This window comes from Halichoerus grypus, chromosome 1 (genome assembly GCF_964656455.1).
Source record: "Halichoerus grypus chromosome 1, mHalGry1.hap1.1, whole genome shotgun sequence".
Taxonomy (NCBI): domain Eukaryota; kingdom Metazoa; phylum Chordata; class Mammalia; order Carnivora; family Phocidae; genus Halichoerus; species Halichoerus grypus.
In genome coordinates this window covers 87675700-87819878 of record NC_135712.1, presented here as the reverse complement: position 1 = coordinate 87819878, position 144179 = coordinate 87675700, and the positions used below count along the sequence as shown (strand labels likewise).

The 144179-nt window shown below is 37.5% G+C and overlaps 1 long non-coding RNA gene and 1 pseudogene across 1 annotated transcript; both read right to left on the bottom strand.

Annotated features, from left to right (window-relative positions):
• Positions 1-35866: 35866 nt before the first annotated feature.
• On the bottom strand, positions 35867-36130 carry LOC118553800 (cytochrome c oxidase subunit NDUFA4 pseudogene; annotated as a pseudogene).
• Positions 36131-55129: 18999 nt separating this feature from the next.
• On the bottom strand, positions 55130-105615 carry LOC118553802 (uncharacterized). The gene is made up of 3 exons (XR_004926213.2): positions 105470-105615; positions 58968-59028; positions 55130-55236 (listed from the first exon to the last, which is right to left on the bottom strand). It is a non-coding gene; the product is annotated as an uncharacterized LOC118553802 (long non-coding RNA).
• Positions 105616-144179: the final 38564 nt, after the last annotated feature.

Here is a 144179-nt window from a genome sequence, read left to right as displayed (position 1 = left end):
TGCATAGACGCAATCTACAGAAGGCAAAGCTCCAGATGGGAGCCATCTGGAAAAATCTTAGAGATCGCCACTACTCTTGAGTTCTACTTCTTATGGAATATGGAAGAACAGAGGAAAATGGTGTGATGTCCAGCCTTAAAGGAGATTACAATGATCATTATTGAGTCCATGCTCATCTCACATACATGACCATACAAGAATAAATACATGCAAACTGGACATGTGGACACAAAAGAGTTAAACAATCCACCATATATCTGTTTAAGCCACAGTCCCAAGAACAACATTCTCCTTTCTTCTCCAAAGGTTCAGTGGTGAGAGATAGGGAAGCATCATTTGAGAAAAGATTCAGTCAGCATTTGATGAAGGGGAAAAAACCACCAAGGAAGTACTTAGCCCAGAAGATATTATGTTCCCTCCTAAAGCCATGGTCACCTATGAAATGTTTTCCCATGTAGTCTGTGGACAGCTCCCAGAAGCGCTATCTTGATGTTGCTATACAGCAACACTAGAACCCTGCTTCACCCAAATTCTTCCGTACCAAAGGGAGTTCAAACTGTAAATGGTGTAATAAAAACATCAAATCCTTTAAGGACCAAGCCAAGCATTTTTGGATAAGAAGGAAAGAAATGGGGGCCCCTAGCTGGCTTAGTCAGTAGAGCATATGACTCTTGATCTCAGAGTTGCAAGTTCAAGTCCCATGTTGGGTATAGATATTACTTTAAAATCTTAAAAAAATAAAACAATAAAACACATAAAATTTACAAAAAGAGAAAAGAAATCACAGCAATTGACCCAGGGTGAATAAAACCAGTCTTTTTAGTCTATTTAGTCTGTTCCAGACCTCAAAACAGTTACAATGCAGGTCAGGCAAGATAGGACAACATAGAATCCAGAATGCACTAAAAGAAAAGGATCTACAGTACTGCCCTGATCAGTTATGGCTAATACCTTTACCCTTCTCCTGAGGCAGTAGGGATTAAGAGAACCATACTATACTGTTCTTCACAATGCTGTATTGTGTACCCAGATCAGTTCAACAAACCTATAGATATGAGAAAAACCTATGCTATTGTCTTTACTAAACATTTGTTCCTAATATTCTTGCACTAGCTTCAAGTATCCCACAATAGGATTGGGAAGCAGTTGCTCCTTAGGGATGTAGTGTATGCAAAATAATACTAATAATAATAATAATAATAATAAAAGTCTCTTTCATCAGTTATGTGTTAAGTGTTTATACTATAATTCTAGGACATATTTCTTTACTTAGTCAACAACTTCTTTCATTTATTGAGCAACTTCCTTTGCCAGACACTGTGCTAGGTGCTGGCAATTTAGTCTTGATACATGACTAGGTGTGCTACCAGTAATTAGAAGCTCTGTATCCAGGAGGGAAATTGAACAATTTTTAGTTATATAACAAGAACAACATACCTTAATGAAGAGTAAGGTACACATAATTTGCATTCAGTGTAGGTTCTATTGAAGTTAACCAGGTCCCTCTAGGCATAGTTATCTACAGAATCCTCTATGAAATGGATCCTACCTATTTAAGATTTTGATGCTCAGAATATCAAAATGAATGTCAATCTTACCCTTGACCCCTTACAGAACTTGGTCTTACCAAGACTTATTTGTGATCAAGTAGACAATATTTTGAATTATACTACAAGGATGGAAATTAGTCTTCCTAGACAGGGGGTGGAGAACATGTCCATTAGATCAAGGTTCTTCAAATAACATCTATATTAGCAGGTCTTAGTAGGACCTAAATAGCAATAGGGACATATTTAAACCCACTGGTGAAGTTCAAACGCCCTTTGTTTCTGAATGAAGGAAAAAAATCCATAGGTTCAAACACCTATAATATAAGGAGCAAGGGGGAAGTTCTATATTGACAGATGAAAATCCCAGCTTGTATATTCACCCAGAAGAGAAGCCATCTTAGTACTTCAAAGAGAAGCTATAAGGGTGCCTTCAGGCAGACCAATATTTTCCTCAAATTGGATTTCTATAATACCTGAACTGTGACCAGCAAAGACTTCAGCCTGGAAAATTGATTTTTCAACTACACTTCCTGAGGACTCACCAGAGCCACAAAGTAAAAGAAACAATAATTCTTCTTTGTCCACTGCATTGATGAAATGAAATCACATGGTATTTTTATACCCACTAGTATAACTGAGAGATGGTCTTGCAATTGGTTACCTCTTCATAGTTAAAATATTACATTCACTATGGGAGGAAGGTTGTTTATGTGCCATGTGGGGTGATACCATATATAAGTATTTTGTTCATTTGATTTCTTTTAGTTTTGTTCAATAAATATTGAACTGCCTGGCCAGAGCTTCTTCAAATTCTTCTAGGAAAGAAGATGACTGAAAATACAGTGTGGCCTCAACCTGATGCTTTAGTAGGAACACAAAGACAAATAAAAACATGTTCGGCCCCCAGGGAGTTATAATCCAGAGGTTGTTGCATCCTCCAATGATGACATAAATAATCAAAATAAAGAATTGTTTTGGTAAAAGTCTGCTGTGCTTTTTTATTTTAATAGTTGTGAGTTTACATTACTGCATGTCACCATGTGTGGGCTGATAGACTAGACATATTTCACAGCCCATGAAAAAAGGACAATGTTGTTAAAGGGCCGAATGTTCCATTGGATGCATATCCAAACACCGGCAGGAAAGCAATCCCTTAAGCATCTTAAAAGGAATAACAACTCCACCAAGAAAAACAGATTTTGAATTATCTTCTCTTAACACTTCCAGAAGCAAAAGGAGAAGAGTTTTATTTTTTCTTACACTCTCCAGTCTCCTTTAGGAGTCCTTTCTAGTTCTTCCTGGTTTTTCACCCATAAATAATTCAACAGGTAAATTGCAATAATGACATGTGCACATGTAATCTGGAGTCATTAATTAAGATCCACTTACATTTTAAAATGTCTCTTACCTATTTTTTATTAACAGAAACTTTTTATTAGTTATTTTTAACTTCCAGCATTAGATTTTCTTTCTTGTCAAAAAACTATTAACTCAGCAGCTCAGTCATATTTTAGCACTATTACTCATTTTCAAACCATGGTGAGTTTTAAAAGATTATTTTCTCTGTCATTTTCCATCTTGAGGTAGTTCTACATAGCACCAAACACTAGGTAATTACTAGGCTTTATCTCAAAACTTTGCAAATTTCTTGGGGACAGGATTTATTCAGAATGGACCTATTTTTAAAGTAGGATAATACCTGGCAGCAACTAGTTTTTGTTCCATAGGTAATGATGTTATATTTATTGTTTCTTCAGCAACTCAAGTCTGCGTAGATTGGTCTCAGACATTTATAGATCATTGCTGCACTCCTTTTTAGTGTCTATGGAGTCTGTCTTTAATCTCTGGTTATTCTTTAGTAGGCTCTTCAACTGTTACATGAAAGACAAGGAGATCTGAATTTCAGGCAGCAGTGGTCTTGGCCTTTTAATGAAATTTCATTTATATGGACTTCAACATCCTCCTATGTAAAATAAAGGTGATAGGCTAGGTGGTATATGGGTAAAATGCCTCCTAGCATTAAAAAACCTACATTGTATAATGCAATTTCCTAAGACCAGCTTCAGAATATATGTTTATTTTGCCAAAATGGTTCAAAATATTCAAAGTTAAAATTATATGAGAAGTCAGCATAGCATTTAATCATCCATTTAATATAGCATTTAAGTATAGGTATCTCCTTAGAAAATGTGTAAGTGTAAATGGTTTTTTTAAAATATAAAATGTTGTTTTTACAAGGATAACATTATTCTGCAAAATAGATTTTCCAAAGGTAAAACTGGTATCAATAGTCACAATTTGCAAAGAGATAGATTGCAAGCTCAATATATCAAGACCTTTTTAACAATCAGATTTTTCCAATAAATGAACTGGCTGTTCACAAGGTATTGGGTTACACCCTCCAGGGAATTAAGGCAGACTCCAACTAACCACTTGACATTAATGAGAAATTAGACTAAAATATCTGTAAAGTTCCTTCAAATCCTAAGAGGTGGGGTGTTAAGACACAAGCAGAATTCTGAATTTACTCAAAAAAAGATCATTCTCTTTCCAACAATCAGATGTATTAGCAGATATAAAAGCCTTTCATCAATTTTTTTATAAAAGTGCTAAGCCATTAAGATACAGGCATTTTAAAGATCAAGACTTACAGAGCCCTTACAGAGAGGTACTTGTTTCTTCCAAAAAGGGATGACTATCTGGCAGAGTTCATAAAATAAACTGGATTTATGATGTTTTGCTCTAGAGGAAAAAAATCAGTTGCAATGGGTAGAAACTACAGCCCACTGTCTGGTAGATTTGAAGGATAGATAACAGTCCTATGAATTTCAAATAGACATTATCACCCATCATAAAAGTCATTCCTACGTAAATGCATTAAAAACAAGGAGAAACCATGGCTCTGGCAGATTAAATTTTTATTATCCAGAGAAGCAGTTACTTTATGGATCACAGACTCTTTGAAAATCCAACAAAGCAATGGACATGGGATTATGAAAACAGGAAAGCATGGCAATAGCTCCTTTCTCATCCCTTTCCAACTCTACAACATTTAGAGTAGACTTAATTTTACAGCCTTGCAGTATGTGGAGAAATAAGTTTATGTTCCACAAACAATAATGGTATATGTATTGGTTTTTCAGAAATTTCAAATCATCAGGGGTGCCTGGGTGGCTCAGTCGGTTGAGCGGCTGCCTTCGGCTCAGGTCATGATCCCGGGGTCCTGGGATCAAGTCCCACGTCAGGCTCCTTGCTCAGTGGGGAACCTGCTTCTACCCTGCCTGCCATTCCCCCTGCTTGTGCTTGCTCTCTGTCTCTCTCTCTCACTCTCTCTGTGTCAAATAAATAAAAAAAATCTTTAAAAGAAAAAAAAAGAAATTTCAAATCATGTTTAAGTCAGTCTCTGGCCTATTGAGACTTAGAGACAGCTTTATTTAAACAAGATCTGGACTCTGTTGTAGTTCCAAGCTGCAAGAATTGTTGAGAAACTTTATTCCCTATGCTTGCATAAGCATCTGAAAAATAACTCCAGAGCTCAGAACCAAGGACAAAAGTTGTTGTCCTGGGAAGAGACTGGTTCCCAAAAGTCAGGAGCCTCTAAAAAAGGAGGGGGGCATGGATCTTCATATGCTCACTCAAGTGTGCTGGGTTCTCTGCCTCCAGAAGGCAGGAGATGAAAATGCAAACCCCTAAAACAAGGAGAGAGCAAAGACTGGGGAGACCAGAATCAGAGAAGTTTCCACCAGCCATTCAGCAGGCCGTGACAACCTACACAATTATGCACCAATAAGGCAGCTACTCTAGTAAATTCCTGCTATTCAAAATAGTAAAGTTGATAGACCTGGGCCCAGAAAGTTCAAGCAAAATGTCAACCCAGCGAAGAGGGCTAAAAAGCTACAGCTAGCAATCAGGCAAAGCAATCAGAATAGATATCTTGTGACACAGAACTGTTAGACGAGATAAACTAAGATCTGAACAAAAATGCACGCACTTGAGAGTTTTTCAAGTGAAACATAAAGACTTCGTGGAGCCAAAAGATACAATTTCCCAACTTTTAAATTCAATAGATGAGTTGAGGGATAAGGCACTATCAAAACCTAAATTAGTGACTTGGAAGATCAAGTATAAGAAATCTCAAGTTATCTTAGAGTACAGAGCAAACTATGGAGATGAAAATAATGGAAAAAAAATAAAACAAGAGAATTAAAGGATAATTCAGATAACTTAACATGAAAATATTATTAATTCCATAGGAAGAATATAAACAGATGGAGGAAAAGCGAACAGATAAAAATTAGAAGAAAAACTCCCCATGAAAGGGGGAGATCTGAGTCGGCCAATTCAAAGGGCTCACCAAGGGCTGGATTGATGAGAAAAGATACACAATTAAGCACAACCTGGCAAACTTCTGGAACTCTTAAGATAATTTTAAAAAATGTATTACAAAGTTTCCAGCAGAAAGAATAACTTAGCTAAAGTGAAAATTAAAGTCAGACTGATACCAAACATCTTCAATCTGGGGTAACTAGTAGCCAGTGCAATGGCATCCACAAAACTACTGAAAGAAAAGACTATAATCTCAGAATTCTACACCCAAGCAATATAACAATTACTGCTTGAGCTTAAATAAAAATATTTTAGGATATACAGGATTTCAAAGAATATATCACCTATACACTATATCTGAGGAAAATACTGGAGAAAATTTCTTAATCAAGGACAAGATCAACAAATGTTTGTTATTAGTAGTATTGCTCCTAAACTATCTTGGGCAAAACAAAGTAATTAGGTAGGAGAAGGAATGGTAAAATCAATCCAAAGGTAACAATAAATGGGATTAAAAAGAACTTTCAAATTAATAAGGGGAAGTGTGGGCAGATAGAATGGAAACTTGATCAAAGCAATAAAGAAAAATAAGATATGAAAATAAAAACAGAATCTAAGGGGCAGGGCACCTGGGTGGCACAGTTGGTTAAATGTGGGACTCTTGGTTTCAGCTGAGGTCATAATCTCAGGGTCAGGATCTCAGGATTATGAGATGGAGCCCCGTGTCTGGCTCCAAGTCTGCTTAAGACTCCCTCTGCCTTCCATTGCCCCCACTCCCCCCTCTCTAAAATAGATAAATAAATCTTTTAAAAATAAAAATACAATCTAAGCAATAAGGAGATTCTAACATTGGTTGGGGGAGGGGATCCCAGCTATATTTAAAGAAAGTCATCTTTTAAAAGTTTAAAAAAAGATAGGCAAAGAGATACCATGTAAGAGAAACCAAATAAAAAATGGGGGGGGGTGGAGAGGGAGAGGGGTATAAAACTGAATTTAACATTAAATATACTAAGAGATAAAAATGAACGCAACATAAATAGCAAATATAATCAGTTGCTATACGACAGTGACAGAAAAAAAAAAAAAGGTGTGAAGGGGCACCTGGGTGGCTCAGTTGGTTAAACATCTGCCTTTGGCTCAGGTCGTGATCCCAGGGTCCTGGGATCAAGCCCCATATCAGGATCCTTGCTCAGCAGGGAGTCTGCCTCTCCCTCTCCCTCTGTGCTCACTCCTCTCTCTCAAGTAAATAAATAAAATCCTTAAAAAAATGTGTGGGTATGTAACTGTCATAAACTTGTATGTAACAACCAAAACAACTGCTAACTCACAAAGCCAAAACTTCTTAGAGTGCATGGATAGCCTGGAAAAAAAGTGCAATTATTTTGGGAATCTTTAATATGTTTCTGTTAGAATTAGACAGCTCTAGTGAACATAAGCATGGGTCATGTTAAAATGGAATATTACTATTTCATTTAATGTGAATTAATATATACATGGAATTATATATTCCTCAAAAGAAATAGGAGAAATTCAGGAAATGTATATTCAGGGAATATTTACAACAATTAGTAATTTTGTTCACAAAGACAATCACAAAGTCTTTTAATGTAAAGACCATGTCACATTCTCTGAGCATAATCCAACACAATTATTTTTTATAAATTAATAAATCTAGAAAAAATATAATTTGGGCAATAGACAAAGGGCTAATATTTATAATATTAAAAGGGTTCTTATAAGTTGACATCAAAAAGACAAACATCCTCATAGGACAAAAAAAAAATGGAGAACCATATGAATGAACACTCACAGAAAAGATATCCAAGAGTCTTAAAAGGTGGAAAACATGCTCAAATTCACTGATTATCATCAATAGGGAAAGGACTGAAATATATTATTGTATATATTATATGCAACATGTATTATATTCCATGTACATGGAAAGATATGCAGAAATTCAATACAATGAATTAGAGACTCATCATTTGACTTGGAAGAATTCTGATTGCACAATATTAAAAATCCAAGATGGGGAGCACCTGGGTGGCTCAGTGGGTTAAGTGCCAGCCTTCAGCTCAGGTCATGATCTCAGGGTCCTGGGATTGAGCCCTGCATCGGGTTCCCCACTCAGTGGGAAGTCTGCTTCTCCCTCTCCCTCTGCCCCTCCTTATCCCCCTGCTCATGCCTTCTCTCTCTCAAATAAATAAATAAAATCTTTTAAATAAAAAAATAAAAATAAAAAAACAAAAACCAAGATAGGCAAATCTGATGAAAGAGAAAGTAGATAAGTGATCACTTAAGGCTGGGGGTAGGAATGGGTGTAACTGCAAATCTTAGTCATCTTAGGGTGATAAAAATGTTCTAAACTAGATTATGTGATGATTGTATAACTCAATAAAGTTACTAAAAATCATTGAGCTGTGCACTTGAACTTGGTAAATTTTATGGTATATAGATTATACCTCAATAAATTTGAAAAAAAAAACTTAAATACCCACCTGTGGTTACTTGCTACCATAAAATTTTATTTTTTAAAAAAAGGAAGATGCAGAAAAGTAGGTATAACATGATATCATTTTTATTTTTTATGCAAAACAAATTGATGGAAATAAAAAGGAAGAGCAACCAAGAACTAAAATAAAAGAAAAACAAAAGATCACACTAAAAATAGAATATATATAACATCTCTGCATTTATATAAAATGATATACATCTCTGCATTTATATAAAATGATATACGTGTGGGTATATGCATAAACGTTAAGATACCTGCAGTTAACTTTAAAATACTTCAGCAAAGAAGAGTATATCATTATGAAAGTGCAAATAAGTTTATGATTCCGCTCTAGGGATAGTCAATTGTTATATTTCAGTTGAAAGTTATATAGATTTTTATCAAAAGTCCCTAAACTAAAAGTGACCATTACAGGTGCTTCTATTTTCATTATCTTGATCATTACCTGAACATAAAGAATATCAGAAAAGGATTTTTATTAGTACTATTATTGGCCCATTAATTAGCATGGCAAATGTTAGAATTGGCAAAATTAAAGGTATTCAAAAAATGCATATTGGCTAAAATACTTTAAGAACCCTCCTCTCTCAAACTCCTTGCATGAGCAAGACATAAGAATACAGCCATATATAGCGTGAATTTTTAGGAAGGTATCAAAGTTTGACCAATAAGCATCCCTATATACAGCCATTGTAAATCAGTGTGACTTACAAGAATATCAAAACTATGCCTCCAGAAAAGCTGCCATGCCATCCTCAAGTGAACCTTTTTATCCAATATAGAGGTTGAAACATTTAAACGGATAGAAAACTGGACTTTGTCAAGCTGACAGAAAAGGTTATATAAGTTGTTTTTTCCTGCTTATTTATGTTTGATTATTTATTAAGTTTATGTGTGGAAGAATTTGGTCTGATATTCCTTTCAATATAACCTAGTAGTTAGATTTAGGGCCCACTTCTAACCCTCATAACATCAAACTGCATTGTCTACTATGATTTCCAGCCAAAAGAACCTAAAAGCTGTATATAGCCAGATTAGTTTATATCAGTTCACAAGAGTAAATAAAGATACCTTTAAAAAAGAATGGTATAGCTTATCTCTTCATGAAAAAAAACTCTGTAAGTACATATAAACAAAATTTTCGTAACCACTTTTAAAGAGGTCATAGGTTTGCCCAGATCCATTCATAGACTTCTGGTGGACTGCCAATAGGGAAGCACTTGAAATGTAGATACAGACATGTATATTCAAACTTGACCTCAGTAGTTAAAATGTGAAAATTGAAGGACACAGGTAGGATCCCTGATTCAGTTCAATTTATTCTAGCACCCCTGTGGAAGTAAACTTGTACCCATGATGGCAAGACAGAGGAGTTATCTGGTCTCAGGGATTTGCAGTTCTTGTTCTATTAACATAGATGAGTGTGTGTGCATCTCTTTGGCTGACTGTTGACCATGGGCTGCTAGCGAACAGCTGGGATTTCACCATGGGAAAGGCACTGAAGAAGTTTCCTTTATTGCTTAGGAATTTGGGAAGCAGAAACAGGAACGAAAGGATGACCAAAAACTTTATCTCACTGGGAAACACAGAGTAGAAGAGGCAATCCTAAGAAATTAAAGAAATCAAATTAGACAGGGCAGGGACAAGAGAACCTTCAAAGCGTAATTGGAGATTTTGATTTAATTGAAATGAAAGGCTTTTTAGTAACTCAATAGGTGACCTTTATCAACAAAAGTTACTGAAAAGAAAAAATAACTCTGGCATTTTAGAACTAATAGAAGGCAAGCTGGGGGTGGGTGGGGGACTCTGAAAGCACATAAGAGAAAAACATAAGTGACAGTGGTTAAATGTGAAACTGTGAAAAACAGAAGAAAATGTAAGGATATTTAAGACATATTTTAAAAGAAGCTTTAAGATTTGTTGATAATGAACTCTGTGAAGGACAAAGGATCATTTCCCATTGATGTAAGGTGATGTAAATATTCAATCCATCCATACATCAACACCAGATGAATCTTCTAAAAATGCTACATCCAATGTGCTATGTCCCTGAGGGGAAAAACCTTATTCTAGAGCCTTACAATAAGGTCTCAATTCCTTATCTTGAAATTCAAGATTTTTTATAGTGTGGTCCCAAACTATCTTTCTCAAAAGTACCCTTAATGATTTTGATTGCAAGGGTTTGTGAGTTTCTGTTTTCCAGAACACAGAAGAAAATTTTAAATTAATTTGTTAGACTAATTAAACTAATTTAATTAATTAGAGCAAGACTTTCTCTTCATCCCACCATCACCTTTCTAGGTCGTCCACCTACATTCCAGGGTGGGGAAATGTACAAGGGTGAGAGGTGAAAAAGTTAATATATGCCCTTCACACCTTGGTGGGCTACTGTCCATGTGGGATGGATACTCAGGGGAACGGGCCTGAGCAGTCATAGGCACAGATGAGTTAAGCAGAGGACTGTTGCACCGTGCTGGCCTCACCAGAGACCACCTCCCTCTTTACCAGCTTTTTATTTCTTCATTTCACTCTCCTGCCAATGGGAGCCCAACTCCCTTTCCCCCACCTTCTGAATACTTTTTGACTCATTCCTCTCCTGTGAATCTGAATCTTTTGTATCACATTTACTTTGCCTAATGATGGAGTATTTGCAACCCTCCTGGCTCCTCCATGGATCACTCCACACTTGCATCAAGTTCTGGCACAGTGAAAACTGTAGGAAAGAAAAGGCCTTTGGGGTACAAGTAAAAGAAGGAAGTCACAAAAATAACTTTGAAATAGTAGACTAGCCTGCTGTGAAGTTGCCTCATACTTCCCAGTCATGACTAATCCATTCTCGAGCAAGAAATCCTTCACTGTGTCCTTAGTATCTTCATTTACTTTGAGTGTCTAAGCCACCTTTCTTTTTCACTGTCACATTTCCAGTTACTTGTATTACTATCCTACTTGAAACTTCAAGCTCGATGGCCACACTCTAAACACCTTTATCACTACAAATGTCTTACACCTATAATATTGAGTATAACCACCCTGACCACGGTGCCTAATCTCTTCAGTGTGCTTGCTAAGTTCCTCTCATTATACCTGCTTTTCCACTTTCCTGGGACTTCTTGGTCCTTGATCTCATCCCTCTTGGCTCCCTACTTTTTCACCCCCTCCTAATTTCTCTCCTTTCCAGCCTAGTTTCTAGAACACATTATTCAAATCTCTTGCCAAGATTACTTTCCTTATCCTGTTTTTACTTCTATCATAAATTAATTCCAACTCTGCTACATCCTACAGTTGGCTTTTTCCATGTTTTTCCCTAGACTGTTAATCCATCGTTCCTAGAGAAAAATCACACAACTAGTAGATTTGATACCATTAAAAATTCATGACCTCAAACTTTAACTGTCCAGCAATCCTACAGTTCTTCTCTAGGCAAATCTCTCTCCTCTTTTCCACAGTGACTGTTTTTTTTTTTTTTTTTTTTTTTTTGGGTCAACAGTGTTTATTGAATACACAGTGACTGTTTTTAAACTTCTCCAACTTCCTTAAACTTCTGAACTTGATACTACTTACTTCCCTCCCAGCAAATACCCTGACCTGCTATTCATAAAGAAAATAAAATTTTTCAGTGTAGAACTACCTCAGTTCTTCCACCAAACCCACAAACTTATCTATTTCTAAATATATACCAAATTCTAATAATTGCAGAAATTCACATCTCTTTATCTCACTCCATTATGCTCTTTCTCATGTAGTATTTTGGAGAAATGAGCAGGAATGTCCACTAAATGATGCTGAGGCCCCTCTGTGTTGCCTGGCAAGCAGCTAGCTAAGATCAGCGGCTCCTCATTCTCCAGTGGGAGAGGTTTCTATGGATTTCAACTTCACACAAGGTGTCCAGGTTCCATCAGACTCGCAATTTGACATCCATGATAGTCAGTAACCAGCTGCAAGATAACCTGATTCTGACTCCTTGGAGTAGTTGGTACCCAAGTCCAAACTGTATAACATTCACTCTCTCTGTTAGTGCCAAGGATAACAATAGGGGAGTTAGAGCCCCTTCTAAAGACTATTGTCCCACTTTGGGACCAAGAGTGTCCAGCTGAGGATACCTCTCTGCTGAGGGTTGGAGGGCAGGGTGCCTGCTTACCTTTTGACCTGCTCTCTATGCATTCCAGCCTACATGCTGTGATATTTGCCCTAGAATTTCTAACCTGCCCCCACCCCACACACTATCTTCTTCCCAATAATATCTAAACATTCTCCAATTAGGAAAATGAAATCCTCTACTTCCACCTCCAAAACACCTCTCCAATCAGTCTGCCTTCTCCCGTCTGCATGCCACTCTTCTAGCCTAGGTTTCTCATATTACTAACACCTCCCCTCTGGTCCAGGTGCTCCCACCCCTCAATTTATTCTCAAACTACAGTCAGGGTAGTCATGAAATCACAAATGTGATTATGTCACGCTCCTTCTCAAACACTTTTAGTGATTTTCCAATGTTTTTAAGACAAAGTTCAGACTTCCTTGGAAAGGCTATTACCATCAAAAATAATTACAACAACTAATATTTACTGGACATGTACTATATGTTAAGGGTTAAGCTAGGTGCTTCATATAGCTCAATTTTCCAATCTTTACCAAAATGTGACAACATTGGTAGCATTATGCTCAACTTACAAATAATAAAATTCAGACTAGATGAAGTAACAAGGCTTTACAAACTTTGAGCCACTATTCAAACCCAACTCCACTTATTTTTCTGTCTGAGATCTTTCCATTATGCCATAATTCCAGTCATTGTTAGGGCCTCCTAGCTCTCTTTGTGGCTCAACAAAAGTTGACATTTAAAAAATAGTTGGTGTGCACATGGGTTTTTTTCCAAGATATTTTACATATTTCTCCAAATTGAAGCAAAGAAAGGTAAATTAATTTGCCTAAGATCACATATTTAGTAAGTGGCAGAGTCCTAAAATCAGTCAATTAATCAGATAATCTGGTCTTGATCTGCATGATAGAAACACTGCCCTCCTTCTTTTATTGAATATAAATTGCCAAAGGGGCATGGATTTCTGGATGCTACTTGAAATCCCCATGAAACCAAGCAGAAGACTTCAGATAGTAGGTTAGGTACATGGCTGGAGCCAACCAGACAGGGAGCTATGATCTTACTTGCCAGCCATCACTGTCAGCCTCATGGCCTCATTTCCTTTCCATAGGAGGGGACTAGTGCCCACAACATTGAAGCCAATTTAATAGTAATGAACGAAGTTTGGTGAAACATTGTTTGGTCTTTAGCAAAACCATAAAACATAATCATCCATTCCAGACTAGTGTTAGAAGTACAGAACTAGATGCCAGGCTTGACTTGAATTCCTGAGGCAGCCACCTAAAAGGGCAGCAGGATTAGCTAAGAGCAATCAGATTATAAGGGGCTAAAGCCATTATTTAGTTGAGGCAGAAATCTGAAGTCAATTGTCAAAGCCAAGTTGAGGGCCAGAAGAGTCAGTAATCACTCCTAGATCAGAGACTAGAGTACATCCAGAGAGAAGATAAGAGTGAGAAAGTGAAACAAAATATGGTAGTCAAGAAAGGAGTGTGGGGTTAGGAGACAGAGGAATAAGGCTAGATGATTCTAATGCCTTTCAACACATGGTCCCTTTAATCATTATGATAGAACAAATGAGACATTCTTGCTCCAAAGATACAGCAAGGTTACCTTGATACTTCCTCCCTCTGATACTATCTACCTCATTCTTAATAAATATTAAGCAGCACAGCTGAGAGTTCTGCCACTTAACAGATTCAGGCAAGGGACAATCAAGGATAGGATGTCAGTAGCAGGACCCATCTTGTTAGATATGATCTCCCTAGAGTGCTAAGGTGTAAAATAGAGAGAGTAGAGCTAGGGTGACTTGTAGAACTTTAAGAGATTATAAAACCTTTGTTTTTTCTTTCAAGCTAAATAATGCCATACCTCAAATCATTTATCTGCAAAATGGGAATGGTATTAACCTCATGGAATTCTTGAGAAAATTAGATGAGTTCATATATATAAAACACTTAGACAGTACCTGGCACAGTACACAGGAGAAATTAAAAGAAAAATCTAAAGCACACCATCCGTATTTTTAAATATTTCCCACATCCTTCACAACTGACAACTCATTCTAAAGAGCAGAGGTATCATCACAAGAGACAAGAACCAGCACCTGTGACCCTTACTTCAATTTTAAGACATTTATCTAATGGCGTTGGGGGCCTTATCCTGTATCTTACCTCCTTGAGAGCTCTTGGTATCTTGGATCACAGAGTCCTGAGCCATTAGCAGCGAGAAAATCCCCAATATAGAGCTAGGTGCTCTGCCCATCCAGACACTGGTGTATTACCTCCCTAACATGCAGCTTTGATAAACACCAAAGTGACATGAATTATAAAAATCACAGCTCAAATGATATCATCATCACAAAAGTAGCCCAAAGTAAAAGAGAACACAAGGTGTTAATGAGTGATAAGAGCCCAGAAGAATAAATGGAAGGACAACACAGGCCACCTGGAGCTAACCAAAGACTTGAATGGGTTGGGCATGATTTTGTTTTTTAAAAAAAACACTTTTTAGCTGTCCCCAGGGTAGGATATTGAATGAATGAATTTAGCAAGCACTTTGACTCATAATATGACTTCCTAGCACTCCATCAGCACTGAATAAGGTAACTGGCATCCAATTTGACTTTGTCTTTACCTACAACGCAGCAGATGGTTCCAAAAGAGACCTTCTAGGAAACTGCAGGCAGGACCTAACTGGATGGTAGGAGTTCAAGAGCCCACCAAGGGAATTCTAGCTGGTGCTTTTTAACATAGCAATACACTTGAAGATAAATGATTATACCCATCTTCCAGCAATTTAGGGGATATAATTTCTTCCTTAAGTTTCCATAGATTTTAGTCCTGCTCCATTATCATTTGGATTCTAGTTTACCCCTATACAAGTGGTTTTTCTTTGGTTTTTACATTTTTCTCACGTGTGCTGTGAACACACACAGTGGACTTCAAACCAAAGAATTTGATCTCTCCCTGTGTTTAACTTTTCAGGAAGATTTCACAATTGCCCCTTCACAGTAATCAAAGGGCACTTCTATCTCTTCCTCAGAAAAATCACAGCTCTCAGGTGGGGAGGCAAAGGGAAATGGTACATCTTTCACATCCTTAGTTCAGTTTTGAGAGTAAGAAGAGATAAAAGAAGATGAAAACAGGCTTCAAAACACGCAGAAAATTCCTGTCTTTACAAGAGAAGAAAATGGTGGCATTCAAAACACTACAGAGCAACGTAAGCAATACTTCTAATTCCCAAACAAATAAAAGACCTTTCACAAAAGAAATCTTATGTGACCTGAGACAATAAACCCCTATACAATTCAGCAGTTGGTTTTATAGCTTAAATAGTCAAGCTTTGTCTTCACACACCCACAAATCTGGTACTTGGAACTTTTCAATACCTATTGTGTTCAAATTATTGCTACCCCATAATTTTCTTGATCCCATTCAACTGAAAATAGAAGGTAAAGGTACTCTATGTTAAGCAACCTAACTTTCCTTCATAGCAGCCTTTTAAATCAAGGGGGGCTGAAGGTTACATATATGGCCTGTTAAGAACTTCATAGATTTAAATGAGAAATTTTCTATTCTGGGTAAGTAGAAACCAATGATAAATTCATGATATGTTTTATTTGTTTTTTAATTAACAACTTTTTATTATTTTTTTTGGAGGGGGGTTGCCGAGGGAGAGGGAGAGAGAGAATCCCAAGCAGGCTCTACACACAGCACAGAGCCAGATGTGGGGCTCAATTTCACAACCCTGAGATCATGACCCAAACCGAAATCAAGAGTTAGATGCTTAACTGACTGGGCCACCCAGATGCCCATTTAACCAACAAGTTTTTAAGAAGAATTGACAACTTAAGTAAAAGCTTTGGAAAGAGGCAAAACAGATGTACTGGAGACAGTTTCAGAACTGGAGCATGGATGTCAGGCAACAGTGGGAGGAGCTATGACCTGGGTATTATGTGTTGGCGCTAACTTGGAGGGAACACCGCCAGGCAAAGTGGGTGGTGGGGAAGGACAGATTGAGCAGGTGGAGTTTAGTGTCTGGAGCTTGTGGTGTCTGGTGGCAGGACTGGTGATGACTGTCATCAGAAACATAATTGACAGGGTGAAGTCCCTGCAAGTAAGGGTCTACTGTGATGGGTATCTGGGACAGTGATCAACAGCAGGCAAGACTGGCAATAAGGAGAGAACCTTAGTTCCTGTTGTGTAGCCATGTGATTTCAGTGACTGAAGGAAAGTGGAAGGAGCAAGTGATAGTTCCAGAAAAAAACAAAAACAAAAAAACTATTACCAGCCATCACCACCACCAACAGAGATTCACTGAAAGACTACAGAGGGTCAGTCCTCATATTTAACACATAAGACAATCATCTCATTCATGAAGTACTGGCCTCAATTTACAGGTAAGAAAACTTAATTACTCAGTCTTCCCAAATTCCCTCAGCTAGTAAGTGCCACAGCCAGAGTTATCCAAAGTCAGATGTACTTGACTCCAAAACTCTTAAGCACCATATTTTATTCTACCATACTAGAAAGAACAGAGGCAGAGGGAACTCAGGAAACACGGAACAAGGTTGTGGTCATAAGATATTTGCACAGCATTTTGTGTTTTTAGTTTTATACATGAGGAAATTGGGGTCCAAATAGTTAATTGACCTGTGGAAGATCACATAGCTAATGAACCTACAGCACTCTAGAATTTACAAAGTACTTTTCACTTGAAGGCATGGTAGATCGAGATAGAAACCTAGATATTCAAGGATTGAGCACAGCAGCAAGGCTGACCTGAACATTCAGTCACCCTAAAGCACAGTTACAAGAATAGATTATGGGAACATTTTTGAGACCTTGGATTAGGCAAAGAGTCTTTAGATATAACACCAGAAGCATGAACCAGAAAATAAAAAGTTAAATTGGGCTATATTTAAAAAAAAAAAAAAAAAAAAAAACCTTTTAATCTGTGAAAGACACTGTTAATAGTATGAAAAAAACAAGCCATATCAGAAGAATTTACAAATTACAAATCACATATCTGGCCAAGGACTTGTGTCCAGAATGTGTAAAGCACTCCCAAAATTCAACATTAAAAAAAAAAAACCCAATTTTAAAAATGGGCAAAGGATTTCAATAGACACTTCACCAAAGATTTACAAATGGAAAATAAGTTTAATATCACTAGTCACTAGGAAAGCAAAAATGTAAGTCCCAATGAGATACCATTACACATCTATTTGAATAGCAAAAAGCAAAAGGACTATCAAGTATGGCAAGGATATGGAGCAACTGGAACTCTCACACATCGCTGGTTGGAATGCAAAATGGTACTGCCACTTTGGAAGACAGTTTGTTTCTTGTATAGTCAAACGTGCACTTGCCACATGACCCAGCAATCCCACTCATCAATATTTATACAAAAGAAATGAAAACTTAAGTTCACAAAAACAGCTATAAGCTAATGTTTAAAAGTATTTTACTCATAATAGCTAAAAAATTGGAAATAATCAAAATGTTCCTCCTGGTAAAAACTGTTGTACATACATTCAATGCAATAGTATTCAGCAATAAAATATCAAACTACTGATATTTTCAACATGAATGAATTCCAAATGCATTACACTAAATGAAAGAGCCCAGACCAAAGACTATACACTGGATGAATTCATTTATGTGACATTCTGGAAAAGACAATGACCATCAGCCAGAGAATAGATCAACAATTGCCAGGGATTAGAGTGTAAGAGGGGTTGGTTACAAAGAAGCAGCACAAGGATATTTTTTTCTTCTTTTATGATGAAACCCTCTGTGTCTTGATTATGGTGGTAGAAACAAGATCCTATGTATTTGCAAAACTTATAGCACTATACACACACCAAAAAATGTTTACTGTAAATCAGATAAATTTCTTAAAAAGAAAGAATTTTAAAAAAAAAACTGTGTATGTGTGTGTGTGTATGTGTCCATGTGTAAAGAGAAAAAGAGAGAGAAAGGTTTTGCAAAAGATGGATTTTACATGAAAGTTGGAAAGCATGGGCCTTTCCCATATGGTGTGTCTTGTGCAAAGCAGCCATTCAATAAGCATTTGTTAAGTCAAAATGAAAATCTAAAAGAATAGTAGAGGACACAAATTTCCTCAAACTAACTTCATTTGCTAAATATAATACCAAAATTAAACAATTAGTGCCATTCTTAATTGTCTCTGTAATGATTCATATCAAGATCTTTGAACTTTTACCACTCTATACACACCAAACTTGGAAAGTTATGTAAAAGCCACAAAATCAATTCAATTAATTTATTAGCATATTTAAAATTCAGAATGGCCAATGGTAATTTTTATTGTCATTTGAAATTACAAAGTAGCAATTTGAAAAGCACAACAGTGGAAAGGAAGAATAAGACTTATACATGTTATGTATAATTATGATTTCCTGGACATATTAAAATTCATCTTTATTATAATTGATGAATATGTAATATAGAACATTACATTAGAATAATGTGGGCACAATGAAAGTATAGCAAATGAATAATATTTAACATGTTGAGTGCATTTTATATTTTATTTTTAAATCCAAATTTTTTAAGAAAGATTCAATGCTACTTTAAATAAAATAGCTGTAAAGAATACAAATTACAGTCACTATCATGATTTGTCTTTTGTTTTGTTTTTAATTTTTTGTTTTGATTTTAATTATTTATTTGACACAAAGAGAGAGGGAACACAAGCAGGGGGAGTGGAAGAGGGAGAAACAGGCTTCCCGCGGAGCAAGGAGCCCGATGTGGGGCTCAATCCCAGGACCCTGGGACCATGACCTAAGCTGAAGGCAGACTCTTAACGACTGAGCCACCCAGGCGCCCCCATGATTTGTTTTAAAAACAGGTCATTACAGCTAAATAAGTTTCATGAGAAGAAATCAACTACAGGGTGCCTGGGTGGCTCAGTTGGTTAAGCAACTGCCTTCGGCTCAGGTCATGATCCTGGAGCCCGGGATCGAGTCCCGCATCGGGCTCCCTGCTCAGCAGGGAGTCTGCTTCTCCCTCTCCCGCTCCCCCCTCTTGTGCTCTCTCTCTCTCTCTCTCTCAAATAAATAAATAAAATCTTAAAAAAAAAAAAAAAAGAAAAAGAAATCAACTACAGTTCAAAAAGCAAAAGAAAGTATTGAGAAAACAATCTAAGTGTGATATTGGTGGACATATTTCACTTCTGAATATAGATAAATATCAAATGAAATTATCTTTTTAAAGTATAAAATTTCATGAGATTATTTCAATTAAAAAAAATAGCCACAGCTGTTAGTACAAAAGTCTAATAGTATTCATTGACATGCACTGAATTGCAAAAATAAGGTATCATAGTGAAATGAAAAGTGGACACATTGTATTCAATTTCAAGACATTTGTATATTGCCTAGCCTTATGCTTGTTTAGTAGGAAACAAGAATCAGATTAATAATGGAGCTATTCTCAGCCTTGAAAGTGAAGCAGAAAATACTTTTTTCAATTGTCTTAGTTTGCAATTATCTACTCCAATTTTACTTTTGCTTTGCAAGATGAAGCACTATTTTCAAGATAACCAATGCAGTATCACTTATTAATACTTGCATCGCAATCATTTTGGTAGCAACTTGACATTGTGGGCTTACTTGAATAGTACAGGAACAAAGATATGGGACTTAAATCAACACATTTTTTGTCCAGAATAATTAGTTCAATGTTTGCCCCTGAGCCAGTAATGTATTTTATGGTGATTACTAATACTTTCCTAGAAGCCCAATATATATTTGCAGTTAAGAATGGTAAGAAAGGATCAACAAAAGTTATATTAACTTGTCTCAAATATAAGCCTTAAATATTTGGAGAAAATGTTAATCATTATGTCATACACCCAAGATGATGATAAATTATTTTCAATGGATTGACTGTAGTAACCGCCACAAAATAAATACAATTTTCCTCCAATAAAAGCTCATCTAACTAGATTTACCTATCTTCTTTGTCTCTAAAAGTAGTTGATGGCCATGTATCGAGATTGTAACAAAATGCTGACTTTATGGAAAATCACAGATTCTTCATCTTTGTATATTCAGCACCCAGCACAGTGACTGGCCCACACAGCACACTCAATAAAAGTTTATGGAATTGTCTGGAAATATAAATGAATTCTACACAGTAAGACCTAAGCAAAATTATGCTCTTAGGATATTATGCTGGAGTCAGTTTTCAATAAAATGGGACTGGGTTGGAGGTATTGGGAATATTCTCATGCATTGCATGTGTGAGTAAAAATGTATACAAATATCCTGATGGCAATTTAATAAGATTTTTTTTATTTAACAAGATTTTTTAAAAGCTTTAAAAATGTGCACACACTCTGCCCTAACATATTTGCATATGTTTTAAATACCAGCAAAAAGCTGGAAATATCTTCTAAATACATATAATAAAAAAATAAGTGATTAAATAAATTTGACATAATCACACATTGTAATATCTTTCAGACCATTATAAATGATGCTATGTTTTAGGGAAACCTGTTAATTTGTGGAGTGTATAGTGTAATCCCAATTTCTGTACCAATATATGCATGTGAATTTATATACAGAAAAGTGATACATATTAAGTTGTTCTTTATGGTTATCTCTGGATGGTGGATTTAATTTTCTTCTTTTTCCTATCTGAATTTTATAATTTTTCAACAGTAGACCTATATTGCTATTGGCATAAGAAAATGCAAGTAAGAAAGTGAAAAACAGATGCTTGGAATGAGATAGTGGGAAGACCACTCACAACTACCAAAATAACAAGTTGCCCCTCTTCTGACTAACCTGACTGATTGCTGCTTCTTTACCAGTGCAACTTATAGCCCTGCTTTAATCCTATCACCCGTCACATAAAATGAATCGAGAAATCCAGTCAACCAGCTGCCCCTGTTTCTTGATAGCACCCAATCCGGAATGAGTTTCTGCTTTGTAATCCATCCTTAGAATCATCAGCATACCCCCTTAAGAAGTGCTTCCCAACCCTCCCTTACTGAGGTGTCTACACTTGTAGGCATTCTCAGACTTTGTAGCACCAGGTTAAATTAACCAAGCTTTGTGACTGGGTGTGTTCCTGGGGGGTTTCATTGTTTCTGGTGTTGTAATGATGGTAGCAATGACGGTGATGAAAGTGATGTTGGTAGAAGTGGTGGTGTGATAATTATGGTGGTGGTGGTGTAATGGTGCTGGTGGTGGTGGTATGATGGTTATGGTAGTAGTGGTGGTATGATGGTGGTGGTGGCAGGTATGATGGTATTGGTGGTAGTGGTGATGGAGGGGTGATGGTGGTGGTGGTGATAGTGGTGGTGGTGGTGATGGTGGTGGTGGTGGTGATGGTGGTGATGGTGGTGATGGTGGTGGTGGTGGTGGTAGTGGTGGTGGTGGTGATGGTGGTGGTGGTGGTGGTGGTGGTGATGGTGGTGGTGGTGGTGGTGGTGGTGGTGACGGTGGTGGTGGTGGTGGTGGTGGTGGTGACGGTGGTGGTGACGGTGGTGGTGGTGGTGGTGGTGGTGGTGATGGTGGTGGTGGTGGTGGTGGTGACGGTGGTGGTGGTGGTGACGGTGGTGGTGACGGTGGTGGTGGTGGTGGTGGTGGTGGTGACGGTGGTGGTGGTGGTGGTGACGGTGGTGGTGGTGGTGGTGGTGGTGGTGGTGGTGGTGACGGTGGTGGTGGTGGTGGTGACGGTGGTGGTGGTGGTGGTGGTGGTGGTGACGGTGGTGGTGGTGGTGGTGGTGGTGACGGTGGTGGTAGTGGTGATGGTAGTGGTGGTGGTGGTGGTGGAGATGGAGGTATAATAGTGATTGTGGAGATAGAGGCATGATGGTGATGGTGGTGATGGTGGTGGTGGTGGGGTGATGGTGGTGGTGTTGTGATGGTAATGATGGTGGTGATGGTGGTAGAGGGGTGATGGTGGAGGTATGATGGTGTGGTGGTGGAGTTGGTGGTTATACAGGTGGTAGTAGATGGGTCAGCTTTTAATACTAGTCATATCTGAACCTCAGGAAACCAAAGAAAAATGTTCTTTTATATATATGACAGTACAAGTCCTGTTACTCACAGCAGAGTAGAGGCAATATAGTGAAGCAGAAAGTATAGTAGGAGTCAGGGGCTATAGGTTGAGTCTTGGTTTTGCCACCAGTTTCCTTTGTTACCTTAAGCTAATCACTCAGCGTCTCAGGACCTCATTTAATTCACCTACAAAATGAAGGAGTTTACCGGGTTACTCTGAAAGTAACTTCTAACATTATGTAGCTTTGAGTCTGACTCTTTTTTTCGAGTTGTCAGAGTCAGAGGCCTAGATAGGATCATATATACAGTAGTCCACCTGTTTTGTAAATAAAGCTTTATTGGAACTCAGCCACATTTGTTTACATACTGTCTATGGCTGCTCTCACATTATAATGACAGCTGAGTGTTTGCAACAGAAACATCATGGCCCACAAAGCCTAAAATATTTATCATTGGTTCTTTACAGAAAAAGTTTGCTGACGCCTGGTCTATGGTCTAGGTGTTTGGTAAACAGGAGTTTGTCATGTTTAAGACATATCTTATTAGCAGAAGGTATACTTCACAAAGTAGAGATTTTAGCTTATTCAGTTCATTAGTGTATCCTAAGCACGTATGACAGTGTCTAGTACCAAGTAGATGTTGAATAAACACTTATTAAACAAATGAATGCATGAGAATGAATGAATGAGTGAATGACTGAATGAGTGAATGAATGAATGAATGAACTGTAATCTCTGCAAGCCTGAATTATTTACTCATCAGTAACCTTCCTGCCAGGGCATGGTTTTTATTTGCTGTGGAATTTAAAGTATGTTCTGATGGAGGGAAGTCTATATATAATACCCCTTTACAGTGTTGTACCTAGCTTGCCAACTGCATATAATTCCAACTAAAATGAATTTCAGCATGAATTTCAAATATAGTAGCAACATATAATATCTGATCCCACTTAGAAGACAAGCATGAATTAATAAAAGTAGACTCTTATATTTCTGAAAAATACTCTTTTTTTGGTTCCGATGATAATAGAATTAAACAAAAATAGAAAATAGTTATCAAACATTATAATCTTAGCACTAGTACCCATTGTTTCCAGATTTCTAAAAGTAAGGTTTGCTGCTAATAGAAGAAAAGTCACCAGTAATGCACCCAAAGTCAAAAACTAGGTTTACGGAACTTGCTTTTGGGGGTTTTTATATACTGGCATATTCAATAAACTTTTACTTTCAGAAAAATTTATTCTCTTGCTTTTTACTTGATAAGCAAAAATGTTTCCATCATGTTGCATATAGGTTTCATGTTTTGCTTTATTTATTTTCACTTATTTACTTATTTTGCAAGTCATCAAAGATGATGGTGATGATAAATAGCTACTAACTAAAAGCACAGCCTCTGGAATCACAGAACCGGCTCAAATTTCCAGCCCCATACACTTACTAGTTCTATTGCTCTAGCTAGATTACTTAACCTCACTATGTCTCAGTTTCCTTACCTTTTAAATGTGGATAATAAAATTTACTTTATATAACTGTTCAGGGCAATAAATAAAATGACACATATAACGGGCCTAATACCTTTCCCTATACACAGTCTGCATTCAAAACTTGGCAATGATTGTTATATCTACCTTAATTGTATTATATATTTAAATTATATTACTGTCATATATTACAAATTATATTGTAGTATTTATAGTGTGTCTATTAGAGAATTGATTACAAAAGGGAAGAACAAAATGTTTTATCTTATTTTTATTTTTTTTAAAGATTTTATTTATTTATTTGACAGAGAGAGACACAGTGAGAGAGGGAACACAAGCAGGGGTAGTGGTAGAGGGAGAAGCAGGCTTCCCGCAGAGCAGGGAGCCCGATGCGGGGCTCGATCCCAGGACCCTGGGATCATGACCTGAGCCGAAGGCAGACGCTTAACGACTGAGCCACCCAGGGGCCCCAAGAACAAAATGTTTTAAAGTACTGTCTGATTAAGGTCACTTTTCCTTTGGAGTTTAATTTTTATCTTTTGTAGGGTCAGCAATACCCCAAACATTTTTCCAATTATAAGTCTATTATTTCTTTGAAAAGAAAGTCTGTTGCATTTTTTTCACCAGTATTCCTCCCTAATAATAATACCAGGGAGATTTGCTGTTCCTCTCTCTCAAAGAGGTCATAAAGTTTTGGCATTGCTTCAGGAACATTCCTAAATAAAGCCACTCATTCCCAGCTGGGCACAGAGTGGATGCTACAAAAGTGAAGACACAGCAAATAGGCATCGATTGCTGATATCATTAAGGAGTACAGAAAATGTGTCTTTTAATTTTATTAAAAAGCATGCTGTAAAATCCTGAGTGTGTACACAGTGCTTATCCAGAAGATAATTCTCCATGTCAGTATAAAAACCACCAGAATCGTCTTGAAATGTGAACCTTTTGTTTTTTTGTTTTAAAATTTCATTCCAAAAGTATCGAATGCTAATTTGAGTATGATTGTATTAAGTGCAGTACTAGATATAAGGATGAATAATGTAAACTTCTGGAAAGCTAGCTCTCTTTGCCGGTCTGTTTCTACTCTTTAATACTGGATCCAGCTGGATTACCACAAATTACACAGAGGTTACATAACGCTTTATATTTGTGTTTTAAATATATCTATTAAATAGCCTTGGATATGCCTAAGCAACTATCTCAGACACTTGGTAATGTTAGCTTATTGATCTGAGCTTCTTAGAAGACTAGAAACACTGTCTAAAAAATTTTTTTCAAGATTTTATTTATTTATTTGAGAGAGAGAGTGTGAGAGAGAGCATGAGAGAGAGAGAACACACAGCAGCGGGGAGGGGTAGAGGGAGAAGCAGACTCCCTGCCAAGCAAGGAACCTGATGCGGGACTTGATCTTAGGACCCTGGGATCATGACCTAAGCCAAAGGCAGATGCTTAACTGACTGAGCCACCCAGGGGCCCTGTCTAAAAAAATTTTAAACTCTTCTGTGAATTCAGGAAGTATGCTTAATATTTATTCCTGTGCCTAAATTAATTACCTTCTTTCCAACCATTCTATATGGTCAATGTTGTTAAGGAGCATTATAGTAAAAGGCAAGGCAGAAAAAAATTGTTGTAGATAGAAAGAAACTTTAAAACTTTAACAGAATCATGGAATTTTTAGGAAAGCAGATAATACATATTGAGTTTTCCAGGCATGTAAAATTTATCTTGGATTCTCTAAGGAATGCACACCTTCCTTCTCCCACCCTCCTGAACCCACCAATAAACTCTGAACCTGAGAAAAACATTTATGGTTATTAAGATTAAAACAATGGCATTTTCAGAATAATGTGCTAATGTCAAGGGTTGAAACTTTTCTTTTTGGAGGTAAGACATTTAAGTCATTTTAATTCAGGTAGCTCCTTCCCCTGGGATTCATCCTCATTTTTGGACTCACCTTATTTTGATTCTATCTTCTCCAATTCGTTTAGAAGGGCCTGACTCTACTCTCTGCTCAGAAGAGGTTCCGTCTTGAGAAGGTGCTTAGACCAGCAACTAGGAAAGAACCATTCCCATGTTACTTTACAGAGATTTTCCTTGGAATTTTCATCTTGATTTCTCTCACCATCAGAGCTAAAAGATCAAGAGGACTGAGCTTAGAATGGAGGCACTGAAGAAAATACACAAGCCCTCTGGGAATATCATTTCTTTTCTCCTCTTAAAGCTTTTAATTTATTACATGAGGCCCAACACATTATGGTAATTTGCTTTATTCAAAGTCTACTGATTTAAATGTTAATCTCATCTAAAAATACCCTTGTAGTACATCTAGGTGCTGTGGCCTACCCAGGCTGGCACATAAAATTAAGCACACATACTTCTATATAATTAGCCCTGTGAAGCTAAAGATTTAAAATGTATACTTAACATTTTCTCAACTGAAGATATGTAGATAAGTCTCTTATTTTTATATAAGCTGATAAAAACTGGACAGCCTTATCAGGTGTCCCATTCAAAAGAAACATATATACAATAACAATGAAAGAAAATCATTGAAAAATATTTATTAATATCTCCAGAAGAGGCAGCAAAGGGAAACTTCCATTCAAAACACACAGCAATGGCATTAAATACAGTTTCCCAATATTTTTTCATTATCTAACATAATATAGCTACCTACAGTCTCTGGTCTCTAGCTTCTAGGCTCATATGTTTAAAATCCTCAAAAACTCTTAAAATTCAGCTTCCACTGATGCTTTTTCCCTCTCTCTTTTTCTTTCCATTCTTTCACTTTTCTAAAGATAGTCTGTTATAGACTACATGTTTGGGCCCCCCCAAGATTCATATGTTGAAACCCTAACTTCCAATGTCATGGTATTAGGAAGCATGGCCTTTAGGAGGTGATTAGGTCATGAGGGTCATGAATGGGATTAGTGCTCTTGAAAGGAGCTGAAGAGACCAGAGTTCTCATTTTCCATCACGTGAGAACACAGCCCAAAGACAGCTGTCTGTGAAACAAGAAGCAGTCTCTCCCCAGACGCTGAATCTGTTGGTGCTTTAATCTTGGACTTCTCAGCATTCAGAACACTGGGAAATAAATTTCTATTGTTTATAAGCCACCAAATCTCTGGTATTTTTGTTATAGCAGCCTGAACTAAGACTCCCCCAATTATCTATCATTTATAATTCGTCCTTTTTGCCCTTCCTAGTTTCCTTTCACTCATTACTCTGGTGGGCATATGAAAGGTCTGAGCCTGACTGACACATACCTTGAGAAGGCAAGGGAATGCTGAGAGGTTTTTAAAACTCCAATGTTAACTATTTTTAAAGTCTTCATTATATTGAGATTTTTTTTAAATTGCCAATATTAAAGTTATGTCTGTCAGTTTGACAGGTGACATATCTTTTTTCCACAGGTACATACCTTTCAAATTCTATCAAAACCCACCCACTCCACCGCCAGACCTCAACTGCATCTTGCACCCACTTCTCTTCACAGTTTATGAACTTCTTATAACTCCTGAACACATCATGTATTTTCTGATTTCTATGTTTTTACATGCTATCCATCTCTTTGATTTTAGTAAGCCCTCTTCTCTCATTTGCCTTGGTGACTATCCACACAAAATTTAACACCCAGCTCAAATATCACTCTCTGAAACCTTCACATACCCCCTTAAGGCATGTTTCTTTCTCCTGTCTGGTTCCTTTACACTGTGTACATACTACAAACAGTGCTTTTCGTATTACATTGGAACTGTTGTTTTATAAATCTGTCAAATCAGATGGAATTACTTAAAGGGCTAGAACCATATTTTATATATGGTTTCATCCACAATTTTATTAATTGGGACTTTTGACTACAAGAGATAGAAATCCAGTCCTAACAGAGAAACTCTTGAGAAACTGCAGTTCAGTAACTGATACACCCTGGATTATGTGATCTCAGGCTAGCAACTCTAAAGGAAAGCAAACCTTTCTTCCCAAGCATCCACAGATTAATCCCCCTGAGTCACAGGCTCATCTATGAATGTGTCACTATGCCAAGTACCATGATTAGTTCAACCTGTCAAATGCCTGTCACGGTGGGCTCAGAGGAAATCACCTTCATGACCATTCCCCACCAGGACCAAAAGGTGAGGGGGGGAGCTGATGCAAAGAGAGAGGATGCTGACATCAAGGGAAGGCGGGGATATGTGACAGACAGCTGAAAACCAGGGCAACTTCAATTTGCTACTCTGGAACCTAGCACAGTATTTGGCACTTGATAGGTGCCAAATAAATGTTCAATTAATAAATAAACACTAGCTGTTCTCTTGTGTTTTAATAATGTTCTCAGGATCTATCACCAGATTTAACATACATTGCATTTCCAAGGTCAATTACCCACAATAATTCACCTCAAATTTCACAGTATTATATTCCAATACTTTGTGGACCAACCAGTTTCTCAAATATTTCCAACTTATAATGGGAAATCTAATAGTAATGCCACTTAAAAAAAGAATTTAGAAACCCTACAAATAATCAATAAGCCTTTTCAAGATTTAAACATACATAAATATACTACATTAACATATATATTTATATTTATGTGCACACGCACACATTTATATGCATGCACACATATATACACACATATAAAAAGAGGTCATTCTCATATCGGAGAAATAACTCTTAATGTATAGTCACCAAGCTATAAACTTGATGAAATTTGTTTTGCAATCTGCTCTACAACTACATACTAAAAATGTTCTTTTGTTTTATTCTGTACACAAAACAAACGGTGTTTTATCAGGCGAAACTTAGGTTTAAAGAATAGTTCTTCCTGTTTGGGATAGTTTAGGCACTGCTTTGTCTCAAGAGAAAGTGGCAAGTGAAATGAACACAAAAGAACAAGTGAATAATAGATAACACAGTGAAGGTAAGCTTTCAAGGCCCTTTTTTCAGATGTCTATTTAGATCACTCTTACATTATTGAAGGACACTGTCTTTAGCAACCAAGTTATAAAAACATCCCTAGGGTGCAATCTTTACGTTTTGAGAAACTGTAATTAAAATAAATCATGTTCTTTAACTTTGTTTTTATAAAAAAAGCCATTAACCTTAAAATATCCTCTCACTTTTAATAAAAACCCAGGATTGACACATAATCAGGGCAAACAAAAGCATAATCCCTCACAATAATGTTTTACAGTCTCTCATTCTCTTTTCACTACCTCTTATCCTTGCAGTTATTCTCAGCAGCATCAGAAACCCAAAATTGTGTAGAGCAGATATTTTGTCCCAACTTGTCAAAAATAAGCAACAGACACAGTTATATACAAATAAAGCCATTATTGAATCCACAGGAGCCAAAGGAACTATACAAGGTGTTAATTAATTTTGCATTTCTAACATTTCAGTCATCATTTCCTTGGAAGTAGACACCTACTCCAAGAAAAGAAATGTAGCCACATGTAGCTATTAAGTACAAAAACTATTCTTAATATACAAATGCAAAACTTTTCTTGGATAACATTTATATTTTCCATTAGCATCTGGCTCCTTTTCCAATAAAGTTCAGTATTTGAGACAGCCTTTCTTTCAGAAATGTGAAGGCTTTCTTGCCGTGAGCATTTCAAATGCTCAGAAATACCAGCTGTGAGTCAAATGATTTATAAGGTCATCACCCAAGAAAAGCCATGTATACCAAATCTCCAAGCAGCCAAACAGAGGGAAAATACAAGGAGAGATACGTGAGTGAGAGTGTATGCACTGTGTGTGTGGGTGCAGGCCCACACTTGGGGAAGCAGCTTCTAAAATAGATTGAGAGACAAAGTAGTAATAAATAACAGAAATAAAATGTAGAATATAAAAAAGAGATCTTAGTTCCTAAATATTTCTTTAGCCTTCCACACCATCCAGCACACTGCCTAACCCATAGTACGTGCCCAATAATAATTTGTTTGAATTCATTTGACAGCATGTAAGTAAAGTAAATTTGCATCAGTATATAGAGTAAAATACTTGGAACTAAAGTCTCCCTTCCAAAAAGAACAACTTGTTGGGCGCCTGGGTGGCTCAGTCATTAAGCGTCTGCCTTCGGCTCGGGTCGTGATCCCAGGGTCCTGGAATCGAGCCCCACATCGGGTCCCTGCTCAGCGGGGAGCCTGCTTCTCCCTCTCCCACTCCCCCCTGCTTGTGTTTCCTCTCTCGCTGTATCTCTCTCTGTCAAATAAATAAAAATAAAATCTTTAAAAAAAAACAAAAACAAAAAGAACAACTTGTTCTACTTTTATTCTTAATAACATTACTAACAAATATTTGTTTAGTGCTATCAACCAGATAGTAGGAGAGATGCTTTATTTGGTTGATCTGATTCAAGCTCTAAAGCCCTCCTATGTGATAGTCATTATTACTGTCCAAATTCACATGTGAGTGAAGGGAAGTACAAAGTTCTGAGGAACTCTCATTTGCTGTGCCTTCCTCCTAGGATGCTTTCTCCCTAGTTCTTCCACAACCAGCTCCTCCGCCGTCCAATCTCAGCTTAAATGTCGGCTCCTCACAAAGGCCTTCACTGAACACCCTTTCCCATATAGTTCCACTCCACCCCATTTCCCTTACAGCACTTTACTAACGTGTTATTAGATAAATATATAGATAGGTAGATAGGTAGGTAGATAGATAATAGATAGATATTGATATGATCTCCAGCCACTCCCTGTCCCCATAACTGGTCATCTGTCTCTCATGCACTCCCCTGGTTATAGCACTTACCTCTCAATAACTGCTTGTTCATTTGTCTTTTATACTCCTTACACGGTGTTGTCCAAATTCTTTTTTCAGCTTGTTCACCATTGCTTTCTCAGTGCTCAGAAAAGTGCTTATAATATGGTGGGCACTCAAGAAGAATGAATACAATGAATAATTAATAAGCAGCATTGCTGGGAATCCAATAGCTCAGGTTTGGAGTCAAGTAAATATCTGTTGGAATTCTCAGTGTCGTGGGATCGAGGCCTGAGCCCTGCATCGGGATCTGCACTCAGCGACAATCTGCTCAAGATTCTCTCTCCCTTTCCCTCTGCCCCTCCCGCTTATGCTCTCTCTCTTTCTCAAGTAAATAAATAAATCTTTTTTTAAAAAAAAGAAATATTCCACTATAAATAGGTAATATCAAGAAAGACAGGGCAAAATAAGCCCATTTGAGAAAGATTGTGGAGATATTTAGAAGGGAGAATCAACAGGACTTAATTTATTTTATATAGAATAAATGAGGAGAAAAGGAAAAAGCAAAGATAACTTCTGGGTTTATAACTTGAGTAAACAGAGGCCAATACTGAGATAGGAAAAAAAATAGAAAACTAAGCTCCCCAGAGCAGTGGAATGGGCAATGGGGTAATGTGGTGTGAAAGGCAATGATCAGTGCGTAGGGAACAAATTGAGTTTGAGACGCCTCTCAGACCTCCAAATTGACAGATCCAGTACAAAGTTATACAGGCCTAGGGGTCAAGAATGAGTTCTGAACTGAAGCTGTAGATTTTGTCTTCATAAGTATCTAGATGCTCCCATGTCAGGCATGAGGTGGTGCAAGGAAGACACATGGAATGAGACGGCCTGAGGAACAAAAGTCAAGGCAAATATGGAGAACTGGGAGCTTTTTTTTTTGTTTGTTTTAAAGATTTTATTTATTTGACAGAGAGAGACACAGCGAGAGCAGGAACACAAGCCGGGGGAGTGGGAGAGGGAGAAGCAGGCTTCTCGCTGAGCAGGGAGCCCGATGTGGGACTCGATCCCGGGACTCCGGGATCATGACCTGAGCCGAAGGCAGACGCTTAACGACTGAGCCACCCAGGCGCCCGGAGAACTGGGAGCTTTAAAAAGAGACCAATCAGAACCATTTAGAGGACAGGGAGAAAAGTAGGAGGTGCCACCGATACCTAGGAGTGAAGACTCCAGAATTACAGGAGCCCAACAAGCCCAAGTGAGTTGTAAAGCACGTGTGGATTGAATGTGGCCCCAACACTGACAGAAATAAAGCAGCAGTTATTGATGTTCCAAGGGGAGCCTGGGGAGCTCAGTCAGTTGAGCAGCTGGCTCTTGATTTTGGTTTGGGTCGTGATCTCAGGGTCATGGGATCAAGCCCCGTGTCAGGCTCCACACTCAGCAGGGAGTCTGCTTGAGATTCTCTCTCTCTCCATCTGCCCCTTCCCCCCACTCATTCTCTCTCTCTCAAATAAACAAACAAATCTTTAAAAAAAAGTTATTGATGTTCCAGGACTGAATGGCCAGTGAGTTGGAGCCAGACTCATGACAGGACATGGAATGGCAATGATAACTGTGAGGCTAGTGCTTAAGACTTTAACAAATGGCAAGTGGGCATTCATGGCTGACAATGATGCGGAGAAGAGAGAGTACAACCAGAGGCATAAGCCTCGCAGGGCAGGAGTTTTTCACTTGGGTAGAGGAGTAATGGTGTGCGCAGTAAAGATTAGCAAACCTGCCTCCCAACCTGGAAACACTCGGTTGGCCTTGAAAAAGTGTTTCTGACACATGGAACTACACAAGGTCCTGTTTCATCATAAGACATCATTTATTCAACTTCAAAACTTATGTAATGTTCTGAAAATTTTTATAGCTTTTTTATATCAGGAAAATATATATGTGCTTACTGCTTAAAATATTTCATAAAAACTCCCACACATCTCAATGTTTCAAATAAGAACAGGTATGATTATCTTCTAGATTTTGAAAGAGAATGTCATGTGAGCTCCAACTTATGAAAGTAATTATGAAAAACTTGGATGGTAAACACATCTCTCTTTTCACCGAATTCTATCTCTTAGAATTCTGAATGTATATCTCACAGCTTTCTAAAACACCCAATTCATTCATTAAATCCTAGCAAATAAAAGGGCATTTCCTCTGGTCTTGGCAGGTTTCCTTAAAAATGTGCTGATACTGAAGATAAGATTCATAACAGATTTTTCGTCCACTACAGGGAATGCATCTTGGAACTGATAAAGATCTCAACTTCTTAAAACTTTCACACAGATTTATTCTTCTATTCTGGTTCTAGTGCCCATTCATCTTTCAATCAAAAACTTTAAAAGAGAATTTTACGTTTTAACCTTAGATGTTCCATGTTATTAAGAGTTTTAAATTATGTGTGTGGGATTTGCCTTTCTACACAACCCTTTTTAACCTTGATCTCTATAAACACAATTTTTAACTAAATTAGCTTCTTTTATGTTTGCATAAAGAATCCAAGGTCACAGATTTTTCTTTAGAATCTGAGATAAAAACAGAAAAATTAACTCACATACATTAAAACAAAATTTATAGTTACAATCGACAACATATGAGTCAGTTATTTTTCCCACCATACTCCCACAACAAGAGGATATAGGCATTTGGACTGGGTAGTGCCAAAAACAGAAAAAAAAAAAAGCTATCTCTAACACCTCACCTCAACTTTCTACACAATTCCCAGGATAAGGAGCCCCACGGTTCAACACAAGAGAGTTTCTTTGAATAAAGGATTTGCTTTCTATACATTTCTAAAACTGTCATTGTCAAATAATCTTAGGCACGTGTAAAAAAAAAAACCAATGGTGACCTCATACTCTAGTCTGAGCCTAATTTAGAATCTTTGAAAATAAGCAGTGAAGGCAGATATTATAGGACTCCAAGAGGCCCAGAGACCAGTCAGTTATTCCGTTATCCTTCATGGTTGCCTACTCCTAATTCCACCCCCTACACGCCCCCGCCTTGGTTAGCCCTTCTACTTGATCCCTCTTTAATGTGGTCATGTGCCCAGGCCCAGGGGAGACAATGAGTGCTCCCTGATCTCCAGCTTCTATTGCATTTAAGGGTGCCCACAGAATACAGCTGAAGGCAATGAGGCATAAATAAAAGTTTCCTTGAGAAATCTGATAAATTTCTGCTTTCCTGGTGAGAGGGGACAGATGTCATTGGCTGTTCTTCTCCTTCTTCTGTCAAGATGGGCATAATACCTGGCACATACCGGTGGCCATCTTGTGGTCAAGAGGCTAGCAAGTACAGAAAGAAGCATCAGCAGAATCAGATGGCAGAGCAGAAGAGGAGAAAACACTGGTCTCTGATAATAACTGGAACAACTAAACCAATACCAGAGAAATCCACTCTGGATGTTTTGTTTTATAAGAAGAATAAACACCTACTGATGTAGGCCTTTTCGGTAGATTTTCTATTATTTGAAGCTAAATGTATTCACAAGTGATGTACCCTTTTGTTACTGTCTCACATTAGTCACCTTGATTTTAGCACTTTGTCAGATTTTTTTCCTATTTTTTTTTTTTTTCTTTTCAACTGTCTGAGCAGATTCAGACCTTCCTCCCACCCAACACTTCTATGGAGTGTGACACTGAGGATGAGTTCCTTCAGCTTTAAGGGCTGTTCTAGCCCTTTCCTTTCACAGGGCATTAGTTATTGAGTATAGTGAGGGGAGTCACAACTCCCTGCTTCATTTCGTTTGGGTTCATTGGTCAGGTCCCACATTAAATGGCCAACTAGAACAATTTGGGGCTAAAAAATTCTTGCAGGAACTTTGAAAACATCTATTTCATTCTTTGCCAGGATATAAAATATATCACTCAGGGAATGGTACACACAAATATTTTCATAGCTTATTAAAAACAATAATTAACAGAACCATTATAAATGTATATTTTTTCCAAGAAAGAAAAAAAAAATCATTACCTGTAAGTTCAAAGTTAGAGGGAGCCTCAGACCTCTGAGAAGGAAGTTGATCCAAAAAGTAGGATTGGTCTCTCCCTTGATAGGGCAAAAGGGAGAGCCCTATCATTGAAGGAATTAACTTACTTAAGGCAAGAGGTAAAAAGCAATGTTCAGAGTTTCCAGAGACTGTGGAAAGTGCAGAGCAAAGAGAGCAGTGCAGGAAAAAATTGTAATAGCAGACAGCATAATGGAAGAGCAATGCCTTCAGCTTAGATTAGGGCAAGTGGCAGCTGACTCGGAGGATTCCAGGAAGCTATTTGAGGTCTCAGGTCTTGACGGCCCGTAGGTGGTATGCTCCAGGGCATGAATGGAGGCCATTCTCATACTCTGAAAGATTGATGAAAGCCCTGCAGGGAATCTTAAAATGGAATATAATATTTTCTCTTGTGTCCCCCAGTGCGTAGTGAACATGTAATCAGTGTGGTAAACTGAAATGAACTTTTTTGAGACAATGTCTTTAAAATATAATTGTTTATAGTGCACATTTATACCACCTTTTGCAGGGTAAAGCAGCTTTATAAATGCTATGTTCTAGTTTTGATTTTTCTCCCCTACGTAGATGACTCTGCAGCACATCTACTATTGACAATTGTAAGTACCCATCCAAATAAGTGTCCTGAATATCTTCATTATTTAATCTAACTAATTTAATTTAATGTAATTTATTGATTCATTCATTTTAGCATTTGCTAGGTTTTTAACTATATAAAAACAAAGAAGTAGAAGTGAACACAATCCCACCATCTAGATAGCAACACAGAAAATTCAAACAATAGACAACTGCTTCCAACTCTCTCTTACCAATGGTAACCATTGTTAGCAGCTTACTCTGTCTGATTCCAGACTGCCTCACCCTCTTCCCTTAAAAAAACCCAACAACTTTTTGGACATCTAACCAGATTATTTAGTTTTATCTAAAGAATACCAACTTGCTTATCAGCTTTCTTTTTTTTTCTTCAACTTTCAGACATTTATTAATCAGTGTAAACCCCAACAACAATACACCAACATGATTTCATGCATTTAGAGGGGAAATATTTCCTGAATAAGTGGAAAATCGTGCAGATGGCTTCTGGAAGGCCTTCATTCTAAGCAACTTTATAGTGAAACATTTCATTTAGTAGTCTGGACCTTCTTTCTTCAGTTGGCTGTAATCCACATTCACTGAGTAGAACTTGTATTGATCGCTGGGACCCAGTTTGTTCCAGGGTTCTGGATTATTCTTCCTATCCCAACTGATATCTAGATTGAACAATGCCAGGCACAAGCCATACAATACTGCTCCACTACCTCCTGCCCCAATAAATATGAAAAGGGGGATCAAGCCTGGGTGCTTCTTGGTCTGACAAAGGATCTGGCATAACATGGTTGTGGCAGAGGCCTCCAGGCCAGGAGAAGACAAAAATCAAATCTGCAAGGCCCGGCACTAGGCAATCCCTACACCGAGCACTTATCAGCTTTCTAAATTAAGTACATACACCCTCAAATAACAACACCAGACACAAGCATTCCAAGCCCTCATTAGACAATACAACAATCCCAAATTATCCATGTCCTTGAAAGTTTGGTTAAACAAAGTGATTACCTTATCCTTGGAAGTTTGTTTAAAGGAAGTGATATTTATTTGAAGGAGATAAAATGTTTTATCATCTTTGCATATCTTAATTTCTATGCTACATCAAGTGATACAAATTTCAACATACTTATTGCCTTAATTGTTCACTAAATAAGCTCATGAGGTCAACATTCATCTTAGAGTTAAAGGAAATAGCTATTTTATTTTATCCTTATTTTTATTAAAATATTGTTTTGGACACTATCCACCAAATCACTCAGCTCTCCCTACATAAAAAACAAAGTGAAAAACATATTTTCTAACTTACTGCTGGGAGAAGCATGACTTCCCCTAAGCAAATGACAGGCATCTTCTTCACTGATAACAAAAACTATGTCACTGACTATATCTTTCCAAATTTATTTCAAGAAAACTGAGAGCTAAATTTAAATGTAATTTACAATAACCTGATAAATCCTTATTACTTGCATATGTGTGTTCTTTTTTCTCTTGACTTGTCTACTTTTATGTTTTCTCTGGACTTGTCTTTTTTATTTCTGCACTAACATTTATTTTATTTATATTCTTATTGCAAATGTCTTTAATTCCTCCATAAAATATGTAAAAAAATAAAGCTATAAAATTATACAGATAAGGAGATGCAGATAAATGAATGATAAAACTATTGTTTTCCCCCACTGAAATCTACTCTGAGTTTTCTATTTTCTCCCTTCCATCTGCCAATTCCCTACCTTCTCACTGAAATGTAAACCAACTAAAAATCCCCACGCTAAGAAAATATGATGGTTTTTTTCCTCATGTAAGCATCCATTCTCAGAGTATGTCCATAAATAAAATTTCCACATAGCTCTTAATAAAGCCAATGTGAAACTTTTGGCCAATTCAGCCAAGGTGATTAGATCAGGCCAAAAGAGTTAACAAAATGAAATTTAAGGGTAGGGTTCTGGGGCTGGACCAGGAGCTGAGTAAGCCACAGCTCAGACCCTGTCAAATGTAGAGATCACAAAGATGGTGGAGGTTCCAGTGGATCAGGTAAGGACAGAAATTGACTGGCAGGGAGAAGAGGAACCCAGGCAGTAGGTTGGGTAACAAGAGAACCAGAACTAGGAAAATCTATCCAGGAAGCAGTTATAAGCAGTTATTGTATGATCACGGCCCAAATTAACTTACTCTCAAAGTTTCACATTAGAAGCCAATTCCTAATCTTGTGAAGTAGAAGCCTACTCCTACTTACAGAGCACAGCAGAGTAAAAAGGCTGACCTGAGTTTGTTTCCCCATTCTGTCACTCACTAAATGAGTGACATAGAGTCTTTCTTAACATCATGGGTTTCATTTCCTTATTTATAAAAAATGTAAATAATAATAACACATATCTTAATAATGACACATAGGTTATATAAGCATTATATATATTACAAATATAATCATGTATCTGTTGCATATGTGTATGTATTTATTAATTTATTTATTTAGGACACAGCTAATGATAAATTATGTTGTTTCTTCTTGCCTTTAATAGTATTGCTGGTCTTGGATTTGCAATAGACAAATTAGATGTGCTTGCTTAGAACTTGGGTAAGAGAGTAGAAATGAGAACACAGCTGGATACAGTTGAGTCTACTATCTGTCCTTCAGAGTTCAAAACTGGTTATGGTATTACACTGCTTTTCTTCCAGAGGAGAGCTTTAGGAATACATATTGAAATAGTCATATAAAATGATATGATGGTCTGAATTTGTTTCAAAACACTCCAGAGGGAAGGAGGAAGTGGTTGGGTGTGTAGATAGAACCAGATTGATAGGTCATGAGTTCAAAACGGTTGAAACTGAGTGATGGCTACATGAGAGTTAATGATACTATACTTCCCTTACAAATGTTTCAATGAAAAGTTACAATAAATAAAACATACATACATAAAATATTGTATTAATCATAGATCAAATAAAAAATTGAAAATTAAACTCTTGAAAATAATTGTTTTGCTGTAATATACTGTTTGTGTAATTATTTTTTACCCAAAAGTTACCTTTTAGAAATTAGACCAACAAAACTGGATGAAGTATATGTTTTAATTAAATAAATATATAAATCTTTAATCGCATTTATTCTCATTTCTTATACATTCAATTTTTTTTTCTTCTTTTTTTTTTTTTTTTTACTTTCGGTTCACATTAGTGGGATATTAGAAAGAGACAATGAAAAGAATTCAGAGTGGCATTGTGATCTGAGCAAATTGGCCCCTTGGTAAAAAGAATTAAATTAAGTGAAAGTAACATTAAAAAAATTATTTTCTTGCCAGGTCATTACTAGAAAAAAGAGATGTGAGACTAATCAGGGATAATGGCAAGAAACCAAGAACTCTGAGGAGTAGGTGTTAAAGGAGGTCTGAGATAAAGCTGAAATAACTTTAGTAATTTATGTAGATGATACAATGAAGCTAAGAATAGGGAATGTGTGTATAATAGAATCAGGTTAATTAGAAGGAGGGAAATGACTTCAGAAAAGTACACTGAGTTCAAAATTGGAAGCAAAACTAAAGAAAATAGAAATGTAGACATTTTAAGAAAACATTCTGAGAAAAAAAAAATCAAATGTTAAGTGTATTGGAAATTTTGAAAGGTGACAAGAAAAATGCCAAGCTGTCCTGCAAATACAAAGGTTTGAAGGATTGATCATGGGCACACGGCACCTATTTCTGAACTCTTCGGGCCAGGGGTGGGTGAAAGGGCCAAAGAGCCATTGTATGAAAGACTAAATGACCTCTCTGCAGTAAAGACACATTTAAAAAACTCCTTGGTACCTCTACGGCCACACAGACTCCACCAACGGAGGATAATAACTCTACAAAACATAATCCAGTCACCTCCTGAACCTTCAAATTGCATGTTACAGTTAATAGAAGTATTGATTCAATTGTCAGAGTCACTATGCAATTTTTCATTGAACAGAATCCTGGATGGTAAGAAGTCTAAAGCTGAACACAAATGAATAATGTACATTTTTTCTTGATTTTGCAATGATATGGGGAAAACCTTACCCTGCTTCTCTCTCTCTCTCTCTCTCTCTCACACACACACACACACACACACACACTCAATACCAACTCAACCCTATTCTAATCATGTCAGTTCCTACACAGATTAGTGGCAAAGGTTACAGCTTTTGAATTCAGGTAGATCTCAAGTCCTGTCCTAATTCTGCCATCCACTAGCTGTATTATTGCAGTCATGATCCTTAACCTATCACTTACTCCATAGGATGGTTATAAGGATTGAATGAGATAACAATTACACAGTACTTAACCTGGTTTCCGGCACATAATACTTTCTAGTGTTGGTGGTTTTCTCAGGCTGTTATTAGAAAGGAGCCACTGATCAGAATCAGAAATGTGGTAGTGTTGCTGGGAAATCCTGAGGAAGAATAGCTACAAAAGCCAATGAATGTTATATATCTCAGCCACCTCTTGGTGACATCAAGCATGTTGCATGAGCAGATCTCACTAAAAATATTAACCACATGTTCAAAAGCAGTAAAAATTTGCCTATATGGTGTGATTTGGGGACCAACTCAAATTATTTTTCTGTCATTCTGCCATATTGCCTGAAATTCTCTCACCAGGGACAATTCCTTTGGGGAAAAGATCATGAAAATAAGAATTGTATTGTAACTTACTTTTAATTCACAGCACCCAACACAATATCACACAAAGAGCAGGTGGTTAAAAAATTATTCTTAAAATTTCATTGGATAAACATATATTACATATATACTATGCATCAGACACTGTGCAAGGCTTTGGGGAGATAATAGTGAACAAAAACTGATGGAGTTGTTACCCTTACAAAGTTTATGATCTAGTGAGTAAAAGAATTAACTCATTAGTGAAGTAATAATAAAATTGTTTAGGGGCGCCTGGGTGGCTCAGTTGGTTAAGCGTCTGACTCTTGATTTCCACTCAGGTCATGATCTCAGGGATGCGAGATCAAGCCCCACATCAGGCTCCACACTGGGTGTGGAGCCTGCTTAAGATTCTCCTCTCCCTCTGCCCCTCCCCCACCCTGCTCTCATGCTCTCTCTCTCTTAAAAAAAAAAATTGTTTAGAAGTTTGGATCATGTGGCCTTCAAATTGTGTTAATGTTTCACAATATATAATTGATAAACCTCCTGCTATAATTTAAGATAACTGTATTAACTACTATAAAAAATAACAAACATGCTAAGCAAAAAGACCTCAAATTCACTTTTCTTAAAATGCGTTTTAACATGTCTAAAACTCCCCTCCTCCCATTCCATTCTTATTCCATTCACACAAAAGCTTCACCAAATGAGCCAAATGTGATCATTTTCAGGTGCTCTTCAGGATCATTTTCCAATTTTAAGATATGATCTCTAGTACACATTGAGTAGCCTAAGCAGAAGTTGGGGAAAAGGAAGGGTGGGCTTAAGCAGAGATCATAAAAACCATTTTGAAACATAAATTGGAATATCACCTCCTCAGAGACCATCAAAAGGTTTAATGTCAAAAGAAGAAAGCACTCAGTAGGGAAAAACTGTGAAAGCTAAGGAAATGGACCAAAAGATTAAAGGGTATCCAATGAAAACAATACATTTTTAGAACACACTCAGGGCTAAATTTTATGGAGTTTGTGCCTCTCATTGTTTTTAGATATTTTATAATTCTGTAAAGATGGACATTAACTGGCAGAAAACATAGTAATCCAAAGAATTCTTGGTTACAGGCACGCAAATAAATTCTGTCCAGTGGAGGTTCAATCGATTTCCCTCTCCACTGTTGAAGTCAGCTTTGCTTCTATTAAGCAAATTTAAATCAGCCTTTCTGATGAGCTTATATATTAGGTGGCTCTTTAGACTCTCCTTTGTACTGATTAGTTTTAACATCTTTTCCAGTTCCTTCATTAGTTAATGAGTGAAATAAAACGTTTGACATGTATTAATTCTATATTTGTGTGAGTCATGATTATATTCTCTTTCAACATTCATCCTTTACCAGCAAACCAAGTGAGAAATCTCTACTGTGGTCTTTATAACTCCCTTCTCTTAAGATAAGTGAAGACCGAGACAAGTTGATCCATAGAAAGTGTTATTTGATCTAATAAAAGAATACAGTTCCTATGGACATGGAATTGATAAAGCAATCATTTACCTCCCTGAAAGAAGTCAGAAAGGGCATTTCCAAAGTCCTGAAGGAACTATGCCTTGCCTGTAGTGGAAAAAATAATAATTATATTAGCTGCAAACTATTAACCACAGGCTCATTTCAGATGACTATGAGGAACTACAGGCATAAAAGCCAGTAGGTACTCATCATTGTATAGCCCTATTTAGAGATGTTCATCTAAAGAAATGAGTTAAATTTTATTAGTTTACAGAGATTTTACCTCACCAAAGTTATGCCCATATCTAGGTGCACTTCCCTTAATTCTAGAAGTTACAGAGCTCATATTCATTTCAGTTCCTTTTTTGTCACATAATGAAGTCACTCCAAAAGTGGAACAGCATTTCTTTCTTTAATGTGTTCCTAATGTGATTTGTTAAATCCAAGATAATTTATGTTGCTGCTAAATTCCCATTATCATGTCATTATTCTTGGCTTGATTATTATAAAAATTGAACCTGGCTAATTATTTGAGACTGGCCGCATGACAGTAGTTACTCCACAATTCCCACAGTCAAGGAAGAGGGCAGAGATTCAAGGACCATGGACAGTGAAGGCAGAGTTGCAACCAAGTGCCACGGAAATCTGGCAAACACATTCCACAAAGTGTGTAATAATGGAGAGCTTCCATTTGCAAATAAAATGTCTCACTCCAGTCCTCTCTTCCTAAAGTTAAAGAGAGTAATTCTGTATTTTCATTCAAAAATAAGAGTATGTAACAATTTTTTCTAATTGGGCAAATACATATGAACACCTGCACTTTCCCGCTATACAATATCAACCTGGGATCACCTAAAAAGAAGTTTTCTGTCTCTCTCTTCTTGTTTGTTTGTTTGCTTGCTTGTTTGTCTCGGAGAAGGTTTCAATTAGGAAATGAGAAATTGAGATTAGAATTCAAAGTGCTACAAAAACTATGTAGCTAAGAGTGATTTGGATTAAAAACGAGAGATTTGTCTATGAAACACACCTAACGTAGTTATCTACATTTATATAATAAATATATAAAAGATTCCAGATTCATTTATGGCTAGCAAATAATGAAAGAAAACTAATCATATAACAAATGTTAAAGGAGCCAGATATAATAAAAATTAAAATAAAAATTGTAATATATATATATGTTATATATGGTAATGGTTATGGTTGAGAGGGATGAGACGCAGTTTTTTAAAATGTAAAACCCAAAAGCTTCTCCACAGTTTGGTGGTACAAAGAGGTAGTTAGCAGCCCTGAATAAAATAAAATCCCCGAGTTTAGCCGGCTACCTGTAGACATTTACAAAGCATTATTTAAACAGATAGCTGGCTCTTATGCTACTTAGCTGCTGTTTATTCCCAGAATCTTCTTACCCTGGCCAGACCCCCATCAGATCCAAGCAGTGCTTGCTCATAATTATTCTCAAGGCAACTCCACAGCAGAGAGCTGGAAGCAAGAGTCTTAGTGGAAAAGCGCTTTCCTGATTTGACAAATGTCCCCTTTGGTCTATCTGTACACCGTCCCGTAACATTTACAAACACTGAATTGTACCAAAGAGTCTCGACAAAGCTTCAGGTGCACACAGGTGTTTTCTCTTTTCGTTCTTTTTAAGTCAGGGCAGAGGGAATGGTATAAGGTGGGGAGATGTGATGGGGTGCTGCAAGTACTACTCTGAGACTTAGAATGTTTCCCAAACAGAAAAGAATAGACATCACTAGAGAAAGAATTTCTAAAGCCATTTTGCTTGTTAAAAAGACATATAAAGAACCATAGGGAAAAATAACAAACCAGTATTCAATTCAAATCCCTCCAAGGGATTAACATAGGTAAAATAAAGCCCCATCACATCTTTGCAGAACTATATATCTCGTATGTAAGTTTTTACAACCTATCACACAATTCTTATCACACTCAGAACCCTGGCTGTCTGATTTTCCCTACATTTGGGCTACCCAGGAGTCTGACCCTCCTGCAGGCCCTCAGAGTCCAGGTCCTGAGAATGCAGGAAAGTGAGATTCGTAACAAGGCCCTGCCATGAGCAAAAGCCCTTTGGCCAAAACCAGAGTAGGAAGGGGATTGTACAGAATTCTGCCTTATCTTGACATCCTTGTGTGTGATCCTTAACAACAGAATTTCATTAGTATGAATACTAAATTGTATGCTATTTTAAAACACTAATATCAACTGAGGGTTACAGAAGGGAGGGGGGTGGGGGGATAGGGTAACCGGGTGATGGGTATTAAGGAGGGCACGTGATGTGATGAGTACTGGGTGTTATACACAACTAATGAATCGTTGAACACTACATCAAAAACTAATGATGCACTATATGTTGGTTAACTTAACATAATAAAGATAAATAAATAAATAAACAAATACTAACATCGTATTTGAATTTAAGACAATATGATGCCATAGCACCGAGAGGAAAAAGCAAATCTATATGATACTCCCACAGGGTGAATGTGGAATATCAGCACAGTGTAATTTTTTTTAAAGATTTTATTTATTTATTTGACATAGAGAGAGAGAGAGCATACGCAGTGGGAGTGACAGGCAGAGGGAGAGGGAGAAGCAGGATCCCCACTAAGCAGGAAGCCTGATGTGGGGCCGGATCCCAAGACCCTGGGATCATGACATGGGCCGAAGGCAGATGCTTAACCGACTTAGTCACCCAGGCACCCCAGCACAGTGTAATTTAAAGGCAAATATTAAGCAGGGCTTTACCAACAGTCGAGCATCTTATATACTATTTCACACTAACAATGCTTACGGTATGTCTAAGCACATGGCAAGAAATATCATCCCTGTTTTCCACCCTTGCTGCCCTAAATAACACAGGACACACCATACCCCATCTTCACAACTCCTCTCTTACCAATTCTTGCTAAGAATACCACTTAACTATGGTATTTCTTGTGCCAGTCACTATTCTGTGTGCTGACTGGATCTTTGTTCCACTGGGAATACTCTTTGGTTATAAAAGAAAAAAACAAAAACAAAAATGGACCTTAAAGTTCAAAAACCATAGGTTCAAATCTCAATTCTATCACCTAGAAGATCTATTGATCTTTCCAGATAGTAGAAACTGTTATCTGTTCTCTCGTAAAGCCAAAGCCCAAGGATTCTTCTGGGATGAGCAAGAGCCAGACTCTCTGGCAGCTCAGACACTGCCTCTGCTCTCCCAAGTATTGAGGATCTGAAACTCATCCTTCCATGACCTTCCATTTTGATCCATATTAAGGGACCCCTCTCTCTATGCTGCAGAGGCCTCTGACAGGCATGTGCAATGAAAAATGAAAACAATAAGCCTATTATTAATAGCTTTTCTATTTTTCTTTAAATTATCAACTGAAGGGCCAGCCTCTGTTCTGTTGTCAATCAATAATGCCATGGTCCAGCTGGTACTCATTGTATGCCAGCGACTTTACACATATTGTCTCATGAGGATGAGTGCTATTATCATCCCCATTTGCAGATGAGGAAATGTGGGCACTGAATGTTTTACCTGGTGTTAAAAGGCTATCCAGTGACTGGATCAGGATTCAAACGCAGATAATATGACTCCAGAGTCTGTACTATTAACCACCACCCTCTACTAACTCAAAATAATACTCCTGGACTAACCAAGAAGAAATGCCTTCTCCCTGTGCACAGTAAGGAGCTGGAAGAATAAGGGAAGGCAAGAGAAGAGCAAAGGAAGAGAAACAAGGTTTTATCAAGAAGACTTAATTAAGAATAGGCATTATGTGCACATCAGCGCAGTAAATACTGGGAGACAAAGTGTAAAGCACTAGAGGGGCTTAAATAATAGCTAAAGAACAACACAGTGTAATTATATAATTGTCAATACATAATAGAAACTTCCAAGCTCTACTACAATTTCTCACAGTGTACTATGATTATCTGTTTTCACACATGTTCCCTGTTAGATTGAGGATATAGTCAGAATCCCATTCACCATTGTATCTGCAGAGCCTCGTGGCCAGACTGGCATACAGCAGATATTCAAACCATGCTGAACGAATGATGACTGAGTGAATGAAAGAATGCTTGAGACCCAAGTTAACAACTATAGATGCCAGACACTTGGAGATTTTCAGAGAAGGAAGCAAACTACAGAGGGATGAAGTGGTACAATATCTTAAGGAAGAAGGTCTTCACCCAGATCATGCAGAATGAGTGGAATTTTACCTTGAGATAAGAGCTGACTGAAAGATAACAAGCTGTCACTTTCAATGGCATGCCATCTTTTCTCACCTAAACTTGCCAATTCCAGGAACAAATGCTTAGAAAGACAATGTTGTGTTCTTTTATGGGCTAAGTTGAACAATCCTGGGAACAAAAAGCTATGAATAAAAGATATAGAAAATTTTGGCAAACTATAAGAAAGAAAGGTGCTAAAGTGAGGCTAATTAAAAAGTATATTTTAAGAAAAATTCTAAGATCTGTTCTTCAAGAATTGTCTCCTCACATAACTGCCTATGGACTTTCTGTTATCTGGTAGGAATATTACAATATTCCAGGAGACTTTAATTCAGATTTCTACCACTCTCTAATTCTAATGGGTGTTTAAAGAGTTTCATGGTCCTCTGATTATTGCTTTAAAAAATGCGTTCCCATAAAGAATACATGGTAATCCTGCTTTAGCACCAACATACATTTTCATAGTTACTCTTTCCAAGGGATATTGAGATTATAACAAAATGTAATTTATTCCAACCTGAGAAGCATACTCAGAACAACCTATTACTCTTCTGTATTTCTAATACATCATTTTCCTCATTAGATGTTGCTGGCACAATCTTCCCACTCGTATGCATTCTTCAATGATATAAGTTTATATTCAATTTGATTGCTTGTGGCAATTAATTCCTTAAAAAAAAAAAAAAGAAGATAGCAGGAAGGGAAAAATGAAGGGGGGAAATCGGAGAGGGAGACGAACCATGAGAGACGATGGACTCTGAGAAACAAACTGAGGGTTCTAGAGGGGAGGAGGGTGGGGGGATGTGTTAGCCTGGTGATGGGTATTAAAGAGGGCATGCATTGAATGGAGCACTGGGTGTTATACGCAAACAATGAATCATGGAACACTACATCAAAAACTAATGATGTAATATATAGTGATTAACATAACATAACAAAATAAAATTTAAAAAAAAGTTATTCTTAGATTAGAAGCCTGAGTTTACATATACAGCATAATATCTGAGGGAAAACCTAAACTGTCATAATCAGCCATGGACCTGAAGTTTGAAAACAAAGGAACCAAACCAGAAGGGAAAAGTAAGAAGGTTAGTACAATGGTTTTACCTTTCTTAGTGTAGATGGAATCATTTGTAGTGCCAACATTTGGGATGTCTTAATGCCCATCAGTTATTTCATGGCATAATTTTTACCTTTCCAAAGATTCTGGGACTACGGTATTGAGTTAAACTGCAGAACAGTTGTTAACCTTTTTTTGTATCATGGACACCACTGGAATTTTGATGAAGCATGGGAATCCCTTCTGTATTAGTTTCCTAATACTGTTGTAACAAATTTAATGACTTGAACCAATATATATTTTATTACAATTCTGTGGGTCACAAGTCCAGTATGGGTCTCACCAGACTACAGTCAAAATGTGGGCAGGGTGCCTGGGTGGCTCAGTCGGTTGAGCCACTGTCTTCAGCTCAGGTCATGATCTCAGGGTCCTGGGATCAAGCCCCATGTCGGGCTCCCTGCTCAGCTGGGAACCTGCTTCTCCCTCTCCCTCTGCTGCTCCCCCTGCTTGTGCGCTCTCTCTCTCAAATAAATAAATAAAATCTTTAAAAAAAAATGTGTGCAGGCTGAATCCATTTCTGGAGGTTCTAGGAGATAATCTGTTTCCTACTCTTTTGGATTACTGGCCAATTTCAGTTCCTTGCAGTTGTAGGATCAAGATCCCCATTTTCTTGTTATCTGTAGTTGAGGGTCTTTCCCACTATATTCTTTGATGCATGGTTACTTTCCTCCATTTTCAATGCCAGCAACCGTAGTTCCAATCCTCATGTCTCTGCTCTCTGAACCAATATTCTTCCTTTCTCTTCCACTTTCAGGGATTTATATGATTAAATGTGACCCACTTGAATAATCTGGAATAATCTCCCCACTTCAATGTTCTTAACCTTAACATACTTACAAAGTTCCTTTTGTCATGTTATATAACAAATTCATTAAGTATTAGGATGTGAACACCTTTGGGGGTCATTGTTCTGCCTGCTGTACTTCCTCAGAATAATTTTTGTTTTATAAAATAAAAATAGAGAATTAAAAAGGAAACCAATTACATCTAAATGTAGTTAGTAAAAAATCATTTCAAAACAAATTTGTATACAGTTACATATGTGCTTCTCCATTGATGCAATAAATAGTAAGAGTAAGTGGTAAGTCTACCAACTAGTATACTTTTCAGTGTTGAACATAAATGATATTGTGATTATTGGCAAAAACTGCAAATGTGATATAAAAATATGTGTGAGTTCTACTGGTAACAATGCCACAGGTACTGCCAGCTCTGTTGTGGTTTGTTGCTTATGTTTATAATTGAAAAAACTGCTAAATTTCAGTTTGAGATTAGTAAAAATAAATATATATTTGTGTACCCTTCCCCTGAAATTCACAGAACCCCTGGATCTTAACCCCTGATTTCTTGGTACCAAAATCCTGAAATTCTAATTTGACCATTCTTCACCCCCACCCAAAGTATACTTTAGTTTGGACTTCTAGGGCAGAGATTTCTAATTGCACCAGTTAAAAGACACAGATCATCAGAGTGGAGCAGAAAACAAGACTTAACGATATATTATCTGCAAGAAACTCACTTTAAATATGAAAACACATATACACTAAAATAAATGGATGGAGAAATATATACCATGCTAACACTAATTAAAAGAAAACAAGAGTAGGTATATTAATTTCAGAACAAACTTCAAAGCAAGAAAAGTTATCAAGGATAAAGAAAGGCATTATATAATGATAACAGGGTTAATTCCATAAGAAGACATAACAATCCTTACCATGTATACAGCTAACAATAGAGCATCAAACTACATGTGGCAAAAGCTGATAGAACTTCAAGGAGAAATAGATAAAGCCACTATCATACTTCGAGACGTCAACACTCCTCTAACAAAAATAGATTCAGCAGGCAGAAAATCAGTAAGGACATAGCTGAATTCAACAACACCATCAATCAACTGGATATAATGAACATCTATAGACTACTTCACCCAACAACAGCAGAATACACATTCCTCTCAAACTCAAATGGAACATTTACCAAGATAAGCCACATTCTGGGCCATAAAACATACCTTAACAAATTTAAAAGAAAATAAATCATACAATATCTGTTCTCAAGCCACAATAGAAATAAAGTAGGAATCAATAACAAATAAATAGCTGAAAAATCCCAAAATGCACAGAGATTAAGCAACATATTCCTAAATAATGCATGAGTCAAAGGATCTTAATGATTACGTTGGACCCATCCACATAATCCAGGAAAATTTCCCCATTTCAAGATTCTTAATCACATCTTGAAAGTTGAGTTTGCAGTGCAAGGGAGCCATTATTTTGTCTAACCACAATCAGCAATGAATATTTGAAATTTAAAATTAAAAAAAATGATCATTTACAATAGCACCCAAAAAAAGTAAAGTCAGATGTAAATCTAACACAATATTATAAGAACTATATGTGCAAAACTACAAAACACCAATGAAAACAATTCAAGAAGATCTAAATAGTGGAAAGATATTCCATGTTTATGGATTAGAAGAGCCAATATTATAAAGATGTCAATCCATCCCAACTCGATCTGTACACTTCAATGCAATCCCAATCAAAAACCCACAAGCGAGTAATATATAAATTCTTGAATCACTACTGTACACCTGAAACTAATATAACACTGTATGTTAGTTATGCTGGAATTTAAAAAAATAAAATAATTGGTAACCCCCCCCAAAAAAAAACCCAGTAGGCTATTTTGTAGAAATCAACAAATTGATTCTAAAGTTTATTTAGAAAAGCAAAATACCTAGGATAGCCAACACAGTCATGAAGAAGAACAAGTCTAGACAACACACACTATCAAATTTCAAGGCTTACTAAGGCTAAAGTAATCAAGACAGTGTGAAAGAACAGACACATAGTTCAATGGAGCAGAACAGACAGCCCAGAAATAGGCCCACACAAATACAGTCAGCTGATTTTTTACAAAGGAGTAAAGACAATTCAATGGAGAGAGGGTCATCTATTAAAAAAAAAAAAATGATGCTGGAACAAATGAACATTCACATGCCGGAAATAATTCCAGGCACATACCTTATACCTTTCACAAAAATTAACTCAAAATGGATCATACACCTTAATATAAAATTCAAAGTACAAAATTTATTGAAGAAAACATAACAGAAAAAACTTCACGACCTTGACTTTGTAATGAGATATTAAATAAAACACCATTAGCATGATCCATGAAAGGGAATACTGGTAAGTTGGAGTTTATTAAAATCAAAAACATTTCTGTGAAAGGCATTGTCAAGAGAATGAAGAGAAGCCACTGACTTGGAGAATTATTTCCAAAACTTACCTATGATCTAGGGCTTATATTCAAAATCTATAAAGAATTCCTAAGAATAAGAACACAAACAACAACAACAAAAGATACAGAGAGAGAGGCAAACCAAGAAACATACTCTTAATTATACAGAACAAACTGATGGTTACCGGGAGTTAGGTGGGCGGCGGGAGGGGGAGTGGGTGGGGTGGAGGGTGGGTAATGAGTTAAACCCACTGGGTATTAAGGAGGGCACTTGTGATGAGGACCAGGTGTTGTATGTAAGTGATGAATCACTAAATTCTACACTTAAAACTAATATTACACTGTATGTTAACTGAAATTTAAATAAAAAGTTAGAGAGAAAAAAAAGAAAAGAGAAAACAACCCAATTTAAAAAAATAGGCATAAGATCTGAATAAAGACCTAACCAAAGAAGATACACAGATAGCAAATAAGCATAACCTAACTTTTCATTAGAGAACAGTAAGTTAAAACAAAATGAGATATTATTATACAACTACTAGAATGACTAAAATCTGATGATTGATAGTCCCAAATGCTGGTATGGATATAGAGTAATAGGAACTCTAATTCATTGCTACTAAGAATGCAAAATGTTGTACCTGCTTTGGAAGATAGTTTGGTAATTTCTTATAAAACTCAATATAGTCTTACCATATGAGCGAGCAATTGCACTGCTCAGGTAATTTACCCAACTGATTTGAAATCTTATGTCCACACAAAAATCTGCATGTGAAAGATAATAGCAAATTTATTAAAAAATCACCAAAAACTGAAAGCAACCAAGATGTCCTTTAACAGGTGAATGGATAAACTGTAGTGTATCCATAAAATGTAAAATTACTCAACAATAAAAAGAAATGAGCTATCAATTCATAAAAAGACAGGTAAATCTTCAGCTCATATTGCTAAGTGAAACAAGTTAGTATTAAGAAACCTATGTACTATATGACTTAAATTTTAGGACATTCTGAAAAAAGCAAAACTCTGGACACAGTAAACAGATCAGTTTCTGCCAGGTGTTTGGGGGTGGTAGGGTGGTTTGAATAGGTGAAGCACAGGGTTTTTCTTAGAGTGGCATAATTATGTATATGATACTATAATGTTCAATATAAGACATTGAGCATTTGTGAAAACCCACAGAGCTTTGCACCACAAAGAGTCAACCTTAATGTATGCAAAGTTTTGTTTTTTTTTTTTTTGTATGCAAAGTTTTTAAAAATTCATTTAGGAAGACAGGGATCACAAGATGAAACCAACCTCACTGAAGAGGGTAGAGTAATAAAGTGCTGACCTATATAATGTTAGTAAGAATAAAGGCAAAGGGAACGGTGGGTAGCACTATATTCAAGTTGATAAAGTTATTTCCTATGGATATACAGGTTAACAATTCCAAAATGACTAGACAATTATACTGAGATTGTACATTTATGTAATTGGTGGATGGTGAGAGCCTGGTGGATCATGAAGTGGGAGTTTACAGATAAGCAAGGGGAAGAGGCTTAAATGATCTATATGGTAAATTAGAGTTGGGGACATCAGTATGAACTAATGTTTAGCTAAATATAAAGATGGTTACATATTTCCAGACATATATGTATTAGTATACATGCACAGATCTCCTTGTTCTGTTAGTTGAAAGGGCCTAGGAACAATAAGATAGCAATAAGACCCCAATATCAAAGAGCGGACCTAGCACCCAAATCTTGGTTTCTAATTTCATTCTCAAATAAAAGAAACCAGGGCTCCTTAGAGAAATGGCTGTTTCTAGGATTAGGGCAGAAATTATACAAGATGAGCCTAAAGCATCTTGCAGTGCCAGAAAGTAAGAAAGTGCTCAAAGAAACAAAAACACAACAATGGGGGTAATGTCAAAGGGATATAGAAGCCATTTGAAAGAGCTCCCAATAGCCAAAGGTGGAACAGCTTGAACAAAAATAATAATAATACTAACAATAACAATAATAAAATAGTATTAAGTTATAACCCAAAATATAAAATGCTATCCATGAGTTCATACCAATATAAATCAATGAAATAAACAATCTCTGGTGCAGAAGAATTCCAAATGATATGTATAGATACTCCATCTTTAAGGAGGTGGAACATAATTCTTTATCCTTTAACTGTGGGCTGTTGCACATAGTAGCTTTCTTCCAAAGAATATAGTATAGCATACAATACAGTATAGTATTTAAGTTATTTTACAGTAGAAAAACCTGAAAGACATTACTGCAAGCCAGGTGACCATGGTTAACATCAACAATGATAAGCCATATTGATGAAATATTATGGGAATGACATTTTACATCTGTGGTTTCCTCATGAAAACATATATCCTGAGTCTAACATTGTCAATATTTGTCATAAAAATGTCAGACAAATCCCAATTGTGGGGCATTCTACAAAAGACGTTACCAATAATTCCCTCAAACTCCCAAAGTCATCAAAATAAAGGAAATTCTGCATAATTGTCATAGCCAAGGGGAGCTAAAGATTCCTGACAACTAAATGCAATGGAGTACCATAGGGAGGATCTTGGAACAGAAAAAGAACATTAGGAAAAAACTGAGGAAATCTGAAGGAAGTATGGACTTTAGTTAATAAACTCCCTACACTATCTTCACATGTAGTTCTGCAATTCTAAAACTAGTCTAAAATAATAAGTTTATTTTTTAAAAAAAAATTCTAGAACAGCTGAATAATTACAAATTCCAATGAAGAGATTTCACGCTCTTTTCTTGCAAAGAAGATGCCAATCTTTAGGGGATATTCCTGCCTCAGTGGATCTAGGTCTAGAGCATTGAACCACAGGGTCTACATCATGATGAGCCATGGTGGATTCCGCTTTCTTTTTCTCAGATATTAAATTTAGTTTGAATTCTCTTTCTCTCTCTCAAAGAAAGTAAAGATTATCTACAACTGCCACTAGTTTACAGTCTTCAATAGAAGACTTAGAATAAGGCTTGGAAAGCCCTGAGCCTTGAGAAGAACCTAAATATTTCCCTCTTTTACTTGTCCTGATTTTCCTTGGATACATATTTCTTCATTAACTGAATGATAAAACACCACCGGATGAGACTGAATGGGACCTCAAAATTTGTTTAAACCCTGCCTTGGGCCTAACTATTCTGAGGAAGAGTCTTCAAGTAAGGCACTTCTAAGAGTAGAGTGTGGACAAACTCCTAAATTAGAGTCCTACATCTCTTGTTTGGGTTTGGTATGGCCAGGCCTTGCCTTTCCTATTTATTCTTCCAGAATTTCTTGAGGTTGTTTTAACAGAGCAGAAGCCAATTTGCTCAGAAGCCATTGTCCTGACTGAATATCCCTTGTAAAATGACTAATAGAACTTTCTGCAGTTCTTGATCGCATGAAGCTCAATCTTTGGGGCTCTCTGCTTTCTTGATGCCCAGTTCTCTTAATTTTTTTAAATTTTATTTTATTATGTTATGTTAATCACCATACATCATTAGTTTTTGATGTAGTTCTCTTAATTTTTAAGAACTAGTTCCTCAGTGTCTTTTATCTGATTCCTCTGTGCTTGCCTTCTGTTTTTTTGTGTAGTTCTTCTTCTACCTACCATTTAAGTTGGTATTTAGGAGACTCCTGGACTTCTGTCTCTTGTCACCACAATCTTTCAGTCCCTGGGAAATTTCACCCACTTGCATAGTTTCAATTGAAACGTAAATATATTTTCTGCACAAATATCTCCCTAAAAGTACAGGCTTATAAAACTATTTCTCTCTAAACTATTCCATTGGTTTATCCTAAATGTCACTTGACGTGAATGTGTGCACATTCCAGTTCAATATTATCTTTAAACTGCCCTCCTTTTATTTTAACTCATTTGGTGACATTAGAGTCTGCACCAAAACATGGATATTAGCCTTTGCTCCTTTCCCATTCTCATGCTCACTCTGTCACCAAGTATCTTTCACTTGACCTCCTAAATATGCATTGAAGCCATCATCAACCATCAATCCCCACTCCCATGGCCCTATGTTAGAGTATGTCAGGACCCTCACGACCCATCAGCTTCTTAACCACAATCCAGCCACCATTTTTTCTTGGTTATAGACTCCACAATACTGTCAGAATGCTACTCTAAAATGCAAAGGTTCCTACCCCACTTAAATCATATTCTTACCCTACTTACAAAACTTTAGTGAGTCCCTGAAATCTATAAGAAAAATCCTAATTTCATTAGCATGAATTACAAGCCTCTTACCTCATTATCCCACCTCATTCTTTACCACACTCTTACCTTGCACTTTCCACTCCAGAGACATCAGATAATCTGTTACTTTTCTCATAGGCTCTGTGATTTTTCAAGACTCTGCTCTTGTTCTTGCTATCTTCTTTGCCTGGAATGATCTTCCAGCCCACCCCTAACCTGCATTTCCTGGCTCCTCCACCAAATACCCCAAACATCCCTCTATCTCTGAACTAGCCATATTACTTTGTACTATACATTTATATATCTGTCTCAGAAGGTAGTAGTCAGTATTAGACCACAATTTTTGTCTTCATTCTCCTCATAAGCCCATAAGCAGCAGTGTATGATACATATGAAGCACTCCATGACCTTTTGTTGAGGAAAGGAGAGAATGAAGGAAAAATGGAAAGGAAGGAAGAAGAGAGAGAAGAAGGAGGGGTGAAAGGAAGGAATGAAATTCTAAAGAGGATTGCTACCCAAAGAAAGACCCATTGATAGTGATGGACCTAGAGCTGTAATACTTGAGCCGGAAAGCTGGCTTAGAATATCAGAATTTCACCAGGTCCTCTCAAATAGCACAGCATACATGACTGCATGCCTTCCTCATACCTTCATTTAAAACAGTATTTGAAAAGCTACAGGCAAATTATAGACTGGGTTGATGATACCAATACTGAAAATTATGCTATTATTAGGTGTCCCTTTTTTCAGAGTCATTCTGAGAAAGATGCTTGGGGAATTCTTGACTAACAACAGAGCTAAGTACTATTAACTTCCAATTCTTCAAAAACTGATTACCTGGTGTGTGGATTTTCCAGACCTTCTGATTGCTCTGCTTCAGGCTATTTAATTGCTCATTAGAGAGTCGAAAGAGGAAGAAGACAAGTCAACCACATCTGTCACTCGTTAGTGTCTGTAGTAAAAATATATTAGTAAAGAGGCTGAAACCATAGACTAAAACATAAATTTTATTTTTATATTATACCAAATCCTCATTATCACAGGTAATGGAAAGTGGTCTCTATTCAGCTCATATTTCCCAAATTTTGGAAATCCCCATATTGCCACCACTCAGGATTTTTCTGAATACATTAAATATATTTAATGTACATTGGGCATCTTAATTGTCCTTAATATAGGCAAATATATAAATCGCTGTTCTGCCAACCAACACGACTGAGCATGTAACTTCCAGTCAAGAGTCATGAAACAATAGTCATTGACATAATAGTTCCAACAATTTGACTTAAATTGAACAGAGAATTTTTTAAAGAAATACTAATACTATGTATATTTAATATAATACTTTGTGTCTGAATCTATAATGGTAATTTTTTTTTCTTTCTCTCTTTACAAACTAATGCTAAGTACTTCTAACTCACATCCCTTGATAATATTTATCTGGTCATGTTGTGAGAATTTTATTGTCTGATGTTGTAACACTTGGAAGCATTTATGACTCCTGCCTATCAGGCCAGTTCTAAGAACTAAACTCTCTGTTTCACTTCTGAAGCCCAAAGTGCACCAAGCAGCAAACTAACTTATTGGCTATCCACTTTTACAGAGGCAATTAACTGTGCTTAAATGACCTTCTAAATTTAAACTATGCAAAATGGAGCATCTCAAAGGCCAAGCTGAACTGCAAAGATTGTATCGTCATTTTTCACATTACCACTTTCATAATTTCCCCTAACTTCCTTTTTTGTTTTCTTTGTCAGAAGTTGCTGTTCAAACCTTCTCATAGTTAGAGGCCACCTAAGTTCCCGTCAAAACTTCATATTCTGGATTGCTCCTAATTGTTCTATATTAGTGTTTTCTGCCTCATTTCACACCTGCCTGACAAATAGGCTAATGAAAGCACTTCTTTCCCTGGACTCTGACAAACAAGGAAGTAACAGATTTATTACCTTTTTCTCTTTTTGTAGCTAATAAGTATAAATGTTATAAATTTCTCTACAGGTGGTCAGTCTTCTACAACTTTAATTGTTTTCTCAGCTGCTACTTGTCCATAAAACATGAACACAGAAATTTAACTTTCAGCAAAAATAACATGTATTTCCTCTATTTAACCAGGAATAATTTCTTGTTTTTAAAAAAGAAATGCTACTGATGTACTGTATGGTGACTAACATAACATAATAAAATTAAATTAAAAAAAGAAATTCATAAAATGAAAAAAAAGAAATGCTATAAATAGTATGCACATTATAAAAAAAATACAAATCAATTTACAAGTACACAAAGCTCAATGGTTTTTCATGTGAAAGAATCATCACTAATTGAGCCATTTTATTAGCATTGCCTGAACATCAGATCAGCTTTAGATCAGCTTGAGTAGCAGCTTGAAGACTTTCTGAAGAAACGGTGGGTCAAAAAGATCAGAAATTATCTGATAATACAGTAAGGTACATGTGTACTCTTTCTTTTATTTAACTTTTGTGTGTGTGTGACAGGAAAGGGGGACTTTATTACTACTGTTACAAAATTCAACTGAGTAAATTTTAAAAGATCTTATTGGTTTTATTCAACGATTCATGAATCAGAAAGCATCCAATCTAGCAAATAAAAAGGATCTCTAAGGACTATACAAAATGAACTTTTATAGGCAGAAGGCAGCAGCAACAAGGAAGTTATTCTAGGCAAAAAACCAGGTTGGTTATTGCAAGATTACTTTCCTTTAGGGAATGGCAGGGATCTACGGGGAAGATCACTAACTAGTGGTGACCAGGTGATGCCTGATTCATTGGTTTAAGATTCATTTCTGGGAGAGCTGAGACTGTAATTAACTGGGGCTTGGTAGCACAAGTGACCCATTTGGGGCCTGTTGTCTTGTTTTTAACACTACTCTCCAAGGGGTTTTGTATGTACCTATTTCCTAATCAATAGAATGGCAACAACAAAAGCTTGAAGGTTCAGGAAAGCTCAGCTACCTTAACATAGCCAAATTCTACACATTTAATAAAAGAATGGTGGATCATGAAACTTTTATTTAAGACAGAAAATACCCATTTAGAATACCTACTGATTGCTAAATCATGATTTCGACATTTTATTCTGACTTCATTTCATCTTTAAGTTTTCGGTGAGGTGTAATAAACATACAGAAAAGTGCTCAGATTATAGCTGCATCATTCTAAACCTGTTCACAAATTGGACACACCTGGATAACCACCTCTCAAATGATGAAGTAGAACAATGGCAACCTTCTAAGGGCTCCTCTTATGTCCCCCTTCTTTTATCGTTATCTTCTCCTTGCTCCTAAGTTCTCCTAGCTTTTACCATCATAGACTTGTTTTGTCAGTGTTTGAAACTTATATAAATGGAATCTTATAGTATGTACTATTTTGGTTCTGAATACTTTCATTCAATATTATTACTGTTGTGTGTGTAAGATTCATCTGTACCATTGCATTTCATTCATTTTAATTGTTGTATAGGCATTTCACTGTATTTATATACAATGATCATCTACTCTACTGTTGAGGGCATTTGGAATATTTCCAATTTAGAGCTATTACAAATAGTGCTGCTATAAACATTCTTATATATGTATTTTGATGAATATATGTATTCCTTTCAATGTGTCATAGTGTAGACCTAGCAGTGGTGTTGCTGGATCATAGGCCATGTGTATATTCAGCTTTAGAAATACTAGCAAATAGGCTTCCAAAATATTTTATAGCAATTTACATTTCTATCAACAGTGCCTAGGTGTTTCACTTGTTCCACATCCTCAATAACACTTGGCATTCTCTATTTTTAATTCTAGCTCAATCAATTGTATAGCTCTCATCTAAAACCTCAGTGGAAACAGAAAAAATGAAAAAAAAAAAATATTACTATCACTCAAATATTTGGTCCTATAAGAAATAAAATGGTTGCAAAACTTGGCACCCAATGACTTTCAACAATAAAAATAAACTTGCAAAGTGTTTCCTGTGATCCTAAGAGTACATCCATAATCAGTAAGGGATTATCAAGGGGCACTTGGGTGGCTGAGTCGGTTAAGTGTCAACTCTTGATTTCAGCTCAGATAATGATCTAAGGTCCTGAGATAGAGCACCCCCAACCCCAAGCCCACCACCACACCCCAACACCCCCATGTGCCCCCTACAGCCCCCATGTCTGGCTCTGCCCTCAGCAGGGAGTCTGCTTAAGATCCTCTCTTTCCCTCTCCTTTCCCTTCTGCCCATCCCCCTGCTCGCACATGCTCTTCTCTCCCTCTCTCTAAAATAAATAAATAAATAAATAAATAAACCTTAAAAAAAAATAAGGGATTATCAAATAAATTGCTTTTTAGAGCAAATGTGCACGTTACACCATATAACATTATACTTTATATGAGTTTGTAGAAGGTACAAGAATGAAACCAAAAAAAACTAAAACACAACAAATAGATTTTTTTCAAATGTCCTTCCAAATCATGTATTTGAAAGAGTCCAAAATTTTTCATTCACTCAACTTTTTTATTACCAGGAACTGTGCCTGGGTGCTAGAGATACAAAAACAAGTAAGTGATGATCCGTACTCTTAAGCCATGTAAGACTAGCCACAGGTATGAGCAAGTAATTTAACAATAAGAATGGAGAGTAACACATGTTGTGAGAGACAAGCACATGTGATATTGAACTACAGAGATATTACCGTGGGTGATAGAGGAGCCATTCCAAGAAAAATTTCCAGTGGTGATGAAATTCAAGCTGATCTGTGAAGAAAATAAGAACTAGCTGTAACATGAATTTGTGAAGAGGTCTTCTAGGCATAGGAGTACAATGTTCAATACCACCGATCTGATACTTGAGTTCCCTTTACTACATTCTCCCAGGGACTGGAAATGCCAAGATAGTCAAGTCCAAAATCTTTTCTTACAAAGAAACAATGATCCTCTGAAGATTTCACCCACATGTTCTGCTTCTATACTTTGAGGTAATAAGAGACAATTCTAACTACTTCTTTCCATAACTTCACATCTCCTCTCCACACAATAAAGAAAATAATATCGCCACTTTTCAAATGCACTGAAAGAAATAAATACATAAGATAAAAGAATATTGCCCTAAGTAAAGATAATAACAAAAACCATATGACAAAAATGTTCTAGACAATATATTCAGAGAAAATGGCATCATTGTGCTCTGTTTTCTCTTTTCAGGACATTTCTGGCACTTAAGAGAGGAAGAAATAACTGAGGGTGGGGAGGTCACAATGTAACAAAAGCATAATGTCCTCTTCAGGAAGAGGAAAATGGTTCCAAGTCATTAAAGACAAAATAGGCATTCCATAAAAGCATAAGAATTTGATTGAAAAAGATTACTCCATTCACATGTGTTCTTGCAATTATTAATATAATTTTTAAAATAAAGATGTCAAATTACCTTTGCAATAATTTCTAAAATGTAAACTAAAGCTACAGTTCTAGCCAAAAGAGCTGTATTGAATTTTTTCAGGTATATTAACTTTCTATAAATGTGGCAAGGTCAGAGTTTCTGTTCTGAAAGGAAGAATAGACACAAGGATTTTCATGTTCCATTCTATTTACTGACATTGAAATTATTTGATGGGGAGATGTTTATTGGAAGACACACAGATATAGCACAATTCATGTTTAGGGAGATGGATTTCTTGCAATTGTAAAAGTCAATGGCATTTCACAAATGCTCTCAGCACTCTTTATTGACTTTCTGGATAGATATTTCTACTAATGAAATGAGTCAGAGTTTCATGAAGCACTGATGACACAGATAAATACCAACTTATTTCAAACATCCCCCAACGTCATAATACTTTTAGAACTGGTTTCTGTTGTACCATTTGGAATTACCTGGCTTTGCAAATTTATAACTTCTTTCTAAACAATGCACACTTATACAATTTGATCAACAGGTGGGAAATCACTATCTTTAGATAAATAAATGGAAAATAATAACAGAATCATGAGGAGTTCAGAATGTAAGTTGGTTTAAAGGCAAAAAGATTTGCCCCTTATCTTTGCCCCTTATCAATTATACTACACACACATAATTGTAGGAAAAAACAGATCTGCATACTATTGTAAAAATGCCATATTTTCTGTAATTTCAGTGAGAGAATGTAAATTTTAATTAAGGAAGACTTGTAGAAAGCTAGGTTACCCCCTAGAGTTGTGGATACTTTATTCTCAAGAGAGACAACATTTAACAGGATGAGACATGGTCTTCAGAATCAGTGAAGAACACAAAATACTCAATCTCTCTTCCTTTTATCATGACTTTAGAATATTTTTAGGATTAATATATTTAGTTAATGCTTATTATGTCCAAACATTCAGTGTTACCTATATGGTTGTAAACAAACATCAGTCAAAATCTTAATAGACCTTAACAGACCTTAAAAAATATTTGTTTTTATTTTAAAGTCTGGTTTGTGGAAGGTCATTTTACAGCCATAATATCCATGCATCAAAAACAAACAATAACAAAAAAAGAAGAAGTTGTCAGTCACACACTGGAATTTTATTATATTGTTTACTCTATTAATGAAAATTCTACCTACATGAACTGGAAAAACAAATGTACATCTCACAGTGTTACTTTCTATGTGTATTTCTTGCTCACTGCTTTTGTACCCTTTTCATTTTCATAAAGGATTTGGGGAAATTTGGAATAAAAGCAAATAAATAAACCCAAGACTACTAACTCATGATAAAAGATTTTAAAAGAACTATTGCAGGAGAACTAAGGGAAAAAAATTATGTGAAGTCTTGACTGGGGAGAAATATGACAAGTGATTCCAAACCTTAATTCTAAGTTCCTAGCAATCCAGGTCAAAGGACAACACAATGAACTGCATGCTCTCATCATCCAGGAGATAATGAACTCACTAAGAAAGTTCCCAGCTCTTGGTGGAATTTGTCACAAGGATTTTTTACAAGGAACTCTGAACAAGGTAACTAATGAAGACCTCAACAGCAGATGTTGTTGTTTATAATGCCACAAAAAAATTCCCTATTATATCATAGACCACCTATGAAAATAGCATATAATATTTAAACAGAGTTCAATAATAAAAAATGTTAAAGAGAACCAGAGGAATAGGGCTAAGCTATGTTACCTTTTGGTCTTCAAGCTTATATGAAGATAGAGAATTAGTGTTTTTCAATTGTTTCCACTGGAAATAATTTCATGCCACAAACATTTGCAATATTACAATAGTAATAAAGTTGTGTCCGACTACACTGGAGTAAAATAATTCATTCTGGAGGTATGTCATATTCATTCTATGTCATAATATAACCTCTAAAGAAACATAATATGTCCCAGACTAAGGAACACAGAACCAGAGAGATATAAGAAATATAACAAGAGAGACAAACATACCCCAGACTAAAAAACACAGACTTACGCTGCTTCTGTTCAAGGTCTCTCTCAGCTAGAGCTTTGACAAGAGTTCCACATAAAGGTGTTTGCTAGAAGGGCAGGATGGTCTAGTGTTTAAGAGTCCAGTCTCTAGACTATTACTGGGGTCAGACTGCCTGGGTTCATGGCCCAAGCGTATCATTTCCTGGCTAGAAACAGAAGACTACTTCTTCAATCTCTCCAGCAATCTATTCCTCTTTAAAATAAGGTTGATGATAACAGTATTTACCTGGCAGGGTGAGGTAACCATGGAGAGATCAACCATGTAAGTTGTTTAATATAATCCCAGATATCTGGTAAGCATTCTCTCAATGATAGAGATACTCGATATTCTTTATTGGTAGAAATTAATGGATCCTAGTTACTAGGCGTGTACATGAGACAGTGTCTTATTTCAAAGGTAAAAGTCCTGCTCTGTTTTTCCCTGAAAACCAAGTCATCCAAATGCATTGCTCTTTATTGCCAGATCGTTTCACAAAATACACTGAACCCAGGAAAAGAAGAGTTTATATCTGGAATCCAATTTTTAATCACAGACTTCTCAGCTGGGCCAAGAGTTTTATAGGATTAGATTTATTTGTGATCATTAGCTGAAGCATTCACTTCATAGTAAAAACTAATTTACAAAGATTAGCATCCTTTGAAATCCTTATTAGATCCAAATGTTTAGCTTTGGGACAATTCAGCAGAGTTTTCTATGTGTTCTGTAAAGCTCTCTAAACTTAGTATATAAAACAGAACCCCTGTGACCTCTTTGCTTAAAATAGAAAACATATACATACAATAAGCAAACAAATTATTAACATTGCCTTTGATATTGAGCTGGAGATCTCACTTATTTCCCTGGTCATGATGCAGAAGATAGAATGGACTCCCACTCATAAACTGAAGAGTTCATCAGAGCCCAGTATGAACTTCATTAGAAATTCTCCTTAACAGGAAAAATTCTATGATTATACTTGACACATCATAATAAATTTTTAAATATATTGACATTCTTTTGCTTTGCTTCTTCTCTTTTGTATGATTTAAGCACAGACCCTTGAGACATGGTTACTCTGTCTTACGTTCAAGTCTAGAGAGAGAAGTTGGAGAAAATTTTCCGATATGAATGTCACTGAACAAACTTTCTTCAATAATTAATTCACTCTTTCAGTCACTCATTTTAACAAATATTTATTGAATAGTTACTACGTAATTTTTCTTTTGCTAAAAGGAGAAAAACGATGAGAGAAAATCTCATTTCTCAGAGGAAAATAAACTGTAAAAGCCATCATTTATTGAATACTTATGAGCCAAAATACCTAAGCGATGGGTACAGATGTTCTTACTACTTCATCAATTAAAATTGAAGTTTATTACAATCAAGTGACTTTCAGCAAGTCACAGGCTAAGGCGGGCACAGCCAGGTGGCACCTCAGGCCTGTCCACCCACACACCTGCGCTCTCCACAGCTCTTCCTCTCCTGCTGTCAAAGAATTTGTAAAAGAAGAGAAGCCAGAGCATAAATACACACTGACATGGAATATGACCAGAAGTTTCTAATACATAAAATTAAGATTCAGTAACCAAAGATGTGTTTTAGGGGAAAAAAATAAGGCTAGCATATATTCTATTCCTGAGAAAGATCATTCTCATTCAGTCTGATACTATACCAAAATTTTAAAATCACACTTTCAAATTCTTTCCACAATCCCAGTGCCTTGTTGTTGTTCTCTCATTCTAATCAAAGAGCAGATGATTGGTTCTTTGTCTGGATAAAATTTACCAAGAAATTTTTATTCTTAGCAATAATAACAGTGGCAGATATTTCACGGTTAAGGAGGACAATAAGCCAGAACAAAACCATGATTCTGTTTCTTCATGTGCCTTCAGTAAAAGGCAGCTTTAGGTTCAAATATGTCAAGATACTAGATTTCTAGAGTCGATAGTTTCAGTTTACATTTTCCTCCTGTTTGTTTGCAGTATATCTTTATATACATTTGAATTTTTCATCTTAATTTAAAAGCAAGTGAGTTAGCATATCTGCCTTATGGAGGCTTTGTATTTTAAATGAAATTTTCTCATGTGTCTCTCTGGGCTGTTTTTGAAATCCAATCCACTGAATGAGAATAACAAAGTCAGTTGCTTGAGGAAGCTCTCCCCTCCTACCTCAGTCCCTGATGCTTCAGGGCTCAAAGGCAGAGAAAGCAATAATGTCCTTGGACACCAATGAGAAAGCCAAAGTATGTTTATCCCTGGGTTCCTCGTCTTCCTGGTTCTGTGGTGGAACACTAAATGGTGTAAATTTTTAAAATCTGTAGGTTTTAGTAATGACAATGTTCATCTTTCAGCAATGTGAAAGCAAATCTGAGACCTGAAATAATGCATTATTTTTTTTAAAAATGAGACCACTTTAGAGGAAAGTACACAGTTAAACAAAACATTCTCTAAAACCATCACAATTTTAAATGTAAATGCTGGCACTTATCAATATTTATCTATTCCATATGTATTCTACATCTGAAATATATTTCCCAAACAGCATACCTTGAATTGGCTTTAAAGCTCTTGTTCACTGGTTATTAAGCAACACTGCATCTGGGAAACAGACTTTCTTTATGCATTTATCTGTTTATTTTTCAAGTGCAACATTGCCATCTACAGGATATGAAATGACAAAATTCTACCCCTCCTTTAAAGTCATGTTTACAATCAAAACTAGAAACCACTTAGGTTGAAAATACATGTGTCCAAAATCAGTATTTGATTATCCTCTCAGGCACTGCTGTTTTGCAAATTATCTCATAATCTCACAACTCATCCCTCCATCCCCCAAAAAATGCATTAGATCGACTTTGCCACAGCTTCTTTAGCTTTGAGAACTGTATCAGCAGTTTACTCAAAGGCTGTACCATGATCATATTAAGGAGCTGGAAGAAAATCTAGTATCAGTATGAGGTTTTCAGTTGGTTACATTAAGGATCAAACTTTGCACCTAATACAAAATTTTCCTGAAGTTAGCTAGATGTATCTTGCATAAACTTCCTCACAGAATTCAAATAATAAATACAGCAAATTGTCTTTCTTTCACAGATTTCAAATACCAAAAGAGCAAAATGTCTTTCTCCTAGTACAAGGAGGCAAATGCCACGGAGTTTACTTAATGAGTCTAATAATCTAATCAGACTTCATAACATTCAGATGACATGACAAAGGAGAAACTCTCTGCCTGTTTTGCAAATGAAGAAACAGAGGCACATAATGTGCTGACCTTGAAAAGCTTAGTTCATTGTCAGACTGTCTTATTTTCAAAAAAATGAGAGAGAGAAAAGGAGAAACAACATAACTCATTTTCTCCATTTTGACACATAGACTAAAATATGAGCTAGGAAAAAATATAGAATATACAAATGGTATTAAGAAGCTATTTTTGACTGCTCAGTGTGACCTCAGTTCAGTTGAAATTGGAATTACAATATTTATTAGAAAACGCTTGAATGTTTCAGGAAAAGCTATTACAATTTCCTAGTACATTTCTAATCTCCTTTCTTAGGGATATTTAATATTAGGATGTATAATTAGCTCACTCTAATTCCTTAATTGTGGCTTGTCTAGAGACTAAGGGATGGACATGATAACATCCATATTACCCTGCCTTCTTGCAATTTTTAAAATCAACTCCCAGAATAGGGAATGGGAATCCATCTCAATATAAAAAATCATATAGAACATAAAATTAAGCTTACTTTGTTACCACAATGCTAACTAGAAAGTAGCTTAGGAAGAAATAGTGGTACGTTGGTACCAAAGAAAAAGCCTCATTAAAATGAGAAAACGGTTTTTAAAAATTCAGTATCAGGGTTTCATTTCAAATGTTCACTTTGGAGTTTTTCATCACATATCCAGCTTATCCTCTGGGTATATGAACCAAGTTTAAATCAAAAGATTAAAGGAAAAAAATCCTAGCCACAAAAACAAACGCATTTTCTCTCTAGTCCATCTACCTACAGATATCAAATAAGGAACAAAATGTTTACATGGACTAAACAAGTAGCTTTTGATCCAAAGCCAATTACATGAAATAAGGGTCGAGTCTTTGGCTGAAGCCACTATGGCTACCCCCTTTGAAAAGCAATTTATATATCATCCACTGCTAGCAATATAGAGGGGGTACTTCCTTTATAGAAACTGGTCCTCAATGACCCCAACATTGCCAAATCCATTGGAAAGCACTTAGACCTCACCCTACTTGACTCCAGAGCACCTGACATGATTTTTCCCTCCTTCCTGAAACATTGTCTCCACTTGGCTTCCAGAACATAGCATACTCTTAATTCTTCCTTCCAAGACCTTGGTCACTTCTCTCTGCCCCTTTTGTCACACCCACTTCCTCTTTCTGAGCTCTGAATGCTGGTATGCCCTCAGAGATCAGTCCTTAAAACTATTCCCTTTCCTATCTACACTACATATCTAGAGTATTTCATCCATCCCATTCTTTGAACATCATCTTTATGCTGATGACTCCCAGATGTGCATGACCAGACCCAAAGTTTACTTCAACTATAGACTTCTCTGTCCAACTAACTCAACATCTCCACTTTAATATCTAAGGAAGTATCTCATGCTTGATATGTTTAGAACAGATTTTTTTTATTCTGCACACCTATGCTTGCTTCTTTTTAAGTTTCCCATCCCAGTAAACAATACTTCCTAGACATGTAATGCATATCTATTGAATAAAGTTGTAATTAATTAATTAACTAACACAAGAGAGTACTAGTGAGGGATTGAGACTGTGGTTAGGGAAATCTTCCCAGTAATGGAAAGTGTAATCATAATTTCCTTTATAAAACAGTAGGCTCCTATGAAGGAGGTGATACAAAAGACCACTTGCCATCCACACTGTGACCCACTTCACAGTACCTACATAGCACTTACATTTGACAGATGCTTAGTTAATTTAAAGTTTATTTAGGGGAGTCTTTATTCCACAAAGACCCCTGTACTCTATAGCCCACCCTCCTGAGTGCTAGTTCAGTTAGAAAGGCTCTCCTGATATTGCTAACAGTGTCCAGTGTTTTAAGAGATTGATTTCTTCCCCATTGTTGACTAAGAAATGAAGTCAGCAACAAATCGCTGGGAATTTGATTCAGAACCTCTGTGAGGTTCAGGAAAGTGAGCTGTCCCTGACTTTTTGTGAGGAGTATGTGTGAGTGATCACATCTGATCTTTAAAAGGGTTAAAAGTCACTTTGTCCATCTCAATTTTTTGGCCTACACCAGTTCTAAGGTACGTCTTATGGAATGTAAGTCCACAAAATTGCTCTGTGAACAAAGAGCGTTCTTCGAGGTCAAATACCTGAGAAAAGCTGTGAACTTGATGCCTCCCTTAGAGAAATGTAGAGCACAGAAGCATGTTACAGTTTCTGAGACTTCCTTAAGCACGGAAGCCCATTTCATTTTTTTTTAGCCTAAAGTTTATTTGACCACGGTCATGTCTTTGTGTAGCACTCCTAACATTCCTCAAAACTGCTATTCCTTGGAACATACTGTGAGAAATCTTGAGCAACAGAGCACCAGTTAGGGATTCTTGGAATTATATGGTACATCAGTAGATATTTTCAGATTCTCTCCTGATTAGATCATTCAATGTTTTTTAAAACCTACTAAGCAACATCTTTGCTCCATATCAAGATATTGAAAATGTGCAGAAATAGCATCCGAGTCACCTTCATTTCCACAAATCTTTAAGAAACTTATACCTGCTTACAATATATTTTGAGAGTATACTTTATAAATGTTTTTTATGGTAAAAGCATTCAAAGAATTCCATTTGTGAAATAAATAGGCAGCAGACAAATAGAGAATCAGCGAAGTCTTCCCAGTATACCTTAAAAACATCAAAATGCAATTCTGGTATTAAAAGAAAGACTGCCTTAAAAGTTATTAGCTCTGAGATATATTTAGAGAAAAAGAAATTAGAGAAATCAATATTTGCAGAAAAATAGAGATGTCATTGGCTGATAATTCTAGTGAAATAATCAGATCGAAAGTCTGACCTTTCAGTTAAGAAAACAATGTGCTGAGTTTAATTCAAAAAAGATGCAGTAGAAAATTGTGGAGATAAATGGTCATTCCATGGGGCTAAGAAAAGGCTTTAGAAAGATCACGTCCAATTATCCCAAAGGAATGCTTTCACGAATGCCAAGAAACTAGGACAAGTTCTGATTTTTAAGACAATGAGAATATAGAATACAGATATGTCTACATAATTTTGGTATTTGCTGCCTTCTAAACACATTCCTGTCTATCTCCAGCTGTATCTACATAAAACAAAAAATAAACAAAAAAGACAATTTTTACAGTAGAACACACACATCATTGAACCTAGGTCAGGATACGCTGAGCTATATTTTATCTCAGGCATCTACGTGTGATGGTGGAGAAGAAATTTCAGGGTGGTAGGGTAGCATGTATCATTGACATTTCCTTATTTATCCATTTGTTCCTTTATTCAATAAACTTGTTTTGAGAGACAGACATCAGCATATTGCTAGGTTCTTGGGGGTGAACACTGTCAGAGTCAGACAAGAAAAAGAGAAAACTTGCAAAAGTAAAAGTTAGGAAGTGATGCATACAATTAAGTAACAAGGGGAGACAACCAAACTACTACTCCAGAAGCAACAGAGGCAAGCAGAGCTTTAAGAGAGCTGATTTGTGATGTCCAGAAATGATTACGCCCCTACTTTCTGTATGTGTTCACTCCCAGCTGGCTGAGGCTAGACCCGTGCAAAAACATGAACTTGGCAAAAGGTTCTCTTCAATGCATCATTATTCTTCCCTCATATCAGCTATACACGCTGCTCCAGACCCTTAATTGAGGAACTTGAGGGCTCCCAATCTGAGGCACCTACTCAGAGCATCAGCAAAGCAAGGATCCAAAAGGTTAAGAATTTGATTTCTGATATATTTTTTGAAGCATCAGAGTAGTCAGCATGGAGGGAGAAAGGCAAAAAAATTTTGGAAATAGCCACTTATGTGTCTATCTATCCATTTAGACTTATATACATATAGGTACATGTATAGACACATATGTATATTCAGAGAGAGAGGTAGATAGATGATTGATAGATGATAATAGAGATAAATAAATAGATAGATGGTAGATGTCTAAAGAAGGTGGGAGGAGGGGCACCTGGGTGGCTCAGTTGGTTAAGCAGCTGCCTTCAACTCAGGTCATGATCCCAGGGTCCTGGGATCGAGCCCTGCCTCGGGCTCCTTGCTCCGCAGGAAGCCTGCTTCTCCCTGTCCCACTCCCCCTGCTTGTGTTCCCTCTCTTGCTGTGTCTCTCTCTGTCAAATAAATAAATAAGATCTTAAAAAAATTAAAAAAGAAAAAGAAGGTGGGAGGAGATGCCATCTTATTTTCAATGCCTGAGGATGTTAAAGGTTTCAATTGGCCCCCATCAGAATCCTACTTAGCAACCCATGTCCTGGTGGTCCACCATTTACCTCCCTTACTATTCTTCTCCATCAAAATAAAATTGTCTCAACTCTCATATAAAGTTGCTACAAATATTCATTTCTACAACCCTCCTAGAGATTAATTTAGGAAATTATGAATATATGTGGAATATATATATGCATACATGTATATGTGTGCCTTAAATTGTACATGTTTTTTAACCAGAAATGTATCTTAAGGGCCAAGTATAAAATTTCTATATAAACTCAAATGTTTAACAATAAGAAATGGTTCTCACAGCATAGTTTATAAATGTGAAAACTAAAAATATATAAGTAACTTATATGTTCAATAGAGAAATACTTCAATAAATCTTACTATACACAAAAACTGAACACTATAAAGTAGTATCATTTAAGATTCAGTTACCAAAACCTTTCTAGGTATCTCAAAGGGGTGTAATACAGACATTGTGTGCCTACAAATTACACAGAGCAGAGAAGTCAAGCAGCCACCACTGGACCACCAACTCCACGGTTGTACGACCCCGGATAGAAACCAGGGAGAAGAAAACCATTGTTGCTTCCGCTGCTGCCTCTACATCCATGAAGATGGTAACCACACACTAGCACTGGAGCTTGGCCACAGTAAACAAATCTACTTGACTCGCTGCCAACCACCACAGCAGCAAGAAGATGGTCTCTGCCTCCCTTCTGTCCCATAAATTTCATGTGAGTACATTTTATTGACAGAATCTAAATCATATCCAGAACCCTAATAGGAAGGGAGCCTGAGAGATGCAGCATTTAGCTTCCCAGCCCCTGCAACACAGAGAACACAGAAGACAATGGAAATGCATGCTGAGTACTGACAGACACCTTCCAAAGCTGAAGTTTTTCAAAATTATTTTGTAGAACACCCATTGCTGACAATTTAAAAAAAATTCAAAAGGCAAAACTATGGAGACAATAAAAGATCAGTCGTTGCAGCGATGGTGGGGGCAGTGGGGAAGATGAATAAGAAGTGCACAGAGGATGTGTAGGGCAGTGAAAATATTCTATATGATGTTGTAATGATCACATATGTCGTTATACCTCTGTCCAAACTCATAGAATGGACATCGCTAAGAGCGAACCCTAAAGCAAACTATTAATGTAGGTTCATCCTACCACTCTGGTGAGCAATGTTGATAATGAGGGAGGCTATGCATGTTTGTGGGCAGGGGATGTATGGAAAATCTCTGTACCTTCTTCTCAACTCTGCTGTAAACTAAAATTGTTCTGAAAAAATAAGCCTTTAAAGAAGAGAGAAAGAAAGAAAAAAATCTGAAAACTACAAAACAAACAAACCAACCAACCAACCTCAGGTTATATTGACCTACCAAAACCATTGTTCAAAACAGAATGTAACAGTATAATTCATTTTTAATCCTACTTTTAGGGGAAACCCAAAAATCCACTGACAGTCTTAGGACATTCTTACCATATACTTATTTTGATTCAAATTAATGGAGGAATCATGGCAGAAAAGATGAAGGAAAGAATAAATATATTTTGTGTTCATCTTTGCCTTTTCTTGTAAGAAAAGACAATGGTTGAACCTACTATTCTATCAATTTAAGAACAAACTAAAACACTCTAATTTGGCTCACTCATGTATTTGTTCATTCAACAAACAGTTACTGGTACAAGGTTTTCTTTTTAATATACTTTTGTACAAGGTTTTTTCAAATATATTTGAGAATTGTATTTCCATTAAATTGACTTCACTTTTTACTACAAGGAGAGCATAATCTCTTTTTACTGCAGAATATAATCTATCAATTATGTGAAATAAGGTAACAGATATTTAAAATATACATTAATTTGTATTTTTTTTTAGTCAAGGGCTTTAGTAGAGACTCTTTCAGATTAGTCAGTAAAGTAACTATAAATTCCATAAATGATGTACTAAATAGAAATTAATAAGGGAGAAAAACCTTGGAAATTAAAAATATTAGAAAAAGTAAGGTATGGCTAAGAAATCACTTAACAGTACTTAAAATTTTGAAAAATTGTGTTTATATGCATTTTATTCTATGACTTCTTGAAAGCTATATAGAGAGATATCTTGGGGACTTTTATTTTCAATATGTGATGTGGCCTCAGTTGTAAAGGAAGGAGTAAGAGAAGAAGGAAAAAGAAAGAGAGAGGGGGATTTACCCACAGTAGTTGCGACCATACAAACTGGGTTGCCTAAACAGCCCACTTTATACCTTTAGTTCTATGTAACTATTAATGATGCTCCTTTCACTTAACAGTGTTCCAATTTGAGAGATAAATTATATGGTCTTTCTAATTGGTGAGAGGAGTAAAGAACTGGGATTATAAATAACATTAAATTAATGGCATATTTAATGGGACATGCAGGGAGTGAAAAATTTTAAAGAGGAGAGGAATCACTGAAATTGGGTCAGTTGCCAGAAGAAAAGCATTATAAAACTACCAAATGGAATGATAAAGTGCAAGTCAATAGGCAACAGTCAACTTTTAGTCCTTCACTAAATAATGTTGGATTTTATCTCCTTTCATCTTTAACTCTTTACCAAATCAATTGGGAGGTGAGTTCTCATTGTTTCATAAATCATTAATCAGAAGGGATATCAGTAAGTCATGCTGTTCAACATCTACAAATAGCCCTGGACCCAACTTCTCTGAGGCAAAGTGCTAACAGCAAAAGGCCATTAGTATTTACAGATTTAACATCCTTGAAATCACTTTACTTTTGGCTTCGCTGATACCAGGCTTTCCTGCCTTACCTTCCACGGAGACCCATATTTCTCTACCCCCCTTTCATAGTTCCTGCTCCTCCACCTCATCTTTAAATGTTGGTGATCTTAAATACATAAAACATATTTTGGGAGATATTGAGTAACTGTAAATAAAAATTAGGTATTATGTTATGTTGGTGAATAACTGCCAATTTTCTTCTACAGGTCTACCTCATTTTATTGAGCTCCACTTTATTGTGCTTTGCGGATATCGTGGTTTTTTTAACAAATTGAAACAAGTCTACCGGTACCATTTTCCTACAGCATTTGCTTATTTCATGTGTCTGTATCACATTCTGGTAATTCTCATAATGTTTCAAACTTTTTCTTATTATTGTATTTGTTATGGTTATCTGTAATCAGTGATTACAACTTACTAAAAGCTCAAATGATGGTTCGCATTTTTTTTAGCAATAAAGCATTTTTAAATTAAGGCATGTACATTGTTATTTTTTAGACATAATGCCACTGCACACTACATTATAGTAGAGGAATATTTTTATTTGCACTAGAAAATCAAAAAATTTATTTGACTTGCTTTATTGTAATATTTACTTTGTTGTGGTGGTCTGGAACCAAATGCACAATATCTCCAAGGTATGACTGTATGTGTTAATGGTATTGTGGTTATACAGAATGATGTCTTTAGTTTTAGAAGATGCTTGCCTGAAATATTTAGGGGTAAAGTGTCATAATATCTACAGCCTGTTTTGAAATAGTTTGGAGAAATGTATAGATAGATATAGATACAAATGTAGATACAGATGTAGATATAGAGATAGGTAGATGAACAAAATATGGCAAAATGTTAACAACTGTTGAATCCACTACTACTTGGACTACTTGGTGTATGGTTGTTCCTGTACCATTTAGCCTTGCTTAAACTTCTGTGTGTTTGAAATTTTTTTATAATAAATAGAAAAAAGTAAAAAAAGAAACATTAAGTTGACCATTTTTTGCAGTCTTAACTCCCACTACATATTCCCCCCAACCAAACCCTTCAAACCCTGTCAATATTTTTTTTTCTCATACCCTTTCTAGGTGACCTCATTTATTCTTCAAATATCATTCAAATAAAGTTAATTCCCCCAAATTATCTCTGACTCAGACCTCACCTCCAAACTCCTATATAGATATAATAACCAATTAACTATTCTACCTAGATATCTCATATGCATCTCAAGTTTGATAGATCTAAAACTGACATCTTAATTCCCACTCTCCAATAAATTGATTCATCTGCAGTGTTCTTGAACTAAGAATTTAATACCTTTTTACAGCCAAGAGTTTAAATTAGAAATCTGGGTACTATCCTTGATTCTCAAATCTCCCTCTTCCTCCATGCAATTAGTTAATAAATTCTATCCACTTAACCACCAAACCTCAAAACTGAATTTTCCCCCAGATTGTCATCACCACTCTGTTCTAGCCTACATAATTATCCTCTGGGCTAGAGCAATAGCCTTTAATCAGTTTCGGTACTTCCTTTCTCTCCCCTTTACAATCTCTTCTCTATAGATCATCTGAACTAGTTTTTTAAAACATAAATCTAATCTTTAAACCCTCTGATAAAAATAAAATGGATTCCCAGTGCAATTAGAACAAAACCCATGTTCTTTACCAGGAGCTCGAGGTCCAAGTAGATCTAGCCCCTGGTCACCCCTTCCACTTCATCTCAAGGTTCTCTCTATCCTTATTCACTGTTCTCCTCATAGTAGTTTCCTTTCTGTGCACATAAATTGTGAAGACATTTTCTCCTAAGAAGTTGTATCCATACCCTTTCCTCTGTTTGTCATGCACTTCATTTTTATTTATTTAATAAATTCTCAAATAGCACTTACTATGTCTGGACTCTTTTTAAAAGAGTTTTAAGAATACTCATTCATTTAATATGTCAATCTTATGAAGTGAGTCCTATTATTATCCTTCTTTTATAGATGAAGAAAATGAAGTGTACCAAAGTGGAATGATTTGAGCAATTTTATATAGTTCATGCTACAGACCAAATTCTGTCCCCCACAAATTAATATGTTGAAACCCTAACCCCCAATGTGATGGTATTTGGAAATAGGGCCTTTGAGAGGTTAAGATGCAATCATAAGGCTAGGTCCTCATGATGGTCTCAATGGCTTTATAAAAAGAGGGAGGATGGGAGAGGGAGAGAGAGAGAGTAAGAGAGAGAGAGAGCACTCTCTCTCTTCCATTTGAGGATACAGCCAGGAGGAGGCCATCTGCAAGCCAAGAAAAGGGCCCTCTCTAGGAGCTGAATCAGCTGGCACCTTAATCTCCAGACTCCAGAACTATGAGACATATGTCCGTTGTTTCGGCCACCCAGTCTACAGTATTTTCTTATAGCAGCCTGAGCAGACTAATACATATCATAAGTGATAGAACCAGGTTATAAACCCAAATTGAACTTTCAGCAACTGTACTATATAATACCTTAGATTCTGTTCTTCTTCAGGCCCTTTGTATCTTAACTTAAATATTACTTCTTTAGGCAAAGTCTTCTCTAAGTACCCTTTCTACTTCATCTTAACATCTTAGTGTTTCCTTCACTGCACTTCTCTTGAAGTTTAGTGTATATCTTTTCACTGTTATTTCTTTACCTTTGTGCTTACCTGCTATGTGATAGGCACTACTAGGCAATGAATATGTAAATAATGCATAAGACAGAACTTGTTCCTACTCACATAAAGCTGAGTCTAGATTAATCTCCTTTTTGCAATTTCATTTCAACACCGGGAACATTGGCACTAGTGGAGAATGAATACAAGATGAAGAGTTTATAAAACTGGAATAAACCAGGAGACAAGCATATAGGTGAATGTAAGCCAAGGAACTAGAATTGCTGATCTAGGTTGGGTCATGGTAAATCTGAAGAGACAAGAGTAGGGAAAGCAGGAGAGCTTTAATAGAGAGTATCTGATAAGAACTTTCTTATCAGAAACCCTTGTGAATACCCTCTATATGCCAAGCACTGTTCTATGCTCTGAAGACGCAGAGGTAAGCAAAATAGAACATGGTTCTGCTATTATAAATCATATATTCTAATGAGAGATTTAGTGAACAAGAAAAATGAATTAATCCATTAATTAAAAATTATTTCTGATAATGATACCACTGTGAAAAAATAAAACAGGGTCATGTGATAACAGAGTGACTTAGTGCTGTGAGGACTGCTAGCTGTCCAAAAAACTCCATCCTCCTATAAAAGTAGAGTTGAACTGAGCACATGGCTGCCCAGCTCACTACATTTCCCAGCCTCCCTTGCAGCAAGTGTGCCCATGTGATTATGTCCTCACCAATGAAATAGGGAAGGAAATGATGTATTCCTCTTTTAGTTCTGTGCCTTAACATACTAAGGATGCCTACTCTGTGCACTCTTTTCTCTTCCCATTGGCTAAAAACTGAATGTAGCAACAACACAGCTTTAGTTACTCAGATGATAGAAATACTTCGGGCATATGACAGAACAAGATGAAAGGATCCTGTATACATAAATGACCCTGTGGAGTAGAGTTTTCCCATAATCTGGACCAATCACATCAACACTGTTATGTGAAATATAAATAAACATCATAATGGGACCTTTTTTAAGTAGCAGCTAAGCTTCCCAAAATAACGGCTTGGGAAACAAATATTAACTAGGATGATCACAGGAAATGGCATTTTGGAGACAAGGTCTGAATGATGGGAAGGAGTAGCCATGTGAATATAGGGCAGTGAAGAAGAAAGAGCATGAATAGCCTGCAAGAAACACAAGCCATTTCTGGAAAATTTTTATTCAGGACCTTAGTAAAACTCAGCTATTACATTGACACCAGATCCCTAGCTCCTGGTAAACCTTTGGCAGGGCTGGGAGCTAGATCATGAATTGTTTGAAAGGCTGAGGGTGAAGAACATAAAATAAGCCCAAGCACAGCCCAGACAGAAGGCAAGAACCAGATCTGATGATCTCAGGGTCTTCTATGAGAAGTATAGAGCTTCAGTTAGTCAAGGTCAAAAGCAAGTGGACAGCTGATGGTAGGCAAATATAAGTAGCAGGAGACGTGACAAGCAGCTGGTGAGACTGTGAGTGTCAAGACAAACCAGAAAATTTTAGTTATCTAGTCATTCAACATAAGCTTTTTTTTCTTAATTAAGATACTATATTTGTGCATATGTGATGGTTTCTGCCAGAATGATGTATCCAGACCTTTTCTTGTTCCCCAGAGTGATAATATACCGCTGTATTTTTGCCTTAACAAGTGTCGAGAACTGTTTCGTTGTTTTGTCATTCAAGTAACATCTATTGACCTACACATAGTGGTCTGTATGTGCCTGAGATTTCAAGCAGATTCACAAAACCATGTGCAGAAAGATAGGAGAAGGGAAAGAACATTTTACAATGAAAAAAAGAATGTTGGCTTCTAATGATTTTTAAGCACCCATAAAATACATATGAAAATCATTTTCTGAAAGGTTCTAAGACCCTTAAAAAATGATGGATGAAGGCAAAAATGCAAAGACCTGTAAGAATAATTTAGAACGAAGTGATCCAGAAGAGCAGACGAGACAGAATAAAGCAAACAGGAGGCCACATCAGGAATGCCAGAAGTTGAAAACATTTATACAGAAGTCTAATTTCATATGTTTCTCTTTAGGGCATAAGTTTAGGATGACTAATACAGAACCTGCAGGCGGAAATAAGTAGAAACGCTAGGCAGGCATGTATAACAAAGAAAGAGCTTGCCACAGAAGCCCATTTCTTTTTATTCCACCTTCAATGAAAGTCGAGAAAATATTTGTTAATCACAGTACCATTTTTTAAGTAAATGTCAATGGGCTTAATGCTCCCCATCTGTCATGCAGGACTATAAATATTCTTGTTCAGTTACCATTTTTCATCTTCTATCAGAGTGAAGAAAAAAAAACAATTTTCTCTAGGTAGTCAGAAAGATTTATAAAATGCTAAGAGATCTAATTTCAAGTGTTGTTGTGATTGCTGTTCTGCCTATAGCAACAGAGTCTCCAGCTCTAGCAGACATGATGTCTGAAGCTTCCCTTCAGCCTGTCAGGAGAGTGCAGCTGAAGAAGGAGGTTGAGGGAAACACTCTCCTGCTCTCTTCTCTCCTGCAGAGTAAAGGGAAAGGTGGCTATAGTGCTGCTGCAAAGCACCATTAGTTGCTCCAAGTTAACTGTCATCTCATGCCTCGAATGAAAAACCTTCAAAGCTCCCCTATTCCCCTCAGGATTTAGTAAAAACTCCAGAACGTGGTTTAGAAACCCCTCTATCCCTACCTTTCTCTTCCAGCCACACCTTTCCATATTCTCACCTGGCATGCTTGAGTTCTGGTCATGTGGAACTACTCAGAAATTCTCACAAAGCAGCATATACTATCACTCTTTCTCTCTCCCTCCCTCTTTCTCTTCTTTGGACCTCAGGTTGCCCTTCTCTTGCCCCAGCAAACTTCCTACTCATTCTTCAGTTCTCAGCCTAACTCCCACTTTTCCTGAGAGGCATCTCCCCACGCTACCCAATCTGAGGAGATGCTCCATGAGCTCTCATGAGGCTCTGTCTCACCCCTGCTGTGACATGCACATATCTGTTCCAGAACCACCTTTTACTTGTCTGCTTCCTCTCCATCATCACGAGGTGGTTTTACATTTTGTTTACCATTGACCCGTCAACATCTAGCTTGATACTTGGCATATATTAGCCAATAAATAAGTATTTGTTCAGACTAAGTTTAATTAAAAAAATAAAGTCAATAAAGATAATTTTTAGGTAGCAAGAAATAAACTAAAGAATCTCAAATAAAATTTTTAAATGCTATTTCTCGGTATATCCAGATATTGTAGCTTCTGAGTCATGCCTCACTTCTCCATCTTGCACATTTTTACACCAGTTTTTAAAAGGCAACCCTGTGGCCCCTAAAAAAATAAAATGTGAATTATTTATTTATGCAAACTTGGTTAAATCATTCACTTGACAAAAGTTTAAACAGCAAATATTAAGTCAATAACTGCATAAGATATTTTCTGGGAGGATCATGGGAACTTTACAAAACACCTTTATATAACTCTGTTAAAGAGTAAAGAAATGGACATTAAAAAAAAACCTTTTTGATTCACAAAGTGTTAACTCTGCATTTAATTTAATATCAGTGTTTGACACAAAGTTTTAAGGTTAAGTAACTAAGATACCAAAGAACATGTATTCAACACTTTTTCTCTTAAGTAAACTTGGCCCAACTCATTTATAAGTATATCTTGGAGAAGCTGACAGAAGAGGGCTCCAGCTGAGTCAAGATAGGCAAGGAGCCACCATGACAATTCCCATCTTACATGCTTCCTCAGAAAATTTCTGTGGCTTATTCAAGTTCTTTCACATATAGCAGAAAGCGATTCATTTTTAAAAGGAATAAACAGCCATATAATATAAAGAGCTGGTTATAAGTTTCACCAAACTCAAGATGTGCTATTCCAAAATAATGCTCTTTACATAGGAGGCTACTTGTCCTCATTCCTCCCTTCATCCATTCAATAAGCATTCATGAAGCACTTCCTGTGCTCAAGGCACTAAGGATTCTAAATAATAAGGCATGTCCTTGTCCTGAAGATGTTCAAAGAGTGTCACATATACTCTGAAAAATAATAATCACAGTAGGATGGTAGGTACTGGAAGAGGATTATGACTTTAATATTACCTACATATGTATATTTTGGCTTTGAATAACCTACTGATGTGTATTTTGCTGATATTCATTAATATATACATATTTTCCCTTCTTACTAAGATCTATGTATCTTGATAGTAAAGAACTTACACTGCTTTTATATCAGGCATTGCATTGTTTCTCTAAATTTACCATGACTTACATGACTTACAGTAATAAATACATTTTGCATTGTGATTCAATGACACTTATACACCTATATGCCTATATATATACCTATAACAAATGTTTCACAAAAATATACCTATCGTTACTACATCAGTTTATTCTGGTGTTTTCTATTTCATAATATTGTATATAGTCCCTTGCATTTAAAAACAAACAAACAAACATATACTGGTCATTACTCACTAATGAGTTACAGGCATGGTTCGGGAAAAAAAAAAAAAAAACTATTTCAAAAAAAAATCTGTGGGAGTGATGTCACCAAGATGGCAAAATAGGTCATTCCTGACTTCCCTTCCCCTCACAAGAACAACAAACAATTACTCAAGAACAAGACACCATTGAGAGAATCATAGAACATGGGGGTGAAGCTGAAGAACAGCATCCCCACTCCCAGCACTGCTAAGACCAGGACAGACTGCATTACAAGGGTAAGAGAAGCAACTACATGTTGACCACATTGTCCCTCCCCAGGCCAGCACAGCCCCATGCAGAGAAGTCTCTCTTGAGCCTCTGGTTCCTCTAGTGGAAAAAAAGAACCCAGGGAGGACAACCAGCCCCACCCCACCCAGCATTGTGTGTTGCTTTGTGGGAACCTCTTCTCTGATCTCACACCATGGGGATTGCAAGGGACTCTGCGGCTTGACTACCAGGAATCTGACTGTGACAGAAAAGTGGGGAGGGCCTTGCAACATGGATCTTGGCAGACCATATTCATACCTGCAGTACCCAAGTAGAAATCCCAGTTTTGCTCATTGACAGAACCAAGTCAGTGGTGCAATCTAACCTGGAACTCCATGGGGTGCAGAACTGCCTAATTTGGATCCTCAGACAGAGAGTTTTGCCTTAGAGCCCTGTTTGCCCACATCTAGGCAAGGAGCAATGTCACGGCCCCACCTACTGTGGAGAATGCCTTCCAGCTCCATCTGACAAGAAGAACTGGCAACAACTCCTAGAAGCTGAGTGGCCTGGGACTGCTAGAGCCAAGATTGGACAGGCAGAGCTGATCACCCCAGAGCAAAGCCAGTGCAGGGTGTGGAGGGTTTCCATGCTATACACAGGCAAGGGGATTAATTTCTAGCCAAGACTGAGAGTTAGCTCCCCACCCTGCTACCCAACTGAAGAACATGTTTGACAAATTGAGAGTAGCCTGGAGTGGCCACTCCCATTCCTTCCCAAGCAAGGGAGTTGGGACATAGCCTTACCCACTATAGAGAGGATCTTCCAGTCCCATCTGAACAGAAGGGCTGGTGACAACTCCTGGAAGCTCTGTGACCCAGCAATGCTCAGCTCTGGAGAAGGGCAGGCAAAGTCAATAGTTTGTAAAGCAAAGCCAATGGCCCTGTTGAGCCAGGGAACTTGGGGTACAGGGCAGCTTGAGTTAAGGCGATAAGCAGTTTTACCAGTTTTAGAGCTGCTTCCCCCACTGCACCCAGGCAAGGAATTCATATCCCCACTCATTGCTAAATACAGCCCTCAACCTGTCTGAGTAGGGAACCTAACCAGAGCTTGCTTACAGTAGCACTTGAACAAAGAGCACAGCAAATGGTTTCTCTCATCTGCAAAGCAAAACCAATAGTTTCACCTGACCAGAGAATTCAGTGCACACTCTGTCCTGATTCAAATCATCAAATGACAAGCTGTACAGACCCTGGGTCCTGTCCTGCTGCCCTTCCAGGGCAGGCAAGTTAATTCATAGCCCCATATACTACTGAATATAATGCCCATTCATGACCATCCAGTGAGTCTGATCAGAGAACCCAAGCAACCGTGAGCCGATCTTATAGTACCACTTGGGTAGAAACCACACCAGCAGCCTATCCAACGTTCTCAGCCAGTGGCACACCTTCCCCATGCCGATCTCAGAGCTCACACAGTTCCCTTGTCCCCAAACAGACTGTAATAGCAGATCCAACCTGACCGAGGGCATTACCTGCAGATACAACCAGTAACCCAGACTGAGGTGACTGATGAAGAATGGTCTCTGCCAAAGCAAATCTGTAAAGTCTGGAAAAGGAGGCTCATTACGCAAATGCACAAATACCAACACAAAGAATCAAGGATCTCAAAAAATCAGTTAAGTATGACGCTGCCAAAGGAAACTAATAAAACTCCAATTACTGACCCTAAAGAAATAGAGATCTATAAGTTGTCAGGCAAAGAATTCAGAAGAATCCTCTTAAGGTAGTTTAGTGACCTATACGAAAACATAGACAACTATACAGAATCATGAAAACAGTGCATTAACAAACTGACATGTTAGACGAGGAGATAGCAAACATCAGAAGCAAACAAACAGAAATCCTACAGTTGAAAAATACAATAACTGAACTGAAGAACCCAATAGACAGGGAACACTTGTGCACTGTTGGTGAAATTGTACTTTGGTACAGTCATTATAGAAAACAGTATGGGGGATCCTCAAAAAATTAAAAATAAAACTACCATATAACCCAGTAATTCTATTTCTGGGAATATACCCAAAGGAAATAAAAATACTAACTCAAAAAGATATGTACCCCCATGTTCATAACAGCTTTATTTACAATAGCCAGGACATGGAAACAACCTAAATGCCCATCAATGGATAAATGGATAAAGAAGTTGTGGTATATATACGCAATAGAGTATTATTCAGCAACAAAAAAGAAAAAATCCTATCAGGTGTTACAATAATGGATGGAACTTGAAGGCATTATGCTAAGTGAAATAAGTCAAACAGAGAAAGACAAATACCATATGATTTCACTTATATGTGGAATCTAAAAACAAACAAACAAACTCATAGAAAAAGGGATCAGACTTATGGTTATAAAACACGGGGAGGGTGGGGGATGAAGGAATTGGAAGAAGGTGGTCAAAAAGTACAGACTTTCAGCGATAAACAGTTACTAGGGATGTAATGTACACCATGATGACATAGCTAACAGTGCTGTATGATATATAGGAAAGTTTTTAGGAGAGTAAATCCTAAGAGTTCTCATCACCAGGAGATTTTTTCTTCCTTTCTTCTTTTCTTTTTTTTTCCTTTTTATTGTATCTATATAAGAAGACGGGTATTAGCTGAATCTATAGTAGTAATCATTTCAGTATATAAATAAAAACCATCATGCTGTACACCTTAAACTTATATAGTGATATATGTCAATTATTTCTCAATAAAACTGGGGGGGGAAAGATCTGCAAAGTATTAGCAGAACATGTGTAATGATACTTGGTGAATAATCACATGGCTGAACATAGTATAACATAAGAATTACAATTCAGGATCTGCAATGAGACAGGTCTAAATTTAAATCCAGGCTCCACCAATCACTGGCTATAAAATCGTGAACAAATTACTCAACATCTTTAAGCCTCAATGTCTTCATGTTGAAAAATGGTGAAAATAATAGTACCTACCTGTTGAGAGAGTAGAAGAGATCATGAATATTAAATTATTTACTATAATGCAAAGCATATAATAAGTACTTATCAAATGTTAAATTCTAAAAATCTACCCAAAGAAATATAAACAAGACTTGAGGGGAAAATTAAAAGAATCTGACTTTGGCCAATTTCAACAAGATATTGGGGGGGTGGAGTGGCTTCAGATGGAGATTTCACAAACTAGCTAAGTCAACATATATATTTCATGAACTAGGGAGATATTAGAATGGGTTACCAAGGTAGTCCCTTTCCTGCTGAGTTGCAGAAGAGAATAGCATTCCATTTATTTAATGTGGCTTCTTAAATATGATCGAAAAGAGGAACATGGAGAAAAAAATGGAAGAGATAGTATTTTTGAGGTTTCTCCAAGTCTTATTTTTTTTTTAAAGATTTTATTTATTTATTTGAGAGAGAGAATGAGATAGAGAGAGAGAGCATGAGAGGGGGGAAGGGTCAGGGGGAGAAGCAGACTCCCCACAGAGCAGGGAGCCCGATGTGGGACTCGATCCCGGGACTCCAGGATCTTGACCTGAGCCGAAGGCAGTCGCTCAACCAACTGAGCCACCCAGGTGCCCTCTCCAAGTCTTATGATGAAGATGAAATTTGACAAACAAATCAAGAATGGATACCCAGGACAAAATGCCTCCCAGTACTGCACCCAAATAGCTGAACCAAGTCCTGACACCTGTAGCCTGACCGTAGGGCTAATTGGTATAGCATCACAGTGGCATTTTGCCCAGATTATGCCCACTGTTTACTCTGTCATCTGTAACAACTTGGCTACATAGATTCACCCAAAACATAACGTAAAGCAGACTCTTTACCATGACCCCTTAGTTTGGGATCTACTACACAGAGCATTCTAGGGCCTTTAGGCAGAGCAAGTTTAAAAGGTTCACTCTCAAACTTTCCCAAGGAAGCCAGGCCATTAACCTTATTTCATCATTTCCTTCATCCAAAGAGCTCAACTAACCCTAGAATCATCTGGTGCAGAGACAAGGTCCATAGGACTAAGAGACGTGACTTCTGCAGGACATTTTTTACACAGTATCCAGGTAAAATAACTTAATATCTTATGTCCTCAAAGCATGGGGGAGGTGCAGATGAGGCACAGTTTTAGCTTGCATCCCCAAATCCTAAGGCAGCTAAGTGGTGAGGGAATAAAACTCACTCTCTGAATACATATAACAACTTGGTACTTACTGGAGCTGGTTGCAGAGAGAAGCATTGACAAAGATGATTCCAGTGAAGTGTGACCCACTTACCCACAAGACTTTGATATGCACGCATTGGCCTTTTGGACTGCCAACCAGTTGGAGAATAAATAAATGAACAGAAAGAGTATAGTTCCACTACAGTCACTGAATTAAACAGGCAAATGGCAAGGATTCAGCATAGAGCTATATCATGCATAAGTAATCAGACAGAGACTATATGTCCATTCAGCTGCAAACAGATTCTGGCTGCTACTTAAAATATCAGCAGGAGTGTCGATCTACCATGTTTCCAACACTTTTTTCAAAATGCTCAGGCAGCCAGATAAATCACTCTGTGGCTTGCCCCTGCTACTTATGGATTGATAATGTTTATAAACAGCTGTGTTAACATCCTCAAAAATCCGAGGAAATGTTCTTATTGCACTGAAGAGCTTTTATAGTTTATACATCTAGCAATGGACAGGCAGGCTTTTTTTTGTTCAGATGGCTGTGTTTCTAGCATCTGGGTTATGACAAGAGCCAATAATTCCTTTTGTGTAGCCAGGAGTAGCAAGTGGCAATAACTCTAACCCTGTCATAATGCAAAGGATCTCCAAAGAGATTTTAACTTCCCCCACTGGGTATTTGCACTGGTAGAACAAAGAATACATACCTTATGTCTTAAGACACTTTACCATCTGAGCCCTGGGCTACCTTCCCACCAACCCACCTCCTCACCAGCACTCATCTCGAAGCACACACTTAAACCAGTACTGTGCCCTGCCTGAATGGGTTGTGTTCTGTATGTCTCTGAATCTGTGCATGAGCCACTAAGTGCTTTCTGGAATGTTGTACATTCTTCTCTTATCCACCTGGAGGACTCCCACCTATTTCATCACCCAAGTCTAAGATTCCCTGCAAGTCTTACCCTTTCCCCACCCTGGGCAGAATTTAAAGACTTTTTAATACACATTCTAGACTGTGAGGCTCCTGAGAACAGGGAAGGCATCTCAAGGATTTGCATCTCCATTTGTAGCTGTTTCTGGCATGTGGAAGGCATGTAATAAAGGACTATCAGATGAAGAATTTTTAGGTGAATGTTATGATCTCTTCTTACCAGAAACAAGGTAAGGAGGACTGGGAAGTGTACAAGAAGGAAAGTGAAAGTTGGGGACCATCTATCTGGTTGAACTCCATGGGAATCTCAGGGCAGGTGACGTTTTTCCTTTCTTTTGTTGCAGCTAGGTTATGCTTGGAAGTGGCTACTCTCAAGCAACACATTATTTTTTTTTTTAATCGGAGTCCCTAATTATGACCCAAGAAGGGCTTCCATGGATCTCTTTCTGTCCCCATCCTGGATTTGCACACAAACACATAATTTTCATCATATTCTCAGAGTTGTTCAAAGCCCAAAAAAGATTACAGGCCACTACCCAAAGAAATTTTTTTTTTTAATTTGGACATGTCAGGAAATGTATTCCATCATGTTGATGATGTTTAAGAGAATCAAAGTGACAGGGAAAAAGTGTAAAAAGCACTTTAATACACCACTTTCCTCGAGGTAAAGTTACATTCTCTATGCCCTTACACAGTTTTCACTATAATAAGTGACTGTTATATGCTTGTTACATGTCCAACAATGTTATACCTGCCCTTGGGAAGCCTGCATTCTGATAAGTCAACACACAAAGAAAATGATTTTAAAAATAGCAAACAAGAGAATCCACACTATTTGCCAAATTTGGAGGGTCACATAATAAATATGGGAACCAACAGGGAACTTACTGTGGCCAGAGAAGGTTTCTCAGAAGATCCTGGGAAGGGTGCCTTCCCTTTACAACGGTTCTATGAGGCAGTAGAGTTTCAGCTCTAGGGCAATGTGATAAATGTGATAAGAGGCAACGTCAAATGAATATTGGACTTAAATCAGAAGGTCTAAGTTTTAGGCGTAGTGTTGTCTCTTACTAGCCATGTAGCCAGTAGAGAACTACGCACATAGTTCTGTGCCTCAGTTTCCCCATAGGTCACATGAAGATAATATCTTAGCCTGGCCTTTCTCTGTGACATGTTTGCAAGACTCAGACAAGATAAGGCGGGTGAAAACATTTTCCAAATCGTAAATCATTATACTATTGGATATAAACACAATATTGGAAGTGGTCAAGTCAGGTACACATAATAGTCTGTGGCAAAATACATTATTTCCCTCAGTCTGTTTTGTTTTGTTTTCTTGGCTCTCAGCAATCCAATCCAAGGTCCTTTATGTTCATTTAATAACACTTCTCGTCAAATTTATCATACACAAAGTTTTATATGCAACCAGCACAAGAACTGCAGGCTGGCTGCTAGGATTTTTTTTTTTTTTCCAGAAAGGGGCAAGCGTAGTACGGTAACTTCATTCTAGCCCAAAGCAGGCAGGCTTTCTTGTTAAAGACTCTCCCGGAGGTGGAACATTTCAGCATTCACATGATTTTTTTTCTTTCAAAGCCTCTCCCCTGAGCCCTCTGCAGCTTGTCCATGGTACACAATTCAGAATCACCCAACCACTTAGGACACTGGAATCTGGAGGCAGTCGCAAACGTATTTCACATTCAAGAGGAGAAACATTAGCGAGCACAGTATTTAATATGCTGTATGCCGCCAGGATCAGGGGCTTAGACTTTCCATTTCGGCTTCACGGGTTAGACTGCAATCTGAGCAAGAGTGTGCAGTGATGCAGTGTGTTGGCTCTCGTCTGCGCGAAGCAGCAGTTCTACCATCAGTAAGGAAGCATTAAGTGAACCCCAGGGATAGCATATGTATTGTATTTAGAGGAAGGGGTGAAAATCCATCAACACTGTGTAATTTAAAAGGTTTTCATGCTGTTTGCAGGAAGCTATAAGCTTAGATTCCTTTGTCCCAGTTAAAGAGAAAATGGTTCTAGTAAAGACAGATGGATTTAAAATAGTGGTTACCATGGAGTGAACTTAAGTGATAAAGGAAGACAGATAGGATAATGGACATTGCCCAGCACATGAGAGGAGCCACACATTATTTTGTATTTGCAGAAGAATGCAATTTGGGAATTCTGAACTAGACACCCATTCAAATGAATCTTTTTATTGCCTTTGATTACACAATCTTTTAGTCCCTCCTTGTCTGTCCCCGGTTGTCTCCTATTAGAGAAGAATTACAATCAGTCTTTATGCCAGGAAAGCATAAACTTGAGGGGTGAAAAAGGACAAACAGAATGGGCAAATGATAAGAAGAAAGAGATATATGAGTCAAGATTTCATTATGCAAATTAGGTTTGCACTCCTGTGCCAGGAATAAATAAGCATAAACAAGATCCCAGACTCTCCTCATATACAAACGATTATAACTTCCTTCAACCCTATAGTCTTATCGCCTGATTCACCCTCTGTTCCTTGAATTTGTTCAGTTCCCTGCCACCGGGCCTTGATCTCAGCCATTCCTTCTATCTGTAATATCCCCCTGTCATGACAGCACCTACTGAAATCCTCTCCTTCCTCATCCAAGCGAGGGTGAACCCAAGCGCTGTCTTCTCAGAGAGCGTTCCCATTTCCTGCCACTTGGAATTAATCTCTCCAGCATATTGCTTTGAACTACAGTTTACAATGTATGTGGTTTAGAAGTGGTGTTTGTGGAAATGTTAAGGTGCTCCCCACTAAATTACACCCTCTAAGGGCAGATGCCATGCCTTAATCATCTAGAGTGTCCAGCAGGCGTCACACTGTTGGCACGCAGTACGCGTGGGTTATGCTGGGATGCCGGCAGCGCACAGCTTGGAGCCCTGCAATTTTTGACCAATCCATACATGAGACCTCGTGAATCTCCAAGCCTCTTTCGCCTTTTCCAAGAAGGGTTACTATTCGCTCAGCTCCTACTTAATCCCCACCCCCAGTGCTGCCTCTTCTAACTTGAAGACGTTTAAGCTCAATCTCGTGAGCTTTGTCAGTAACTTTTTCTGAAAAACCACCTAACCTGAAATTCATTTAAATATTGCATACATAATGAATACTTATCCTAGTCTTTAATTGGTGATTGTATGTCCACAACCTTTAAAATTTGACAAAAGCTTTTGCTCACTTAAATATGTATAAATAAAGTTTATTTAGTGCATGGTCTGTTGTAAGAAATTTACATATATTAATTCTCATAACAACTGTATATGGCAATATTGTTTCCATAATGACCGTATATGGTAATATTGTTGTTTCCACTTTAAAGATAATGCAAACTGAGGCACACAGTTTAAGTAACTTGCCTAATTCTTGCCACTCATTAGTGGAGACAGGCTTTCAACCTTGGAAGTTTGTGCTTTTTAGAGTTTGTGCTTTTAATCACTGCATAGATGGAGGAGGAAAGTTCTATGAAACTCAGACACCAATATAGGAAAAAGTAGTTTATTTGAAATTATGTATGATGTCAAAGCTGAGATCAGGACCTGGGAGTTAAAGTCTAGAGATAGTAGATCCTGCTTTTTGCAGTACACCCAGAACAAGTTTAATGCATGGAGACTGATCCAGTTTCCAATTGCTTCCAATTACTTATAAGATTAAAGAGATAATTCATTACGACAAGGATACAAATTTGTTTACTTACATACCAACATGTGTTTTTAATAAAAATAAAACTTCAATTATACAGAAGAAATATATCCAGACCCTTTTTCTAACACTCAGGATTCAACTGAATTACAGTCTAAGCTCTTCCCAGAATTTTCACTCCTTCAAAAACATTAGTTTTCCTGGAAAGATAACTGAGTTCTCCTATAGAATGATATAATAGATCAATATGGGATGGGGACATCATTCTGTTAGGAAAAGCAGGCCCCTGCCTGCCATCTTTTGATACCACTGGGCCATATAAGAATGGGCCTTGAGCCTGGAACACTTCCTCACCAAGAGATGAGGAGTCCAAACAGCCTATGCTGGACTTGTCACCTTGTGTGGGAATACCTTTCCCTGTGTCAGACCCAACACGTGCTCCTTCGTTCTGCTTAAGTGTGTGCATCATGTGGCACCCGCCCAAACCCACTGCCATTATCTGTCCCCTTCAAGGAGAGGACAGGTTCTTCTGTGACAGCACAGGAAGGATGCTGGCAGGCCAACTGCCCTATATTGGTCGCCAGGATGGACTGGCTGGCTGTGGGGGACCAGCGAATACTACTGAAGCTGATTTTGCTCTGTCTCTTCTCTATGTGAGTAAAACATGTTCCACGCAGTGCTTGACTCTAGTGTGTTTTCCTTAGAGAGTCTGATACTAAGGTGCAGTGGGCACAAGAGTTCAGACTTCTACTCCTGATAATAGGAAACAGATGACACTTGCTCAATACCTGCATTCCCTGGAACCTAATTTGCCCAGGTTTCCTGTGTTGTTCCTTCTATGGGGCCTGCCTCTCACCTACCCCGAACTCCTTCCCAGGCCTTTTCCTCAATAAATCCTCCCTGTTCTTTAAAACTTCTCTCAAGAAGCTTCTCCCTGACAAATCATTGCATCTGAGATGCACCTCCTCCGAGTTCCTACAGGACCTGGTTCATACCTCAGTTATAGCAATCGGCATGTTCAACTAGGATAACTCTTTAACTATAGCTTCTCTATATCATGAGCTCATGGGAGACGTACCATGTCTTATTCAGGTTTCATTACCAGGATCTGATACTCTGCCTAGCACACACTAGGCATTTGTTCCTTCATCCAACACATATGTTTTGAATACCTAATGTGTTGCAGGCCACATGTTGGACTGGGTATCTCATGGTGAACTATGCATGATCCCTGCTCTCAAGGAGCTTATAAACTAGCAGGAGAAACACACATGAACCAAATAATCACAGCAAAATGAGCCAATGTCAAAATACAACTGGCATGACTATTGGATAAGGAGCACTCAGGATATATAATAGAAGAAAATGAAATAAAATAAAAAGAAAATGTTTTAGGAAAGAAGATCAGGGGGGTTCCCCTGGGAAAGGAGCCACTGAGTTAAGTTGTGAAAGAATTAGTAAGAGTGTTCCAGGCTAAACACCACCACAGGTGAAGGTCCCTGGGGGTAGAAGAGAGGACGGCATGCATATTCTGACAAGGCTAGTGCACACAAAGCAGAGGGAGCAAGGGGAGCACATGATGAGCAAAGGACCGGAGAAATGGCAGAGATCAGATCCTGCAGGAGGTCTTGTAGAACCAAGGAGACATAGAATCAATCACACTGATGTTTCAGAATGATTCCTCTGCTGCAGTACAGACAGAGAAGGAACAAATGGGTGAGGAGATGGTACATGTGGATAGAAGAGTCCGTTAGGAGACTACCACAGTCGTAGAAGGGGGCTCGGACTGGAATGGCTACCAGGGAATGGAGGGGAATGGATGGAGACATTTTTTTTAAGATTTTATTTATTTATTTGAGAGAGAAAGAGAGCACTAGAGAGAGCAAGCACGAGTAGGGGGCAGAGGGAGAGGGAGAAGCAGGCTCCCCCCGAGCAGGGAGCCCAATGAGGGACTCGATCCCAGGACCCCGGGATCACAACCACAGCCGAAGGCAGATGCTTAACTGACTGAGCCACCCAGGGGCCCTGGATGGAGACATTTAAAATGTAAGGATATACGTACTGGTGACAGATATGAATTCACTCAATAAACATTTGTTGAATTAGTAAAGGGTTGGTTTACGAAGAGTAATTTCGGGTGATTACTAAAATCCCTACATATCTGAGGACATTACAACACTGTCAGGGAGCTAAGCTTAATAATGGAAGCTGACCCTCTTCCAGAAAGACAAAGAAAGACAGAGACAGAGACAAAGAGAACAGTGAACGTAATCTAACACAAACTTCACTCTCCCTGGGGTGCTTTCCATCCATTTTTCCCCTCAGTGGTCTTTTTTTTAATTTAATTTTATTTTATTATGTTATGTTAGTCACCATACAATACATCACTAATTTTTTGATGTAGTGATCCACGATTCATTGTTTTCGTATAACACCCAGTGCTCCATGCAGTACGTGCCCTCAGTGCTTTTGCAGAGGCCTCCCTGAAGCTGTCTTCCCATCAGCAGAGGGACTGGATTAGGCAGTTCCTCGCTAAGGGTTTTTCTCTTTTTTCTTTTTTCTTTTTTTTTTTTTTTAACTTCACAGGTAAAACCTTAGCTATGGCTCCAGTGAAATGTTTCTAGCTTCCATTAGCCTTTGTCCCCAAAGAACCCCTTGTGCCCCCCTCCTTTGGTAGCTGGTTCAATGCCACCCTATGGGGCCTTCTTGGTCACAGCCTGATGCGCAGGGCTTCTTTCTTTAAAAAATAAACATAATTTATTAGAGATCATCACCACCTTTGCCTTTATACACACTCTGCTTCCCATTTTAAACACAATATATGTTAATTGACTTGGAAACGCAGAATAAGATAAAGAAGAAAATTTTAAAAAAATCTGTGATTTCCCCACTAGAGAAAAATAGAAAACAACACTATTCTCCGGAAAAACAATGAACAATTGTAGTTAAAAGCTTAGGCTATAGAGTAGACAAGAATTTTGTTCTTTATCCTAACAGCATGGAAAAATCAAATAATCAGATTTATGTTTCCAGATGATTTGTCTGTGGCAGTATAGACAGAATGGATAGATAGGTGAGGAGGTGACATGCTTGGATGTTGGAAGACTACTTAGCAGTCCAAAGTCCAGCTCCAGTTCTGGTAATTAAGAATCTAGGGGGAAATTACTAATAAGGCTAAGTCTTGAGTTCTTCACATGTATAGGTGAATGATGATGGTACCTGTTTCGGGGCTAGTGTGTGTAAATTCCTCAGCATAATACCCAGCACAGAAGTTTTTAATAAATGCCTAAATATTCTTAATATTTAATATGCTACCTTGTATTTTTAAAATAAAATTGGTATTGTCATATATATAATGTTATAGTCCACTCTTTTAACATTATTGTACCATTTTCACATATTCTTAATTCCTTAAAAGCATTATTTATAGTGTTTGCCTAATAGTTTATCCTGTGGATACACCACACATTATAAAATCATTTCCTTACCATTGGACATTTAAATTGTTTCCAACTTCTAATTGCAATAAGGTGGCAATGAATATCAAATGCAATTTTTTTCTACATCTTTAACTAAAATCAAGATGGATCTTCAGAAACATAATCACAAGGATCAGTGGTATGGAACTTTTGGAGTTTCTTAGAATATATTACCAAATTGCTATCCACGAAGGTGGTCTGTGTGATTTTCATCCTCAAGGCTCACATTTATACCAACATGGAAGTATCTATTGTCTTACCCTGTCACGAAACAGAGCTCTCTGAAGAAGTTCTCCAGGGCAACCTTCTGAAGGAAGTTAGAATTTGGCTGAGAACCAGCTAAGTGCCATGCTTGAAACATCTTCCCCAATTACATTCCCACAATACCCTTGTAACACAGTTAGTGTTGGCCCTATTTCTCACTAGGCAGGCTGAGAGTTGAATTAGAGGAGAGTAGGTTAATGTAGCAGTCAGTACCACACTCCCGTCCTCCTCCTGTGTCCCGAGAGCCTTGAGATGTGTTCCCATGCTTCCCAAAAGTGACCTCCCAGTGTTTAAACTCTCCAAAGAGAATATGACCACACACACATATTTCTCTTTGTAGCTCATCCTGAAATTTAAAAAAAATCAGACAAATATGTATGTGTTGATTAGTTCTCTAAAGAAAATTACGATGCTTGAGATTGTGCTAAAGAGAGACTAATTCTGATTGGGGAACAGGGAAATATTTTCTGGAAAAGTGATACTTGTCCTGAACCTGCCTTTGTCCAAGGGGTTCAAAGACTGTGAGACCATTCAAGGAGTGGGGGAAAGGCCAGTACAGAAAGGAATAAATGAGCAGGTAGAAAATGGATAAACGTAAGGTTGCAAAATAAGAAAACAATGGATCATATTGGGTCTTATAGGCCATATCACAGAATTTGGATTTTATCCTAATTGTAGAAGAATGATAACACCAGCTCCAATATATCTAAAATCTCCTGTCTTGTATCTATAGATCAACAGGAGAGGAGAAATGAAAAATTCTTCAAGAAAACATCTGCCTAAGAATAATTCTACCCCTCGCCCTCACTCAATAAAGTTCTTGGCCTTGGGAAAAAGTAAGGAGAACTCACTGTTTTACTGGTTCAACATATATCAACACCTTGTCAGCTCCTATTTAAAACAAGTTCATCTATGCATTCTCAAAAACTTTTCTCTACTCACTATTTAATATGATGTTCCAAAGTGGCTTAGCTTCCTGGAATTATTATTACCACCTGCAATAATTTTTAGGTAGTACATCTCTGCTAACAAAACTCCCTTCCAAACTTGGCCTCAGAAACAAACTGTATCATTAGCTAAGAAACATTTCCAAATGCCCACTATGTGGGCATAGAGCACCAAATTTATCTCTTTGAGGCAGGTAAATAAGTTCTATTGCTCACAAATTGCTAAAATTCAAGGTCATACATACAATGAGAGAACAACAGAATTTTCCTACCTTTGCCCATACCCCTTTTGAGGGAAACTAATACTAAGTTGCCATAAAGGATCTACTTTTCATTCAGAGAAACACCCTATGGATCACAGAAAGTATCTCACCACAAAATCAAGTCCCCAAGGTCAGTCAGTGGTTCTGATTACAGTAGTTCTCTTCGATATGTGGCAGTAATTCCATGAGCTTTCCCTTGGGGAGACTCCTCACAGCCGCTACTGGCTCTCATACTGTCTCAGAGGGAACCTTGTAGATATTTTTCACAGTCACAAAAACTTGACATAACCTTCCTACTTCAACTCTGCTCCAAAATGTTGACAGATTCATTAGCTGGACATGCCAAATTCTCATAATTTAGGAAGCATGAAATGTATACCTAAATGAAGGCAAAGCAGACCAAAAACAGAATTCTAATCAGCTTTTAGAGGGGGTGCGGGTCAAAAGATCAGCAAACCTGCTAATGATTCATGTTTCAACATCTTGCCAACAAGACCCTTTAACTGACCAATTTCCAGCTGTTCTGCCCAGGAAACACTACACTCCTCAAGAGCAGAACTGAATCCAGCCACAGTCCTACATAGGTAGGATTAGGAGACAGCTTTGTATGTTCCTCCTCTTGGTGAAAAAAAAAAACATTAGACCCCCTACAGAATCCTATATGGAAGGAAGAATTGGAAATAAAAATGTATTCACAGCCTGACCAGTGGGTAGCAAAATATTGATTCTGGCTTCTTAAAACAAGTAAAATATGCGAACTAGGGAAGGAACCATGTGTGGGAGGGAATCATATCTCATAAGATGAAAGAAAAGAAAAGCAAGTTGAGAAGGAAAAGCCAGAGTTCCCTCACCCCCAGTTCCCAGGCTGTCAGGTGTCCTGGGATAGCTGAGCTGGGTGGGGAGCCACAGAAAGTGCAGCCAGAAATCCGGCTGTGCTGAACAGTCCAACGCCCCAGGTGCGTGTCAGGTATAAATAGAGAGGTCATGCTGCCCAGTGGTGCTACCCTGGTGCCTGGGATTTCAGGAGCCTGTGTTCTGCCTGTGGTCTTTCTATTCCCTATGTCTCAGATCTTATAAAATAGGCATGAAACCTACTTATGTTGCAAGAAAAAGGGTTTTATAAGCCCTGGGAAGAATATGCAGCTCTAATGGAAGTATGTGCTCTCTGTAAAGGGTGTGGCAGCCCAGGACTTGGAGGAGGAGACCCTGGGACCTCCAGTCTATTACTCAGCTGCTCTGACCTTCAGAGACTTGACTCTTAGCTCTTCGCTCAGTGGAGGGCAATGGTGCCTGCCCTGCCTCCTGCTCTGGACTACTGTGAAAAACAGAGGGCATGAAAGTGCTTCATTAATGTGATATACCATAAAGAGAAGATGAGATGAACATGAGCCTCCTACTCTGAGGAGGACCAATGAACCAAGTAACCAGAGACCAGTCTCTGTATGCTTTCACTGAGGAACCAGATGGATGTCAAACCTAAAAGCCTTCCCACAGGGCATAGGCTTGGAGTACAAACAGTACTGGACATACCGAGTATTTATGGGCACTCAACATTTCCCCCATGGTCCAAAGATCCTACAATACAGAAGAGACCTACCAATAGGTGAATCTCTAAGATCTTTTGTTTGGTTGGTTGGCTGGTTAGTGGTTTTTTTGTTTTTAACCTAAAACAAGATAATAACAGCCTTCCCATAGAGCAGTTTCTGAAACTGCAATAGGCACATGGATCAACCAGCAAATTTGGTAAAACATAAATTCCGATTCTATACTTCTGGAATGGGCCTGACAGTCTACCTTTCTGACAAGCTCCAGGGTCCACCGGTGACATCTGAGGTAGCTAGGCCAGGAGGACACTGAGAGAGACCTTGGAAGGAATTAAGACATCATATACTTTTAGAGTAGAAAGGACCCAAATTTCAATCTCTAAATCTGCATGTAGGGAGATTGAAGCCAAGGATTAGCTGACTTGTACAACATCACCAGAAGGCAGATCTTTCACTGCCCACAAAATCCACCACCTGCCCTCCCCCACATTCTTCCCTCCACCAGTCTGGCTATCACACACTTGGCGTTTTCGCCCTTGGGTTTCTTTTCCTGTCTCTCCGCTCCTTTTGGAAGCAAGGGATGGAGGGAGGGAAGAACATGACTGTGGTACATGAAATACATCCAAGTTTTGAATCATGGAATCTCTTCCTTAAACGAGATAAGGATGGCAACAATGATAAGTTTCTAGAGTGAAAAAAGCTAACCACATTCCAGTTCTCAATGTCCCACAGTGGCATTCAACTCAAAGTGATGAGTTCTTTGTTTCCAAGGGTGGTCCCTGGTGCCTGTGCATGCACCGGTAGACAAGGCTAGGCCCCATTTCTGTCTGCATTATATCTAAGGGGTCCATATTTACTGAAGCACTACGTACCTAACCCACTCATCTCATTAGGACCCTCCAAAGAAAAATCTCTAGATCCAAGGATGGGAAAAAGTTCAAGTAAAAATTTTGAAACTGAAGGTAATCACCAACACACCTTCCACTTGTGAGCCATGTTCCAAAGAGGAAAGGAGGAGAGTACAATTTGCGCTGAATGAACTTCAGCTCTGCTCTGGATCACACAAATTTATAAAAGTCAGGCTTTAAAAAGCTGCACTGAAGTTTCAGTTCTTTTTGATGCCACATATCCAAACAAAAGCATGAGACTGGGAATGGTTCCTTTGCCCCATGTCTTCTGTCTTACAGAACTACATGTAGGGCTATGAGCTAAACACGGGGAGAGGGACTGAAGAAGTAAAAATAATTGCTCTTTAAAAAAGCTACTGAAACAGCAAATACTCCTACATACACCCAGAATTTGCCCTTTTAGAGAACTGCTGCATTTCCACCTACAACTTGAACACGAATGGAGTATTTGAAGAAATTTTGGCTGTAAACGAGGCTTAACACATACAAGGGAATATCTGTTCCCAAGAGCTTCTATTATGCCAGTAAATACTGAATAGCAATGGAGATACTTCACATAGTGAGAACTTTCCCCTTCCGTCAGCATTGTACTCAATGTCTTTCCCAGGACAGGCATTAAAGTTTCACAAGGAAATCTGCCCACAATGACTGTGCTGCTAGAACACCACAGGACTCTCCCTAGGTTATTTGGATTTCATTATTAACATGTATTTTTAAAATCCCTTGTTAAGGTTAGAGCCATTGCAAAATTAAGATTAAAATACCTTAGCTGTTTTTCTTTAACTAAAAATAGCTGAAATGTTAAAAATAAAATAAAATACCCTAGTCTTGTATGTATAGTGGCCCCTTTCACTGGGGACTTCTTATAAATGGTAAATAATGGGACAGATTTAAGGGTTCAGAAAGTTTTTGCTGAGATCTAAACAGCTTCCTTCAGTTCACTGAAGTGCTATATAGGGACTTATATGGTACCTAAGAGCTTTCAGCATTAATGTGACCTTAAGGATTTAACCCCCACTCCTCCAAAGCTACATTCCTTAATTATTAAAACTCCTCATAAATAAGAAATTGCACTGTTATATTTAGTCAATTGTTTAAGGAACAATGTTAAGTCATTTACATAACATGAAATCAAAGAAATGTGCTTTCATACTGTAAAACAAGAATGTGGTGATTGAGTCTTTGTTTCTCCATGGGTTACCAGGCACTCTAGAATACTAAAGAGGCATGAGATGAGGAATGGGGAATATGATAAGTATGAGCTCCAAGGATAAAAGACATTCAGACTCTATGCCCAAATGAACCTTCCTGGCAGTGGTCACTGGCCTAGAGACCATTAACCAAATGGCTTTTGTTACCTCCTCACCCATGTGTCCAACCTTCTCAACATACCTCTCCTTCCCCTAACCTCTACCCAACTCTTCCTCCTGGCAGATCTGACAAAGCATATTGAAAAACCTCCAAAAATCTGGAGAGGTGAGAAGGGGTCCTGGGGTCGGTGTTCAATAAGCAGGAAGTTGAAGTGGTCTCAGGGTATTCTCAGCATATAAAGGGGTGTAAATATAGAAAAGTAAGAATGACAGGAATTTTCCAAGAACTATAGGTTACCATATGACAAAGTACAAATGAAGCAACACTTCTTTCTAAATTAGGGAACTTAAAACAAGCAGAAGACTAAAGCGGCAAATAAGATTAAGTGACAGCCACACACAAAAAAAGCTAACGGAGCCAATTACTGTCCTGACTGAACTCATAGAAAGGTGTCCAGACCTATGAAAAGATAGGACAGGTCAATGGATATATATACCATATTCAAGACTCAAATGTTTGAAGAAAGGATACAAAATATCTTAAAGATGTCAATTCTTCCCAAATTGATCTATACATTCGGTGCAATTCCAATCAAAGCACCAACAAGGTTCTTCCTGGACTATTACAGACTATTCTAAAATGTTCATAGAAGTACAGTGATCCATGAATAACTAAGGATCTCATAAAGAAGAAGAATAAAGTTGAGGAATCATCCCGGACACAAAAATTATAAAGCTATAATAACAAAAACAGTGTCATGCTGCTGCTATAGGGATGACAAATAGACCCATAAAATAGAATAAAGAGCTAATAAATTCCCAGCATATATGGAAACCATATCTAATAATGACAGCCAAAATTAAAGTATAATTTACCTGATAGCATGATGCTGAAGAGTATGAACTTTGGAGCTAAAATGCCTGCATTCAAATCCCAGTTCTACCACTTACTAGTTGTACCACAGTTTACTCATCTATGAAATGGGATGATAATTTGTGTCTCATAGATATAAATAACTCCTGGCATGGATACCCTCATATAGCGCCCTCCCCCACAGAATCATGGCTAGCCCCATGTGACCAATGAAGTACTGAGAAAGTGATGACGTGTGACTTTCACTGCGAGGCATAATGAACATTGCAGCTTCTGTCTTGACCTCTTGGATCACTCTCCCTGGAGGTAGGCAACTGACATATTGTAAGACGACTCAAGTGGCCCCAAGGAGAGGGCCAACAGAGATGAACAGAGGCCCCTATCCAACAGCCAGCAAGACTTGCCAGACATGTGAGTTAACCACCTTGAAAGTAAAATCTCCAATCTCGGCTTCAGATAACTACAGCAATAATGTCAGCAAAGGTCTGAAAGAGTTGTTGGTGCACTGCAGGCACTGAATAAATTAAAAATTCCATTAGTATTATCATTGTACAATACTGGAGATTCAGCAGAAAGGCATGGTACAGGGAGCTCCATTCTGTGCCCACAAAGATCGTGTCTGAATTATCTTTGCATTCCCAGGGCCCAGTAGAGGCTCAATAAAATGGTTTATGGGATGCCAAATATGTGCCAAGCACTGTGGTAGGCAGTGAGTGAATGAATAAATGCCTAGAGACCTCTCCACCTGTTCTGTACTGTGCATAGCACAATAAATAAAATCCTTACATAGAAAAAAATAAAAACTCAAGGACTTAGACAAATGATCTTTCGGTCCAAATTCCCCCTCCTTCAGAGAGTCAAGCTCACCTAGTCTAGCTGAGCAATTTATCCATTTTATTTACAACCACTGAAATACTCGTGGGGAAGAAACATCACGGGAAGAAGATTAGAGTAGCACAAAACTTAAATAATCAAATCTCAGCATAGTCCTTGTATATTCCAACATTTAAATTATCTCTACAGGTTGATTTAAGTTATACTGGATTTTAAAAACAAACAGGAATTTATACATCTCTCCCCTCTCTCTCTCTAATACATTAGATATTTAAATGATATTAGAATATGTGTATCAGGTTTCTTAATTTAATCAGTCCACCTTGGGGCAAAAGGAAAGTTGTTTCTTTAAAAAACTTAGAAAATATTTGGAGGCACTATTTTTACAGCGGATGGCTCTGAACTTACACAAATAGTTTTCCTCTCGTATGCGAGATAAACTTTTTCTTCTTTAGGCAGTCCTCCCATTGCACAGTTCCGATATGCACAATAGTTATTTGCCATGGTTTAGTTAAATAACATCAATTTCCCAATAACGTGGTTCAAATTTCAAATACAGTAAGTCACCTGGGAGTATAGTAAAGGTATAAAGTACAAACTTCATTGCTAGCTCTTCAGTGCACAAATCACCGCACGGAAACCAATGCGCATCACAATCAATGACTGACCACATCGCTCCTTTCACGGTCTGTCAGTTCCTCATCGAGCCACATCTGCCATTCAGTTCACACTCAGACGGTAAAGCGTGTGGTTGTGTTTTCTCCTTTTCGACAAGTGATAAACCCATTTTACGAAAATGGGTAATCAAAAGAACTGACAAAGATGAAAATGTAGCAAAAAAAAAGTAAAATTGTTATTAATTAGAAAATGTTCATGAAGATAGAACGACTTCTAGGGCTGCAAGAAGGTGCAGTATAACCCATACTGAAAAAAGTCCGGTGAATATAAAAAACAAGGTAAAGTCAATTCAGTATGTTTTAGTTAAACTGAATTAAGAACAGAAAGCCACTTATGGTTGAAATAAGGCATTTACCATTTTATTTTACACTGAAGATGGTAATCAAAAACAAGTCCCAATCAGTTTCGTTAGCACTGAAGACAAAGCAGTGAAGTTAGCTGCCACATTGAAAGAAAACTATAATTACTAGGAGACTGAAAAAGGACTTTTCACTGCCAGTAAAGGCTAGTTTCATTGTTTCATAAGTCAGCACGAATTGATTAATGTTATCTGGTGAAGCTGTAGCTCAGATAAAGATGCTTTTGTGAAATTTACACCCAGATTCCAAAGAGTTACAGAAGAAATAGCTGACCATGGGAATGTTGCTGCTACTGTACAAGAGACTAGGTATGCAGCCAGAAAATTTGATGAAGGAGAACTTATCAATATAAATGAGGAAAGTGGTTGGGATGAAAAGGATGAAGATGTCCCAGAGGAAGTGACACCAGCAAAAATCTTCACATTAAAAACTCTCAGAGATATTTTACAGTGTTGAAAGTACAAGGGATAAAATGTTGGAAACTGATCCAAACTTAAAAAGGAATAGGAGAGTTTTCTGAGGCATAAAAAAGATGCTTGCTCCATGTCTTGAGTTATATGATGAGAAAGCCAAGTGCTGTACAAACAATGCTTGATAAGTTATTTACAAAGAAATAAAACAATTCTGAACTGAATAGTTCTCAATACTTCTAATGCTCTAAGTTGCAATGTATTAAATGAATATTAGTCTTACTATATTTTTCCTTTCCCTGTACATTTATAATGGACAGTATGACAATCTTTAATGTTTGGACAAAAAAATAATTCCACTTTCCCCATTGATTATTAAAATCACTTTTTATGGTTTCAGCTTGCACAGTCACTTTACTATCCTGAACTACTGTGCAAAGTGAGGACGGCCTGCATGTGGCAAAGCAGTCTTGGAAAGAATAAATGGGTGAGACATAACTGATCTGTTGCATTTCAGTGGTTAACAATATAGCTCAAAACAAATAGTAATCACTTTGGCTAGCCAGGCTTTGGAACCCAGGATTTCAGAAAAACGACTGCCTTTTCTCAAGTATGAGAGCACATTTGCTTTTGATCTGTAGACCCGAGAGTAGAAATGTACAAGATTAAGATTTAAGGAGTCCAGGTTCAAAACTGGCCTCTACCACAAACTCCCTGTGTGACTCGGGACAAATCCTGCTATTCATTCTACAAATATTTATTGCCAGACCCCTGCTATGTGTTGAGGATGCAAAACTGAATATGATATAGAATTTGGCCTCAAAGAACACACAGCCTATTAAGAAAGAAAAACCAAAAACGGTTACAGTACAGTTTTCATCTATAAATCAGATCTAATAATGCTTACCTCCCAGGGTTCCTGGGAGGATAAAATGAGACTATATGAGAAAGCATTTTGCTCTAGGGTATTATATGAATACTAGCATACTAGTACTAACGTAATTGTACCACTAAACAAAAACTATACTGGATTATGCTTATCCAGTGGATCTCGCAGTGTGGCCTCCAAACCAGAAGCGTTAGCATCACCTGGAAACATATTCAAATTGTATATTCTCTGGCCCCACCCCAGTCTAGTGAACCAGAAACTCAGGAGGTTGCAACCCCAAAATCTGTGTTTTAACACTGCCCTCCAGGTAATTCTGATACAACAGAAGTTTGAGAACACTGCTAAGTGTTATCTATATAAGGTTAAAATATAGGTAACGCTAATCCTAGTAGGTACAAGACACTCATTTCCTAATTATCAATGAGGAAATTAAAACAGAATATAACTAAATTTTCTGGTTGGCCAGTATAATTAGCAGAATTCCTAAGGTACCATTAATTATCTCAAGTCCTTCCGCTAAGATTGGAATCAGAATAGAGCCCCATCCATACTAATTCTGCCGATGGTGTGAGCTACGATTTGAGTCTAAGTTTTAAATACACAACACAGATTATAGAAATCCAAATGAACTTTTTTCTCTGAAATGCAAGTAGAAGACTATATTACTTTAATGAGAGGGTCATGACTAACCCAATTTGAGAATTCATCTTGGAAAACTTCTTCAGAATCCGTGGCACATTCAGATCAATATCTTCAATATTAATAAAAGTTTATTCTTGGAGGATGAAAGTCACATTCTACCCCTCCAGGAGGCAGTTGGGATAATGAATTATAGGAGCTTCCAAAAATGGTAATATTTGCCATATTTTGAAAATTTTCACGAATTCCAATGGTTCCATAAAACAGCATCTCCATAGCCTAAATGTTAAAAATAAATAGCCATCTTCATCTTCACATATGTTCATTGATTATCACCTACACAATAAGGTAGATAGTACAAATCTTTGTGACAATGCCACCCGGAACCTACAGGGCCTAGCATAGAATAAGCACTCAAAAAATAGTCGTTGAGTGAATGAATCCCCAAGGTTGGACAACATGAATAATAACGGCCACAATTTTTTACTACCCACGATACATCATAACCAATCCTCACAACAGCTCTGTGAAATAAGCATTACTATTTCCATCATACAGATGAAGAAGCTGAAGATCAGATAAGTTTAAAAGAAGAGTCAGTATCGTTCATTTAGTGAGTGACAAATTAAAAATTTGAGCAGAGATTCTTCTGACTCACAAGTCTTTTCAATGAGACTACTCTAAAGTGAGAGGCCACTGTCACCTTTATCCACGAAAGACGGTATGTTATGTGTCATATAAATTCTTTAAGAAGCCAAAATTTTTGGTTTTTAACAAACAAAAATTCTTTAACAATCCAAGTTGATCTTAGAGAATACCTGCTACTGGTTTACATGATTACCCAGAAATCTGACAGCTTCCTTTCCCTTTTGAGCTGTTTATCTTTGTAATTTCGACTGAGGTATTCATCGCTTTGTTAATAGAATTTGCCCTTGTTATTGATTGGTTTATTTAGAATAGCAAGATTCCTGGAGCACATGAAGGCTTTTTGCCACTGAAAATTACCTGGCCCGGGAGCATATATTGGTTCCTTTATTTTATTTTTAACAGAACCATAGGTGCTAATTAGGTGCTCTTTCAAGCTGCTGGAATAAGATTCTGAGGCCCCAAAACTGCTGTCAGTCTCATCATCATTAGCCCTGAAGTGCTCCTCTATGAGGAACTTTTCACACTTGACATGTCCCTGCTCTTTGCAAATTATTTTAAATGACTTCTTAATTAGAAGTACAACGTTGCCCAATGTTAATGAAGCAGGCAGGAGTTGCCGAGTGGTCAGGAAACAGAGACAGTTCTGATTCCCCTTTTTCCTCTCTGAAGACCCCTGTTTCTAACTGAAGTAACTGTGTCTTGTCTTTAACCAATGTTGTCTTCTTTACAATAAAATGTGAATTCTTTATCTCTGGGTTGCAGATTTTTGCAGGCCTTGTGAAACTCAGATCTAGTTAACCTTATTTTAATGTTTTTTCCCTTCTACCATGACCTCTGAAATACATAGAGAAGAGATTATTTCTTTCAGGAAGAATTATCTACTTAGTCTGTGTTTCTGACCAGGTAGTGATTCCTGTATGTTTTGCAAAGGCATTGAGCAGTCTGTCAAAGGAAGTGTTCTCTCATTAGGAAGACCTGCCAGAGACAACGCCACAAGAAAGCATTGTTAAATTCAAAGAAATCTTTTCTCCCCACACCACTGTCCACCTGTGTTAAGAATTTGTGTTGTTGTTTTTTTTTATTCCCACTGATTGTTCACAATTCTGTTTAATAAATTACTTAAATAAATAAAAAGAGAAGGATCATTCCTCAATTTTATTTTATTTTAAAAACATTTCCTTCGTTACCCAAACAAGTGACAGGGAAAGTCATAACAGAGTAGGATACGCATTACAACAGGAAATTTCTGTTATAAGAGAACTACTGAAAGGTTCCCATCAGTCCCTCTTCATAACCCCGGACCAGGGATTTTCAGACCTGAGGAGGTTCTTAGTTTGGAATTGAGTCTAGATGCGTCCAGAGTCAAGCTATACTGAATTCCTCCCTCATCTTGCCATAGTTTCCACGCCCTTATCTTAGTTGATGTCATCTACCAAGCTAGCCTACACTTCCCTTTGAGGACATCTTTGTATTTACCTCTTCTTTTCATGTAACCCAACCACACCACATCAGAGTGCTCTGTTCATTAAACATCAAACAGTTAATTAATAGATGCTTAAAGAACAAATTGAGAATCGAAAGCTAAATTGTACTAAAAATTGATTACTAAGTCAAAGTGTCTCACCTATTACCTTCAACAATAACTTTATCATTTATTCAGCATCACTACATTCCAGGCACTCTGCTCATTGCTTGGCATGCATTATCTTATGCATTTATTGTAACAATACCATGAAAAATGTATTATACCACCTCCTTTTTAGAGACAAGAAAAAAGAGGCTTCCATAGGAAGATAGCTTGCCTCACATCACATAGCAAGAACTGACAGAGCCAGCCTTCTAGAAGGAAATCACCAGACCACACTCCCTTAACCAGAATTAAATGATACAACAGAGCCCCTCCGGCTGTGCCCTCTGCCTGGAGCTAAACTTCCATCCAAAAGCACACCTAGCAGAAATTCAACCAATTACTAAGCTCAAAATCTGCTGAGCTCCAAAAAACTTGTGAGAAAACATCTTATTAACTGGTGGCTTCTGGGTACTTATCTGCTTTATCCATACCCACGTAGCCTTCAAGGCAGAGGCTCCCAAAGGGTGTCCCAAGATCATCTGTATCAGACGCATGTAGGTACTTGCTGAATATGCAGATTACTAAATTGCACACCAGACCTCCCACGTCAAAATCTTTGTAATGGGTCCCAAGAAGATGAATTTTTAATAAGTCCTCAGAGAACAGATTCTCGGGCACACTAAAGTCTCAGAATTATTGTTCCGGGGCCTCAAAACCAAGGTATACGGTCATACGGTCCCTTCGTGTTAAGTGCGGGTGGTAAGGCACAGATCACATCTCCGACGTAGCTTTCCCCATCCACACTTTGAGGAAGTTTGGCTTACTGCATTTATACTCAAGCCCTTATTTTATAAGCGAGGAAACAAAAGTTGAGATCAATTAAATGATTTCCCCAAAATCAGATTTCGAGGCAAGGTTCTTGATTCTCAATCTTGGCTTTTTCTCAAGCTTAATTAGAATCATTAGGAGTAAATACTGCATTACTGTTAGATCACACTTTGCAAAGGGAATGGAGAGATTTGTAATAGGCCGGCTGATCAGATAGGACAGGTCCTAAGAAATAAAGGGGAAAAAATCACTGAACTAAATTTAAAAAGATGTGCAATAATTCTGTAATATTTTCCACTCTCTTCCATAAATTTACTAAAACAATAAAAGGTAGAATTATGTCACCTTTTATTGCAAAGCCCTATATTTATGATCTTATGATGCAATATGGAGACAAGTTATTTCAGGGTTTCTTTTGTTTTAATAACAGCACATAAAAATTCTTGCTGATATTTTGTTTTTGTTTGTAAGAAAGAGCCCTCTACAAATAACCCTTAATGTGTGCTACTGCTCATCTTGCTCTTTACTCAGATTCACCTTTAATGATGTTAGGTTTTACCTTTCTAAATTTCTTTAAATCTTTGTATTCACAGTATAGGAAAAAAATCCTAAAATAGCTCACCATGAAGAAAAAAAACTTCCAATAATTATTTCGTCCTCTCATTTCACAAATTATCTACAAATTACATTCAACTGAAGTAATAGAGTTGCTCTTCTCTGTCAAATTCAGAACAAAGTCAGCAAATCGAATCATCAGAAGAAATAAATGTTTTTAAATATCCATATATACTTAAAACTAAACACTATAACTCTACAATACTACTCTCATTCCTAGCCTATGACTGGAGTTCACGGTCAATCTTTAATGCGTGGTTTAGGGAAGGTGGCAAAAGTTCCCAGCTACCCTGACAGCTTTCTTCTTTGCTTATACAAGGGCTTTTAATGTTTTCACAATGAAAGCTTTACCAGTAGTGCCAATTGCAAAAACTTACCTTTTGCCTGGGAAGCCTCCTTATGAGCCAAGCTCAGATCTTCAAGTACCTCTTATCAAAAAGCAGAGAGCAGAACACAGACTGCTATCCCAAAGGTTGATGAGTGAGGTCACCAGCAAATTCACAGGGAGTTTCAGGGCACCAGGCACCTTAACTGGGGAAACAGCGAAGTGACCAGTTAGATCCTTAGAAGAGACTAAAGACCGTCCATGAAGGCTCAATTCCAGACAGCAATAACCCCTCAGCTAGGGTAAGACCTATAGTATTCTCTACCAGGGAAGTTCTTAGCCTGCAGAAATGGAAAATTGGTTTTGTTCTCAAATCCTTGTTTGAAAAGATGTGAGCATGGAGAAAAGGACACACAGAGAGCATAGAAGACTAGTGATGTGGTCCAAGGCTATTAAAACTTAATAAATAGTTCTTACTTCTTAAGTCTTATAGTACGGTAGCAAACCAAACTGAGAGAGTCTTGAGATATCACACTACAAGGGATCAAGGAGATCTAAGGGAAAGCCAAAGTCCACATATTCACTCAGCTTATAAAAATGTCAGGGAAAAAAAAAATGTTAGAGTAGTTTCAGTAACAATCACTGAGAAGCCAAAATATAAGCCAATTAATCCTTAGTGTGTTTGAAATAGAATTTTGTCAGTTCCATTGACCTGGCTAAGTCTGACCTCTTGAGAGATCAAAATAAATGGACCCAAAGGAAAGAAGGCAATTTTTTTCTTCTTTACCATATCACAAGGGGAAAATCTTGTATTGACAACACAACCACACAGACCATGGCCTTCCAGTGAAAAGTATTAGTCACTCGGGCATCCGAATGTCTTTCTGTGCCTCTATACATGTCTATGTCTCTCTATATCTCTACTTATATCTACATCTCCTGATGGTGGGCAGGTTTTTGAAGAGAAAATAGGATGGCAGAATAGGGCTCCTAAACCGAGCAGAAAATGGAGCCATGGTACAGAGTACAGAGACAAAGTACTACAACAAGAAATAGCAGGACAGCAAGGGCTCTGGGCACGGTAAAAGACGCTGACAGAAAGAAAAGGCAGAAAAGTAAAACTTAGCACAAATACTCCAGCCTCCCAGAATTAAAATTCTCTGAAATACACATATTACAAAAAGAGAGAGAACTCACATAGAGAGCCAGAAGTGTAGCTATGTAAAGCATTCAACTAATAGACTGGATATTGTTTCCATTTCCATGGACATAATGATGGGATGACTCCAACTTTGCCACCTGGCCCTCCGTCTCAGAAACATACATTTGTATGCACCCAACACCCTGCCTCCAAAAGGCAAACATCAAACTCATAGTCAAACATGACTCTCCCTTTTTCTAATTTTGCAAAAAATCAGCCTATCTCACAATAACTCCCCTTATGACTCATTTCCTTATCTGTCCAAATGGGATTATTACCCGTCCCTCATCTATCTCACTGGGTTGCTTTTCCAGTGAAATTACATCTCATAAGGACTTTATAAGGCATAAAGCACAGATACATAGGAAATGTTGTTATTGGTATTGATGAACATTTGCACAAGACATGTAGGCAAGACGGAACGAGTGATGCTCCAGTGGATGGAAGTGGGTAATAGTGGAGAGCTGATATTAGTAGCTGGAACAATTAGTCTCTGTTCCACTTCAGTTTTTGTTTTTGCTTACTGCCTGCACAAATCTATTGTCTATTCAACCACTCCTCTGGGGGAGCAGCTTTGCACTAAGTTGATGATGTGTCACAATAAATTTAATTTTTTTCTTAACCAGTGTGCTCACAAAACATAGGTCTTTAAAGAATCAGAATTAAATTGTGAATTGGTCCACGGGCTGAACACATAAACATTTTCAATACCCAAGATGATTTCAATTTTCTATTGCCTTCCAAAAATTGCATGGCAGTGTGAGGCTATAGATTATTAGGCTATGATGCACCATATTTTTTAATTAAAATTAAATTCCAATGATCTGTCAGGCAATCCAAGTGAAATGCACAGTGTAATAAATTCCAGAACTTATTCTCCCTCTCTGTCCGTTAGAAAATTGCACTAAAATCCTACATAATACAGTTCTACAGCTATGCAGAAATGTTTTTTAAAACTCCTTTTCAAAAAAATCTTCATTCAAAATATACACAAATATTTATGCATTTTTCAAATTAACTCATGGAAGAAGAGCACAAAGCATCTTTGCGATCTTTTGGGAATATTTTATGTGTAGATGAACATAATTCAGACACTAGTGGTCCAATTTGGTCAGTATTGTTTTTTCACCAGCAGAGGTGAAGCTGTAGAGCCAATTTGATATGGTAGAAAAGAATAGGCCCAGAGGTCAGGAGAACTGCTTTCTAGCCTTGCTGTGCTACCAACTTCCATATGACCTTGGCTAAATTACACGGCTTCTCTGGAACTTAAAATCTTCACTAAAATGATACAGGTAGGCTCCATTATATGAAAAGTCCCCGTCATGGCCCTCATTTACTTCCAGTAACTGTTCTTCCCTTTTTCCATAATAATAGAACCTCCTACTTCTATCTAGTCTCTTGGCTATTCACAATAAAACTTCCTTTTCCATCTCCCTTCCCTAGGCATGACTACATGAGCAAGTTCAAGTCAGTGGCACATGAGTAAAAGTGATGGTGCCCTTAAAGGGAAGCAGCATACCCTCCCTCCCCGCCTCCATCCCCCTGTCCCATTCCATGGGCTGAAGCAGACATGGCCATGAGTCCTCTTGAACCATAGAGGCAAAGACCACATCCCCTAACTGATGGCACAGCAACTTGATAGAAAGAGCCTGAGTCCCCAGTACCATGGGAGCTACCATGCAGATGCTGACATGGAAATCTGCACTATGACAAAAGGGAGAAAGAAACTTTAAGTCCCTGTTGTTTGGGATGTCTTGGAATTGCTGAACTTACATTGCAGTTTTTCTCAGTTTGGAAGGCAATATGATATAGTGAAACATCAGGAGATTTGGAAACTGTAGATATGGGTTCAATCTGTAGATATGGGTTTTACTTCATAGCTTCGGGCAAATTCCTAAAAATCTCTGAGCCTCTGTTTTCTCATCTCTAGATAACGTAAAGAAATTGAGCCTATTGAAATGCCTAGTAGTTGGTAACCGATCAGTAAATGGTAGTGTGATGAATTTCTATAAACTGTATAAAATGATAATTGTTCTGAGAAGAACCTTGGGAGAGTTCCATTTTGTTGTTTGGGGATAATTTATAGCTCTCCAAGTACCAAATGATAACCACATAAGCTGAACATTTAATCAGCTTAACATTCTGAGACCCCTGAGCATGTTTTAATTACAAGTCCCATTGCCCATATTCCAGGCTCTAATCTTCCAATCAGAAAAACGTGTTGCGGTCCAGTGTGGAATGGCAGATCAAAGTCCTCTCTGAGGCCTAAGGTCCTTGCCAACTCACAACATTTGGAGCGGCCATTGACTTTGTACATCCCCTGTGATTCTGGAAAGAGACTAGGCTTTTTTGCAAAAAATGGATATTTGAATAATTTGACGAACAACATCATGACAGATAAATAAATATTTTCTTTCCTTTGTAGAGAGTTTTTTAAAATACACAATCCTGACATCCTAACAGTCGATGATTAACAGTTGAAACCATCTTGCTTTTTTTGTATGTCATTTTCTACCGTCACAAACTCAGCGAAGTCAGGTGGTAAGAAGGGTAATGGAAACCTTCCCTCGGGGGAAAGTATCTTTCATCCCCCACAGGTAACTCCTAAACCGAGCAGAAAATGGAGCCATGGTACAGAGTACAGAGTACAGAGACAAAGTACTACAACAAGAAATAGCAGGACAGCAAGGGCTCTGGGCACGGTAAAAGACGCTGACAGAAAGAAAAGGCAGAAAAGTAAAACTTAGCACAAATACTCCAGCCTCCCAGAATTAAAATTCTCTGAAATACACATATTACAAAAAGAGAGAGAACTCACATAGAGAGCCAGATTTTAAATTTTAAAACCAATTTACTGAACACCACTGAGATTTTTTTCACCTTCCCCATGAAATTCCAGACATTGGCTTAGAATTAAATTATAGAACGGGCTGCTTTTACCTGGGAAGAAAATTTTTACATTTGTTCTGAAATTTTTTCCTTCCCTGGTAGGAATAGAGGTTTATCATCATTACAAACCTTCACGGAGAAGAGTCATGGCACAAAAACATTTCCCCCAGAAAGTCTCCAACTATACATCTCTTCTATATTATGACTTGTGTGGAAAATCTGTAATCCTTTTTCATTTTGAAATAGATACCTGCCTTAACATTCTGAGGATTGATATTGAGCTTTGAATTATACTTCAAATGGAAAAAAATTAATGGATAAATATTAAAATCATTAAATAGATTTTACCCAAGAAATACAAAGAAGACGACTCATCCCAGGCCATTGTTATATGATGTATCGTATTTTTTTTTTTTTTTGGTACTTTTTTTTCTTCAACTAGCACGCATAAGTCTTTTCTGTCTACCTGCTTGTCATCTTTATGTCAAAAGATTTCTCACATCATATTCTTTTTACCACTCAAAACACTTCACTTTAAAATTTTATCACAGGATTTTCTAAGTTTTTTTTAGGTTATGTCACATAGCACAAAATATAAAAAGCTCCTATTTTTAAAAAGTCAGCTTTAAAAAGAAGAAAAAAGATTTAACTGACTATCCAGAGTATTTTCTCAATTGAATGTATAATCATTCTTCTTAAAATTTCTCATATAGTTCGAAAGCTTGATAGACATTTTGCCTCATTAGAGTTAATGTGACATAACTATAAAAACAAAGAATAAAATGACATATGAGGGCTTCTTTTTCAGTCCTAAATCCTTTCCCTGAGGCTCTCTTGCTTTGTACCAGGAGAATTTCTGTTGGAAGAATCCATTTATACTGGAGTTAAAAGTTCATTCGCTTTGACACACTTGTGCCCTTGCAGAAAGGATTCTTGCCTTCACAGTCTCATCCTGCTCTCTGAATGCTCCTTACTTACTCCTACTGTTTTTTTACAATTTAAATAAAGAGTTAAATGCTTTTCTCATATCCCCAAAAGTACTCTACAGACTTTTGCGGTTCTCATTTAGGTCCTCCTGCCATAATCCCTCTCTTAGATCTAATAACACTCCATAGTCAGATGGGAAAGAGCAAGATGACCAGGTTACCTGCTTGTCTCTCTGCAGATAGCAGGTGGTGGTCAACACAGAGATGGCTTCCCAGAACCCATGCTATAGTTTGGGGGAGATAAGAAAAGAGGAGAAAGTAAAGCATCTCACATAGGTTTTAGTCTCATGACCTGCAATAACTAGAAATTAGCTATGCACATGAGATCTGCATCTCATCCTACAAAACTTGATAGGAAAAGATAGGAAAAGAATTCTTTGTCTCTCTCATCTGTGAGGACTCCTTCCCATATCTTTCACATGGGCAAATTTTCTCCTTCAAATCACACAGACTTTAACATATCCCTGAACGCTTTCTCTAGAGCTCGATGTTCAGTAGAAATGGGATGGGTAATAAAGTTTACATTTAAAAGCACTTATCTCAGATTGAAAATAGAATAGTTTTTCTGAATGTAAATAACTAAAGTGTGTATGTGCATATCTATGCATGCATGTGTGTGTACATCTGTGTGTGTGTGTGTGTATTAGCAAATTTCTCTTAGCGTTGGGGTCAAATCATTATACCACGTTTCTGCATCTTATAGTTTCATCAGGTCAAAGGTGGAGCAGATTAAATATCCAGCTCAGTTGAAATCATCAAGCACTTGAAAACTCATTTTTTTAAAAAAATGTCATTTAACCTCTCGAGCCTAAAGAGGCAAAAACAGTGATGTGCAAAGCTTGGTTGTCTGAGAGGGTTACTAATGAGTCAATACCTCTAGGTTTCATTCTCAACAACTGACTTTAATCCAACCGCAGCACCCCAGTGGCAAAGCCTAGAACTGAAATTAAGGTATATAGACAGTCCAGCTCAGTGCAGTTCTACTAACACGTCTATACTAATTCTGGGCTCTGAACTTCCATTACTTCATTCACAACCAGTGGTTTATTTTATTTACTCCAGGTTATATGACCTGAACATGAGGAAACCAAAAATACTGGAGAGTACAGGAGGAACTCTAATGTGTTTTGAATGCCTGCTACATACACTTCACTTATGCTAATCTATAATACTTATATTAACCCAATTTCACAAATAAGGAAATGGAGGCTCAGCGAGGCTATGTCCCCAACCAAGATGCATAATTAGTACGTGGCAGAGTAAAGACTAGAATGCAGATCTGTCTCCTACTAAATCTCACGCCCTTTCATGATACCAAGTTCCTTCCTGAGGCCGCCTTTGTATTTGACTGCTATCTAACTTAAGACATACAACCAAGCATCCTAACTGGCTCTGAGCACAAATAAGTGATGACCATTTTTAATGTCCTCCACTAAAACCTTGAAATGAACTTAACTTTACCATAAGAATCACAGAATTCACTTTATGGTTCTGACAAATGGGTTAAGGTGTAGGGCACAATCTCACTATAACATGACCTAGGAGTGAGAAAAAAGCAAACTGAAAATGCCAACCCATACTATGATGTACTGGCTACTAGCCAAAAAATAAGAACACAGTCCCAAAGACTTGAATGAGGACCTTAATGGACCACCGCTCCTTTCTAGTAACATTCAAAACCATATCTATACTGAAAAGTTCATGTTTGTCAGATCAAAACATTTCAAGCCAGCATGACATTTGATAGGTAAGAAAGTTCTCAGGTAAATTTCCTAATTATATTTTGTTAACACCTTACCAAAATTGGCTTTTCATTCTTTTTCCCCACCTCTAAAAGATTCTAGAATTATCTTAATTTTACAATGTTTATTCAGTGTTTGCCAAAGAGAGAGAAATTTAACTGAAGAGACAGATCTTTCTTGATTATTTTCCCCAAACCTGTAATATCTGTTTTTCTAGCATGTTCAGAATGGACATATGATTCATGACAGTATGTGAGAGCTCAAGGAAGACTGTGACCCAGGGGCAGCCTCCAATTTCAAGGAATTACAGACTCCTGATTTGCTGTCTGCACCCATTCTTCCAAATTGATTCCTATCCATAGTGCTCACTCAACTTTCCGATTAACATCCTATTTATGTTTCAGCTTCTATCAAAAACTAATAAAGTGCCCCCAAAACCCAACTTTCAGCCATTAGGGCCACCTCATCAATAGGAGACCGGCAGACAAATATTAAACCATTTGTTTCTGCTTCCTTAACTGGCAACTCTGTAATCATTAAAATGTATATAAACAAGCAGGAATTAAATCATTCTTAGGAATTAGATAATTATTAGGTTTACCCTAATAATAAGCTGAACTACTTCAGTGTCAGGCAATAGCCATTTAGTTAGGATGAAAATGGTAGCTGGGAATATTTTTTTCTGATCATGGTTGATAGCTACATGAAGCAGGGACAAGTGGGATCAGTGGGTTATTTATTTCATATGGTCAGCTAGCTGATTAACAGTAACATTTTCATTTCATCCCCAACTTGTTTACTCTTGCTTCTTTATTTCTTAGATGTCTGTTCTTCAAATTTTGATATAAGGTATACAAAGATCATAAATGTTAGCCTAAAGAAAACATTAAGAAAATAAATGGGCTAAAACCATAAAAAAATTTTATTATATATTTCAAAGCCAAATTCAGTCAACTTTGGTGTAATCTCTATTTTGGGAGTATGATACTCATTTATTTATCTAGGCTATTTTTTATCCAGCAAACAAATATCTCTTCTCTATGTTAGGTATGGGAAAAGAAAGTTGAATCTTACACAATCCCTCCTCAGAAAATTCACAGTCTAATGGAGAAAACAGAAGGGATATCACTTATTTATTTCCACAAAATAGCTATCTGACATCTAACCACAAAACCCAGTGGCATAAAGCAATAAGCATGCATTTATTAAAGCGATAAGTCTGTGGGTCAGTGATACAGTCTAGCCTGTAAACAAGACAGTTGTTGTGTACTTAGCTGGACTTGCTCACATGTCTGGAGGTCAGTTGGCTGTTGGCTGATCTAGACTGGCTTTGGCTGGTGTAATTGGGAAAAATTGGCACACTCCACATCTCTCTCATCCTCCAAGAGGCTAGCCCAGGAATATTCTCAAGGCAAAGGAAGAAGCATGAAAGTACAACCAGAAGTTCTCAAGTACTTTTTCCAGCTCTGTGTCATGACTGCAAACCTCCCCTAAGCCAAAGCAAGTCACACAGCAAACTTAGAATCAAAGAACAAGGAAATAAATTCTGCCTCTTGGTGGGAAGACCCTTAAAGTCATATGGCAAAGGACACAGATACACAGAAAGGTAAAGAATCAATACCATCATTACAAAGCACCACAGAAGAATGACCAAACAAGAGGATATCCTGTGATTCTAAAATAAGGGGATGAGTACTATAATGGAGGTAGAAAAGAATACTATGTATGGGAGCTCAGTGAATCTAAATATCTCTTCCCAGAAAACCAGCACAGTTTCAACCAAAGAAGTGATATCTGAACCGGCCTTTAAAGGCTGCCAGAAGAAGGCAGAAAGAAGGGTCATTTCTGAAAGAAAACACATATATAAGACACAAGGATGTGATTAAACACAGTGGGTTGGGACAGAACTGAGAATAAAAAATTAGAAATGGTGTTTATGATTTAGGTTGAACCAGAGAGAGATCTGGTACACCAACCTACTATTCCGTTTTACCCAGTTTACTTGATTGTAAATCTCTGAGGAACAAAAACTACATCTTCAGTGGTCTCTCTAGTATCCACAGTGCCTTGCACATAGAAAGTAGTCAATAAATGTTAGCTTGATTGATTTCCACAGTAAAATTGACCATATCATGGAGATGAAGTGGTAACGCACAAATGCATTCTATAAGCAAGTAAAAATCTATAAGTCCTTCTTTCCATATCAAGTTCAGAACTTTCAAATCTTACCTACTGAAATCCTTAAGCAGATTTCTGGACTTCAATTAATTTGAATTTTAATAAAAAGACATGGAAATTTGATTTTTGCACTTTATTTCTCCTCAAGAATTTAGTAGTAAGAATTGGGTTGTATCCAAACTGGGGGCATCTCCATGATGTCAATTTTGGTTATTTGAGTTTATTTCAGAACCTCTCATGTTGGACAATATGAGAGAATGCGATTTAAGAAGAGATATAAGGGGCGCCTGGGTGGCTCAGTCGGTTAAGCACCCAACTCTTAGTTTCAGAAGCAGGTCATGATCTCAGGGCTGTGAGATCAAACTCTGTGGCAAGTCCTGTGTTGGGCTCCACACTCAGCACACGGAGTCTGCAGGAGATTCTCTCCCTCTCCTTTTCCCTCCTCCACTACTCCTCCCCCCACCTCACTCGCACTCTCTCTCTCAAATAAATAATTTTTTTAAAAAGAAGAGATATAAAATAGGAAGTACATTAAAGTACTATTCTAAATCTTTTCAAGGGCCATCTAAAGACCAAAACTAAACTTCCCATCAGTGGTCCCAGGAATATATCCAAAATGAAATAGCAGCTAATATTGGCGAGTTGTATCACAAACACTAGAGCAGGGCTTCCCTGCTATACTGATGATCTCTTTTTCTGAGAGGGACAAATACACTGTCATTTTACTATGAACTTAGACTTTAAGCCCACAGGTTAGGAGAAAAAATATGGCGAATGTTAGGTGGAGACCTTTATTCCCCTGACCTCAAAAATTCCATGAGGTTACTTCCACTGATGTAACACTCTAGGTCTCCCTTCTCATTGCTCCTCACTGATTTTTCCCAGTGAAAGGAGAAATAACTCTTTACTAGGTGCTACAAATCTTATGAGGTAAAGCTAATCAGTTAAAAAGCTACTAGTTTTGGCTCAAAAGGCAAGACAAGCTGGACAATAACGATTCTAAGTGTGTCCACTCTGCCAACCTGAACTTTTCTTAGAGTGTTTAAACATCTAGACTTAGAAAGGGTGCTGTTAGCAAGTCCATTTGTCCATATTCTCCAATTGGCTTTATCAGTAATAAAGCTATTATTTTGATTGCCAGATGACTTGTGTCTTATTTTCAATTGGTTCCAGAGATAAAAGGGGAAGAAAGGGGTATTACTTTGTGTTCTAACTCCAAAAACAGGTACTCTGTCTTATTCCCCTTAGTGTTCCCCACAGCACTAGAATGGTGTCAGGCCCATAGAGGATGCTCAAAAAAATTGTTCATTGGTTGAGAACAGGAATTATTTAATATCAAAATCCAGTCCACTCTGATTTAGGATCTCTTGGTTTCCTTTTGAGAAAAGTAGAGTTCTTCTCAGTGCCACCAGTCAACACTTTTCTTCCCTATACATTGTTTCAGTTTCTTAAGTGCTAATGTTCCATGCAACTCCTTTATCTCCCCATTGGACACTCTGTAACATGGTAACCACAAAGACTTTGTCAAGGTCTTTGTCATCCTTTGTAATAACAAGGTCTGATGGATTTAAAATACCACCATCTGTGTTCAGTACAGGGATTTCACAGAAATAACCAGAGCCCATTTCAATGAAATATTAAACCTTTGTCACTCTAATTGTTGTCTCTGGTAGTTCATTGTAAGCTTCCTGAACACTATTTTCTCAAAAAAAAAAAAAAATCCCATGCCTGTGATTTTTCCAACTCTCTGTAGAATTTCAGGTAGTTCTCAATTACTGAAATGATAACCTGAAAATAACCAAAGGGTTCCCATGTCTTTGCCAGTGTTTTCTTACTATATGTACAAGAGAAAATGTAGTATGTTGCAAAGAGCTCTTTGCAATAAAGATTAAGGCCGATTCCATACAAAATAGAGATTTAGCAAAGCCAGGTGGCAGTTAGATTTGATAAAATAGTAAAAAGGAAGATATTGAAGGAATTTGAGAAAGAAGAAGATTGGCAGAAGGGCAGGTGGACATATAAGCATGATAACCATGTCTTACCTGCAAAGTACAGACTCAAGCTTGGCCCTTGCTGAGAAATGCTCAGTGAGAAGGGTGTATTCTGTGTGGCCCATTCACTGCTACTAGCCCAGTGCAACGCTTGGTAAATCAAGGCAAAACACATGCAATGGAGTTAATAGAAGTATAAACATATAGGAAACTGCTTCTTTTTATTAGTCCAAGCAAGTCTATAGACCTGATAATGATACATGTAAAAAAACTTTAAAAAACAGTCAGGTAATACATATTGGGTAACTGCTGGGTGTTACGATTTTTTTTCTGTGTCACAAAGATGAGTGAGACACAAATAACTGCCCTCAAGTTGCACATAATACAGTCAAGTGGTGAGACAGACTCAAGTGCACAAGCAAGTTTATGGCCATGTGCAAACTTCTCTGAAATATCCAGATAATAGATTGGAGATATCCTTTCAAGTTTCACCTGCATAGGATCCATATTTCTCAGTCTAGCATTCTCAGGAAAATGTCAGTCACTTCACAGTATTCCCTTTGAAGTATCTCAAGTAGGAACCACCAAAATGTGTGTGGTTATAGGGCTAAAAGTAGTCAGTTATAGATACATAGAATGTTTGAGCTGGAAGGGATTTTAGAAAAATGTTCATCCAAGTTCTTTCTGCTTTCCAATAAAGAGTCAAAGAGCTTGAGAAATGAAGTGACTTGCCCAAGGTCACACACCAATTTGTAAAACTAAAGCTAGAGTCATCTGTCCACAGGTCTAGGGAAATTGGCAGCCTACTATAAATCAATTGATGGGCTAAAAGAGTTTATTTTCTTTGAATTCTTATTATACCCTTCAGGGTATAGATATGCCACTTATAAGCTGTGTGACCTGGGAAAAATGAACTAAGCTTTCCTCACCTATAAAATAGAGATTATAATGTCTATCACAAAGTCCAGACATTGTCGTCTCTATTTTGAGGAAACAGGTTCAGGGAGGTTAGTTCACTTTTCCAAGGTCACACAGCTTGGAGCGGTACAGGCAGGATGGGAACTTTCACATCTCCAGGCAGCCCACTCTCTACAGCACAATAAGTGAACTCGGCAGTAGGCAGCTTTATCTCCAGGCAGGATTCCAACCTACATCTATTTCCTCTTCCTGGAGTCTGAAGAGGCCAACAATTCCCAAAATTTAAATCGAAAAATAAAAGCTACTTTTCCTACCCCTGGGATTAAGAAGCCAGATTTCATTTCAGGTATCTCATTTGATCTCAAAAGGTCCTTTCCTGCGGGCCAGTAAAACAAGTGCCGTCTGCAGGGCCAGGGCACTCAAGGGCCACAGCAGCGGGGTGACCAAGTGGGGTCTCTTAGTAAACGCTGTCCTTCCATTTCTTTCATAGGGGGTATAAAAGGGAGGCTTTCATCACCACGGTTCTGGGATAAAACAATGGGAAACCACAGGCACAATCTGCAGTGGTGAATCAAAACATCCAGAGCGTGAAACTGACTGGGCCTCAGCCCTGCAGCTGCAACTCAGCAGCCCTCCCTGGGCCATCACACCAGCCTTCCACTCAAGTGCCTGTCTTCCTGCTGGAGAATAAGGCCCCGGGCCTGCCCATGGCAGACGGGACCCCCAGCTTCTTCCAAGAGGTGGGACAGTGGGCTGTTCCAGAGCAGGGATCTAGGAGTCAGAATAAAGCGGATTCAAATCTCAACTCTTTTTCTTACCGGGGGGCCTTGTGGCCAACTGCATAACCTGATCCTCAAATTCTGTCTGTAAAATTGACCTCGTGACACCTACTTCATAGGGTTGCTGTAAGAATTATAGGCAATGTGTGTGTGTTTTACGTAAAGCACCTTAGCACACAACCTTGAACATGGAAAAGAAGCTGGGTAGTACGAAATCTGTGCTAGCCAGCTGATTTCTTTTTGAGTCGCCCTAATAAACAATATTATGGAATTTCTGAATCATCATCTATTAATAATCATAACAATCTATTGAGACTAGAGTTGGCAAAGTCCTTTCCTATGCATTAGAATATGTAGCCCAGTGGACAGTCTACAATGACCTTGTGAGGTGGGCAGGACAGCTCTGGCATCACGCCATTTGTCAGGTAAGAGGGGTCTTCGGAGAGCAAACGGCCTGCCTAAAGTCACAGAACAGTAAGTGACACACCAGGACTTGACCCCAGATCTTTCGTCTCCTAGTTTGGTGCTCTTTTCTCTGAAGGGTCCCAGTGTGGCACGTGTTGGGATAGAGCCCAAATCAATACTACACTTTACTACGTCAATAAATCAAGAATTAGCCCTTCTAGACTGCCGATCCGAAAAGACCACACTTCCTCTTCAGTGTGTCCTCCTGTCATCGTTATGACAAAGCAAGTAGCTGTACACTTGTCTCTGTTTTATAACAGAGATTGGAAGTACAATACAAGCCGTCCCTGCCAAAGATAAGAGACATCCCCCACATAGGAGTGTGGGGGCCATGGGGACCAGGGTGAAGGTGCTGTGGTAATGGCTCCAGACATTCAGATAACGAGGGAGGCCATTAAGGCACATTTTCAATGACCTCCAAGAGGAAGATGACATGCAGATCACAGAGGAAGATAAAGTGTATAGGACATTCCAAGGATTATACCTTCCCTACCTCAAAGCTACAACCAGTTGAAGTCCCCAGACTCCAGACTGCCAGTGTAGCATGTGCTCCCTCCCATACAACAGAGCAGAGGGCCACAGGCTCACAGAGCCACACTGGGATGCCAGGGGGGCCCTTCTGCTGGTTTGCAGGCCAGTTTGTTCTGCCCGCCATCTCTCTCTACCTGATGTCTCAGACATCTGAAAATTACCTCATCAAATTTATAAATCAGTACAACTCATACATATTCAGGGTGTGCTCTAAGTAGTTAAAACTGCAATCATTATATAAACATTACAAAGAGGATCTACAATATGTTTATCAGCAACATGTAAAATAACAACTGACAAACCTAAGTAAGCCAGTGAATTTCGCTTATCTTGAAAATGCTTTCTAAAAACTTGTATGGACATTTGTAGGAGAAAAAAAAAGCAATCAATTAACAATTGTGTATTAAGTATCTACCGTCGGGAAGACGTGGTGGTAGCTTTGGAAACTTCGTGCCTCTTCACATGTGGGATATATTATACACTTTGCTCACCTACTTAGAAAATTTCAATGGCTCCCCATTAACCAAGGAACAAAGCTGATGTGTGAAGTCGCTCTCTGATTTGGCACCAAACACTCTTTTAGTTTTATCTCACAACTCACTTTACCCTTGCATTAGCAATCTTCAGCCACCTTTACTGGCTCAGAAACCTGATTAGAAGGCACATCTGGGATTCCATGCAAAGAGATTATAACTCATTAGATCTGGGGTGGTGTCAGGAATCTGTATAGAGAAGCATACCAGCTAATGCAGATAAAGGAGGTTCGAGAATCTCATTCTGAGAAACCCTGCCTTGAACAATTCACACAGGATCTTTCTTCTCTCTGAAATGCCATTCTCTCTCCCTCCTTGACTATGAAATTCCTATTTTTCCGTAAGGCCCCAGTCAAAAGTAATCTCCTTTCCCTTCTAGTCAGAATAAATAACTTCTTTCTCTGTGCTCCCAGTATATTCAGCACATACCACTTTTACCAAATTTATTCCACCCATTGTATTTGTTAAGTAAGTGTCTCTTTTCTCAGATAGAGTGCAAGTTACTCATACACTGCAACTATGCACTGTGGGTATTCAATCAACATTTGATGAACAAAGAACAAACGATACTTGGTGGTAAGCTTTACCCTGCCTCGAATTGTCTCCACTTTCATTTCTAACTGAATAAACCCTAAAGAGTCTCCATTTAAGGTCAATATTTCTTCTTTCATAAAAATCCCTCTCTGATAAGCCCAGGAATATATCTCCTCTCCTCTGGGTGACAGCAGGTCTTGTTTCATCCCTCTCTCAAAGCCTTTATCACACTGTCTTGTATTACGGGTATCTGGACACATCTTATTTCCTCTATTTGACTATGCTTCCTGTCTTGTTCATTTTTGTATCTCCAAACAATATAGCAGAGCACGTTGCCCATAAGAGATTCTCAAAAAATATTTGAGAATTGGATTGTACATAGTCGACGTGCCTGATAGAAGTGTAAACCCCTTGGGCAACTGAAAACACTATTTCCTTCTTCTAATTACTCTAGAACAAAATCAGAATATAGAAATCATAAAGACATTAAGAAAAATGCTTTGCTCTTTGGATATATCCTAAGTAAGAATTTGAAATTTGCAGGAGATAGGCAATTAACAATTTCAACTTTCTAAATGTAGGAGTCTGAAGCTCTGAAAAAATGTGTTTCCTTGTATAGGTCTCTGTCTTGCAAAACTGTTTCTACCATTTATTATTGTTGTTGGTGGTGGGAGTGGTATTATTATCATCATCATCATTTCTAATTCTGTGGATAAACTCAGATGGAGATATAATGTAGAAGTTGCTACCACCCTATGAAGAAGCTCTGATCTGCCTATCCTAAAGGAATAGCCAACATTTCTCCTCTGCCAATATTCAAAACACCAATTACCAGAAAGAACAAGAGGAAAGAGTCATTCATTGATTCATCCATGCATTTATTCCATGAACAATGAAGTATGCTTAAATGCAATTACCATGTCTTCATCTTCTTCACAGGCTGAAACTAGCAGAATTCCTACCCAATACATTTTCATTTAGAACTTATTGATTGATGAATGAATGAACAATGAAGAAGGTTTTATCCTTTCCTTAACTAAAAGGATATATTGGGAGAGTCCTTCTAAGCTGTTAGGATGAATTTAAATTGAGTTATTATTAATTGTGAACAAAGGAAGCCATTTCTCTATTTTTTTTAAAGATTTGATTTATTTATTTGACAGAGAGATAGAGTCAGGGAGCACAAGTGGAGGGAATGGCAGAGGGAGAGGGAGAAACAGACTCCCCACTGAGTGGAGAGCCTGATGCAGGGCCCGATCCCAGGACCCTGGGATCATGACCTGAGCCGAAGGCAGACGCTTAACAATCTGAGCCACCCAGGTGCCCTGGAAGCCATTTCTTTAAACTCCTTAAATAGTCTTCCTTTCTGTCATGTGTTTAACTTGTAGAAAGGAGAGATGGAGCTTTGTCTAGGAACCCCTCTTTCATGCAAAGGATACATTTAATGTTGTATTATTTTTTACTTTCTTTCAAAAGAACCATTTACTTTACTTCTATGTATGATCTTAAATTGAAAAAATGATTCATATGATTCATGTGCCTTCAAACAACTGTGAGATTTTCAAATAAAGTGGCAGTGGGGAAATTGATAGGAATGTATCTGAAATTAACAGTTGTCTTAGGTCATCAGCATTCAATCAGTTGACAATGAAGTGTAGTCAGACTTTTAGCAGACAAAAGACAGAAAAATAAGTGAATGACCAAAAGTCACTTACCATCAAAATAGTGTTGGGCTTACTCTACTGAATGTACGGCAGGCAGATGCCGATCAGCACGGCAGCTACTGGAAACAGCAGCAGAGTCAGCCACACCATCGTGCAGTGCTCAGTGATAACTGCAGATTGCTTGGATTAAAGGCTTCATGCAGCTCTCTAAATGCCTGAGCTCCAAAGAGTGAAACTGTGTTAACTACAGGCACCATGGCCACTGCCGCTAAGCAGAGGGCTGCGTCACCTCAGGGAGCCTGGGACACTGTTTGAAAAGACTTCCTGTTCCACCATAGCCTGTTAGTTATTCTCACCCATAGGAAAGGGAACTCCCCCAGTTACGGGTCTGTATACTCCTGTCCTGTGACAAAGCATACTCCACGAACTAGTCAAACCAGGACTAGTAAGCTATTCTCTCTGGGGCTTTTATTCTAATGCTACAACCACACAAAATTAAGCTTTCAGGTGAACATTTATGAGAAATGTCCAGAGCCTTTTTATATGCTATATAAAAAAAAGTCTGCATTATTGCCCCATTCTTAAAAGCACAGGAAAATAGAGAATAGCTAAATCAGGAATTGTCAGGCCCACGCAATTGTCAGGAATTAAATAGTGGTGCAGAATACAAGTCATAACTAAAATGCACAAAACCCTCTAAAGCAATGTCAAAAACTTCATGACATTGCAGAGTTTCCTTGAGTCCTCTATATGGCAGCAGGATTGAAGAGAATGCACTAGTAAAAATGTCTACTATAGAGTTTGCCTTGTACCTCATTATCTGAATATACCATTGGGGTTTTTACACTCTTCTGAATAACTATTTACAGCTCACACCCTGACCTTGAGCATTACTGTTGCATTAGTACAAACCTTCAGGGAAATAGGAATAACAAAATATGATACTAGAATAAGCATGAACTGCATTGGAGTATCAAGGAAGAAAGATGTGTGGAAAACTGCTGGTACGTTTAAAACTGAAAAGGAGCTATGTATTCACATTAAACCTGGAAATCCACTTCCAGAGACAGCAGTGATGGTTTTGCCTATCAGAGCATCATTCCATGATTACCTAATCTTCCCTAACACGTCTAGGACCTCAAGAAGACATTTCATACCTTGTCAAGTTCTAGCAAGTAAAGTGTATTGTAAAAATACTTCAAGTGGTGCACCAAAATACTAAAAATGCAAAGTCACTACTGAATAATATTGGAATTAAACAGAAAACAAAACTCTGCAGAGCTAACTAACTAATGAAGAAAGATGAGGTGGTCAGACCAAGAAAGGACTATGAACAAAGCAAGGTCAAAAGACTAAGTTGTTATGTTCTTGAAATGTCTAGGACCAGCTAAGTGACAAGAAAGTGTTTTCTGAAACTAAGCCACTTGACAGAAGAAACACGGGCTTTGGGCTCCGATGTATTTCAGTTTACGTCCCAACCACAGCCCTTATAACTTTTGCAGGCTTTTAACCTGGCTAAACTTCACTCTCCTCATCTGCATGTGGGGGTATAGAGAAAATATTTTGATTTTTTCTGCAGAATTAGAGATATCTGAACAATTATTATTGAACTTGGAACCTGGCTAAGAGCAAGCATGAAGGTAATTTGTGACTGATTAGCTAGAGAAAACTCCAGAGAGATTTACCTTTCAGAGGTGTTTACATTTCAAGAGAGGCTGAGACCTGGGACCAGGGAGACATCCTTGGTTGTAAAGATGGAAACAATAGTTATCTTTTGCTTAGAGAGTTTTATTTACAATCCAAAAGGTTAGAGTAAGAACCCATAATCCTTCTGGAAGAACAAAGGTTTTTCTACCACCTTTAAGGAAGAAAGGGAGACAGCATGTGTATAAGCACCCAGATTCATTTTGGGGGGATTCCTCACCTACAAAACAGACTCATGTGCTGCTTGCTTTGTCCATCCAGCTCTCTCTGTGTTGCTCCGGGGATAATGACTGGAACACAGGGGAACCACATGGTTGTTACTTGCTGTTGAGTAAATAACCAATCTTCTCTGCTCCAGAAACATCGCTTGTGCATTTAGGATCCATATTAATAATATGTGTACATATGCGTAGATACACTGGTTACTATCTACATGAATAGTTCTATGTTCTGTCATCTGAGAGGGCCTAAAAGAAATAAAACTCTAGTAGTAATAAATGCATCTAACACCCAGATCTTGGTTTCTAATACCACTCTCCATTAAACAGGACCAGGGCTCCTTGGAGAATTGGCTGATTTTAGGACTGGTGCAGAAGTTATACAAGATGAGCTTGTAGCTTCTTGTAATGCCATACAGTAGGTAAGGAAGTGTTTAAACATAGACACACACACACACACACACACACACACACACAGATGAAATTACATCAACGGGGCCCAGAAGCTAACTGAGAGAGTTCCCAACAGCCAAAGCTTGAACAATTTAAACATCAAAATAAATAAATATTGAATTATAACCCAACATACAAAATAAATATTCATGAGTCCATATTGATTATAAATGATTTAATAAATAAATGATGGAGAAGAGACAAATCTCCTATGCAGAAAAATCCCAAATGAATAATGTAAATACTCCATCTTAAAGGAGGAGGATCACAACTCCTCTCTCCTTAACTATGGGCTATGCACAGTGACTTTCTTCCAAAAAGTACAAAGTAGAAAGAAGGAAAAAAGAAATGATCAAGGTCAACATCAATATTGACAAATCTTGAGAGTATGTATGTACTCTTGATACGATGTGGATGAAAGTATACTTTACCTCAGTGATCTCTTTCCCAGAAACCCATTACTTTGTCTTAATCATGAAAAACTAGCAGATTCCAATAGAGGGGCATCCTAGAATATACCTAACCAGCATTACTCAAAAGCTGAAACTCTTAAACTTGTGGTTGTGGTAGGCAAAAAAAAAAAAAAAAAAAATTTACCTGGGCCATAAAAAGTGTAAACCATAAAAGAAAAGATTCATAAACTGAACTCTATGAAAAAGAAAAGTTACGTTCTTCAAAATATTGTATTAAGAAAATGGCAAATCATGGATTTGGAGAAATCATACATGATACATATATCTGACAAAGGACTTGTTTCCAGAATACACAGATCTCTTACAATTCAAAAATCAGAAGACAAACTGCCCATTTTAAAAAATGTCAGAATTGAGCACACAATTTACAAATCATTGATCATAAGGGAAATAGAAATGAAGGCCAAAATGAAATACCAATACACACACACATACTGGGATGGCTAAAATAATAAGACTGCCAATATCTAGTTTTGGCAAGGATATGGAGCAACTGGAACTCTCAAACATCACTGGCAGGAATGTGAAATAGTATTCGACTTTGAAAATCAATGTGGCTACATCTTGTAAAATTAAACATAAACTTACCATGCAACATAGAAATGTACTCCTGGATATTCACTCTAGAAAAATGGAAACATTTGAATCACTATATTGTACACCTGAAACTAATACTGTATGTCAATTCTACCAGAATTAAATTTAAAAATATATATATTTAAAAAAAGAAACATGAAAACATATGTCTCCACAAATGAATGTACACAAATGTTCAAAGCAGCTTTATGCATAATGGTCAAAAACTGGAAACAACCCAAAGGTGAAGAAGTAAACAAATTACGGTATAATCATTAAGTGGAATACTACTCAGCAATAGAAAGTGATAAATTACTTAAACATGCAAAAATAATGAATCTCAAAAACATTATGCGAAGCAAAAGAAGCAGACACAAAAGACAAACCTATGATTCCAAATATAGAAACTCCAGAAAAGAGAAATCTTTGTGGAATAAAATTTAAAAAGAGATGAAGTAAATAAAAATATTTTCTGTACAAGGCCTGACTAGGGAGTAATCTCAGCTTAGAAGCACAAGAACCAGGATGGCATGGAGGCATAGAGAACATAGGGTAAAGAAGAGACAGAAGTTGATTGCAAAGACATCATGGGAACACTCCAGAGTAAAACATCTCTACTACAAATAGTGCCTACGTTGGGTACTTCTAAATGTTAAATAAAGAATTATTGCTTTCAAACTTAAAAATGTAGAGGGTGACCTCTCACCCTCCAGTATCCAACCCCTATACACTTCAACTGGGTTTTTCTCCAAATATCTGAATATCAAAATACTATTAGTGATCATGAGTTCTAGACAAAAAGGTTAATTTCATGTTTTCAATTTGCTCAGCAACTTTTATATTCAGACATACACACTCACATACACAGACACATGCATGCATGTATTCTGAATCATCTGAAAGTTCATCTTACTACTGTGAGCTTCTGCCTTGGGATTTCCCTATCCACATTTACATTTGTGCTGACAATCACATCGATGTGAAGCAATGCTACTTTAATTGCCTTAGGCAAATATGAAACAAATCAATGATGCGATTTACCAAGTGAAAGTCAAATGACTTCACAATTCACCACATAAACAAAGGCTTCACTATTTAGAATAGAAACGTGAAATAACTGAGTCACTAAATAACATAAACATGCCAAACTCAAAAGAACCTGTGCTTGAATGGTCAGTACCATATGCTAATTAGGAGAGAAGAATAAGTTTCACCAAAACTTTGTCATATTAAATTAGTGGTACTTTGAACTTAGTTTTGCAATTTACATTCATTTTGTCAATATATTATGGTTTTTTAGTTGCACGGGAGCTATAAGTCTAAAAAAGTACACATCTAGTTTTAGGTTATAATGTATTTAAGTAACATGAAACTTAAATCTACAGTAACAGAGAGACACAAGTATTAATTTTTACATTATTTCAAATTTTATTAACATACATTACATTGACTTGTTTTGTGTACATTTCCATAAATTTAACACATGTATAGCTTTGTCCAACCATGACCACAATCAAGACACAACTTTTCCATCATTCCAGAAAACTCCCGTGTGCTTTCATTCTGTAGTCTCACTCTCCCCAACTTTTAACCCCCAGCAACATTGGAGCTCTTTTCCATCACTACAACTTTGCCTTTTTGAGAATGCCGTATTAATGGAATCATACGGTACACTCTGAGACTGGCTTCTTTCCCTCAGAGAAATGTCAAGTTGTTCCATGTCAATAGTTCATTGCCTTTTATTGCTAAGTAGTTTTCCATTGCATAGTCCTACTGCATTTTGGTTATCTAGTCATCAGGTTAGCTTGCTCCTGTTTTATTTTGGAGATTATAAGAAGATATAAACACTGATGTGCAAGTTTTTGTGTGAACATAAACTATTATAAGATAAGTAGGAGTGGCATGGTTGAGTCATCTGGTAAATACATGTTTGTTTTTTTTAACCTGGCTAAATAGTTTCCCAGAATGTCCAGATTTTGCATTCTTAACCAGCAATGGATGGAATTTCCAGTTGCTCTGCATCCACAGCATCATTTGATATTTTTAATTTAGCCATTCTAAAGATTGTATAATGGTATCTTGTGGTTTTAATTTGCCTATCCCCGATGACTAATGACGATGAACATCTTTTTATGCGCTTACTTGTCACCCACATAGTCTCTTCGGTTAAACATTTGTTCAAGTCCTTTGATTACTTTTTGATGGGGTTATTTGTTTTCTTACTGCTGAGTTGAGAGTTCTTATGTATTCTAAATATAAGTCCTTTGTGAGATATGTGGTTTCTAAATATTCTTCCAGTCTATAGCTCACCTCTTCATTCTCTTCACAATGTCTTCTACAAATTAACAGTTTTAATTTTGATGAAGTCCGATTTGTCATTTTGTAACTTATGTTTTGTGCTTTTGATGTCATATTTGAGAACTCTTTCCTAATCTCAGGTCATGAAGAGTTTCTTCTATATTTTCCTCTAAAACTTTTACAGTCTTACATTTTACTTTTACATCCATGATCTATTTTGAATTAATTTTTATATAAGAAGTGAGGCTTGGATCAAGATTCAATTTTTGCATGTGGATGTCGGGTTGTATCAACATTTTTGTTGTGTGTTTTCCAGCTTTATTTAGATATAATTGACAAAAATTGTATTTATTTAAGGTACACAACGTGATGACTTGATATGTGTATACACTGTCAATTGATTACCATAATCAAGCCATTTAACATATCCATCACCTCGCATAGTTTTCTTTTGTGGTGAGAACACTTAAGATCTATTCTCTTAGAAAATTTAAATATACAATACAGTGCTATTAACTATAGTCTCCATGATGCACATGATATCACCAGCATGTATTAATCTAACTGAAAGTCTGTACCTTTTCATAACATTTCATTTTGCCCACCCTCCTAGCCTCTGGTAATATCATTTTACTCTGTTTTTCTAAGTTTGACTTTTTAGATTCCACACATTAGTGAGATCATGGAGTATTTATTTTTCTTTGTCTGGCTTATTTCACTTAACATAATGCCTTCAAGGTCTATCCATCTTGCTGCAAAGGCAGGATTTCAATCTTTCTCATAGCTGAGTAATATTCCATTTTATATTTATACCACATTTTCTTTATCCAGTCATTTGTCATTGGACAACAGTTGGGTTCTGTATCTTGGCTATTGTGAATAATGCGGTGATGAAGATGGCAGTGCAGCTATCTCTTCAATATCCTGATTTCATTTCCTTTGGATATATACCCAGAAGGGGGATTACTAGATCATAGGGTAGTTCAATTTTTAATTTTTTGAGAATGCCATACTGTTTTCCACAGTGGCCGAAGCAGTTTACATTCCCACCAACAGGGCACGAAGGATTCCCTTTCCTCCATATCTTTGCCAACACTTGTTATCTCTTATCATTTTGATAATAGCCATTCTATTAGGTGTGATATAGTATCTTATTGTGGTTTTGATTTGCATTTCCCTGATGACTAGTGATATTGAGCACCTTTTCAGTACTTGTCACTATTTGTAGTCTTCTTTGGAGAAACATCCATTCAGATGATTTACCCATTTTTTAATCAGGCTATTTGTTCTTTTGCGATTGACTTGTATACATTTCTTATATATTTTAAATATATAAATATTAACCCCCTATCAGATATATGGTTTGCAAGTGTTTTCTCCCATTCCAAAATTGCCTTCCCGTTTTGTTGATTGTTTCCTTTGTCGTGCGAAATCTTGACAGTCACATTTGTTTAATTTTGCTTTTGTTGCCTTTGGTTTTGGTGTCAAAGCCAAAAATCATTGCCAAGTCCTAGGAGCTTACCTTGATGATTTCTTTTATTAACAGTACAGTTTCAGGTCTTACATTCAAGTCTTTAATCCATTTTGAGGTGATTTTTGTGGATGATATAGGGTACAAGTCCAATTTTATTCTTTTCCATGTGGTTATCTTTTTCAACAGCATTTATTGAAGAGAGTGTCCTTTCTCCATTGTATATTCTTTGTTCCTTTGCCATAAATTAATTGATCATATATGTGTGGGTTTATTTCTGGACACTTTATTCTGTTCCACTGATCTATGTGTCTGTTTTTATGCCAACAACATACCATTTTGATTACTATAGCTTTAGAATACAGTTAAAAATCAGGAAGTATGAGGCTTCCTGCTTTGTTCTCCATTGCTTTGGATGTTTGGGATCTTTTGTTGTTCTGTTTGAATTTTAGGATTGTTTTTTCTATTTCTGTGAAAAATGCCATTGGAATTTTGATAGTGACTGCATTGAATCTATAGAAGGCTTAGTGCAGGATGGACTTATTAACTATGTTAACTCTTATAGTCCATGTACATGAACTATCTTTCCATTTATCTATGTCTTCTTCAATTTCTTTCATCAATGTCTTAATAGTTTTCAGTATATAGATCTTTTATGTCCTTGTTTAAATTTATTCCTAAGTATTTTATTTCTTTTGATACTACTATAAACAGGATTTTTTCTGTATTTCTCTTTCAGATGGTTCATTTTTAATGTTCAGTGCAACTGTTTTGTATGTTGATTTTGCATTCTACAACATTACTTAATTCATTTATTCCAACAATTTTTTAGTGGAGTCTTTAGAGTTTTCTCTATATAATACATGTCATCTGCAAAGAGAGAGAATGCTACTTCTTCCTTTTGATTTAAATATCTTTTATTTGGGGTTTTTTTGTCTTTTATTTCTTTTTATTGCTAATTGCTCTAGCTAAAAATTCTAGTACTATGTTGAATGGAAGTGGTGAGAGTGGGCACCCTTGTCTTATTCTTGATCTTAGAGGATAGCTAAAAGCTTTTCACCATTGAGAATGATGTTAACTGTGGGCTTGTCATATATGATCTTTAATATGTTAAGATATGTTCCTTTTATACCTAATTTATTGAGCGTTTTTAATCATGAAAAAATGTTGAATTTTGTCAAATGCTTTTTCTGCATCTATTAAAATGATCATGTAATATTTATCCTTCATTCTATGAAGGATCCTTCATTCATGATTTATATATGTTGAACCATCCTTTTATCCCAAAGATAAATTCCACTTGCCTCATGATGTACGATTCTTTTAATATGCCATTGAATTTGGTTTGCTAGTATTTTATTGAAGATTTTTGCATATATGTTCATCAGGGATATTGGTTTGTAATTTTCTTTTCTTGTAGTAGTCTTATGTGGCTTTGGTATGAGGATAATGTTTTCCTCATAAAATGTATGGAAGTTTGCAAGTGCTCCATCCTCCTCAATTTTTTAGAAGAGTTTGAGAAGCATTGGTGTTAATTCTTCTTTAAATATTTGGTAGAATTCATTCATGAAGCCATCCGATTTGAGTCTTTTCTTTGTTGGAAGTTTTTTTTTTTAAGATTTTATTTATTTATGAGAGAGAGTGGTGGGAGGAGCAGAGGGAGAGGGACAAGCAGACTCTACACTGAGCGCCAAGCCCAGCGCAGGACTCAATCTCAGGACCCTGAGATCATGACCCTGAGCCAAAACCAAGAGTCGGATGCACAACTGACTCAGCCACCCAGGCGCCCCTTTGTTAGAAGTTTTTTGATTACTCTTTCAATTTCCTTAGTTGTTATTGGTCCAGATTCTACTCCTTCATGATTCAGCCTCTGTAAGTTATATGTTTATTTATTTCTCCTATGTTATCCAGTTTGTTGGTGTATATTGTTGGTAGTAGCCTCTTATTATTCCTTTTATCTCTGTGATATTAGTTCAATACTGTTTTTGAAAAGGCTATACTTCTCAAAAATGGTTTTGAATATCTTTGCATCATTGTCAAAAATCAATGGGTCACATATGTGTGGTTCTAATTCTGGACTCTGTTCATTTCTATTCTTTTATGTGTCCATCCTTTGCCAATGCCACAGTGTCTTGGTTACTATAGCTATATAATATGTCTTAAAATATGTCTTGGGGGCGCCTGGGTGGCTCAGTCGTTAAGTGTCTGCCTTCGGCTCAGGTCACGATCCCAGGGTCCTGGGATCGAGTCCCACACTGGGCTCCCTACTCAGCGGGAAGCCTGCTTCTCCCTCTCCCACTCCCCCTGCTTGTGTTCCTGCTCTCGCTGTGTCTCTCTCTGTCAAATAAATAAATAAAATCTTTAAAAAAAAAATATGTCTTGGTATTCTAATTCCTTCTTTCAGGTTATTTTTAACATTTCTTTGTATTCTCCTGTAAGTTGCTTTGTTTTTAACTATATCTCTTAATATAAATTTTAGGGGTTTCTCTCGTGATTAAATATTACATAATTCTTCACATTCTACGTAGAATCAATACTCTACCATTTTGCATGTAGAAATTTTACTACAGTAAATATCCCTTTACCTCCCCATTTGTGTTGTAATTATCTCACGTTATATCTACATACATTGAAAATCCACCAGAAATGTAATTTTTGCTTTAAACCATGAAACATATAGTACTCAATAAGTGAACCATTCATTATATTCACCCAGATATTTGCCATTTCCAATACTCTTTTTTCATTCCAGATGTTCCAAGTTTTCTTTTTGTATCATTTCCCTTTTTTCTGAAGAACTCCCTTTAGTAATTCTTTTAGAGCTTTGAATTGCTCTTCAGATCTGTCCTGAATGTAAGCTACCCAATAGTCAGTTTGCATCTTGGACACTGGAACATCCCATAGTTCATTTCTCAAAGTCTGTGTATTTTTTTAGGATTAGATCAACAACTGTACAGCTCATGGGTGAGCCCAGGAGCCCAGGAGTTCACTGAGAACTTTAAGTGGTCACTATCCTCTGTACTTCCTGTTTCCCTCTTGTTCTCCTTTTTGTTATCTGGCCAGAACACTGAGGCTTTAGTTGCCCCACGCTGCCTCATACTCTCCACAGCTGTGTTCACATGTAGGATCAAGCTATAGAACAGCAGAAAAAAAGAAAGGAAAGGAGAGGAGAGGAGAGGAGAGGAGAGGAGAGGAGAGGAAAGGAAAGGAAAGGAAAGGAAAGGAAAGGAAAGGAAAGGAAAGGAAAGGAAAGGAAAGGAAAGGAAAGGAAAGGAAAGGAAAGGAAAGGAAAGGAAAGGAAGAAAAAAAAGAAAAGAAACGAAATGAAACGAAGGGGGGGAGGGGTGGGGCAGGGTGAGGCGGAAAGAAAAAACCATGGGAGTTCATCCCTCTCTCTTACGACCATAGCTTCTCTGATTGGAAAAGAAGTTTTCACACCTGTTATGGACTGAATGCTTGTATGCCCCTGGCACCAACTTCATATGTAGAAACTCTAACACCCAATGGGTTGTTATTGGGAGATGGGGCCTATAGGAGGTAATTAGATTTAGGTAAGTTCACAAGAGCAGAGTCACCATGAGGGGTTAGTATCCTTATTAGAAGAGGAAGAAACTAATACTCTCTCTCTCTCTCAGCCATGTAAGGATACAGCAAGAAGGCAGCAATCTACAAACTAATATGCCTTTACCAGACATCCAAATCTGCCAATACCTGATGTTAGAAATACCAGACTCCAGAACTATGAGAAATAAATGTTGATTGTTTAAGCCACCCAGTCTATAAATATTTGCTAATGGTAGTGTGAACTAAGACACTCACTACCTTTAGTATTTTAGCTCCTGCAGGTTCCTATTGGCTTTGCTATTGCCCATCCCACAGGATTGCTTGAGAGTTGGGGAGCAAGAAATGGAAAAGTAAATAAATAAGGGAGAGAGGTTCCTGCACTCTTTATTAGCTTTAGAAAACTGCTTTACTACTTTCTAAGCCAGAACTACAGGACTCCTAGAGCTTTCTCTGCCCACACTAATACCTATTCTTAGGTTTTTGGCTACATTAAGTTCAGCTCAAGAGATACTGAACTAGATAAACTAAATGGTAAACTCACTGTGAATTTGGTGGTATTTTGAATTCTGGTATTCTTTCCAATCCTCATCTTTCTCAGTGTTATTTACTTCTTACAGCCTTCAAATAGCTGCCCCGTGAATCCTGTCCATGTTTTATAGCTGTATTCATTGGGAGAGACAGAATGGCATTTGTTTGCTCCATCTTGCCTGGAACCAGAATATCCCATACAATTATTCTTAATTTATGGACTTACCATCTCTCACACTTGAGAAATATACTTGCTCCATATGCCCGAATAAAGATGGACTCCAAAAGTCGACATTTATTCCCACAAAATTAACCCTCTTAAGAATTGCTTCTATGCCACATTACAATTATTAATATTCCTTTGGCTTCTATCAAAGGTCATTGCCAGAAGCATACATATGATATTTATAATTGTAATCAGTATAAAATTGTTAAGGCCATCACACATACATTATTCAATGACCCTTTACAAAATCCCATATGAGGTTTCCTTTTTTTTTATTTAATTAATACAGTGCTAGAAAAAAATTTTATTTCCATTAAGAGACTAAAATGCTTAGAGCTTTCCAATAGTAAGAGCTCCATCAGTACTTATATAACTCATTTTTTCCTGGCTACTAGGAAGCTCAGAGACAAATCAGAAGGTTTATTATAGTTGCCATAATTATTATTTTTCCCTGTTCCTAATTTTCTATTTTCTCTTCTGCTTTTTATTATTTCATTGCATGTGCATTTGTTATATACCTCCTCCAATTCTTTGCCAAATGAGGCAGAAAATAAACGAATGAATGAATGAATGAATGAAATATAATAAGTAACTAAAGCTTTAATTAGTACTTTTTAAAGATTTTATACCCATCCAATGAAAATTAATTTTTTCTTCTGAATTTTTTCCTACAAGCAGCAAGATATCTAGGGTCTTGCCTGATTATTTCATGTCCTAAAGCATTTTCCTCCTACATTTACACTGACATCTGCAAATGTTAATGGAGTTTCTCTCTGGGATGAGGATCATTAAGTCAAAGAACTGAAGCAAAATGGGCAATGAAAGATTGAATTTGTTCATGCCCATAACAATAGGCAGTGATGCTAATGTGCATGGCAATTTTTATTGAATTTATGCAGCATACTGGAGCATCTGGAAACCCTTTGCTTGATTTTGGGATGCAATCAGTTCAAAATCCTAAATATACTCCTCAGGGCTTATTCTCCTATTGATTAGAATTAAAACAAGTTGCCCATATGAAAGCCTGGAGCACTGAGAGGAAGTGAGGGACACAAAAGTATTTTACTAGGTGATGAAAATAAAAAGCAATTACAGTGAAACCCACTTCCCAAGAGAAGATAAGAGCAAAACCTCCACTTGCCCACTTGCAGCCCAATTTCACAAAACAGGAAGATGTGACTTGTCTAAAAAATTAATGTCAGCACCAGATTAGAATCGATGAAGTTCTATCTATTGCATCTACTATGACCTTCACTCCAGACAGTGTCCCACTCTCCAGGGCTGAAGCCCTGATGCAGTATCTCTGCAACCTTGCCAGCACTCTATGCCTCCTTGTAGTATCTCTCAGTAAATAAACCAGCCTTTCTGCATGTCAAACATTGCTGTGCTGCCTCCAAATCAATCTTGCTCCTGCCCTCCAATCAATTCATGCTCTGCCCTCCATTTTCTCTTCCCAGACAACCACCAGGGGGAAAAAAAAAATCCTTAAAACCCATTTATGTTCTCCTTTGTCTTCCCATCCCTCTATTTCCTTTTCAAAGCTCATTCTCATTAGCTGCCATGGTTCTCCTTATTTTGAGGTCTGAATATACTGGCTGTATCCAGCAATGACCTGACAGGCTCCCTGCACCCATCAGAGGCTCTATACACTCTCAATATTGCCAAGTTGGACAGTTATCCCCCTAATTATGTGTCACATTGGGGATCAATGACAGAACCAAGCAAAAAACACCACACCGGTCAATAAGTCTACTGATAAAGAAAGAGTCTTAAGGGAATAGAATAATTAGTATGAGATTGAGTCTCATAGTAGGCAAGATACTATACCCTCTTCTGTTGTGATCAGAAATAACCATCAATTGCCATTGCCTATACTCAGTTTAGGAGTCATCTCATATCTATGCTATCTGCCTGCTTTCCAGTACCCAAATAATAGAGCAGCTGAAGAAATGGGGCTAGACTTCACAGTGATGAGCTGGAAGGGACTATAAAGCTCATGTGCTTTAAAAACCATATTTCTTCTAACAACTGTAGAAACTGAGACACTGAGAGGTGATCTGACCAAAGTCAAAGCAGGAATGCAAACCCAGGATATCTAATACACAGCTGCCATTTTTCTGAGACACCATTCTGCTTCTTTTGTATACCAAGAAAACTTCCTTTCCTAAACGTTCTTACCACTGACTTCTCAATTGCTATTTGATCTCACCATCCCCCCTGACATTTTAAATATTTGTCTTTCTCTTGTTCCTCTTTTAAGATAATTTCCAATTCTATAGATAAAGCATCTTACATTTCTAGCTTCCTTTACAATCCTCCCTTCTATCCTAGTTCAGGCCATTTTACCACCTACCATGACCCCATTTTAGCTTCCAAATTGCTGGCACATTGATATTTCTAAATTCCACATTCCTGTATTGTCACTTCCTTGTGCAAAATGCTTTTGTAACCCCTCTTTCCCTATAACTAAGTGCAAGTTTAATGTCCTCCGCAGCCCGGCCCCAGTCTCTCTCGATGACCTTATTTCCCACTACCCACACTCGTATCATCAGGCAGAAAGCTGATATCTTGCATAACTAAAATAACAAACCACATATCAAAGATTTAATAGTTAAATTACCGTGAATCAAGGAACTTAGCATCTTGAGTTTTCTCTGGAAAAGATTAGAGTTCTGAGGCAGAATTGGCCATCAGCAAACTCACTGTTTTTCTCCTAATGCCAACAATGAGTACCTAAAACATTGTCAGGTACTCTATCAAGTACTGGAAATAAAAGGTGATTGTACCTGACCTCAAGAAACTCATCATTCTATAAAGAACATGGGACCATGTACAGCGAATCCTAATTCAACATGATGCACGCTATCTCAAGGCAGTAATAAAGTGTTGTGGGAGCTTTTTAACATATGCTCCCCCACTTGCCCTTTTGAACTTCTGTTTCTCTGTTATCTGCTGTCATGAGTTTACCCTAGTGCATCCAGAAATATGAAGGCCATACTAGAAGTCAGTAGCTGAGGCTAGCGACTAGTATGCAGAGCAGAATGAGGAGTCAAGTTGCAGACCTGTAGCCTGATGACCTCTAACACATAGAGGGTTCTAGCTGTTCAACAAAGGGTTAGATTTTGGCCATAGATGTGGTATCAAGATGAACATAGAAAGGGTGGCGTCTTCATTATTAATCAAAACAATGTCTGATTTTGTTTAGGATTTAAAGTGTAAACATTATTTTACATATGTGAAGTCCACATAGCCCCATTAAGATAAGGAGAGAAGAAACATATCATTCCTGGTTTATAAATGACCCACATGAGAGATGCCTTATCTGTCGGGTAGTTGATTTGTTGATTGAGTGATTAATTATCTCACTGATTGATCAATGATCCATAATAAAAGTGACAGTTCTTCTTTCGCAACAAGGCAGGATGGGGGAAGGTGTGACCATTTTATCAATGAAGAACTGAAGCTTAAAGAGATGAGGGGGCTAGTCCCCTAACATCCAACTCATAAGTAGGCCCAGAGTTTGAATTTGAGTTCTCTGAGAACAAGTTAAGAATTACTTTCATTATACTGTGTTTATGTACAGATCAGCCTTTCTGGCACCCCTGATGGTACCACGTGAACAATTCCCTGAATATCAAGCTAGATCTACAACTGCTAACATTGAAAGGATTTCAAAATCTACCTTGGCTGCAGGGTATATCTAACCAGAACTACCCTGGGATCAAGGTCCAGAAGTAACAATGTCTTCAGCCTCATTCTTTTCTGAACCTCCAAATTCTGGTGCACACACACACACACACACACGTATGGACTGCAAACGGTGAAAAGGGTCATAGTAAAATAATTAGGTAGAAAAAAATGCTTTAAATTCCTCTCTAGAAACGTGACACAGAATTTAAATTTTTTTCCTTCTTCCCTTGGTAGTTTATTCCAGAGTAGTTTACTCATTCTTTTTTAATATCAAGCTTTCATAATCTACATGCATATTAATAGTAATTTTATTTCTTCTTTTATGTTCTTTTCTTGTCAGTGAATGGGACAGCTGGGGGAAAAACAAGTCTGAGAATAGATGAAAGGAAAGCAAGAGTCTTTTCACCCACGCTAGACCTTAAAAGTTAGATGAGCACTTTGTATAATATAGGCTTTGAATAGGAGCCAAAAACGGGGTGGAGGGAGAAGTCTCTCATTTGCAGATGGCTGTCTGGATTTTGGAAGTATAAGGGAATATCTAATTGCTGTGTAAACAGGTGCCAATTGCTACAATGATCTGCTGGATAAGTACAAATGAAGTTGGTAGAAAAAACTTAAAAAATGACAGTGGGGGTGGATCTGTAGGTGGTCCTAAAATTCAGAAAAAGGAGTTTGAATCTGATGAGGAAAAAATAAAAGAATGAAAGTAAGAAAACAATAATTTTTGAATGAATCACACTTAACTATTCCATGAGAAAATATTTGGAAACAAAATTTTAAAATCAGTTTATGTCACCACTTAAAATAATAACTCAAAATACTCTAAGGCAATGGAACTGTTGAAATATGGAATAAAATGTCATCTAACTGTCATCACCCTCAAAAATGTATTTGCTGAGGCTTCACACATACATAGACCAATATCTAGCAAATCATCAGAATTTTTTGAGCTTATAATTTTTTAAAGTATTGATATGGAAAAATAATTTTTAAATCCTTTTTCAAAAATAAGCAAATCTATGATATATATGTATCATTACATCATATATTATATGTGTAGATATAATTATGTAATATATATTATATACATATAGATAATATACAGAGGAATCAGTAATATGAAACAAGTTTTTAATTGGTGTTCTAGTGGTAAAGAAAAATGCTGTCAACCTGCTCAGCTAGTTCCAAATCACATATCTACAAAAAAAAAAAAAAAAAACTACAAAATATATTGTGTGATTCTGGTGAGTTTTCCCCTGTGCTAAACTAACTGGTTTAAATCAATCTTTCACCATGGAAAAGAAGGAGGGAGGGAGGGTAGGAAGGAAGGGAAGGAGGATGGGAGGATGGATGGAAGGAAAGAAGGAAGGAAGGAAGGAAGGAAGGAAGGAAGGAAGGAAGGAAAGAAAGAGGGAGGGAGGAAGGGGACATTTCAAAGGGAGGCAGACAGACAAGTAGAGAGTAGTGAAAGAATAGTAGAGGAATAAGAAAAGAATGACAGGGCAACAAATAGTGTCTACTAGGACCTTTCATATCACAAACTCATTTTGTCAACCCAACAGCCTTGCTTTGTGAATATTATTTTTTTTTAAAGATTTATTTATTTATCTGATGGGGGGGAGGGGACAGGCAGAGGGAGAGGGAGAGAGAAGCTTAAGCGGACTCCGTGCTGAGCCTGGAGCCTGATGTGGGGCTTGATCTCATGACCTGAGCCAAAACCTAGAGTCAGTCGCTTAACCAACTGTGCCACCAAGGTGCCTGTGTAACTAATATTAATAGCATTTTCTAGATGAGAAAATCCATGCTCAAGAGGTACAGGTACTTGTTCATAATTAGTAAACGACAGATCTAGATTTTCAACCTGGAATAGTAGTCCCACACCAAGGTGCCTCAAGTTTAGACTTTACCTTGGACTCTCCAAGGTGTTTGTTGCAATGCTGTGGGTCCATGGAGGTGCCTACTCTCCCATCAGAATAACCTGCTGCAGAGAGCATAAATGATTGGTAACCTCCTTCTGCCACACTTTTGGACCCACTGAGAATTCACACCATACCTCTTTCAAGTGCTCCCACCCAGTGAATGAACACAGCAGTATATGAACCAGGCAATTCCTGCCAACATGAGATCCCTGCAACAGGTATCTTTAGCACAGGGACTCCCCACTGGTAAGGCTGAATGAAACTTTCTTAGAACCATGCTGGGATCTGATGTTCATATTGAATTCTTCCTTCTTCCTCTTTTTTCGCACATGGCAGACCTGCATTGCAATCTGAGAATTCTTGCCTTCTCCTGATCCCCTGGCAGGTCTAATCCCATCTTAGTGTTTACTCCTCAAAGGTCCTGAATGGACATAAACGCCCTGGGTAGATTCAGACTCTTATAGTCAGGCTGTACCTTAGATAAGACAAGCTATGAATTTATATGCAATTCCCAACCCACTTACCTTAACCTCCAGAAAAAAACATGGTAGACCATAAAACTCTTTGTCAATGCCACCACTACTGATTAATCAAAACCACCAGAAGATGACATGCTCCCCATTGGAAAACCATGATTCCAGCTAGAATTGAAGGCACACAGGACTCTACTTAGTGTGGGTTATGATCTGGAAGAGATAGAGACCATGGAGTCCATTCAAGCTAGTCTAGATCTGAGGTTTAAAATGAGGATAAGCTGGGGGAGGAGCAAGATGGCGGAGGAGTAGGAGACTAAAATATCATCTGGTCCCAGGATTTCAGCTAGATAGTTATCAAACCATTCAGAACACCTACAAACTCAACAGGAGATCGAAGAAAAGAATAGCAGCAATTCTATGAACAGAAAAGCAACCACTTTCTGGAAGGTAGGACTTGTGGAGAAGTGAATCCGAGGCAATATACAGGAAGACAGATCGTGGGGGGAGGGCAAGTGATAGAACAGTGGAGCACAAAATTTGGAACTTGTAGAAGTCTGCTCCGCTGAAGGACATTGCTCCAGTGGCTAAGCGGGGGTGGAACCCTCCCTGGGACAGTGTAGTCTCAGGACCCTCAGGGTCACAGGAAGACCGGGGTGCCTGAGTGCGGCAGAGCTCCCAAGTATCAGAACAGGGAAGCCAGCTGCAAAGATGGAGCCGAGGAGTGGGCTCTCACCTTGGGGATACTATAACCATGAGCTGAGGCACAGCTGGGCCACTACTCTTCCAGCAGGGACCCAACAAGCAGCAGATCTGGGGAGATTCCCCTTCCTCCCCCCAGGAGGACTGGCATAGGAGCCTGCCACAGGAATCTGTGGGTTTGGAGACTCCAAACAGGGTCCTATGCCAGAGAGAGAAACACTTCATCACAGGCCGGGTGAGCACGGAGTGCACCCGGAGACGGGGGAGACAGGAGTGATTGACTGTTTTTCTCTGAGGGCTCACTGAGGAGTGGGGCCCCAAGTTCTTGGCTCCACCAGGACCAGAGTTAGGGAGGCTGCCATTTTCATTCTCATCCTCCAAAGCTGTATGGAAAGCTTTCAGGGAACAAAAGCTACCGAGAGCAAACCTGAGCAGATTACCTAGCCTTGCCCCTGGCAGGGGGGTGCAATTCTGCCTCAGGCAAAGACATTTGAAAATCACTGCAACAGGCCCCTCCCCCAGAAGATCAGCAAGAACATCCAGCCAAGACCAAGTTTACCAATCAATGAGAACTGCAAAACCCCAGCACTAGGGGAATACAACACATAGAATTCATGGCTTTTTTCCCATGATTCTTTAGTCTTCCAAAGTTAATTTTTTTAATTTTATTTTTTTCTTTTTCTATTTTTAGACGAATTTTTCGTCTTTCCTTTTTCAACCAACATCTTATCAATTCCTTTTTTAAAATATTTTTTAATCTTCATTTTTACAGTCATATTCTATCCCTTCATTGTATTTAACCTTATTTTTTGTATATACATAAGTTTTCTTTCTTTAAAATTTTAGGATACAGTTTCTTCTAACAGACCAAAATATACCCTTAATCTAGTGCATGACTTTGTCCTAGTCTCCCGCCTGATCACATTCTTTTTTTTTTTTTACTTTTTTTCATTCATTTTTCAACAAACTTCTTATCAATTCCTTTTTTAAAATCTTTTTTAATTTTCATCTTTACAGTCATATTCCATCCCTTCATTGTATTTACCCTTATTTTTGTATATATGTTTTTCTTTCTTTAAAATTTTGGGAGGCAATTTCCTCTAACAGACCAAAATACACCCAAAATCTAGTGTGTGGCTCTGTTCTATTCACCAACTTGATCATATTCTTTTTTTCTTTTTTTCCCTTTCTTTCCTCCCTGGTTTCAGGTCTCTTCTAATTTGTTTAGTGTATATTTTTCTGGGGTCATTGTTACCCTGTTAGCATTTTGTTCTCTCATTCATCTATTCTCTGCACAAAATGACAAAATGGAAAAACTCACCTCAAAAAAAAGAACAAGAAGTGGAGGAGCAAGATGGCAGAGGAGTAGGAGACCTAAATTTCTCTGGTCCCAGGAATTCAGGTAGATAGGGATCAAACCATTCTGAACAACTACGAACTCAATAGGAGATTGAAGAAAAGAACAGCAGCAACTCTGAACAGAAAAGCGACCACTTTCTGGAAGCAGGGACATGACAAGCGGCAGATCCGGGAAGACTCCTCTTCCTCCCCCAGGGAGGAGCAGCACAGGAGCACACCACAGGGATCTGCTGGATTTGGAGACTCCACACGGGGTTGTGAGCCAGAGATAGAAACCCTCGGTCACAGGCTGGGTGAGCACAGAGTGCGGCCAGAGACCGGGAGAAGGGAGTGATTGACTGCTTTTCTTTGGGGGTGCACTGAGGAGTGGGGCCCTGAGTTCTCGGCCCCTCCGGGGCAGAGATTGAGAGGTCACCATTTCATTCTCATCCTCCAAAGCTGTATGGAAAGCTTGCAGGGAATAAAAGCTCCCGAGAGCAAACCCGAGCAGATTACTTAGCCCCGACCGGCAATGGCGGGGCAATTCCGCCTCGGCAAAGACATTTGGGAACCATGGCAACAGGCCCCGCCCCCAGAAGATCAGCAAGAACATCCAGCCAAGACCAAATTTACTGATCAATGAGAACAGCAGAACTCCAGCTCTAGGAGAATACTGCACATAGAATTCATGGCTTTTTTCCCATGATTCTTTAGTCTTTCAAAGTTAATTTTTTTAACTTTCTTTTTCTTTTTTTTTTTTGAATTTTTCTTTTTCCCTTTTCCAACAAACATCTTATCAATCCCTTTTTTTAAAAATCTTTTTTATTTTTCATTTTTAGAGTCATATTCTATCCCTTCATAGTAGTTAACCCTATTTTTGGTATATATATATATATATATATATATATATATATAAGTTGTTCTCTCTTTAAAATATTGGGATACAGTTTCTTCTAACAGACCAAAATATACTCTAAATCTCTAGTATATGGCTTTGTTCTAGTCACCTGCCTGACCACATTCTCTTCCTTTTTTTTTTTTAATCCTCTTCTTTCTTTTTCAACCAACTTCTTATCAATTCCTTTTATAAAATCTTTTATAATTTTCATCTTTACATTTACATTCCATCCCTTCATCATATTTACCCTTATTTTTGTACATATATAAGTTTTTCTTTCTTTAAAATTTTGGGAGGTACTTTCTTCCAACAGACTAAAATACGCCCAAAATCTAGTGTGTGGCACTGATCTATGAACCAGCCTGATCATATTTGATCATATTCTGTTTTTTTGTTTGTTTGTTTGTTCGTTTTTATCTTTTTCTTTTTTTTTTTTAATTCCCTTTTTTTTCCCCTGGTTTCAGATCTTTTCTGATTTGTTTAGTGTATATTTTTCTGGGGTCATTGTTACCCTGTCAGCATTTTGTTCTCTCATTCATCTATTATTCTCTGGACAAAATGACAAGACGGAAAAAATCACTTCAAAAAAAGGAACAAGACACAGTACCGACTGCCAGGAACCTAATCAATATGGACATTAGTAAGATGTTGGAACTAGAGTTCAGAATGACGATTGTAAAGATACTAGCTGGGCTTGAAAAAAGCATGGAAGATATTAGAGAAACGCTTTCTGGAGAAATAAAAGAACGAAAATCTAACCAAGTCGAAATTAAAAAGGCTATTAATGAGGTGCAATAAAAAATGGAGGCTCTAACTGCTAGGATAAATGAGGCAGAAGAAAGAATCAGTGAGATAGAAGACCAAATGATGGAAAATAAAGAAGCTGAGAAAAAGAGAGATAAACAACTACTGGATCATGAGGGCAGAATTTGAGAGATAAGTGATACCATAAGATGAAATAATATTAGAATAATTGGGATCCCAGAAGAAGAAGAAAGAGAGAGAGGGGCAGAAGGTATATTGGAGAAAATTATAGCAGAGAACTTCCCTAATTTGGGGAAGGAAACAAGCATCAAAATCCAGGAAGCACAGAGAACCCCTCTCAAAATCAATAAAAATAGGTCAACACCCCGACATCTAATAGTAAAACTGACGAGTCTCAGAGACAAAGAGAAAATCCTGAAAGCAGCTCGGGAGAAGAGATCTGTAACCTACAATGGTAGAAACATTAGATTGACAACAGACCTATCCACAGAGACCTGGCAGGCCAGAAAGGACTGGCATGATATATTTAGAGCACTAAATGAGAAAAATATGCAGCCAAGAATACTATATTCAGCTAGGCTGTCATTGAAAATAGAAGGAGAGATAAAAAGCTTCCAGGACAAACAAAAACTAAAGGAATTTGCAAACACGAAACCAGTCCTACAAGAAATATTGAATGGGGTCCTCTAAGCAAAGAGAGAGCCTAAAAGTAACATAGACCAGAAAGGAACACAGACAATATACAGTAACAGTCACCTTACAGGCAATACAATGGCACTAAATTCATATCTTTCTTTTTTTGTTTTTTTTAAAGATTTTATTTATTTATTTGACAGAGAGACACAGGACACAGCAAGAGAGAGAGAGAACACGAACAAAGTAAGCGGGAGAGGGAGAAACAGGCTCCCCGCCGAGCAGGGAGCCCGATGTGGGGCTTGATCCCAGGACGCTGGGATCATGACCTGAGCCAAAGGCAGACGCTTAACAATTGAACCACCCAGGTGCCCCTAAATTCATATCTTTCAACAGTTACCCTGAATATAAATGGGCTAAAT